The sequence below is a fragment of the Raphanus sativus genome, chromosome 5 (genome assembly GCF_000801105.2).
Source record: "Raphanus sativus cultivar WK10039 chromosome 5, ASM80110v3, whole genome shotgun sequence".
In the NCBI taxonomy this organism is placed as follows: Eukaryota; Viridiplantae; Streptophyta; class Magnoliopsida; order Brassicales; family Brassicaceae; genus Raphanus; species Raphanus sativus.
The window spans coordinates 31,147,798-31,263,216 of NC_079515.1; the positions used below are offsets into that span (position 1 = coordinate 31,147,798).

Here is a 115,419-nt window from a genome sequence, read left to right on the forward strand (position 1 = left end):
ATCAAAATTTTTACCGCTTTTAATAGTGTTTTGAAAATCAATATACAACAAAAACAAATAAATTCAAAGCAAAAAATTTACGGCATATTTTCTAAAACAAAAATCTAAAACATCATATTTTAGATATGTTATGGCAATCCACTAATAATTTACTATTATATCTAAGTAAAATATAGTTGAGTTCGAATCCGATTATACTCAGATATCCTAACACGTGGTCATCGGTGATTTAACATTCTTTCATGGAAGAACGGTTTACCGTTTTTCTTTAATATATAAATATACTAATTTATTTTTATAGCAGAATACTCTAATTTATTTTTATAGCAGAATACTAAACTATATTTCAAATTCAATGAAGTATTAAACGTGGAAATGAATGGGCGTTACACATTGGTTTAAGGCTCTGGTTTTGAACAAAAAAAAGGCTCTGGTTTTGGCCATCAATTCCTTATATAAATCCGCAATTGTACATTTTCATTAATTAATGAAAAGGAGATTTATCTAGTAAATCTTAGTAATTACGTCGTACTCCTCCATGCTCTACTTACAATGCATAAAGATCCATCTTTATCGACTGCTTAAAATCTGTCGGCTGAGATTTCCACAAGATCTTTAAAGTAGAGATAGTGGACGACTTTTGTGCCCAAGTAATAATAATATCAAACTATGATCCAATAATGCGATTCTACATGTATTAACATGTGTCTGCTTGCTCTGTTTTTGAATACGTCGATAAGAAATATCTTAAAGACTAGTGAGGTTGCCCTTTATCGAGTTTAAAGTTCCTGCAAAAATGTCTTCAACAACCCACCATATGGGCCGACGCAACGTATACTTTGTTTGATACTTATCTCATTACCAATTTCATTTTAGGATGGATCCAAAAGCTGCAAATAAATACCATGTTATTTAATTGCTACCTAAACTTTGTCATTTTCTGAAGATAATGCAATTACTCTTACTTTTGTTTTAATAAAATAATATTCATCTTTTTATTGCACTATCCCCTATATATTAAAGGAGAAGCATTTTAAGACTTTCCTTAAACGATTTTGGTGAGAATGCATGAGAAGTCTCCATTCCACGTGTCACTCTGTGAGCGATTTTAAGAAAAACGGATCATTTAATTCTTAGCTTTCTTTCCTTATTTGCTTCAATGACAAAAAATTTAACCATTTTTTTTATGGTCGAACAGTTTCTGTTTACATTCTTTTTTATAGCTTTGACGTTAAACGACAAGAAACAATCACAATAACAACATATAGTTTGAATCCCCATCTCAGCAAGGGGATAAAGATCGTACCAAACTCACCACCACGAACCAGAAACATTTAGAAGCATTTCCTGTCGACGATGGATGGACCCGAGTCATCGTTCTCTCCCTTCGAGATCGGACTGGCTCACGCCGCCAGTCATAGAAGAAGAAAGAAGGAGATTGAAGTGTAGAAACCAAGGCAGAACCGCCTTGATACTTAGTTCACTGAGCGTCAACTTTTTTAGTGTTCTGCAACTACTCAGAGTACACTCATTACTATCGAACACTTGTGTTTGGTTAACAACCAATCCTCAAGGACATGGCATATTTTTAAAAGATTTAAAACTGATTCGCCTCCCGAGAACGTAACAGATAAAAGTTGCATGGCTTTGAGTGATGGCATGGAAAACGATGGTGGAACAGCGTTGATAGTTAGTTCACAGAGTATCAATGTTTTTAGGGCACTGCAAGTGATCGAAGCACGCACGTTATTATTACTGAATACTTTGGTCTGGTCCACGACCAAATCTTCAAGAACAGGACAGACTCTTAAAAGACTTGCAGCAGATTGGTTTTCCCAGAAATTACTCGAAATAAGGTGCATGCTTTTGAGTGACAGCAAAAGACGGCAAGGCAGAACAGTCTTGAACAACACATTATGTACAACCAAGTATTCAATATCATGGCACGATTTTAAAAACCTTTCAAGAGACTCGTGGACTGAGAACTTGACCGATAAAAGGTGCAGATTCTTGAGTGATGGCAATCAAAAGAAAGGATGAACAACCTTGATCCTAACTTCATGGAGTACCAATGACTTTAGGGTCACGCAAATACTCAAGCATCTCGGCAGTTCTAGGGTTTTTCCAAACGTCCGGATCCTCAGCTTTCTCACTGACCGCTTAACCGCAAGTTTAAGCAAAAAGCTGATGTCTGAAGCTGAATATCCCCGGCTAAGCTTGATGCCTACAATTTGCTCGCGCCGCACGTCCGCCGCTGAGGGTGTTTCTTTTTCGCGGAAGTTTAATAACCGAAACAACAGCTTCAAATAATGTTTGTTCTCTTCTCTTTTTGTCAAACAAGGTTATAGAAAGAAGCTATATAGACGTACACTGCAAGAAAATCTTGAACTTCAGGTGAACTCGAGTTGATTTAGTTGAACTTCACGACATGGGTGGATTTTAGTTGAATTTCGTTGGCTTTGATCACATTGCATGATAATAATATCGAGCAGATGCTGTAAAACACATTGGTTCGTTTCTTGTTTAAGAGAACGTTGTGCATGTAAAGTTTTTTGTTAAATTTTAAGGAAGTCCCTTTGGTTAGTAAATATAACATTGAATCAGTAAAAAATATATTAAATATTTGTATTGCTTACCAAGTCTCAAATCAATAAAAAAATGTTAAATATCTAAGATTCGAACTTATAAGATATCTATTTAACATAATCTAATTTTGCATTTACTTTCTTGTTTCCTTTCTTATTAGCAATAATATTGCAACTATATAAATTAAAACACTATAATTTTGTTATAAAAAGCCAAAACAAAATAAATGATAAATTAACCAGATTATAACAAATCTAACCTCAATAATATAAATTAAAACACTATATTGACTTTTCTATAAAAATTGTTACATAGAAAAGTCAAAAAATAATAATAACAATCTCAAGTGCATTAAGTAATAAGTCTCCCATTATCATGCAAGAAAAATAAACTGACCATTACATATAAATCTCACTGATAAGGACAATATACTAAAATGATTTCTTATAGATCGCAGTGTAGAAATCGTAGGATATTTAATTTGTGGAGATATTCTTGGGTTCACCAACCAATGAGAATTGGTTATTTCATATGCAGATTTTTTCGAAAAAGGAAACATAATATTTAAAATTTATTTTTTAAGCAAAAAGATAAAAAGTAAATAAAAAATAGTAGTAGCTGTAATTTTTTTTAATATTGTTAAAACCGTTCATACTAAATCCTAAACTCTAAACCATAAACACTAAATCCTAAATTCATGGGTAAACCCTAAACCCCTGGGTAAACCCTAAACCCTTGGGTAAATAGATATTCCAAGGGTTTAAAGATTATCCAAGGGTTTAGGGTTTACCCAAGGGTATATGGTTTAGTGTTTAGAGTTTAGTGTTTAGTATGAACAACTTTAATAATGTTAACTAGATTTTGACCCGCGCTTTCAAAGCGCGGGTTTATGTTAGGTGAAAATTTTATATAATCACATTTATATAATTCGTTTTGTATATGTGTTTATATAATTCGTCTCATATATGTATTTTATATCCAGATTTATGTTTGATAAAACTATATTATACATGTATTTTTAGGTTTTTAATTTTGAATTAGATATTTTAAATATAAACCAATATAACAGTTTTATAGTTTTGATTGGTGTTTTGAAATTCGACTTAGACCTGCGGTTGAACGGATTACCGGTTGATCAAAGATAAATTCAGTTCGGGTTTGAAAAAAAAAAAATTAAAAAATCCAATAAAAACTATTAAAATCGAAATCCGGTTACCGGTTGAACCACTGGTTGAACCAATAAACAATTTTTATTTTTTATAAATAATTTTTGTTAGATAGTTGGGATTATATTTAGGAAAAAGCAGTTTAAAACCAAACCATTAAATAGTTTGAGAAAAAACGATGCAGTTTCAAACATGTCCGGTTGGAAAAATATTAAAATGATGCAGTATCAAACACGGAATAATCACATACCAAAATTGAATTAGGAAACCGGTGGTTAATAACAAACCAAAAACAATTAAAAAAGAAACCAATACAGAATGTCCAAAATATCATTAATGAATACAAAAGAAAGCTTCTTTAATAGGGGTAAACTGAGTAAAAATCCAAATGTGCTTGTACTTTAATAGTATAGATTTGTTTTGCAGCTACTACTATTTTTTTATTTATTTTTATCCTTTTATTTTAGAAAACAAATTCTAAATATTCTATTTCCTTTTTTGAAAAAATCTGCATATGAAATAACTAATTCTCATTGGTTGGTGAACCTATAAATTCACCCTAGGGATGAACCCAAGAATTATTCTAATTTGTGTACTCAAACTATGGTGGTCAATTGAGAGGGGTAATGGTAAGATTTTTTTAATGAATATTAGTTATCTCTATTAGTAACTATGACAAAAAAATTATGTTTAGGATCAGAATTGAATTTCTTATAGATAGCTTCAGAAATTTAATACCTTTTGAAAACTTTTCGGATATTTTATTTGATCCTCAGATTCCTCAAATAAAGAATTATTTTTAATCAATGTGAGTATAAAATTATTTTAAATTTGATATAGTTACTATATGTTAACAGATATGGTTTTTTTTACTTTCAGGATTCAATTCCGTGCATTTTGATTAAACTTCAAAAAAAAATTTAGACTATAATTTCTTATCGTATCAATTAATTATGTTATTTTGGTTTTTATATTAAAACAAATTAAAAAAGTTTAAAGGGTGGAATCACATTCAATTTATTTTCTCTTAAACTTTTTTATATAATAAAATAACTATATTTTATTTATTTAAGGCAGTTATAGTATTACTTTTCAAATGTTATTGTTCCACTAAAAAATCAGAAATTCCGGTGTTTTTCACTTTCTCTTCAAATATATACTTATGTCTTACAAAATCATAGTCTATAACTTAAAACAATGATATATATGCCTCATTCCGCGCAAGGCGCGGGTTACTACTTATGATATATATTAGTATTAAAAATTCAAAATATAACACATACGGAAAAATCTAATTTTTTATTAATTTATTTTAATAAGTTAACTTTTTTTAAATGATAAATGACACTATATTCTAATTTGTTTATCAAATCTTTATTATTCAAAATCATTGTCATATATATATATATTTTAGCTACATTAGGCAATTCCGTAATTTTATTTAAGGAAATAATGAAAAACATTAATAATTAGTTAATAGTTAGTTTAATAAAAAGCTTATTATATATTCATATGGACCAACTTAATACTTTAAAGATTCTAAGAAGAATTGTGGTGATGACACATGGCTACACCAAATGTTGTAATGTTTCTCTTTTAATATATAGGGGATTATACATAAGACTTTCAGTAATAAAAGCGTTATATTAATGTAAAGACTCTACAAATTATCGCTTTTCTATCAATATGCTTATCCATCCTTAAACACAGATACTTGGTAGACATATCGAGTAAAATAGATGATATTTAATATGAATCCAAAGTATATAGTTTAAATCCAAAGAAAATTTTCTAGACTTGGAGAATCCTCAATCATTAATAGATGTATATTGTCACAAGATATACACAATATTCAGAATACACATATTTAATGTGATTTTACGCTCTAACATCATTACTATGGAATATATATAAGATTCTTCTACGATAAAGAACTATGCGATCGGTTAAGACGTACATCGTTATAAATATCGTTTAGAAGTCTTGCATCTTAGTCAACCAAATTCAAAACCATGCAAGCGTTTAAATTTGTTTGGTCAATTATCAAACATGTATTTATTATCCTGATTTTCTTTACCTCTTTTAAAATTATTGTATATGAGTTTAAGAATGTCACTTTGTTTTTTTTCCTTTAGGGATTATACACATGTAACCATGAGTCATCATCGAGGAATAAGAATGTAACGTTTTTGTATTCCTGTCTACGTGATTGTCCTGTGTTTCTTTTTTCCTCGAATTTTATGGATATGTACATCTCCCTTCTAACCTATTTGGTTAATATGTTTCAGGCGTCCAACAAAATTGATGATTTCAGCAAGATTGAAATAGACGAATGCGATCAATATAACAATTTTATGTCATATGCAGTAACTGAAAAACCTTCAGGCCAATTTCCAGAGAAAGAGAATTTTAAATCAAAGTTTATGGTCTGGATGGAAAATAATATGGCAAGTATTGATAGTGTGGACGTCAAGTTTATGGATGATTCTATGAAGAATAAGTTTCTGTGGGATCAGAAAACTAAAGCGTGGGAACTAGAATTTTTGGGTTGGAGAGTATTATCAAAAGTATCCTATTAGAGATTTTTTTTTTAGTTTTGTCACAACGTTTTGTTATTGAATTATTATCTAATATTTCATGTTCACTATCAGTAATAAAATTATTTATTTTATATCCACAACCATGAATTAATATCAGTAATAAAATTATTTATTTTATATCCACAACCATGAATTAATATTTCATGTTCACTATCATATATTTTTTGAAATCTTGCTTTTCCCGGATTGCAGAGAGTGATATATAATTTTTGTTACTAATAATATCTTATACATTTTACTGTATTCAATAATGAACTTATTATATCAATATTTTATTTTATATGATAATGTAAAGATAGATAACGATTTCTAGACTAGGTAACACTACATTCCAACTTGCGCAGGAATTACTTTCCTCGATTCGCCTTTAATCATAAATAAAAGTATAGGGTATATTCAATCGTTCTTATTAATGCTTTCTCTCAAGAGTTTTTCAGATTTTCAAGTTTGATAGCATATTAAAAACCATATTTTTACAGACTTGACCGTGACATATATATGTCTTCTGGTTTAAAAATATTTATAACTTGGAGAAGCGTCAAAACATTAATATAGACCGTGATATTAGATATATGTAATATATGATTTCACTTTTCATTGATCCAAGTAGACGATTTGGAATCTAAATATTCGCCTTTTTAATTTTTATGACGGTTTTTCATAATTTTTGTATATTTTACCTTGGAAGTGAAATAAAATTATATGCTTTATTCGATTGATTTCTACCCAAGGTTAATTAATAGTGGTCACTATTAGTATAGACCGTGATATTAGATATACGTAATATATTATTTCACTTTTCGTTTATCCAAGTAGACGATTTGGAATATAAATATTCGCATGTTTAATTTTTATGATTGCTTTCCCATAATTTTTGTATATTTTACTTTCAAAAAGAAATAAAATTAAATGCTTCATTCGATTGCTTTGTACCCAAGGTTAATTAATAGTGGTCACATTTATATTGTCGATACCTAATCTCTTTGTATCTTCTCAACTATATAAAATGGTCTAACACCACCAAAAATAGATCACACCTACGACTTCTCTTGACGTTCTTTATACATTTTAAGCAAACAAAATAATGGCTTCTTTCAGCAGTTTCACTGATCTCAAACCTTTCAAAACCATATGGAAGATCAAGGTCAGGATCGTTCGACTTTGGAAGCAGTACTCCGCTGCAGGAGAATTAACAATTGAGATGGTCGTCGTCGACTCTAACGTGAGATTTATTGTCTTTTTTTTGTTGCTCAAAATCCTATTTATATGGAAGATATGTTCTTATGATTTTTTTGGAAATGTGCATTGCAGGGAGTGAAAATTCATGCGTCCGTGAAAAAGGATTTGGTGAATCGATTTGATCCAGTTATGTACCAGGGTGATTCAAAGATACTCATCACTTTCTCAGTTGGTCACTCATGTGGTTCGTACTGAACTACTAACCATCCATACAATATTTCTTTCCTTGAAACCACGCTTGTGAGAAATTGCGAGTTGCCCATTGAGGTTTCTGAGTTTGAGCCTGCTAACTATCGTGATATTCTTGATGGGTCGCTCAATACAGACTACTTGGTTGGTGAGTAATTTTTAAATTTAATCTTTTGTCATATTATATTGTACTAATGTTCATTGCTGCTATGGCACAGATGTCATTGGACAGATTGTTGAAGTGTCCCCAATTGAAGTTCTCTCAATCAATGGGAAAGACACAAACAAGATTGCCTTGAAATTAAGAAATGAAGGATAATTTTAATTTTACTATTATTTTTAATAGACTTTTCTGTGGTATTCATCACAATCCAAACTAACCAAATACTTTTATAGTGATGACCCTCCACATACTGTTTTGTGGGGGAGTTTTGCAACTGATGTTATGGAAGCTATCCAAACGCGTAGTGAGCATGCTATTATCTGTGTTATCAGATTTGGGAAGATCAAAGTTTGGAAAGGTGAACTTTAAAAAATATAATATTATCAGATCACACAATTTGTCAAATTTATTGTGTATTTACTCTTTTATTATATACACTAAATTGTATTTGTTTACCAGCTGAATGAAGTATATCAAATGCATACAATGTCTCCGAAGTGCAACTAAATTAACTCATGTCTGAAGTGCAAGATTTTCTTGCATTGTAAGTGTATTTAGTAGGAATTTTGAACCTTAATATAAAAGATTTATAATATTTTGTCATAGTAATTTTTTTTCTTTTTTTTTCCTTTTTCAAAAAAAAAAAAATAATGCATCCAGTATCTTCCTTACTAGGTTACCCAAAGACGAGTTGACTTTAGCAATTGTCGACTCTAAGCCAGTTTGTAGTTACATTATTTTGATACATTAACCAGTTTGTAGTTACATTATATTGATATTTTTTAAAATTAATTTCTTTAAACAGTAACATTGGTATAACTTATAAAGAAAAGATTGAAATATTATGATCAATTACAAATCTAATTATTTTATTACTTAAACTATATTAGAGTAAAGAGAACAAATAAAGGTAGTAAAAATAACTATTAAATATTAATTATATAGAATTACAAGTTATAAATGTTAAATTATTAAACTTAACTATGAAGTTTGTTGAAATAAAGATAATTTTCATTTTGAACATTAAAATTTTATTATGATAAATCTTTATAAAAAAAATTATATCATGTGTAACATATATGAAAGTTCTTACGGCACAAATAATGTTGGATAACTTCAAATTTTTATTTTAAGTATTTTGTAGAAACCAAAAAAAAGTATTTGGTTATATACTTTTATATTCTTGCATAGATATCTAGACTAAACATATTTATTTACATATTAAACACGGAAAAAATGAGCACAACCGAGATTGAATACCAAAAAAAACACAAAACCTAACATCGGACCAATATTCAAACTAAACAGGTATACTTTCTTATATCTTACAAAATAACACAATTAATCATCTCATCCCGCGCAAGGCGCGGATTCCTACCTAGTGGGTTACTTATTCGTCTTTTGTCATCCCTTCCTTATTTTCTATAAATAGGGAGCATGCATGGCAGCATTTTATTCATATCTTCTTTCTCCATACAGAGAGTGCTAACTCATATGCAATTAAAGAAAATGGCATCCAAGACTTTGCTTCTGTTGGGTCTCTTAGCATTTCTTCTCGTTGTCTCAGAAATGACCGCGGCATCTGCAAGGCAGTCTGGTACTAAAACTATTTTATAGAAACCAAAAAAGAATCGCGAGCTTATTTTTGTCCGTATTAAGTTTGGGAAGCTGGGATATTAATATTATTTTTTGACATACTAATTAATCAAACTTACGATGTCAAATCCTTGTCATACGTATTAGACCCTCCCAAAATATTTTAGAAGTTTGGTGCGATTTTATATAGAACGTAAGTTTTATGTTTTTGTTTTTTTTTTGAAATATAGAGATTCCAATTTATATACAAATTTTAAAAGGTTTTAAGAGAAATTTAACATCAAAATAAGGGAGACGAATGTACATAACACTAAGCACGTCTAAACAAAAGTATTTTAAATAATGTGGTGTTCAGGCATGGTGAAGTCAGAAAATGAGGAAACTGTGCACCCTGAAGGATACGGAGGTGGGCATGGAGGCAATGGACGAGGTTACGACGGAAGAGGAGGACATTACGGGGGAAGAGGAGGCCACGGAGGTAAAGGGGGAAGAGGTGGCCACGGAGGAGAAGCTGTTCACACTGAGCCTGGTCACTAAATTATAACTATATAATTATATTTGGAACTTATACACATACACTTATATATATACATATATTTTAAAAAGACCAAAGAAATATAATTTTGAAAATGCACGTTTGCAATTGCACTCAACAATTCTTTTGAAATAATGTATTTATTTTTGGAACAGACGCTGTGAAGCCAGAGAATGAGAAAACTGTGCAACCTGATGGAGGCCACGGGGGTCATGGAGGCCATGGAGGTCATGGAGGCCACGGGGGGCATGGAGGCCGTGGGGGCCACGGGGGAGAAGTTATTCTGACTCAGTCTGGTCACTAAATTTCCATATATAAGTCTTGTATGCACTTACCTGTGTGTATGACAATAAAATAAACTTGGTGCTTTTGTAATAAAGTGACTCAAGTTTTAAGAAAATAAACTATGGGAATAAAATGTCATAATGTCATGTCTCTCTGTGTTCGAGTTGATTTGCGCCTAGTCAGTAGTTTATGTTGCTCTTTAATAGCATCTCCATCCCTGAAGGGAACTAATCATCTTAAAAAATTAATAGTTAAATATAATATTATAATAGTTATTTAACACATACTATGTGAAAATACTTGTGGTTTCTCATTTGGAAAACTATTTTATATCTCTTTAATATGTTTAAGAAAATATCATCATAGCTATGGCTAGGTACTCTTAAAGTTTTGTATAACTACAAAATAAAGCTCATAGACAATAAAAATGTTTAGATTTTTGTTGCTAAAACAACGATATATGAAAATTAATAGTAAGCAATGTAAACTAAATGTTGGAAGCCCTGACTCAAACTATTCAGCATTCATCAATTAAAGACAAATACATTTATTTCATTGAACTTGAAACACATCTCATGTTCTAAATTTGATTTATGATATAGAATCTAAATCATATTTCATAAGTAAAATAAATGTATAACACAGAGCTGCAAGCATGTTTAATAACTACAAGAATTAGGATACTTGTTATGAATATTATGTTTATGGATGTCCAGCCCATTAGATATTTACTTGTAATCTTGGCCCGTTTATGGCCTATTGTATTTAGGCCCATGTCGCCATATATTTCCTATATAAGGAACACTTTGATTCAATAATAAAACACACTTTCACAACACGTTATCAGCACGATACGTTCTCCAAAAACCCTAGTTACCAAAACCACCAAAAACCCTAAAAACGGCGCATCTTAAAATCGCTCTATCTCTCCAACCGTAAGGATCCAGACAACGAGCCACATATCAAATCGAAGCTCTCGACGAAACGAATCCAAAGCCGTAAACCTCGTATCAATCCGATCTCGGACGCTCCCTCACGCTCTGTTTTAATACGCGCCGCCAGTAACCCTAAAACCCCTAATTTCGGCGCAACTTCAAATCGATCGATCTCTTCAACCCTGAAAACCCAGACGACGAGTAATATATCAAATTGAAGCTCTTGACGAGACGAATCCAACGCCGTCGGCCTCGCCTCTATCTGATTCCGGACGCGCCCTCACACTCTATTTTAAGACGCGCCGTCGAGTGACCTAAAACCCTGAAATTCTAAAACTCATCTGACGACTTCAAACCGTTCGTTCTCACAAACCGTAAGGATCCAGACGACGTGTAATATATGAAATTGAAGCTCTTGACGTGAAGAATCCATCGCCGCAAACCTCGTATCAATCCGATCTGACACGCGCCCTCAAGCTCCGTTCCAATCCGCGCCGTCAACTACTCTAAAACCCTAATCAAAAAACCTAAACTGCAGCCTCTCTCTATACTTTGTTATGTTATGCGATTTGCTTCATCTATCTATACTAACTTGTTTTGATTCGTTTTTGATTAAGGTTTCTAAAGATACAAGAGGTTTTTGCTCAACCTAGGACACGCGACCAGCTCCTGATCCGTTCTCGGTGGTCCAAATCTACACTTCAAAGTTCTAAAGGTAAACTTTGAAACCCTAAAAGAAATCATAATCGAACATGGTTGATTGATAAAGGAATGACCATTAAAATTTTGCAAAACCCCAAATCAAACCCTAGCAAAGATTAATAGGTCCAAATCCTTCCATGAGTAAATCGAAACTCTTAAACCAAAAGTTCGATATGAGATTGTTTTACAATTAAAATCGAAACCACAATGGTTTCTAAATCTCAAAACCCCCTTGATCTGAATGATCAAATCGAATCCTTAAACCTAGAAATCGATCAATCCCCTAAAACATAAACAAGATCGGTTTTCATCCAAAAACATCTAATTTTTTTAATGATTCCGACTTGAATATTGATCTGATTGTCTAGTTTGATTTTTTTAAAAGTTGTTCTTGATGTTTAGAACTGCTTAGGATTGAGAATTATACAAACCCTATTTTTTTATGAAATCCGATTGCAAATAGGTGTTTTTCGATTGAAATTGTTAAATTTTAGTCTACTTGCTAGATTGAAAGAAAAATCGGATTGCATTGCATAAATTTAAAGGTTGAAAGAAACCAAAGTTGCATTGCTATATTGACTAAAATAAATCGGATTAGATTATATAATTTAAAGGTTGAAAGAAACCAAATCACATTGCATAACTAAAAGGTTGAAAGAAACCAAAATGCATTGTTTGAATCTGATTATAAGTCAAATAATAAGACTCTAAAATCTATATTTTCATATGTCAAATTTGGATTATCCAGCCCTTAATCTCTCTGGAGATAATTATGTAAAATGGGCCATGAACACTGCAAGTGTCCTGAAGATAAGAGGACTTGACAGATGTATCATCAAAGACGAGTATGCAACTGAAAATGAAAAATATGGGGCAGTAACAATTATTCGCCAACATCTCACTGAGGATCTCAGAGATCAGTATCTAAATATTGAGAATCCTCTAGACCTTTCGACAGAGTTAAAATCCAGATACACAATAGTGTTATTACCAAAGGCTAGGCATGAGTGGATAAATCTCAGATTTCAGGACTTTAAGTCCGTAGATGAATATAACTCAGCTCTAATCAAAATCGTTTCTAAATTGAAACTATGTGGTGAAGAGGTAACAGAGGAAGATTTACTGGAAAAGACATTCCTCACAGCTGATCCAAGGGATCTATTGTTACAATATACATACAAAAAAAAAAAGGTTTCACCACTTATACGAATTTGATCTCGTATCTATTACAAGCTGAGAAGAATAATGAGATACTAAAGAAAACCAGTGAGATGAGACTTCCTGAAGCCAATAAGGCTGGAGAGAATAAGGATGAATCCAAAGAAGCCACGTCCAGAATAATAAAGGGAATTGTCGGCTTGATTTATGTTTTGATTTGTTTGTCATTTACAATTTTATTATAAGAGTTGTTTTATTTTTATATTATCTTATTTGATTTGCTTGATAATTTCTTGATTGATAAATGACAAAATAAAAATTTAAAAATGAGTATAGTAATTAAAATTATCCGACCAAAGGCATTGCCTAAAAGAGGCATGAATTATTCACCCAAACAAAAGTCCCATTTGAGTTATAAAATTTTGAAAAATGAATGGTTTCCACATTGAACCAATGGGCAAAGGAAATATAAGTTCCTTAAGATTATAAAGAAAGTAAAAATTGCCCAAGGCATAAAAATGGCCGAGACTGTACTCCCAACTGATCTAAACTATGCTAAAAGATCAGTATGATAAAGGCAAAAGGCCTAGGTAACCAGATAGGTTGACCAAGAAATTTTATACACTTTATGGCATGACTGGACTAGCCATCCAGGTCTTTAAAATTGAAGCAAAGATTGATATCGAAAAAGGCACAAAAGAGTTATCCCATAGAATCTCACGTTGTGTAACATGTACACAAGGGAAACTCAATAGGCTATAATGTTCCAAGCATCTAAAAGATTTATAGCATGTTCATGAGGGGGAGAAATGACACTCCCGTGGTCCATGAACAACACTAAAAATTCGAGTGACATGGTCTATGACCATGATAGAACTTGGCCGAATTCTTTGTGATACAAAGATCACTAGCTAATGCTTGGGAACACATGGATTTACATGTAATAAAAATATGCATCAGGCCATATAAAGTGAGCATAGATATTCCCATCTAAGAATGATAAAGGGTCATGATCCAGACATAGACCATCTTAAGAGATTATGTATAGACCACCACAATAATATGTGCCGTCTAGGATGGAACCTCATAAGAAGATGAGATAAGATTGGGAATATATGTTGGATATGAGAATACTTTCTCCCACGATTTTATAAGAAACCTTGAGCCAAATATGGGTGATCAGATTAAGGCCAGGTTTACGGATTGCATGATTAAATCCGACTATCCAACATCAGGGGGAGAAAGAAATAAGCTGGTACAAGTATAAAGAAATGGAATGGTATCAACCATCCTTGTCTTGGCAAGATCCTCGGACCAGAGAATATGATTTAAGACGTCCAAAGAAAGATCATACAAAGCTAGCTAAAAGAATGCCAGACAGATTAGACCCGAAAAGAAAAGAAAAAGAATGACTAAGTCATACCAGCTTAAGCACCACGAAATTAATGTCCTAGAAGAGACATAATCAAGTTGCTATAGAGTCTAAAGATAGACCAATATGTTCCATAAGATAAGGAACCTCGGAAATGAAAAGAAAGGTGCATAGAAATGACATATCTGAGGTCATAAGGGAAACCAGACCAGACATTGAGATAAGGCTGCGCAGCTAACATCTAAGGTACCAGACCATGTAGTTTGGGACGCCAAACTGCAAGGTAATAAATGTTCTTAGTAAGAATGAAATCTCTAATCGATTAGTTCATGTCTGGAACACAATGGAACACTATAAAAGAAGTGTCGACACATACATACACAAAAGATAAAGATGCATAAGAAAATAGCACTTGAGTTTAAAAGATATAAGCGAGGATCAAAACCCACGAGAATACAAGAATGCATTCATAGACTAAAAGAAACTGTGGGGGTTTAAGAAAGATTCAAAGAATCTATAAAAGAGATGGGTGTATTGGCCATATATAGAAACACCATCTGATAAGATAAAACCAGTGAAAATGGGTCCTGTGTGGGAAAGGAAAAGAAATCGTGAGACATGGACTAAGGTGTTCATATTCCTATTTAAAGCATTCAAGGAATGGCTTGATTACACAAGGATACTCACAAAGACCAAGGAACATATTATAAGGAGATATACTCCTATGTGGTGGATGCTACTACAAATCCGAAAGTGATAAAGGTCTGGATATAAGAAAAGAGAAATGTAGTAAGCAACATGATTGATCACTGGATAAAGAAATGATAAGAGTATCAGAAAGATGAGAAAATAAATTGTCATAGAATAGTTTTGTTCCTAAGTTATTCATGGACAGAAACGAAAGGCAGCTGCATATAAGGCATATAATGCATGTAAAGGATAAGACTAAGTAATACTTAGTGAAAGGAGTTCTATAAGAACGTCCCTGAACACTCTATACTTATATTATGAAGGAAATTCCTTGTGTTCATACTTAAAGAAAAGATGATTAGATTGATTGATTCTTGGACAGGCTATGATAAGAATACAATGATCTATAGTGGAGATGATAGCCATGAATATGTATTGAGATCTATGATCCAAAGTACCAAGAATAGAATGTGATATGGTCAAAAGAGAATAAGAGGATGAATCCATCAGATTCACGACCAAAGACCCATATCAACTAGGATCACGTCCAACCTAGTTCGACCTTAATCATCTTGGTTCTAGTCCAGCCCGTTCCGATCCGTTCCCTTCGGTCTTGTCCGACCTGAAACGTCCATAGTAAGGGGAACGGCATATTGATCCAAAAGTGGCTTAGTTTTGATGAACATCAAATTATAGCATGATAGCCATTCATGAACAAGTTATGGACATATAATAAAGAAGGTTCATGAAGAGTTTGGTCAAAAGCTATGAACGGGACACACACAATGGACATAGCATGATCCGAGTAGATCATGGATATACTAAGGCATTCATGGTCGAAATTTATCTAAGAAAGATGGACCATGTAATCATCTCGGTCTTGTTCCGGCCCCGTTTCGGCTCGATCCCCTCGATCATGTTCCGACTAAACCGGTTCCAGTGACCACTATATTCAAATCGTGGTATGGCTATGGACAAGGCATGTGTCCTTGGTCCAGGAAAGACTTTACATAAGTACTTTTAAGACTTATGCACATCCGACCAAAAGAAATGTATTAATATGATTGGTGCCTTGATATGGCAAGCCATACTAGGTCGGATAAGTTTTATGGATATGTTCAGATCATAAGACATTGATACTAAAGCCATACACGTGCCCTGCCATAAGTGTTATTGGCACTTTACTTAGATAAATTTGGCATGTCCGAACATGAGACAATGAGACATGATCAATATATCCTAAGTTACCTTCTAAGGAACTAAAAGTTTGAGATTGATTTATACTAACCAAACCCAAAAGAAAAGGGATTGTTTGGTTTTAATAAATGTTACAGGTTTACAAGGTCTCAAACAGGTTATACACATTTGGAGAATGATGAAGAAGCACAAAGTACTACAAGTTCAGTCATGAGAAATGTTAGCCGACTTCTTCACCATGTCTACACCAACTACACATCTATGAAGTATACCTATCCGTTTGGGACATGGCAACAGAAGGACCAGTTCAAGACTTGGCGCCCATGAAGCTAAACCATCAAAGTGTCCATGCGCCAGACTTGAAGAACGGAGGTCCAGAACAGGGGGAGTAGTGTGTGTTGTACTCTTTTTCCTTCACTTCGGTTTTGTCCCACTGGGTTTTCCGAGTAAGGTTTTAATGAGGCAACATTAAGCACACTACAAGCTCTATATGGTTCTGGCATCCAAGGGGGAGTGTTATGAATATTATGTTTATGGATGTCCAGCCCATTAGATATTTACTTGTAATCTTGGCCCGTTTATGGCCTATTGTATTTAGGCCCATGTCGCCATATATTTCCTATATAAGGAACACTTTGATTCAATAATAAAACACACTTTCACAACAATACTAAAATAGTTCTGATTATTATGTAGCTATAGCACACATCTACAGCTAATATTAGACAGGAAGCAGATGGCAATAGATCTATCACATTGCCTCAGCGCCAACGCTAAATGGATTCATATCTAATCTATAGCACCACTAGTAAGGTATTAGCAAGATCAATTTCTGTAGCCAATAGTGAGACTGTAACAATGACTTATTATGTTACTGATTAATAGTGAAGACTTAAAAGCTACCAATTTTTTATAGCTCAGGGGCTACAAATTTTAGTGAAGACTTAAAAGCTACCAATCATAGATTCATACAACAGTTACTCCGTCTGTATGAGTTTCCACGTTTTTGCTGAGAATGAAATGGTCCGTCAGTCTTGCTTAGTTTTTCATTATGCTTATGTCCTTTCGATTTGTATCAACACCAACCCTTTTATCTATTTCTCGTTCAATCTGTTTTATAATGTCCACTATATCTATTTTCCTGTAGGCACTCGATACCTTGGATACCATCTCATTGTTTCCAATCCCCATATCAATGCACCCTCTGGCCTCTACGTCCCAATATGTCGTATAGATCTGACATATTTTTTCATTAAACAACTCTTTTCTCACATAATGATCCAAAGAAGCTCACTTATCCACCTATACCATCCATATACAAAGTCAACTTCACATACCTTAGTTTTTGCTGATTCCGCTATCATTGGTTAATTATATCCATTTTCTTTACTTTAAGAATTTCTTTGCTCAAATGAGTTTCTTAGAATCATTGTACTATCCCAATGGAAGCTGAGAAAATACTTTCTGTAAAATCACATTTTGATCAATCAAGTTAATATAGAAACCATTGGTTTCAAAGAAGTTCGCTGAGTTGAGTTGTTCTTGTTCTAGGTTCTCAAGTGTGAGATACAATTTTAATCTATCGGTTCACAGATTTAGAATCGTTAATTTGGAATCTCGTGACCATCAAATAATCTCGGGCCATGGAGTGACTCTGTGTTTGTGCCAATACGTGATTTCTTAGTGTTTGCAACGTGCATCAATCACTCTTTTGATCCGGTCATTAGGTTTAGAATTTATTTGAAAATTATCCAAAAATATATAAGTAACATGTCTTAAAATTTGAATTCTAACACGATATACGAAACTGAAAGTGAATATCATAAACTACAAACGATTTTATTATGACAGCCACGAAAGATAACAACTCAAACGCAATGACATTACATAATCAAACTTTATTCTCATAATTTGGCCTCTTAATCAATCCTGGCCTTCTCTAAAAGTCACTTACATCATTATTCATTACAAACACACCACGATGGTTTTCGTACTCATAAAGACACATAACTGCATATATGGTGGTGGTTAATACATTACCGACTTTTAGTGGCCGGGCTGTGTCTGAACAGCTTCTCCGGCATATGAGCAACACCTTGAGCAGCCACGGTAACCTCTGTAGCAGCAGCCATGGCGGCAGTAACCTCCTCCTCGGCCTCCTCCGTTGTATCCTCCTCCTCGGCCTCCTCCGTTGTATCCTCCTCCTCCATTGTGTCCTCCTCCGTTGTATCCTCCTCCTCCATTGTGTCCTCCTCCGTTGTATCCTCCGCCTCCATTGTATCCTCCTCCTCCGTTATAACCTCCCCCTCCGTTGTAACCTCCATTGCCACCGCGGCCACCACCACCATATTGGTCATGGTCAGGTTGTAAAGTATCCTTACTCTCTGACTTCACTGTGCAAATCAAAGCAACACATTATTTCAAAGATATATACTTAGCACGTACAGATGTGCATTCCTTTCCCGGATTTCTAAAATCTTCTCTTGAAATCTTTTTAGAACATGTATATATACTCATATATATAACGTTTCTTTAAAGATATGTTTTTTTTTTGTAAACTAAACTTTAAAGATATGGTACACAACATTGTATATAATTTCTATATAAATTTTGCTTTAAATGTTTGAGATGGTCCTGATACGCATAATAAGACTTCATGACTACATATCTTACATACTCATATGTTTGGACCTGAGTAATTAAGTCCAAATATCGACAAACTTTCCTGACTTAAAGGGGACGAAATAGTTGGATGAAAGTATCCTTGCAATCATTTTGGGCTTTATGTAAAACTTCCAACGAAAAGAAAAGTAAAATTTACAACATTCAACATACGTTCAAGCTCAGTTAGCTTCACAAATGTTATCTATTTAGACTCAAAATATGAAAGAGAGTTAACGTACATGACCGCTCTTCGGATGTCGCGGCAACTTCTGAGATGACGAAAAGAATTGCAAAGAGACCCAACAAAACTAATGCCTTGGAAGCCATTTTCAACTTGTTTATAATATTTTGTTGTATGGAGAAGTGATGAATGAAATGTTACCATGTATGCCATCTATTTAAAGAAAACGAGGCAGAGGAAATGAGAAAAGTCAAATAACCCTAGGCCAATAGAAAAAGAGGAAATTTATGTTAAAACTGGAAAATCATGGCAAATAAAAGGCAAATTGTAAGGAGATAAGTATCAATGGGGTCGGGGCCACTTTATGGTTGGTTGTTGGATTCATTGTAAATAATTTTGAACCTCCATAAATGGCAATCCCCACTAGTCTTTAGATCTTTGATCTTTCTATAAAACGACTTAAACACAGCGCATTCACACGTATGTAGTAATATAAAAACAGTACAGTATTGGACTATTTGGACATAAATCGTTCATTATTGGAGAGTTCGATACCTGGAGTATTGGTTATGCATCGTCCTTCCAATCTCACCCGACATATTTTAAGAAGCGGGACCAACAAATCACATGGACTTCAAATGAGCAAGTCATATACGGGTGAGACGCAACAGTTTTTAGGGACGGGCTCTAAAGAGTGAAAAATTTTGCATCGCCATATTCATCGTGAATAAGAATATTCTAATTGCTCGGTGGTAATGGAACCTCGGCTGAGGTGCCCGCCACCCAGCTTCGAAACCCGGCCACAGCGATTTAACATCCTTACTGCTGGGGCGCTGGACCCCTTCGGGGGATATTTGGGAAAGTGGCTGACCAGACACCAGAGATATCAAAAAAAAAAAAAGAATATTCTAATTGTTATAAAAAATATTATAATTGTTATATTATTCACTGTTAAGTTTCAAAAAAAACGAAATATTCTAATTGACATTTCTTATTGAAAATATTTGAGCTTAGAATTTGCCTTGTTAGACTCACCGTAATGTTTCATAATAGAAAATTATATATAAGATGATTATACACACGAAGAAGATGATAATACAGTACACACATCTGTACATAAAATAGAGTAATATTTAAAAAGAGGCTGGAAATTAAAAAATGTAAATCTATCATCTCTCCTCTTTCTTCCCTCTTTCCAATTTATTTTGCTATTTTCATTTATGGAATAAAAAAACTCTATAATAAAGGTGATATATGCTGCAATGTACACCTTTAAAATATTTTTTTTTAAATATAAATTAAAACTAGAGGAATGCTATATCTTCATCTATAAATAAAGGAAAAAAATAGAGATCTCTACTATAGAACAAAAAATAGAGGTGAAATGAAACAATTTCACCTATAAATGCTATTATAAAAGGGAAAAAACAAATTAATTGGATATACTCTTAAAAATCATTGACTTGCTTTTTTGTCGAGGTCTTTTTGTTTCCACTTTGCTTTCTTTGCCATATACTTCTTTTGTATTCTAGTAAAGGCTCTGAGCAGGTTTGGTGGCACATACAAAGCTTTTCAGTGTGATCGTGTTGGTGTGGTCGTGTTGGTTCAATCCATTCAATGGAGGTGGCTCTTTGAGGTTCATGGTTCTATGAGAGGATGGGGTCAGGATTTTCTGCCTCAGAGGTTGTCATTTGGAGACCAGGGATGAGCTCGCTGTCTGGGGCAGTGGCAGAAATAGGATAATTTGTCAAGGGGCCAATCAATATTTACATTGATTTAGACTTTAGAGGAATATAAAAAGCCCTTTAAAATTTCTTATACTATAAAATCAATTTGGCTTAAACATATTTTAATAAAAGTTTGAGAAATGTTAAATTTGGTTATAATAATATTACATATAATTACTTTTAATGATGACTCATCGGTTACATGTATATAATATATATAAGAAAATTTTATAAAATTTAAGATTAAAAATTGTATAGTTTAAATTTAACATAAAGCATTTATTCATTTATAATATTTTCGAAATGGTTTCATATTAAAATTGTGGAAATACACATAAATTAAGTTTAAAAGAAATTATTAAACTAATTATTTTTAATACTTCATAAATAATTGACACAATATATTTCAATATATGCTATATCTTTAATAAAAAATTCAATGCATAAAGATAATTTATAGTATTAGTTTAAACATTTGTATATTTCTATTATCTCTATTTCATTACTATTAAATTTGAATTTTATATAAATTAAAACTATAATTTTATATAAATTAATAACTATGATTTTATATTTTTATTAATTTATGATATTGTATTTAAAAAGAATGTAAGTGTGACTCTAAAACAGAATTGTAAGCTTCAAACGTGTTTTTAAGAGAAAATTTTAAAAACATTTTGGAAGTAAGATTCCATAAGCTTCCCAAAAGTTCTGATCCAAAGCGGGAAGCGGACGTTCGAAAAAACTTTTGTGCAACCTACATTATTCATGTTTTAGATTGTTTATAGAACATAGAAAAAGAGGTTTCGTGTTTTAGTATTATTCACACTTTTTTTGAAATTATTCATGTTTTAGATTGTTCACAAATAAAACATATTAAATTTTACTATTAAATACATACTTTGTAATTGTGTATTTTTCATAGTGCTAAACTAATAATAATTTAATAAGTACAATTAGTTTTTGAAATATAAAATTATTATTATTCGATAAAATATGCATTAAAATATCAAAATGTATCTTTTCGGAACAGTTTTTTTTGTAACATATGCATCTTTGTGGAAGAAAAAGATTATTAGAAACATTCATTATCACTATTATAAATCCATCATTTTTAATTATCGATTTACAGTTGTTTTTAACTAATAGAGTAATTCAATAGGTTCAGTTTTTTATATATATTTATTATAATTTCTTCATAAGAAACATAAAATATGTTGTTTTGAAACAATTTCTTAAAAGAACTTCGATTTTAGCATAATGGAAGGAGTAAATATATTCACACAACAAAAATGACATTTTCATAGTAATTGATATAATATGCTAATGAAAAATTTATCACTAACAATCTTTATTAGAGATGTTTTGGTCTTTAACATACCTTTATCTAACCCAAATAAACAGATCTTAATGTAATAACTAAGGAAATTGTGGCAAAACTGAATATTTGTAGGAACCTTAATTTATTACAATAAAAAACTGTTATATATAAAAAAGAAGCATAGATTAAAATTAAAAAATAAAAGTGGTTTATTGATACCGGCCCACTCAAACTCTAAGAGGAAAATAATTCAACTTTAAAGAGCATTGAATTTGATCCAAAAAAGCATCGAATCTTTCAAGTGAAGACTAAAAGTGGTTTAGTATAGAAAGGCATCAAAGATTAGATAATCTAAAATATAAAGGCTTTTTTAGAACGGTGGGGTCAACGACTGAGGTCAACCGACTAATCCAACAAAACTTGCAACGGTCAAATATTTCTATTATTTAAAACAGTTCGGATGGCTAACATGAATTAAACCAGGATTTCACTGTATTAGGTTTTTGCCAATTTTTTATTTTTTTTTACATCTGGTTTTTGCCAAAATTTAAAAATGTCTAAACCAAACTAGTGATTTTTTGGGGTGAGAGATTTATAATTTATTCTAAACTTAAAAAATAAATTCCTAACTATGGCATAGTATTACTTCCCTTCCACAAAGATGAACTTTTTACTGTTTTTACATATAATAAAAATATTAAATCACTAAAATAAATATATTATTTTCTGTAGTTATTAATTTTTAATAATTTTCATCAATAATAATTTAATAAAATCAATTAATTTTCTTAATTTTTTTTTCATAGAATTTTCACCAATATATAGCAGTATATGACTGATGCGTATTAAAGAAACAAAAAATAATAATTTAACAAAATATATTATAATATTAATATTGAAAAGTTTAAAATACTCTTTTGGGGACCAATGGAGCTGATCTTCTAAGGGGATGCTTCAGCAAATTTTATTTTATTTTTGGTCAAAGCTTTGGCAAGTGTCTTTTTTTTTGGTAAGATGTTAAGATGCTTCGGCAAGTTCTTAAACAGAGGAGTTAAAGAGCTTGTCCAACCATTTGAAAGAGCTCAAGGACATTGCTGAAGCTAAATGCACTCGTGTCCCGTGAAAAGTAGGACTAGCAAGCCTCGCTAACTCCACAGCAGGAGGCCTTGAAAAATTATTTTCATCAGAGAAGAGTGAGAAACCAAGGTGCAGGAACTTCAAGATGATGAGGAAACATGGATAAGGCAGAATCTAGCAATTAAAAAAAAGAAGTACAGAGCTGGGAGATAATGTATTGGAACACATGAGGAGGCTGACTTGCAATCTGCTAGGTATGATAAACTTGAGAAAACAACACCTTAATTATGACATGATGAAGACTGGGCAGGATTGTACATTGTGAATTTTATAGTATCCAAAGAAAATCAAACTAATATTTGTGAGGAATCGGATAACAGGTGGTGGGATGCTACATGGATGAAGCATAGAAGAACTCACTCAAATCTTTTATTGGAGACAATGATAGTTTTGCATGATATGCACCACAATCTTTTACCTTCATATGCAGAATGTGAGACTCCTCTATAGTATAAGTAGTGGAGTGCACGAAAATTCAGATGATCAGTAAAAAAAAAAGAACATTGAGAGGTACAACAAGTTATTAGTATGGAGGGAGGGCTCGTAATTTTCCTTTCCTTCAATACATTTTTGATTTAGAATCGAAGGGAAAAAAAATACAGAAATGCAAATTAGTTTAGTTTCCCCATTAGTTATCGTCTGTTTTGATTGGTTAGTTAATGTTTGACTCGAGTCTCTCTCTTTTCTTTTCATTAGCTGTCGAAAATCATTTGCAGATTTTTTTTAATTGCGAGACAGGCTCTCTCTCTCTCTCTCTCTCTCTCTCTCTGAATCTGTAGACCGGTTCATCATCGTGTCTCCTCCGACAAAAAAAAATCGATCGCAGCAATGCATGCTCTAAAGGACAAGGTCTCGCAAAAGCTTTCGAATCTCTTCGCCGATTCCCCTTCCCAATCTGCATCTCCTCGCTCTGCCCTCACCGATTCTCCAAAGGTATCTCCTTTCATCTCTCTCTTGTTCCTGAGAATGGGTCCCTCTGATTTGGATCTCAATTGACATTTGAATGTTGTAACGTAGGGTTCAGGGGGGAAATCGTTTACTTCGTATTTCTCATTCGGTGCTGGAAACGAGGATGAAGATTCTGAATCATCATCATCATTACCTCCTCCTCCTCCCATTAGAACGGACAGCTACGAGTCTGTTGAGAATTGCAAACAAGAGGAGGATTGTAATAAGAACCAACAAGCTGCTTCTTCCACTATGATGGGTGGAGGAGGGGAGGAGATGAAGGAGTTAACAGAGAGCTCTGCTTTTATCTCTCCTAACTTGTGCGAGTTCTTGCACGCTTGTCTTCCTAACATCGTTAGAGGTTGCAAATGGGTCTTGGTTTACAGGTTAATAAAAAAAAAAGAATGATCTTTTCTATTACTTCATCCATCTCTTCTTCTTGGTTTTGTTTTTGTATTAAACTTTTAGTTTGGGATGAAAGGGCAGTACGTTGAAGCATGGCATTTCACTTCGTACGCTTCTTCGTAAAAGCGCTGAGCTTCCTGGTCCTTGTTTACTGGTTTGTTTGCTTCCTTGCTTTCCCTCTCATGTTCTTTTTAGATACATTCTGATTGTGGGGTTTATGGTGTTAGGTTGCTGGAGACAAACAAGGTGCAGTTTTTGGTGCTTTGCTTGAATGTCCATTAACAACTACTCCTAAGAGGAAATATCAGGCATGCTTCTTGCTATAACTACTTTGTGATGAGATATTCACACTCGTTGGCGTTTTGCATTTCAGTGTCTTAATATTCTAATTGCTGTTACTCTCACATGTTGTTTTGGTGATGATAGGGTACAAGCCAGACATTCTTGTTCACTACTATTTATGGTCAACCACGCATATTTAGACCTACAGGTAACTACTTCTTCTCAACTATTCGTATCAGAGGAAGAATATTGAAAAGTGAAATCTGAGGAGAATGTGATCAAGTCTCTCTCTCTCTCCCTATAACCGATCAAACTGTTTCTCATCAGGAACTTGATTAGGTAGTTTAACTTTGCTATAAACCATCTAATGAAAGAAGGAAAATAGACTTTAGTATAGTAGATAATGGAAGGGGCAAGTACCTTGTTAAGGGTGAACTCTTTCTGTTATTTAAAATCTTTTCGTGTAAATTTTGTATAATCCCTGAACTAGAAAGTGAAGCCCCTCAAGGATGTCGTACTCAGTGACCTTCTCTGTAACATTGTGTGCAGGTGCCAACCGATATTACTACATGTGTATGAACGAGTTTTTGGCCTTTGGAGGTGGAGGAAGCTTTGCGCTATGTTTAGACGAAGATTTGTAAGGCACCATCTGGCTCTCCACCTACTCCCACTTTTATTAATCGTGTTTTTTGATGTTACTTATTAAACCGAATGTTTCTACTCGAACAAGGTTGAAAGCAACAAGTGGACCTTCTGAAACATTTGGGAACGAATGCTTAGCTAGCAGCACAGAGTTTGAGTTGAAGAATGTCGAGGTAAATATATCAAGTTCAACATAATTAATTATACAATCTTGAAGTAAATCAATTCATGTAATCATGTTGTTAAAAATCTGCAGCTCTGGGGATTTGCGCATGCGTCTCAGTACCTCTCCTCCTGATCCTTGGACGAGAATTGATATTTATTACATCAAAAGGAAGCTTACCCATCTTTTTGAATCTATTAATTGTTTCAGAAGTTATGGTTAGGCTATAAGACAGTTTTGAGGGTTTTACATGATTGTATCTGTGCTACTAATTCAGCTGTGTGACCTTTCTCCGAGAACGATTGTGATATTTTGTCATATACATATATATAAAAGATTCATCTTGTTTCAAAAGAGTAGTAGTGTTATCTCAAGAGTGATGATGCACACAACATTCGTAATGAGAAAATGCGGTTTCTATTTTTTAAGAGTAAACAAGAAGAAGAAGAAGAGGATCTGTATACAGAGAGGAAGGGATGTCAAGCAAGGAAGCCAAGCTTCTCTCCATTCTTCTTAGCAAGCCTAATCAGTCCCTGTCTCTGTTTTGCATCAGCTCCTATCGATTTGCAGAACTCTGTAATCACCTAAACAAAACCCAAAAAAAACACTCATTGTATCTTTCTTGTTTTGCAAACTAAGTTTTCAAGAAGATGTAATTAAATTTTGAAAGAAGAGAAAAAACCTGAGAGTGTAAAGCAATGGCTTTGCCTCTAAGCTGATTAAACCTCTTCTTGCCTACTATGTCCCTAGTGACAACGACTAGAGGAGCGAATAAGCCTTTGCCTTCGTTGACATTCTTCATCATTGGTTGTACTCTGATTGGCTTCCGTGACAGCTTAGCAAAGTGTTGCCGTGGCGCAGTTGTTTTGGCGAGCATGGTGTGGTAGTCCTCCCCGGAGATTGAACTTCCCCAACCTCCGTAGAAGGAAGTTCCTAGATTCGCGGAAAGTGAAGTAGCAGCCATAGGAGGAATCAGCTTCTCTATCGACTGCTAATGGTGGAGAAGAGGAGAAATGTTTTTAACATTTTGGTGTGGACGAGGTTTGTTTTTGGATGGAGAAACGATAGCCACAAATATGATTGTGGTTTTTTCTACATCACTCTTTCTCCACCGTCCGATTATATTTTTCTTTTCTTCTCCACTCTTTAATCAGATTAGTCAATGTCTGAGCCAAGTGGCTTCTGTAATCTTAATTTACGGGGATTGTTTTTATAGCCAAGTTGTTGTCAACAATGTACATATCACACCTTGGCGGTAATGAATAATATTGAAAAGTTGACTTAGAGAGAGGTTACTAATGCGATTAATAGTAGTAGCATCAAAGCAAAGTAAAGCAAAGCGAAGAGTACAAGAGATGATTATATGTTCATAAGTTCATAAGAAAGCAAGTTTCATAGCTTCAGACATAACAAAGCAGCGAGAAATAGAAAGAATGTACATAGTAGACCGAGGCATCAAGGTTCAGAGATATGGTAGCTCCAAGCAAGCGCATTAGAAGATCCCGAACGTGTTCTCCCCACTGTAACTCATGTAGAGAAACCCATCTTCGTCTTTGTGCTCTTCATAAATCGAAGACATAATCGCAGCTGCAATAGAAAAAGATGATAACACTACCACTATTAGCTTCCACAGTGACAAGAAAAAAAGATCTGATAAGTTACTTGAATTGGACAAGAAGATGAATCTAACCAGTAGGTGGAAGAATGTTCTTGACGAAAATGAAGATGGCTTTCTCAGGACTGAGCTTGATCCTCTTGCGGACAACATAAACAAACTGACCAACAGTCAGATCAGCTGGGACCAAGTACCTGAAATTTTTGCCACATGACTCAAAGTCAAGACGCCATATATATATATATAAATCCCTAAGCAATAAGCTATGATAAAAATCAAGAACTTGGAAAGAAAAAGAAACATACTTTTTCTTATCAATATCAGGGACATCACTCTTCTCGGCTCTTTCGACAATCACCTGCACAATATCAAAAGAGAGAATAAGCAAAAGTATGAAACTTTCTTGAAATAAGATAGATGGTGGTAGTAAGTACGGGTATTCTATCTGGATACTTGTCCCTGATACGAGCAGCTTCAGCCTGTCTCTTTTCTGTAACACATTAAGAGCAATCAATATTCTACTTGAACACAGATATATCATGTGTTTCCAATCATCATCCTCAGCAACACAAAAAAAAACGAAACGAAAACAATAGTAGTATGTTACAATCAAAGATTATGTATGTACACACTAATCCAAAAGACTGATTATCTTTAACATCCATTTAGTTCCAATTACATGAAACAGAGATTAATATTGTATATGTGAATTGGAGAGACAAAGTACAATCTTCAACATGCTTTTAAATCAATATCTATGGGAAAGGCAATTGAAATTGACGAAACGTGGTAACTCGAATTGACATGTTTCTAAGATTAAAGCAAACCAGATTTTGGGATGTTTCACTAAAAAAACCCAGGAATGAGATACAAAGATCACAGAGATTGGTCGATTAGGGTTATAATCAAAAGATGAAAAAGAAGGGGGAAAGACGGAACCAACCGAGAGGATGCTCTTGCTTGAAGGAACTGATCGCCATAATTGCACGAGTTTCGCTGACAAGGGAAGATGAAGAAAATTTGAGGAGGAGGGTTTGCTAAACGTCGGATTAGGATATCGAACGAGATGCTGCAGTTGATTTATTTATAGTCGAAATATTCATTAGGATTGCATTACAACTTTGGTATATAGATCTCCTTATACCAGTAGGATTAATATAATAATAATTAATATAAACTTAATTAAGTTTAGACTAGATGATTCTTCCGTGCTCATGCAAGAAAATAAATACTTATAAAATAATCAAATCATAATAATTTTTAAATATTTACATATGTTATTTATAACTTTCAAGTACTTTTATAACTTATATTTGTGACAAATAAAGGAAATTGTATTAGGTATCATTATAGGGATATAAATATCTATACATTTGTTTATAATTTTTAGGTTATTTTAATTTATATCATGAAAATAATATTAAGTTTTATTATGTTCTCATCTTAAATAGATATGTGATTCCATGTATAGTAATTTGGATCGTTTCATGTATGCTCTCAATATTTAGGTTCAAAGTAAACGACAATTTTTAGTTAAGTTAACATTAAACTTTTATTTTTATTTTCATTTAATTTGGTTCATTCTATTAGATTTATAAATATATTCATACAAGTTTTTATAATTTGATATATATCTTTTTGAGAAAAATAAATATAAAGCTGGGATTGCATTAATAAATACTTCTAATATTTTAAAATTTTAATATATGTTATTTGGATAAAATTATATAGAATAAATTAATATGCTGAGAGATTGAGAGTTGAAAAAGCAAACCAATTTGAAAATATTTCAAAACTTCATTGATTGATTACGAATTCATAAGGTAGTTACACCCAGAAATTCAAAAGGTCGTATTTATACGTAAGTTTTTATCTTAATTACGTATCTTACAAACATAATATTTTAGACAGTTCAAGTGTTTCTTTGTTTGGTATGTTTTCACATTTATTATTTCAAACTGAACAACTGTTCTTTTTTTTACTTTAATAAGATTAAAATAAATTACTATTTTGGCTTAATTTATTTCAATTTATCCTTTTATATTTCTAAATATATTTGATAAATCATATAAAATTTGGTAAGTTTTTTTAAAGACATAGAAACACACAGAAAATGTTGTAGTTGCATTCATGAACATATCTTATAATATTTGAAAATTCATGTATATTTATGAATATTTATAAAACAACTAAATCCTAATAATTGGTAAATCATCACTTGCTTAGAATTGTGAATACATTTTATAATTTTATCAATGAAAATTAGGTAAATATTTAATTTATAATTTCTCTTAATTTACCATGTGATTTGAATAATATGATAATAGATGATCACTTTACATTGTTTGAAATTAATTTCTTAAAATCATTGGATCAAAAATATAATCATTATAAAATATGTTTTCTTAAAAAGTATCTAAACTATTTCGTTTGTAAATTATATATATACACTTATATATTTTGAAAATTTATAGATATTCACTTTTTAATATATGTTTTAAGGGAAAATATAAAGTAAACAAAATTCGTTTTTTCTATATACAAAATCAATATATCTTAGATATTTCCTTTTATTATATATGGTTTTTTAAAATAAATAAACTATAATTAAAAAGATAATTTACACTTTATTAATAAAAAGGAAATTAAACAATTTTTAGTAATGGTAATTGGATATAACTAAAACTAATTCATTAAGGGTATTCGTGTAATCAACCATCATGAAAATCAACGTGAGCACGACACATAAGAAACTGACTTCTCAAATAATATTATAGAGATTTGAGAAGCAAAATTTTGGAGATGGAGTTTAGGATCCGAAATTTTAATATTTAAAATAAAAAACTTTAAACTAATTTAAAAACTATTTTCGAATTTCAAAATAAAATTTCAGAAAGTAAATTGATATAATAAAATTCGAAAAATTAAAATAATAATTTTAGTTCTATTTTTGTTATTTATTAAAGTGATTATTATATTTATATATGGCAGTTCTCCAAAATATATTCTTAGACTCTTATACATTAGATATATAAATACAAATAAATAAATAATAATAAATAAATAAATAAATATTTTTTTATAGTTTCAGATTATATATTTTAAAAATTATGAATCTTTTACGTAAGTTGTTTGATGCATATAAAATATCATGAATTTTTTATGTAAGTTGTTTGATGGATATAAAATATCTTAAAGTATGAACATGGATACGTAAAAAAAAAAACTGGATTTGCAGCTCTTTTGGTTACTAACACGATGATTCGTGGATCTTCATTTAGTAGCACTCATCGTTGCTCCACACGTCGTTGCTCCACAGTATTTTTCATGATTTATCAACAAATGCAGTATATGAAACAAATGTGTTGAAGCATCTGATTAGGTAAGTATATACTTGATAAGGTTGAAGTAGAATCAGCTAATACCATGGATACAAGATATGATGGTCTAGCTTGGTGGAGAAACAATAGTGTGATGTTTCTTATCTGTCTGAAATAGCAAATGGCGTTCTTGCAATTTCTCTCTCCACTATTTCATTGAATTTTCTTTCGCTTGCCGGAACCTTAGAGTCTTAGAGCATCTCCATCAATGAACCCCTTTTGGGGTTCATATTTTTGATTTTTTATTATTAAATTTTTTCTTTTTCTTTTTGATTTTCTTAAAAAAAAAAAAAAAAAATTGGACCAGTCGCGGGCCGCCACGTGTCGTGGGGCCCGCGCTACAGTGAAGAGGCGGGTTCACTGCAGTGAACTTCCAAGAAACAGGTTCAGATCTTTATAATATTTTAATTTTTTTTTTTTCGAAAAGCGTGTGAACCTCTCCATTGAACCCTCAATGGAGATGCTCTTACACCCGTATAAAAGTTCTCTTTCTTCTTCTATGGTTGAAGCATTGATCTCGACACAAAACTGAATTCAAAATGTACTTTTGTCTAATGGACAAAACAGGATTGCATGGATGTTGCATGAACATGAATTCATGGACACTCTCATAGAAGACAATTCAGATTTTTGGTTAGCATAGATTTATCATATTTACAAGAAATAACTCAGCTTAATCAAAATTATTGAAATTCCTTTTTTCATCTATAAACAAACAAAAATCCGTGTTCAATCGGTGGAGGCATGACTTTAATGGACACCAACAATGGGAGAATGAAAAAAAAAATCTTTTCATGCATGTGTTTTGTTTTTGATTGTTTTCATTTTTTGTTTGAGTTGTTGAAGCCCCTTTAGTGTTGGTTTGATTAATTATTTACTAATAGCTACACGAAAAATTATGAGTTTTAAGTCTCTGAAAAATAAATTACGTAAAATATTAGGAAAAAAAACTTATAAAATATGAATGAATTTTATAGAGCGGTATAAAATGATGCAGTCAAATATGTAAAATAATCAGTCAAAATATCATTTATATAATGTTTTCCATTATTTGTAATAACATAATTTACCAACCTTTTAATGAAAAATTGAACTTCTTCTGCCTTTGATTTTTCATTTGACTATTCTTATTTGACAGAAACATTTCTAAAAATTTTTGTTGGTTTTCTGATATTCTAGTGTTATGAATATATCTAGCATTTTTTGTAAATGATTGTTCGATAACATGACTCTACAATTCATATCCTAAGTATATTAACCGAACCAAACCTGAATTTAAAACAACAATTATATTTACTAACCAAAAATTGAAAAATCAAATAAAACCGAATCGAGATTCAAATGGACCAGGTTTTCATACCAAAAGAAAAAATTGACCAGGTTTAATTACAATAGTATTCATCTATATTATTAAAGTTGTAGTACAAAATGGAGATGTTTGGATACAAGGATAGGATTCTTAATGATATATGTTTGGAAGCAAGTATAACTTTCACTTAAGTTATTAATCAAAAAATCGTGGCCCATTAAACTGCAAAACAATATGTTTAAACTATCCTTAATTATATGTCAAAAAATCGTGGCCGTCAAGTATAACTATATCTTTCACCTTCAAATATAACCACACCTCACCGTGTTAAAAAAAACATGGGTACGGTTACAATACGATTAATATATTTTAATTTCACTAATATATGAATGAAACTGTTTCTACCTTAACATTTTATTCGTGGCCGATCAGGATGGATCTATATTATTAAAATTGAAGTACATTTTAGATTTGTTTGGAAACAAGAATAGCACTATACTTCTATACTGTTTGTAAACATAGATAGCATTTTAAAAAAAAAAAAAAATTATATTATTAAAACTGAAGTACATCTATTTTATTAAAACTCAAGTACAAAATCGAAGTATTTGGAGATTTGAATATGACTATTAAAAAAATTTAGAGTGTTTGGAAACATGGATTGTAGTCTTTTAAAAGAAAAAATAATTTTGTTTTCAGCAAAAAAAAAATTAATTTTGTTTGGAAAGAAGGATAGTAATATTAAGCAAAAAAGTAATGGACTTGTGTTATTAAGCCCATTATAAAAAAATATTGTCAATATATATAAGAAAAATACAATTCAAAACCCAATTTGAAATACCAACTCAAATTATGGTTTTTATATTTCATATTAAGTTTTAAAAATATAATATATGTAATTATTTATATGATGGTACGTATAAAATACTATTAATTATATGATTATTTATATGATGGTACATATAAAATATAATTAATTATATGATGACAATATACAATATATAATAATGACTAAGATGGGTGTTCGGGTACCCATACGGGTTTGGTTCTCATCGGTTTGTGTTTCGAGTTTTCGGGGTCAAAGATTTCAGCCCTATTAGGATTTTCTAAATTTTGGTTTGAGTTCGATTTGGATCTTTGCGGGTTTGGTTCGAGTTTGGATAATCCATATAAATTATTTTTAAATAAGATAGATATATTTTAAATTTCTCAAAGTCTATAAATAAAATAATATATTACCTATAAATTTGAATAACATATGTAAGAATACTAAGCTTAACATATTAATTGGCTTGATTTAAAATTTTGGATACGGAATAAATAACTATTTGAAGTATTTTTGGTGATTTGAGTATACTTTAACTATTTCAGATATTTACTTTTGACTATCTATATATATTTTCATGTATTTAAACCAATTTAAGAGTATCATTCTTAATGTTTTATATATGTTAAATCAAAAATAATTAATATATTTAAGTATATAAATCTATTTTTAGATAAATTTGGATACCCGAATACTTCGATTCGGATCAGATTCAGTTCTCTAAATAACAAAACGTTGAAAATTTTGAATATTTAAGGGAAATCAATTTATGTTCGGGTTTGGTATTATATGTTCGGATCAATATCAATCATGTTTCTCGGATTCATTTTGCCAAACTCTAATAATTACATGAAAAACAAATATTAATATATTTTTCAAAATATACATCTGCGCAGGCGTGCGGATCAAAGTCTATAATCATTTATTTTAATAACAAGCCAAATAAATATGTTGATTGGAGAGAGAATAAAACAAATTGAGAGAAAAACATAGTTTACCAAAAACACTATATGTGTCAAATTTATTATAAAGAAATTTTTACTAAGATAAATACATTCAATAATTACAAACAAATAATATATTTCATATTAGCGAAAAATAATGCCCGCGCTTTCGAAGCGCGGGTCAAAATCTAGTACCTTTTTAACGATCCAGAATATCATTTCTGAATTCTAATCGATCTATTAGGGGAAGAAATGATTCGTGTTAAGTGTGGCCCACAGAGAGATTATCGCACATTTACAAATATTCTCTTACCTCTTTATATGGCACTCAGCGCCTCAGCGGCCCTAGTCTTCGTTTCGTTTAGTCTCCACACGCCTCTCTCTCCCGATCTCACCTTCAGTCGTCAGATTTCGCCTCCATCCATGTTCGTTTCCATCTGATTCATCATCATCAATCATCCTTCATCTGAAAGCCTGATTTGGTTTCGTTCTCATCATGTATAAATCCACATCCTCCTCCATCCTTCGAGCCGCTTCCTCTCGCTCTCCACTCTTCTCCTCCCGATCGTCTCTGACTCAATCCTCCTCCTCCTCCGCCGCCGCATCTCCTTCCTCTTCGTCGTCTCTTCTCGGCCGGAGACCTTTCGCCACTTCCTCACCCGCTTTCCGATCGCTTCCTCGCTGGAGCCATTGCCTTCACTCCAGACCATCTCCGTTTCGCCTCAGCTCTCAGATCAGAACCGTCTCTCCCGGTTTAGACCGGCTCAAGAGGAACTTCTCTTCCATGGGTAATTTCTATGAAAAAAAAAACGATCGGATCTAGCTTCGATTTCCCGCAAATCGTAACAGTTTCTTTCATTTGTTTTTGTTTTTCTCCAGCGTCGGAGCATCCGTTCAAGGGGATCTTCACTACTCTCCCTAAGCCTGGTGGTGGCGAATTCGGGAAGTTCTACAGCTTGCCTGCTCTCAACGATCCAAGGATTGGTAAAATATTATTAATCTCTTTATTATCAACGATTAGACGGAGTGATCTAATCTTATTATCGCTGTTTTTGCAGATAAGCTGCCTTACTCTATCAGGATTCTTCTTGAATCTGCGATTCGTAACTGCGATAACTTCCAAGTCACCAAGGATGATGTTGAGAAGATTATCGACTGGGAAAAGACTGCTCCTAAACAAGTCGAGATTCCTTTCAAGCCAGCTCGTGTTCTTCTTCAGGACTTTACTGGAGTCCCTGCTGTTGTTGACCTTGCTTGTATGCGTGATGCTATGAACAAGCTCGGCAGTGATTCCAACAAAATCAACCCCTTGGTACTTTTTTTATAATTTTGGTTTATTTAAGTGTTTTTGCTTAAGCTTCTGGATTACTTACGTAGACCATGATGTCTCCCAGGTTCCGGTGGATCTTGTGATTGACCATTCTGTTCAAGTTGATGTTGCTCGATCTGAGAATGCAGTGCAAGCAAACATGGAGCTTGAGTTCCAGAGGAACAAGGAGAGGTTTGCTTTCCTTAAATGGGGTTCTACTGCCTTCCAGAACATGCTTGTTGTGCCTCCCGGCTCTGGTATTGTTCATCAGGTAACAATTTTGCAGTGTACAAGTCCGTATTTTTGGTTCTCCGTATATATCATTTTCAAATATTATCTTCGTTTGTTCATTTTGATGTGTTACTGAGACTTTGCGTAGATTTAGTCTCGGTTTAACCATGATTTGATAATTTCAGGTCAATTTGGAATATCTTGGTAGAGTTGTGTTCAACACCCAAGGCGTTCTCTACCCAGACAGTGTGGTTGGAACTGATTCACACACAACTATGATTGATGGGTTGGGAGTTGCTGGATGGGGAGTTGGAGGCATTGAAGCTGAGGCCACAATGCTTGGCCAGGTAAACTATTGATTGTTGACATTACCATATCTTATATTGGTGAATCCAGAGATTACTTCACTGGACATAGATTGGACAACTTTATTTTGTTGGCTTCGTCTTGCTCCAGTTCAGTGAGATTTTTGTTATATTCAACCATTGTTCTAATGATAATTTTTTTTCTTTTGTCAGCCGATGAGTATGGTATTGCCCGGTGTAGTTGGATTCAAGCTGTCCGGAAAAATGCGTAATGGTGTTACAGCTACCGATTTGGTTCTAACAGTGACTCAAATACTCAGGAAGCATGGCGTTGTTGGCAAGTTTGTTGAGTTTTATGGTAATCTATTTCCTTGTGAACTCTTTAAGTGTTTTGCTTTTTTTTTTTGACAGACGTGTCTTTTTTTTAGGAGAATCTTAGTCTTTTTTTTTCTTCCTCGTCTTAGGTGATGGTATGAGTGGTCTGTCCCTAGCTGACAGGGCCACAATTGCCAATATGTCTCCCGAGTATGGTGCAACCATGGGTTTCTTCCCTGTGGATCATGTTACTCTACAGTATCTCAAATTAACTGGAAGAAGTGATGAGACTGTAAGTATTTTTGTCTTTTAATCTTCTTTCTCTGTATATTCATATCTCTGGGCTGATTTAATACTTTTATGCCAGGTGGCCATGATTGAAGCATACCTTCGGGCAAACAATATGTTTGTCGACTACAGTGAGGTACTTCAGCCTTGTCCTTTACATGTTTGGGGTTTTGGCTTTTCATCTTCTTTCTGGTTTGTATTTGACTTCTTTTACTTTGTAATACAATTCAGCCTCAGCAAGATCGAGCTTACTCGTCATATCTAGAACTGAACCTGGACAATGTTGAACCTTGCATTTCTGGACCAAAGAGGTATGGGTTTTCTTGGTTTTTGTAGTCACTAAGTGTATTGTCTTATTACTTGATCAGACAATCTTATTGATATCTACTGTGTAGGCCACATGATCGTGTTCCTTTGAAGGAAATGAAAGCTGACTGGAACTCATGTCTCGACAGTAAAGTTGGGTTCAAGGTATGTAATTAGAAGCTTCGTCATGTGGAAGTCTTATTTCTTGAGCGCCTACTTGATCAATGTACTGTCTGTTGTTGCACATTGTGGATGTTACAGTTTACTTACGAATTGTGATTAACATTCTTTGCAGGGTTTTGCAATCCCTAAGGAAGCACAAGAAAAGGTGGCAAACTTTTCATTTAATGGAAAACCAGCAGAGATTACACATGGAAGTGTGGTGATTGCTGCGATCACAAGTTGTACTAATACGTCAAACCCCAGTGTCATGCTTGGTGCTGGTCTTGTTGCGAAAAAGGCTTGTGACCTTGGCCTACAGGTTGGTTTCAGTCACTAGATGAAACTAGAAATCTCTCTGATACTCTGACATTTTCTAATCCCTTGTAAAAACGCTTGCCTCTCTAGGTTAAGCCTTGGATCAAGACAAGTCTTGCGCCTGGCTCAGGAGTTGTTACAAAATACTTACTAAAGAGGTATGTCATATTATTTTCAAATTTTTATTTGTTGTTGACGGCTTAAAGCTTGATTCTTGCTTCTGTGTTAAAATTAATTTTTACATTACACTCCATGCAGTGGACTTCAAGAATATCTGAACCAGCAAGGTTTCAATATTGTGGGCTATGGCTGCACTACGTGCATTGGTAACTCCGGAGAAATTAATGAATCAGTGGGAGCTGCTATCACAGAAAATGGTATTTTTGAGATTCACAACTAAGACTTTGCTTTGGACTTTCTGCCTTTACATTACACTAAATTATGTGGCTAATTTGTTAATGCTTATTGTTAGACATTGTGGCGGCTGCTGTGCTTTCTGGAAACAGAAACTTTGAGGGTCGTGTTCACCCACTAACAAGAGCCAACTACCTTGCATCTCCTCCTTTGGTTGTTGCCTACGCTCTTGCTGGAACGGTATTAAATTGCGTGAACTTGTCAAATTTCAACCTACATTGTTGTATGTGATAATGACACATGACACTTTTTCATCTTAATTCCCAGGTTAACATTGACTTTGAAACAGAGCCTATTGGCAAAGGAAAGAACGGCAAAGACGTCTTCCTAAGGGACATCTGGCCAACCACGGAAGAAATTGCTGAGGTATATATTCAACTTACAACCAGAGAACAAAAATTCCCTCTGGTACAGGAATATTAAATTAGTCTTTGGACATATGGATCAGGTTGTTCAATCCAGTGTTTTGCCTGACATGTTCCGAGCAACATACGAGTCGATCACCAAGGGTAACCCGATGTGGAATGAGCTGTCTGTTCCTGAAAACACCCTCTACTCATGGGATCCCAAGTCGACTTACATTCACGAGCCACCATACTTCAAGGACATGACCATGGATCCTCCAGGTCCACACAGTGTGAAGGATGCTTACTGTTTGCTCAACTTTGGGGATAGTATCACCACTGATCACATCTCTCCAGCTGGTAACATCCAAAAGGACAGTCCCGCTGCAAAATATCTCATTGAGCGTGGCGTTGATCGCAAGGACTTCAACTCATATGGAAGTCGCCGTGGAAATGACGAAATAATGGCCAGGGGAACTTTTGCTAACATCCGTATCGTTAACAAGCTCATGAATGGGGAAGTTGGACCCAAGACTGTTCACATTCCTTCTGGAGAGAAGCTATCAGTATTTGACGCAGCCATGGTACGTTTGTTTGTTTTATCTAATCCAAATGTATACTATTGGATTATAAGTCGATCATGTCTAATGTCTACTGTATTATCAGAGGTACAAATCATCTGGAGAAGACACGATTATTCTAGCTGGAGCCGAGTATGGAAGTGGTAGCTCACGTGATTGGGCTGCTAAGGGACCTATGCTACAGGTTTGTTTAGAACCCTTTCGCTTGCATAAACTCGGTCACTAAGTTTTACATAGACTGAGACATTAAGTTTTGAACTTTTTCAGGGTGTGAAAGCAGTGATTGCAAAGAGTTTTGAAAGGATTCACCGAAGCAACTTGGTGGGAATGGGAATCATCCCGTTGTGCTTCAAGTCTGGTGAAGATGCAGACACACTTGGATTGACGGGTCATGAGCGTTACACGATCCATCTCCCAACCGATATCTCAGAGATAAGACCTGGCCAAGATGTTACCGTCACTACAGACAACGGAAAGTCTTTTACTTGCACAGTTCGCTTCGACACTGAGGTAAAGTGAATAGAGTACTCACTCCGTCATCGAAAAGGCATTTTCTCAATATAAACTAACTAATGGGGGTAAAATGTGCAGGTGGAATTGGCATACTTCAACCATGGAGGTATACTTCCATATGTCATCAGAAACTTGAGCAAGCAGTAGTAGTGAAAAGGTGAAAGGAACTCACGCATCTTTTTTAATAAAGAGAAAAGGAGCTTTACGGCCTGTTTTCAAAATGTTATTTTTTTAAAGAAAGGGGCAGATAAGTCTGTCGTGGAGATCGATTTCCTGTTGTGCAATATGAGATCGATTTCCTGTGTTTCAATATGAGATTTCAGTTGTCAGTTTACTCGTATCGCTCCCTTTTAAGTTTGTGCAACTTGCAGGACATGAATATATTATTTTCCCGAAGAAATAAAAACGAATCTCTCTCTCTCTCTCAATACCTCTTTTAAATTTTCGTATTAACGAAAATTGATGTTGAGATTATTCAACAATGGCCTCAAACAAAAGTAAAATCAAACAACAGATCCATGTCGAACTTTCTTTTAAAAAATTAAACAAATTAATGATCAAACCATATTAGTAAGATTAAATTTTATGATCCATTCCAAGTACTGTATGATCAACCGTATTAATAAATTAGGATCCATTCCAAGTATGATCAACCGTATTCAATTGAACCTTCACACAATAACCGCATCAGATTAAACCTTCACACAATAACCGCATCGGATTAAACCTTCACACAATAAACCGCATCAAAGTAAAATTTAATTAACCCTTTTCTTTAAGCCGCGTGTTTCCGAGTTCCGACTTTTACCAAGAATCATCGTCGTTAACGTCGCCTCTTAACGGCAAACGTCAAATTCTGATCCTGAAGTAAGAGCTTCGACGCGGCACATTTTTTTGTTTTTGTTTGACTCTTTCGTCATCTTCCCGTTAGATGCAGTTTCTGTAGCGATGGCGGAGATCAGAATCGCCGACGAAGACGACCACCTCGAGCTTACCGTCCGCGATCTCGATTCACCGGATTTGGAAAAATCCGCCTCGGCCCCTTCGTTAGCTTCCGGCGAAATCACCCCTCTCCTGAGCCAGAACCAAAGACCCAGGTTCAACATCTTCTCCCCCTCCTACGCTCGACGCAAACCCAGGGTAAGTCAACAACAACAACAACAACAACAACTCCCTCTAAGCTTTGAATCAACACAATTCCATACGATTTCAATTGGAAAGTGAATTGATTCCACAAGAAGTGAGATCAGATTTCGTTGGTGTTTGTGGGTGCAGGAGCAGGTGATTAGAGTAAGTGAAACTGAGATATCGCCAGTAATTCAGTTTTCCTCATGGGTTTGGAGTGGGTCTCGTTACTCTGGCTTACTCTGTATGGCCTTCTCATCCACACTCTACCTCATCATGGAGTTACTTTCACTTTCCTTTTCTGGTTAGTGTGACTTTTCTTTTGAGATTTATCAACATATTGATATTTATTCACATTGGTGGGAGAATCTATATTGGATGTTTTTGTAAATTGTCTTTTTTCTTTTCTTAGTTGAAAATGGAATCTCTACTTAGAATAGTGAAATCTTGCTTCACCATTTTAGCTTTGTTAGTTACCCAAGTATATTGATATGGATGTCTTTGCTTATGACAGTTCAGCCGATTCCTTTGTTTGAGACCGCGTTCCTGAGATGCACTATTATCTTGATACTATCGTACATATGCTTGAGAAGGATCGGACAACCAGTGTTTGGACCTGCGCATGCCAGGAAGCTTTTGATTTCGAGAGCCCTTGTGGGTTATCTTTCCTTGTTTAGTTTCATCTTTAGGTAATCTCACTCACACTCTGCTCACGTTTCATTAACCATTATATCAATTTGTTCTGGAATCTCAGTTAGTCATTGGTAGCAAAAATGAGTATTGTAACCCTTTATTTCACTGGTGTTGTTGATAATTGTGAACCACAGCATCCAAATGTTGCCCTTGTCCCAAGCTATTGTGCTAAGCTTTTTGAATCCAGTTATGGCTTCCGTTGCAGCACGTGTTGTTCTGCATGAGAAGTTGAAAATAACTGATATTGGAGGTACAGAGATTTTTCCTCTAGCTTTTAGCTCCTGATGTGTATGCTTTGTGAGCTGACAACAAAGCAAGGGTGTGACTTTTTTTTTCCTGCAACCGTCCAGGTCTTGCTTGCAGCTTCTTTGGCGTGCTTTTCATTTTCGGCCCAACACTTACTGTCCAAGGTACAGAAGTGAGTTAACAAAATAGTTCCATTTAATATTTTCATAAAACTGCACCTGGCTGTCCTTTATGCATGATGAAACGAAGATGTCATGTTGATTCACTTAGCTTCTCTTGGTAGTTGGAACAGAAGTAAGGAGTGAAAATCTTAAAGGAAACCATCATATTTATGCGCTCTTGTTGGGTTTATTTTCATCAATTACTGGAGGAATCAGCTACTGTCTCATAAAGGCAGCTGCTAAAGCATCGGAACAGCCAGTGTGAGATTTAAGATCCAGATGTGTCGTTGACCCGCATGGTTTGCTTCTTTAGTGAAAATTTTGTAATTTTAAATGATGTGCATTTTCTCAGGAACACGGTCCTTTCATTTGGTTTGGTAGCTTCCCCCGCTGCAGCTATTTGCATGTTTTCCTTGGAGGTATGTTTTTTTGTAAGTACAAGAAGTTTTAGTTGATCATTAGACGTATTCGTGACTCATAAGCTTGATTGTTCTTGTACAGAGCTTTGTGCTACCAGCATTTGAGACCCTCATTTGCATGATTGTACTAGGGTTGCTAGCGTTTTGTGCTGAGGTGAGACATTCAACAACCTTCTGATTCTGCACAGTTTTGATTTTGTAAGCAAGTCGCATGATTAAGCTGCTCTGTGTGTTTTCTACTGATTTAAAGGTACTTTTGGCACGTGGACTTCAGCTTGAGAAAATCAGCAAAGCCGCAAACGTATTGTACATCGAGGTAAAGTTCCATTTCCCTTAATAATGACAGTCGGAGGGTGTAGGACAGAGATGTTGAATCTGGTGCCACTGAGATGTGAAGCAGAAAGACTTAGTTTTGAGCTGTTTTTCTTGTGTTAGGTGGTGTTGTCGCAGTTATGGATACTTGGTACCGGAAAAGCAGGATCGCCAGGCTTGTTTAGCCGCCTTGTTGGGTGTTTGCTCATTCTCATATCGGTGAGCTACACCATTTACACGGGACCTGCTAAGGATACAGAATAAGCATCAGCCTAGCACTGTCCCATTTTTATTTTTAATTTTGGGGTTTGTATTTTTTTTTTGCCTACTTGTTTGGTACAATGCAAAATCCATACCTCCTTAGCTCCATTTTTTGGGTATCAAAATTCATTTATTTTTGGATACTAGCCTTGGAAATATGACAACACTTTGTATGTTAGTTGTGTTGATTAGTTTTGGACAAAACGTAATATGGTTTATGTTCATTTACTTGATAGCTATAAAGAAAAAGAAACGGTTTTATCTCTTGCAAAAAAAAAACATTTTGTTTGATATCAAATATATTGATGGATATCCAGGAGCTCTGGATCCGGATATCCAGAAACTCTGGATTCGGATATCTAAAAGTCAGATATCTGAAAACTCTGATACTAAATTTACAGATCCGACGAATTTGGATTTGGATACCCAAATTTTTTGGATATTCGGATCCGAACTTTGGTAGCATTAGCTAATTACTACAAAATTAGCTAATTACTACAAAATATGTTTGTCAATAAAAAGGATGCAACATGTGCAACCATAATTTTGCAAGTTGCCCAATTTAATCATATTTTATAAGGAAAAATTAAACGTTGCATTTCAAACTTTTTAAGTGACATTTAGGTATGCATATGGATCTTTAATCTTTTATCAGTATTTTGACTTTGAAATTAATAAATTTTAACATATCAAGGTCAAACTATATTCTCGCTATAAAATTGATGATATGGCAATATAATTTAACAAAATTTAACGATGGGGATAGATGACAAAATAAATTGTGATGATGTGTAAATTAATCTTAATAAAAATAAATATTAGTTTACAATTAAAATTTTAAATAATAGATAAATAAGCTTTATCAAATTTATAAAATAAAAATAGATTTAAAACATTATAAAATAAAAAGTTATCAGTTTTTGTAGAGAAATATATACTTGTAAGAAAAATTGTAAGATGTCATGATATGAACAAATATATTTTTATACGTACAAATCTAATAATATGCTCAGATGATTATGAATCTCAATAAGAATTTGAATTTTTTTTTTGAAATTATTTAAGTATATCTTAGATTTATACACACAGTAAACATAGTTTATTATAATATAAATTCAATAATTTAATAATGCTAATTTTTAATTAAATTTGTAACTAAAAATAATAATTTTTAAATTTTATTCAGAATTTAAAAAATATTAAATTAACTTTGTAAAAATATTGTTTTCTGAATACAAAATTTCATTGTAAACTTTATTAAAAATCATTATTTATAACTTAATACAAAATAATATAACTTATTTTGATTAAAATAAATAAATTTCACCTCAAAATTTAACTTGTTATTTGTCTATTCTTTAACCATATTATATTATTACATTTTTAAAAACAGAAAGTAGTTTAAAATTTAATATGGTAAGAATTAATTTCATAGTTAATTATTGTAGTAATAAGTTGAAAGTTTTAAGGTGGATATATGCCCTACTTTAAAGATTTAAAATACTGTTTTTCAAGAAAATATTACTCCCTCTGTTTTTTAAAGATCCATGTTCTAGGAAAAAAATTGTTTTAAAAAGATACATTTTACTTTTTCAATGTATTATTTAATGAAAATCTGTTAACTTCAAGAAAATTAATTGTGTTTATTGGATTTTTATTGGTTAAAGATTATGAAAAATTGTTATTCACAAAATCAATGCATTTTTAATATGATTTCTTAATATATGTGAAAAGTTTAGAATATGTATCTTAAAAAAACAAAGAGAGTATAAACTAACTTGCTTTCTTTCTTTTAACATTGAGTAACACATTAATTCATCGTATAATCTTTAACTCTATTAGACATGATGATCAATTATCTGTAATATATACGATATTGATGAATAATTTTATGGATAAAAGATTTCTCGATAAAACTCTCTCCGAAAAAAAAAAAATTCTGCATACGGCCTTACCTGCGGTACTCTAGAACTCTTGATAAACTCTGCATCCAGTGATCTACAATAAATTGTATAGTGTAAAATTCGAACTGACTTAGATGTTAAATTCTTTAGACCTTAACTAATACACCTTCCACATAAACTAACTCGCTTTCTATAAATATAAAAAAGTTGAAAGCATTTATTCCATTTAAAAGAAAGTTGTCGGAATCTTAACAGTAAAAAGACCTACAGGCTGGCAGTGAAAGTTGTTCAATTTTTATTTTTATTATATTTCTTTTGTAAATTGACAAGTTGCTTGATTTCTATTATCTACTTTTTAAGAATTATTATAAGTCTTAGTCTAGATATATAAGTTCTAAGCTATTTATACGGCAATGAAAACTCACAAATATAACCAACAATAAAAACTCACAAATATATTTGCCAAAAAACTCACAAATCTATATTACTATTATTTGAAATGTGAATTTGATTATTTGTCATATTTCCATGATTTATAATAAATCAGTAATTTAACTAAAATTATTGTTTAAAATTTAATATATATATATGTATATATATATATATATATATATATATATATATATATATATATCATAGAATTTAAGATAATTTATATACACTAATCTATTCTTTTTTTTTACAACACACTAATCTATTCAATTGATACATTAATTAAGATTGCGACTTCGGGTATTTAGATAGGTTTCGGATAAGATCCGTTCAGTTACGGGTATTTCAGTTATTTAAAAAATGTATTCAAATAGTATCTGATTGAATTTCTGTTCGAATTCGGTTTGGTTAGAACCGGTTCTCGATCGGTTCGGATATACCTGAAATACTATATTTTATTTATTTTCTATTTTTTAAATTTATTTAAGAAAAAATAAATTGAAATTAGATATACAAGGCGAAAACAAAGGTGAAGAAGATTTTCGCATTGCAAGATCTGGTTATATGCAACAACAAATTTAAAAACCAAAGTAACCTGAGAAATGAATGAAGTAGCTTCGCGACGATGGGCCCCACCCATAATTAGTCGAAACCAAAAAGGGCAAATCCGTAAATAACCAAAAAATTCAAAAAAAGGAGAGGAAAGAGAAGGAATCGTCTCTCTTTCATCAACGTCACGCCAGAGGAGGGGAACAAGAGAGAGAGCAGAAGTTACAGAGAAGCTTTTAAATTCTCGCAGTGCCCATTGTCTCTCTCTTTGCATATTCCCTTTTTATTAATTTTTTATTAACATTTATTTTATTTCTCCTTCTTTTAAAACGAATTTATTTTTCCTTTTTTTTCTCACTTTATATCTCTACTTTACCTTTTTTTGCAGGGTTCTTCTACTTTTTTGCTTCTTGTTCATCTTCTTCCTCTACGTCTGTCTTCTTCCTCTGGCTGGGAAGCCATGGCGGAGATAAGCCATCCTCCAATGGAACAACTTCAAGACCTTGAGTATTGCATCGACTCTAATCCTCCTTGGCGTAATTAAACCCTCTCTCTCTCTCTCTCTTTCTATCTATTTATATATAGTTTGTGTGCAGTTGAATATTAATATATGTTTTACGGACCAATGACTTCTTATGAACTTAATTTTCTATTTAAAAATATTCTAATTAAAGAAACACGAGTTTCTGTGGGCCTTTCATGGAGTTTTCAAACTCCTGATTGTTTTCCTCATTGTCTTATACATTTTTTTCCCTTCTCTAACCTCCTTTTCTGCCGTTTTGAGATGTATAACTGTAACAACGTTTCTAAATAATCCAAATTTGAACCACTGTTTTGTGCGTGTGTTATTGCAGCTGAAACGGTGTTACTAGCATTTCAAAACTACATTCTAATGCTTGGATCAAGTGCTTTTATACCCGCACTGCTCGTACCGGCAATGGGCGGGACTGATGTAAGCCCCTTACAAACAATGTTTAATCTCTTTGCTGATGTATATATATATAACCTTAATCCGTGTGTCCGAAAAGGGAGACAAAGCAAGGGTTATGCAGACGCTACTCTTTGTTGCTGGAATCAAGACACTTGTTCAAGCTCTTTTCGGTACGAGGTTGCCTGCTGTTGTTGGAGGCTCTTTCGCTTACGTAGTCCCCATTGCTTACATCATTAATGACTCATCCTTGCAAAAGATCTCCAATGATCATGAGGTAAAAAAAAGCAAAGCAAAGCCTAATGAGAATATGCTACACTCAATGGTCATTTGGTAAATCAAAAATTTAGTATTATTGTTCTTTTGCAGAGATTTATTCACACTATGAGAGCTATACAAGGGGCACTGATTGTAGCGTCAAGCATACAAATCATTCTTGGCTATAGCCAAGTATGGGGTCTTTTCTCAAGGTTAACATTCATTGCCCTTTTGATTATATATAACATTATTTTTTATCACAAATTCTCATTACTTTAAAAAAATCTCAGGTTTTTCAGTCCTCTTGGAATGGCACCAGTTGTTGGACTGGTTGGTCTAGGCATGTTCCAGCGAGGATTTCCACAGGTAAATCCATTCCACATCCTTGTGATTTGCAATTAAACATCAATTAATTATATATATATTATAAACTTTGATTCTCAGCTTGGAAACTGCATTGAGATTGGACTACCAATGCTACTGCTTGTCATCGGACTAACACAAGTAAAAAAATAAAAAGCTTTGTATAAGTTTCATCTTTCTTTCCTTCCTTGTCTTGCTCACATTCTCCTTGGCAGTATCTCAAACATGTCAGACCATTCAAAGATGTCCCAATCTTCGAACGGTTTCCCATCTTGATCTGCGTAACATTTGTTTGGATCTACGCCATTATCTTGACCGCTAGTGGAGCATACAGACACAAGCCATCGCTTACACAGCATAGTTGTCGCACAGACAAAGCTAATCTTATATCAACCGCTCCATGGTAAATGTATATGAAACAACTCTTATACTGTGGGGATTTACATTCTCTCTCCATTATTCTCTCATTGTTAATGTCTCACCAGGTTCAAATTCCCATACCCTCTCCAGTGGGGCCCTCCAACGTTTGCAGTAGGTCATTCGTTTGCTATGATGTCTGCGGTTCTTGTATCCATGGTCGAGGTATAAAAAAACTAAGCAGAGACTGTGGTTAGAGAGAAGGATGAAATGAATTCATGGTTGGGTTTTGTGCAGTCTACTGGGGCTTACATGGCGGCTTCAAGATTAGCTATAGCCACACCTCCTCCTGCTTATGTATTGAGTAGAGGCATTGGATGGCAGGTGAATATATATATAAGTAGTTTCATAAATAAAAGAAACACATTAAAAAAATTACATAATCACACTTTCTTCTTATATTTTCAGGGTATTGGTGTGTTGCTTGATGGTCTTTTCGGAACAGGCACAGGCTCTACTGTTCTAGTGTAAGTAAAGCTTACTGCTCTATCTTCTTTTATATATATATGCATATGTACACACAGAATCTATAATAAGTAAAGCTTACTGCTCTATCTTCTCTCATGTTATTAAATGTGTTAATGCAGAGAGAATGTAGGACTTCTTGGGTTGACAAGAGTGGGAAGCCGTCGTGTTGTTCAAGTATCAGCAGGCTTCATGATCTTCTTCTCTATATTGGGTATTTACACCTATAACTCGTATACTTTCGTTTATTATTTATCTCATGTATGTGATCTTGAAGTTGTGTTGTTTGGTCTCTCGAGCAGGCAAATTCGGTGCTGTATTCGCGTCTATACCAGTGCCTATATACGCAGCATTGCACTGTGTCCTCTTCGGCCTCGTTGGTAAGATAAAATCGAAAAAAACATGTGAAATGTTTTTATCATCAAAACATAGTCTTTGATATTGATTAACATTTCTTGCAGCTGCGGTTGGTCTCTCGTTTCTTCAGTTCACAAACATGAACAGCATGAGAAACTTAATGATCACTGGTCTTTCGCTCTTTCTTGGAATCTCGATACCTCAGTTCTTTGTTCACTACTGGGACGCAAGACATTACGGGCTAGTTCACACAGACGCGGGATGGTTCAACGCGTTCTTGAACACGTTGTTCATGTCTCCAGCCACTGTTGGTCTCATCATTGCGGTTTTTATGGACAATACAGTTGAAGTGGAGAGTTCGAAGAAAGACAGAGGGATGCCTTGGTGGGTCAAGTTTAGAACCTTTCGAGGTGATAACCGTAATGAAGAGTTCTACACTTTGCCCTTTAACCTCAACAGATTCTTCCCTCCTACTTAGTAAATTATTGACATGCTTCGATGAGGAAACAGAGCCTGCTGGTTTTAGATTCTGTTTATTATTCTTTTTCTTTGGTGATGGTTCTTTAATTCGATGACTTCCATTATTGAAGTAGTCTGTTTACTTTTAAGATTTAATCTCTTCTTCCTGTAGATTATAGAGATGGTTACTAAAACAATGTTTTTAGTTTTTGTGTGAATGGAATCAAGTCTCGTAAGCTTTTCCAGTTTTACCTCTTCTTTTTTTGTTCAGTTCAATCAATATGCTCGAATAGATTTTACTTTATCCACTATATCTAACTTTACAATGCAATTGAGTTCTTGTCGAAACTTATCGTCAATATAAATGTAATAGATTCACTTCGTAATTTTCTTGGATAGATAATTTCTTTCATTTGTATAATATATACATTTCTAATTCTGATGATCAGTGTACATATCAAATAAAGTTTTCTTTATAACAACCTTCAAAATTAAGGAGAGGGGTACGTTTAAAACAATTTTGTAACAACAAATCCATTTTTTAAATAATATTGGTGTTATCATTCGCTTCATATATACGCTTTTTTAGACTTATATTTAATGTTCAAAATATTGTTAGTTTTAGTAATTAGACGCTTTATAGAAGATTGTTGATTAAGCAATAGCTGATCTTGAGAATGCCTAAATGTAATTCATAAAACGAAATGAAAGTTTTACAACTATTTTGCAGGTTTTAATCATCATAAGATTTTAAGACAGTGCTTTCAAGTAAAATCTTTTTTTTTTCTTTTAATAAGAGTATACAAAATTTATCGTAGAAAAGGAAACACTATTGTTTAAGAACCATACTTTAACTGGGGACAATGGAGGAACATGCAGAAACATAAAATCACATTTAACCAAACTAAGACTCATAATCGAAAGTAGTAATCTTTGTCACATCCATATTCTGGATTATGATTTCAAAGTTTTATATCAATTTTAATACCTGGCTAAACCCGTCCGGCCAAGTTATCGAGACAGCATAGTTTCCCACTGGTCGTATTTCTTCAGGTTCGATCTCTTCTGCCACATCTCCGAACTGAATCTTTTGTTCACCAGTCCATTCGTCTTGTATAACAAGGTTAAGAACAAGAAAAATAACACTTTTAAGTATTAAAAAGGGAAGATTACTAAAATAACATCAAATTATGTTATAGAATAATAGTATTGTATTATTCAAAAAAAGGAATAATAATATTGTATTACAAAAGTAAAAGGTTGTTAACTTTTAAAAATTATAATAACTAATGTAATAAATAAAATATTATAAAATTACATAAAATATAATATTTCCATATTATATATATGCATATAACAGACTCGATCAGATCTATATTTCTAAACATATATTAGTATATTTGATTTACTTAATTTTATGGGTATTACATATTAGTATTTGATTTGAAATATTATTTAAAATAATGTAGTTATTTTTATGTGTAAATGTAACCAATAGGTTTAGGAAAATCCGGATATTCAAGTCGAATCTATTCTGGGTATGTTGAATCCTAAACATTTGATCTAGTTAGGCACTCCGAAAATTTTGAGTTCGGGTTTCATATCCACATTGAGTTTGGTCTATAACTAAAATATATTTAAATTTTGGGTTTGTAATGGGTCAAAATCGATTTGGATATTTAAGACCGAAAAGATAAGAAATACTTATACCCTATCACAATTTAGTAAATTTATCTAATATTTTGAAAATTAACCAAAAATAAACTATCAATAATCAAAATTTAACATTTTAAATTCTAAATTTAACATTTAAGTTTTTGTATGACTTAAAAAACTACAAAAAATAGTAAAAATTGCAAAAAAAAGACATTACAATTAGATCGTAGAAAATAAAACACATGAGGTCATCTTTTTGATATTTATGTTTTTTGGTAAGACACAAATTGTTTCTTATTGTGTTGGTTCTCTTGGGGGCTGGTATCTATTTGGATCGGTTATTTTTGGCTTTATTCTTTTTATAGAGAAATTTTAGATTCAACTAGATACTTGTTAATTTTTGTTTAGTTTTGGATAGAGTATTTTTAGGTCTGTTCTTACTCGAAGTCGTTCGGTATCAGTCCGGGTGATTCGGATTTTCGGATTTTCGGAGTTATGTTTAGAAGTACAATTCGGTATTTACTAATTAGGATCGGATTCGGTTTGATTTCTTCTGGGTTCGGTTCGGATCGGATGTAACCAATGTTTAAAATCGTTCAAAAATATTTTTTTTTAAACCTCAAAAAGTGACAAATTTTTATCTCAAAATATATAAATTGTTTACAAATCTAATTAAATATTAGTTAAACTAACTAAATTAGCTAAAAATAGTTCAAAATAACAAATAAAACAAACTACAAAAATATTTTGAATAGTCAAAAATATCTAAATCACCTTAAAATATATCAAAACATTAACATATTTAACTAATTTCGGATATTTTCGGATCCTAGTTCGGATTTCGGATCTGTTCGGGTTATAACCAAACACCAAAATACTAAGCTCATAAGTCCCGTTCGGATATGTTTGTATAACAATTCGGATTCGGTTTCGGTTTTTCCAGTTCGGGTTTAGGTAAGTATTTCGGGTCGAGGTAAAAACGCCCAGGCCTAGCTAGCAGTTATAATCTGGTTTCTGTTTTTTTTTTAAACTAAAAAGTCTGTTTTCTGTTATAATAATTAATGATATCTATGTATGTAATACAGTGAACTATATAATATGTTACTCCTATATGCGGTGACTCGTTCATACATTTTGTCAACAAAAGTCACCAGTAATAAGAAGGAACGAAAAAATTCTAATTTGGGCCCATATAAAATGTTTAATGTCGGTTTTGGCTTCTTCTTCCTGAGCGCCTGAGCAGAAACCCTAAACTGTCGACAGGATAAGATATAGCTATTTTGTTTCGTTCCCTAAACTTTGGACAAAATCGGAGGAATTAAGATACAGCTATTTACTATTTTGTTTCTTCTTCTATGAAATGGAAGAAAGTGATGAGATAATACATCATCCTCTTGGAAATCTAGAGTATAGAGCAATAGAGCTGGAGAATGGGTTAACTGCTTTGCTCATTAGTGAAAACAACTTGGGTGAAGGGGAATCTTATGCATCTGCATCAATGGTAGTCAGAATCGGGTCCTTCCATGATCCTCCAGATATTCCTGGCCTCTCACATTTCCTGGGTATAATTTCTATTTTTTGTCTAAAACAAAATTGGCACCACAATTGCTTAACTACATCTGTTTGTTTGTTATTGTTTCAGAACACATGCTCTTCATGGGCTCTGAGAAGTACCCAGGCCATAGCGATGTAAGATTGAATACTCTCTTGCTATTTTGTATTTGAAAATTGATTTAAGTAAAGAATTTCTCTTGCTATTTGTTGCGAGACTCTTGTTGGGTCTTGTCGAAGAATATTCTCTTGCTATTTATTTGTATGACATGATCTCTTTTACATACAGTACTAGGTGGTTTGCCCGCACATGCGGGCATAATTTTCTTTCAAATATTTATTGATGTATATTTATTAATTCAAAAAATCATTATAATAATTTATTAGTTATGTTTTCAAAAAATCTAAATTAAACATTAAACTTTTATACAGTGAAACTTGTATAAATTAATAATGTTGGGACTACACCAAAACTATAATTTTTTATTAATTTATAGAGAATATTAATTTATCGAAATACTAATTGAACCAAAAACTCAGTATGAGACTATGAAATTATATTAATTTATAGATTATTAATTTAAAGAGGTTATACTGTATATGATCAAATATTTTGATAAAAATATATATTTATTATTGTATTAGAATTTTTAAAACACTCACATACTTGAAATATTTTAGAAAATATATTTATACAAATGTTTTTCATTGATTAATATTTAATTGTAAATTGGTGTATATCTTAATTTTTAACTTCTATAATTAAAAGATAAATTTTCAAATAACAATACAATATATAAGAATTATCTTTTTATTTCTGACAATATTAATTTATAATCTATTATAACATATTAATAAAGTAAAATTCGTTTTTAAGTTTTAAAATTGAAAAAAATATTTCCAGATACAACACTATATATATAAGAATTATTGTTGTAAAATAAAATATATATATATATATATATAAGAATTATTATTTTTATTTTTACAATATTAATTTATAATGTAATATAACATTTAAATATATTATTATTAACTTTAAATTCGTTTTTAACTTTTAAATTAAAAATATTATTTTCAGATGACAACATAATATATATAAGAATTATCTTTATATTTTTGAAAATATTAATTTATAATCTAATATAACATATAAATAATAATATTACTAACTTGAAATTCGTTTTTAACTTTTAAATTAAAAAATATTATTTTCAGATAACAACATAATATATATAAGAATTATCTTTATATTTTTGAAAATATTAATTTATAATCTAATATAACATATAAATAATAATATTATAAACTTAAAATTCTTTTTATCATATAATAAATTATATAAAATTATTAAGGGTAACAAAGACATTATTTTCAGATAACAACATAATATATATAAGAATTAACTTTATATTTTTGAAAATATTAATTTATATTCTATTATAACATATTAATAATAATATTATATATTAACTTAAAATTCGTTTTTAACTTTTAAACTAAAAAAATATTATTTTTAGATAACAACATAATATATATAAGCATTATCTTTATATTTTTGAAAATATTAATTTATAATCCACTATAACATATAAATAATAATATTATTAACTTAAAATTTGTTTTTAATTATATATTAAATTTTATATAAAATCACTAAGGGTAACAAAGACATTAACCACTCTAACTTTTAACGTGGGAGCTCCGTTGCGAAAATTTACTTCGCAAATAATAGTATAGATATATTGAAATTGATAGAATACAGAATATTCACTTGTTGTTTGTTGAGAGAGTCTAGCTTGGTATCTTTGAAAAGTCCCTACTTTTATGGAACTGGTTTCGCCTCCTGTGTATATACAGGGGAACATATTAACTTCCATATTTAGCACACCGCTTTGTGAATCTTTTTGTTTTCTAATTTCTTGTTCTTCACTCAAATCTCTCTCTCTCTCTCTGTTTATTTTCAAACATTCTTCAATTCTAATCCTGACTCCCCAAGGGATCTTACTTCTGTTTCTTCCAGTTTCTTAATTTCTTGAGCGAGCATGGAGGCTCATCAAATGCGCAAACATTCATGGAGCACACTAAATTCTATTTCCAAGTTCAGGCAGAGTTTCTTGAAGGTGCTCTGGATAGGTATACAAGCTTACTTTATATATTATTACACATATCAGTCCTCCAATAAGAATTACCAAAATAACCTTGCAAACTTTGATCACTTTCAATTTGTTTCTTTCTTTATTGGGCTTTTTCTTTATAGTTGATTGTTTTTCCCTTTCAGATTTTCACAGTTTTTTAGTGCACCTCTCCTTGAAGCAGATTGTATGAAACGTGAGATATCTGCAGTTGACTCAGGTTTGCGTCTTTTTGTGGGAGAATATATACACATCCCATCAAATTCTTTCATGTACTTGCATTCCTAAAATTTCGAAATTCTTTTCCAGAATTTCAGTTACGCAAGGAAGATGATTATCTCCGACTTGAAGAACTCAGGGCCTATACATCCAAGAAAGGGCACTTGTTTAACAGATTCACTTGTGGTACTTAGTAATGTTTATACTTCTTATACGCGTGCTTAATTTTTTTTGCTAAAATCACTTATTTTTCACTTGTTCTTGTTTCAAGGTAACAAAGAATCTCTCAACAAGGAAGATCTCCGGGAACGTGCTATAGAATTATACAATGAATGTTATACTGGTGGGGCAATGAAGCTTTGTGTTATAGGAGCAGGTAACCATTTCATTTCAGTAATTTTTACCAAAAAATGTTTATTGTTAAATGAGAACCCTTTCAAATTCTTAAAACCTTTGCAGACAGTCTCAGTGTACTCGAACGATGGGTGAGGACATTTTTTGGTGATGTTAAGAAAGGACACCCAAAAAATATACCTTCATTCAACCCCAGAGACCGTGTATGGGACACTTCAGTATCGTACGGGATGAAAGTTGCTGGAGATGGACACATTCTTGAGCTCTCATGGATTCTACCCCCTCTATCCAAAAACACTTATTTGGAAAGGCCAGAACAATATCTAGTCCAATTATTAGCTCAGCGTGAGTAATGTGTTATGATGTTTTTTTGTTTTCTCTTGATGATTCTTGCAGGACAGTTACTAGTTTTAAATGTTTTCCTTTCAGAGGGTAAAGGAAGCTTGTCTTACTTCTTCAAGGACAATGGATGGACAAATTTTTTACAAGTCAAAGAGAGTTTTGAAGGATGGTTTTGCACATCCATAGGCCGTATGATTATCATCTCTATGGATCTCACTCTTTCGGGCTTAGAAAAGGTACACAATTAGGTATATATATATATGTTACTTACCTCATATATATTTTTGTCATTAATTTGAAAATCTTTTATTTACAGAGATATCAACTCATTCGTTATGTATATGAGTATCTCAAATTGATACAAGATAAGAAACCACAACGATGGGTCATGGAAGAATACTGGAAGATTAAGCAAATGGATTATGATTCTCTTGAGATGGATTTAAATCAACTGGAATTTGCTAAACTTCTCTCAGGTCTGCATTTCCTTTCTTTATATGTAATTATTCAATTCTCTTTTTGGTGATTGTATGTGATACATGTCTCCCAATCTAATCCAGAACTATTTTGTATAGGTAACATGTTGCATTATCCATTGACGCATGTTATATCTGCGGACTATTCCAGCAATTGGAACTCCGAAGCAATTCTGGAATTGTTGGAATATTTTACTCCAGAACGAATGAGGATTGATTTTGCTTCGAAATCAGTCGATGGAAAAGGTATAACAAAAATTTATGACATGCATATATATAGTCTTATGATGAAAGTACTCTTATTTGTATCTTCTTATTGTTTCAGATCTCAAAACTGAACCATGGTGCAACTCAGTCTACTTGGAAGAACAAATACCACTTGATTGTATAGAGGCATGGAGGAAAACCTCTCGAGTAGATGCTTCCCTATTTTTCCCATCTGAGAATAAGTTCATTCCAACTGCCTTCAAGGTAAGAGAACATGAAGAGGAGGACCTTCATCCCAGATGCATCCTGCAAACGCCAAAAATAAGGCTCTGGCACCAGTGTGAGGAATCGTCATCAACATATGCATACTTCCGTGTCTATCTCAAGGATGGATATAGCAGTCTGGAGAATCATGCGATGGCTGGTCTATTTACAGAACTTCTTAATGATGAACTAAACGAAATATTAGACCAGGTCAGTGCATTTAATTTTATGAAAGAAGAAGCTTTTGTATGTTGTTTTCTATAATGATATGAGAAATTACATATCTTGGTATACAGAGCGATGAAGCTAAACTTTGCTCTTCAATATCACTACGTGGTGACCAACTGTTTTTGGAAGTCTTTGGCTATAGAGAGAAGCTGAATCTCTTGCTATCGGAAATTTGGACGAGAGTCATGGGTTTCTCACCAACAGCTAAACGCTTTGAGGTGCGTCTATGTATAAATCTTTTTAACTGTACTTTGACAAATTGATTTTAAATCGTACCACACATATTTGTTGTAGGGTTTTTGCTTATATTTCCAATCAGAAACTAAAAATTAGTTTCTTTGTCAGATTATAAAAGAGAAAACAATGAAAGATCTGAAGAAAATGTCACTTGAGGAAGGATCTGACCGTATGATGCTCCAAATACTATGTAAAAAGTTCTATGGCATAAATAAGAAGTTGCAGGTGCTGAAGGAAATTTCTTTTCCTGACCTTGAAATATTCATTTCTCATATGCGTTCCCAGGTAATTGAGAGTTCCGCATGAGGCAATCACTTAATTGTACCTTTGTTGTTTCATTTAGATATATATTGAGTAATTGGCTGAATGCTCTTGCAGATATTCATCGAAGGTCTATGCTATGGTGATGTGTTAGAGACTGAAGCATTGGAAATTTCGGAAATATTCAAAACTCCACAGCAAGTAAAGCCACTCCCAAACAAACTTAGACACAAAATGCGCATGCGCAGACTGCCTCGTCGGGCCAAGCTTATAAATGTCAAGGTGTCTGACAGTAATAATTTGCTGAAGGTACAGAAAATGTGTATGAGTGTTGAAAGTCAATGAAAAACTATAATATAATATGTTCCTTGCTCATGAATGCATTTCATTTTTTGCAGATTTACTTCCAAATCGGTAAAAAAATGAGGATGAAAGCAATGGTAGATCTGTTTAATGGTATCATAAAGGAGATGATATTCAGTCAACTAAGGAATAAGGAGCAGCTTGGTTATATTGTTGATTGCTCACCTCACTTGATGGGTGGAGTTAACGGTTTCAGTATATATGTTATATCTGCAAATCGTGATCCTATTTATCTTTTCAAGCAAGTACGTCGTTTCGTATACACCATTAAAGATCGGCTGGTAAGTTCGTACCAGAAGAAAAAAAAACTATTTGTCGTTATTTTTGTAGCTTTTGACATCATTTCACTTGTTGTTGTTGCTATACTTATAGGAAGATGTTCCTGACGGAACTTTCCAAGATTACAAAAGAGGGGTGATTTTGAGTTTGGAAGATGGCATAGATGCTCAATGGAAAGATATTGTTAGCAAACGGTAAGAGTGTTCGCAACTCTGAAGTGACTTGCATATATATATATATATATATATATATATATCATTAAGAGTGAAGCTGATATTTTCCTAGATCATATGGCGTAAACATTAAAAAAAACACACATTGTCATGCATATGGTTTCTCTTTTATAGCTACACATTCGATTCCTACTCGAGAGAAACTGCGGAAATAGAAACGATCCAGAAGGAAGATCTTATCAAGTGGTACAGCAAGTATTTTAGAGTATCATCGCCTAGTTGCCGTCGGCTTGCTCTATGCCTTTGGGGATGTGACACGGACATGAAGAGGAATAGTCAAAGGTAACTATGGTAGTGAATATGATGATGATAATGGTGTTGGTCTTAGAGTATCTAATAGCTTATATGTTATGTTTTACAGGTGCGCGAGTCGCAAGATTTTTAGACTGAAGAGACGTTTGAAGCGTTTGACCAAACGTAAATCCACCACCTAAAACCTCTCGTGCAAGAAACTTCATCAACTTGCAATGCTTTATGACTTGAACTTTTTTTTATATGTGATGAGATATTTTGAGAAATCTAATGTGTGGGAAATACGTGTTTACTATAGATTGTGGGATAAGAGAAACTTAAATATCCCAAAGTGCAGCAACTATCAAGTGGTGTGGCTTACTTGGGTTATGACTACATAAAAAGTATTAGGTGTGGCCGATTTATATGATTGTCAAACCACACCACGTCGTTACGACTTTGATAAAAGTAAGAGTACGCATAAATGATTTTAAGAGAACGCTAACATACATGCTTTTCATGGACATAGGAAAGAAAGCATGGAGAAGCGATGATTATTAGAAACTGACTAGATTGTTATAGTGTTTTGGGGAGAACTTGATTTGTAATAGTGCAGTTACGGTATTAAATTCCAATATTCGGGGTTTTCAAGGTTCCTTACGAATTTTTCGGGTTTTCAAGACCGGAGAGCGGAAGTACAGTCTTTTTTTTTTTTTTTTTGTAAAACCATACTTGCATTAAAGGTTTGGCTTTGTACCAGTCTAACCCACGGGGGTCACGTTGATTTTAATTTTTCACTAGATTTTGATCCGCCCTTAGAAGGGAGGGTATATTTTTTGTTTTATATTTTTTTATAAATTTAATTTTTATATTTATGTTTTTATTTACGTTTTTTCATTATATAATATCAATATACTAAAACAGGAATATGACCTATTGATATATGTGTGGTCAAATTATTTTACGATAATTATTAAAACCTCTTATTAATTATTTAAAAGAAATATTATACAAAGAAAAATATAAATATGATTGAAAAACATAAATATAAAAATTAAATTTCTAAAATATGTAAAACAAAAAAATATACCAGCTCTTTTAAAGGCGAATCCGAATCTAGTCAATACTATTAAAATAGAAACATAACATATTGATATATGTATGGTAAAACTATTTTAATACAATGATTAAAACCTCCTATTAATTATTTAAGAGAAATGTTATACAATGAAAAACATAAATATGACTAAAACATATAAATATAAAAATTAAATTTCTAAAAGAATATAAAACTAAAAATATAAAAAGGCGGGTCCAAATGTAGAAATCTATTTAAAACCCGTTAAACTAAAATCTGTAGAATATCGGATCATGATAATAATTTTTAATTTTAATTTTTGTTGTTTAGTTTTAGTTTTAGTTTTATTTTTTAAAGAAACATAATTTTTATGTTTGTGTGTTTGTATAATCATATTCTGTATGATATGAATTTAATTGAATAGATAAGTTTTGTAAGTATGTACATGTATCATATGGTAAGGCTTCGTCTTTTTGTCAATATTCAGTCCAAATTATTTATTTTTTTATTTGAACATAAAAACAGGAATATAGGGAAGTTACGAACGGTTAACAATATTCGAAGCCCAAATTATCGTTTCATAATATAATTTTTTAAAGGGCGGGTCATATGTTTTTTATTTTTATTTTTTTGAAATATTTAATTTTTATATTTTTGTTTTCTTAGTCATATTTGTTTTTTGTAATATATTTGTGTTTTTTATAATCATATTTGCATTTAATATAAATTTAATTTAATATAATTTTTGGTAACTATATTAAATAGTTTAAATTGCATAATTATACACTTATACTATATGCATTTCAAAAATTATTTTTAAACTTTATTCCTAGTTTTTGCAACATATTATTTTTCTTTGTAATTAGCTAACATAATTAGTCAAAAATATTCGTATAAAAAAGAAAACCGATTCGGAATCGACTCGAAAATAAAGTCTCATACTTTATTAGACCTAGTATATATACTCAAACGGTTCTTAAAGTGTTATATCTGAAAATCAATATCAAATCCAACCCGCCCCGAAGACTGACCAAAATTTTTTAAAATCTGGAAAAAAATATTAACTTTATACTTTTAGTTTAAGTATACTAATTTCATTTTTAAAATTTATATTTCTAAAAATTGTTTTATAAATTTAATTTAATTATTATGCCAAATTCTTGTTTAATTATTAAGAAAATGTATTCTTTGCATGATATAAGTAAAAATTTCTTGTTTAATTATTAAGAAAATGTAATCTTTGCATGATATAAGTAAAAATATACCCTCCCTTAGAGTAAAAAATCTACTTAATCCTATTCAAAAACTTACAAAATTGCTATGCCAAAAATATACCGCCCTTTAATTTATAATCATATTTTTGTATGATATGAATTTAATAGAATAGATAATTCTTGTAAGTATATTAAATATATCAAGTTTCATATATATGTACTTGTGTCATATACGTTTGGGAAATTATTTTTAATCTTTATTCATAAAATTTGCAATATGTTATATTTTTTTGTAGTTTCATATATGATAACAGTTTTAATTTCCCACATTTTATTTCCAAACTTAAGTAGGTATTTTATTAAAAGATAATAACAAATTATAGAAATTGTTTGATAATAATGTAGATTATTAATATGTAATTAAACTCAATTAGACAAAATAATTTTCAAATAGTAGAAATTTTAAAAGCCCATACAAATACGCAATGCAACACAATGCATCAAAATTGACTTTAGAATAATAGATTTGATTCCTGAAATGTTCTTATATTTTAGACTAGGGTCGGCCCGCCCTATGGGCGGAAGGTATATTCAAAAATAATTGAAATAGTTTGAGTAAATAATTATTTTAATTTTTATTAGTTAAAAGTATAAATATTAGTAAAATTCTGTACTTGTTTTTAAAATCTAAATAAACTATACTATTTTGATAATTAGTTAGATTTTCTTTTTTCTTTGGGGTGGCATTACATCAGTTCTTGCTGAAATAAAGTAAGGACAATTTTAAAGTTGATGACTTTGACAATTCATATCTATATGTATAGAGAGGGAAGATATACATACAAGTCTTTAGCTGATTATTTGGATTCATTGTTGCATAACTATGTTTTCTATTTTTCTCAATCGTCTTAGCCACTCTATTGATTTGTTATTTTGTTCTAAGTTTATTTTTCTCATTTTCATCAAATTAAATAAAACATTATTGGTAAATATTTGTTCTAGAAATACATTTATATAATAATATTATGATATAAATATAAAGCAGAATATAAATATAATATTTTAAGTTAGTCTAAGGAGTATAAATTTATGTTTAAATAAATCTGATTTCTAATCATATAAACTAATTTTTTTATCTAGGATAAATATAGTTATATCGTTTTTGTAAAAAATCCAATAAACCGAAATCAATAGTATATAAACCAAACCAATTTAGATATAAATCCAATATGATAGTTAATTTTTATAAATCAAAATATATAAAAAAATGAACCGAAACTGGACCAAAATCCGGATTGAACGTGCTTAGATAGAGGCATTAGAAGGAATCATTGGTTTAACAACCCAATCAGTAGATATAAATGTTAAATTGGTAATAAGTAGATTAAAATAAAGACCCAAATATGAAAACATGAATAAATTGTTAAAAATAAAATTTTGAGGTCGAGCGCGAGTTTGTTATGTTTAAAGATTTTTTTCCTATCAAGCTTATTGAGTATTTAACATTTTGTTTGTCATCCTATTGATTTTACTTGTGTGTTCCTTTATTTATGTTGATGTTTTATATGTTTTTTTCATGATTAGTAGTAACTTCGTTCACGCCAAAAAAAAAGGAGTGGTACTTCATTATCACATTATGTGTTTATTATGATATTTTTTTCTACGCGCGGGATGTAATTCAATTTTTCGTTTTTCTGGTTTGCATAATGTTGCTATTGGTAATTTTTGGCGATAATATTTGATTGTCACGACATTTAGTACAATGGTTATGATGCAGTTTATTCATTTTGTTAATCCTGATTTGTTTAAATAAGTTGTTTTGACTCTATGATGCTTTTGCGGAAACTGATGTACTGACACTATGGTTTAAGTTGTGGAACAACGTCTTCTACGTTATTAACATCACTATTTTAAGCTTGTGAAGGTATTAGCTTCCTACAGTTATTTATGTAACCAACCTAAATATTCCCTTTTTATATATATAATCCGAATTATGTAAATGTATTGCGGTAAAGTAGTTTTAGTATCACCAAAAGGAAAAAAAATATGAGAACTTATAAGTCATAACTACATTTTTTAAATACATATTTTGCAAATATTTTCTCAGCGAAAACAACCTAGTGTGATTTTTACATGTAGAATCAAGTAGTATGAAATAAAATACTATACAAAAGATTAGTACATAGAATACTTTAAAGAAAATTCATAACATTGAATTGGGAGGTTTTAGTTCTTGAGCCCAACACATCGAATCGTCCGGATAATAACTCCTTTGTGAACTGTCTGCCCATCTTGGAAAGATAGCTAGATTCATCAGACTTTCTCAACCAGGACTCATGTTAGATCTTGGATTCAGTGGCAGTAAGTGATTGACCATCTTCAGTCTCAGCTTTCTTCACTTCATTTGCCTTAGTATCTAAACAAACAAAACCACCATTCTTAATTGACTCAAATAGATAGGAAAATACATTTCTGATCATTGAGAAGCATGCAACTATGAACCTGAGCATGACATAGTTGAGCCAGAGACCCATCTTCATCAATCAAGTCAATCACTTTGTTGGGAAGAAACATATCACTATTCAATCAGCTTGACAGTGGAAGTAATACTACCTGAAAAATTATTCTAACTGTGTTTGATCTATCCTATAATTTAAGCGATATAAACATATGCCTTATAAAAAAAAATTGGTATAAGGTTTCTATTAATTCACAAAGACTATACCTTTCCCATCTCCAGATGAACATCATGAGGATTTGATCTGGACAATAGGACGATTTGTGATCTAAGATATTTATTCATCGTCAATCTCCATGGCTGTGGAGTAATGCTTGATAACAGAACTTGATAGCAGTTTAATGCCCATCTCCTTGTCTACACCCATAAGCTTGACACCGCGCTTCATATTTCTTTGCTTCCCAGAACGGCGAACCTCGACAGTGGAGGTACAACAGGCGCAGCCTTCAAAACGGCGAGGGAAACAGTGGAGTTAGCCATTTTGGAAAGTTTACAAAGCTAGTAACTGAAAAGATTGAACTGATGATTTTGAGGGGATAGAACATACTCTTTTATAGTCGAAGATTCACCGAAAGGAAGTAATGGAGATGCATTCAATGAGGAATCGTGACAGGTTTTGCAAGCTATAGAGACAACCCTTCGAATTGAGCCTCACTCCGTAACGCCTCCATTTATCGTGGCCGGTAAGGTGATCAGACTGTTTCTTGTGAGAAGCTTCGATTGTGTCGACGGAGTTACTTTCAATAATTAGAAGGGTCAATGTTTTACGTTCTATCCAGGCCCACACCTGTTATATCACAATGGAGGCCCATCAAAAATCATACGAAACACAAAGTTTGCAAAACGAAAAAAGAACTCAAAACGTCTTCTAACACACGTGTCATTCTCTCCGGAATTTACTTAATGATGTGGCACTCTCAGGAGAGAAAACACTTCTTTATAATAATAGATATAGATATATACTCAGAAAAATAGATTTGGTCCAATTATTAGAAAAAAATAGAAAAAACTGACGTAATATATTTTATCTATCCCCTACATATTCGCATATTTTTCGATTGCTGTTTGTAATGAATAACTGCATGGATAAGTGGTCATGCTGGTTTATGAAGCGGTTACCCTATTATTAGACGGATTAATGTGGTGGTTATGCCAGTTTCATTGCAGTTATATTAAAAAATATGTTTTGTTGAAATTGTATATTGGATACAACTAATATCAATTGGACATGTTGAAGAATTAATAGAATAGATTCAGTTATATGTTATAACTAGGGCTGGGCAAAAAGTCTGAAATCCAAATAACCGAACCAAACTCGATCTGAAAAAGTAGCATCAAATCTGAACTGAAATTGATTATATATCCAAACAGATTTAAAATTTTGGTATCTAAAAAACGAAATCGAACCCGATCTGAACCGAAATATTTCGGGTACCCGAATGTAACCGATATAGATATTTATACTTATATATATCAAATTATTTTAGATATAATGTATACTAAAAATATCCAAAATATATATAATACTTTTAAATTATCCAGACTTGAAAATATGTATACAAATAGTCAAAAATAAATATCTAAAATAGTTAAAGTATAGCCAAAGAACCAAAAATACTTAAAATAGTCAATCCGAATAGTCAAACCAAATCAATTTATATGTTAATTTTACGTATTTTAACATATGTTGTTCAAATTTATATGTAAAATAATACGTTTTTATAGATTTAAAGTATATAATGAATTTAAAATTTTAAAAAATAATTTAAATGGGTTATTCGAACCCGAACCGAAACTGCAAAGATCCGAACCGAACCCGAATCGAAATTTAAAAATGTCTCCAATGGGGCTGAAATCATTGACCCCGAAAATTCAAAACCCGAATAGACCCGAACCGAAACCCGAATGGATATCCGAACGCCTACCCCTAGTTATAACTATGGCTTCTATCAAATGCTTCCCAACAGAAAAATAGTCGTCATGTATGTGCCCCCACCTAAATACATTTCTAAAAATCCTAGCCGTCGAGAGAGAAAAAGAGAAATTGTTTATAGTTTCAAGCCGATGGCAAGAGGTTTCTATAGCTCAGTCATCGGTTTGTTTGATTCGTTTTGCTTCTCTTTTTTTTGGATCTAATTCACTCATGGTTACTTAGTTTGTTTAATTGCCAATTTATTTTAGATCTGACAAAAAAAATTATTGTTCTCTTGTATGCTTTTTCCAATTGATTTGGAAAAAGAAAGGTTCTAGTTCAATTGAACCGTTTAGAAAAAGTAATTGACAGATCTACTGCGGATGGTGGCGACGGATCTTACCGGCTTCAATCATTGATGGTTTTTTTATGTAATGGTGATGTAGTTTTTGCTGCAAACTATGATTACTTTAAAAAAACAGTATTAAATTATATGGAACGGTAATCTTTTTGACTCTATTATTATCAGTATAGTAATATCAAGAGTTGTCTTATTTCAGTGGTTCCTACTGGAGTATTAAAAGAGAGTGACAATCGTTCTCAATTCAGTCTGAAGCGTGGTGTTTTTGAATTAATACGAAGATTATCTCCCTTGAGATTCAGTTATTCCAAAAGAAAATACGGTGTTTTTATATGAAAATATTTAGTCATCCATACGCAAGATGTGTGTTAGTTTACTTCGGATACCTACTGGTGTATCACTTTTCTATCTTTGTTTTGATATTTCTCATTGTTTAGAACTCTTTTCCAAGAATGCTCAATAACACAATCCATCGTTTAAAAAAAATACATTTCTACATCTGCTTATGGACCTGGACAGAAAAACGAAAAAACTGAATTAAAATCCTCAAATATCCTAATGATTTATATATTTTTATATTAATTAGAAATAACCGAACTAGAATAGAACTGAAAAAGAGTAGATATCCGAATATATAAAAATATTATATATATATAACGTAACTAAATATATATTTATACTTAAATAATTATTTAAAAAATCTAAAAATATTTTAAAATAACTAAATTATATAAAATATCTGAACTACTCAAGTGTATCCGAAAGTATTCATATAGTTTTATATGAAATATCTAAGTTTTAATGTAAATTATCTTAATTATTTAATATTTTATTTTAAATAACTGATATAATACATGATCTGTTCATGTAGTTTTGAATAGTATATTGGATCTGGATTCATGTTTTTTAAGGGGGGGGGGGTCAAATTTGCTTCAAATCAATACTATTAAAAGGAAAACAGTCTTAAAAAGTCGACTTTTTTTTTTTAACGCTGGATTTTATTATTAAGCCTTTAAGGCAAATTGTTCTAAACAATGAAAACTATCAAAACAAAAGTAGAAAAGTGATACACCAGTAGGGATCCAAAGAAAAATAATACACATCTTGCATATGGATGACTAAAGATTTTCACATAAAAACTCCATATTTGCTTTTGGAATAGCTGAATCTCAAGGGAGACTATCTTCGTATTGATCCAAAAAACACCACGCTTCAGACTGAATTGAGAACGATTGTCACTCTCTTTTTAATACTCCAGTAGGAGCCACTGAGATAAGACAACTCTTTATATTGTTCTATTGCTGATAATAGAGTCAAAGAGATTACCATTCCATAGAATTTGATACTGTTTTTTGAAGTAACCATAATTTGCAGCAAAAACTCCATCACCATCACATGAGAAACCATCAACGATTGAAGCCGGTAAGACCCGTAGCCACCATCCGCAGTAGATCTGTCAATTACTTTTTCTAAACGGTTCAATTGAACCGAAACCTTTGTTTTTCCAATTCTATTGGAAGAAACATATAAAAGAACAATAAAAAACTTTGTCAGATTTAAAATAAATTGGCAATCGAATAAACTAAACAACCAGAAGTAAATCAGATCAAAGAAAGAGAAGCAGAACGAATCAAACAAGCCGATGACAGAGCTGTTGAAGTCTCATGCCATCGGCTTGAAACTATTAAAAAATCTCTTTTTTTCTCTCTTGACGGCTAGGATTTTCCTCTACCTCACTAAAAAGTCGATTTATACAAGTTATTTGGACCCTTTCCTTTTTTGGTCCATCACATTATATGCAATCAAATATTATAATTAACCCCTATTATATAGCAACCAAATAATATTCTCTATTATTTATAAATACATTGTAACCTCTTCTTTAATTCTAATTTTTCTCAGACCCACTTATTTTATTTATGTATAATAATACGTTTGGTAAACGTACGTATAATATCTATAACTTATAATACCTACTGTTAATGCTATACCACCAACATCAACACTACTAAAAATAAATTATATGTCGAAGGTTTTGTATCATGTTCTTAGATTGTTACTGGTATTGCAGTATCAAATTAGAAAAATGTGTCAAATTAATTTTAAGGCTCAACAACTTAACAATGTAACTATTGTTAAATGCACACAATATATAATGAAATAAATGGAGTAAACTTTAGTATTCTGGTCTTCCGAACACGAATGGATTGATTTCTTCAGATTTTAAACATTTAGAACAACTAGATATTTGAAATTTTTAATTCAGATTCATGTCGACTCTTTTCGGGTCTAGATCGGCACTGATCTATAATTCAAATAACTATAATTTTTGGATGCATGATTCTATGTCTGTTTAGATATCTAGGATCCAAAAAAACTTAAATTACTCGAAAAAAAAAACAAAAAATACTTGAAACAAATTTTATACCCAAAATATGAACTAAAGAACTGAAAATATCCAAAATTTTATTGATGGCGAAAATTCTCTCTAGAATGGGAAGTGGAGTTCAGTGTTCGTCATCTTCCATTTGATGTCTGAAAATGGAGAATATAGGGGTCGACTGTTACAGGATTGGGGTGTTTTTGAGAGGAGAGAGATAGAAGAAGTGGGACACTAAGAAGTTTTTTGGATTGGTAAAGATACGATTGAATAAAGAAAACATGTTTAAAATGTCATATTTTGAATCTACAATTGGCAAGTTCTGTGACAAATCTTCTCGTATCTTTAAAAAAAAAATTGCCTTCTCAAATTGTAAACAAAGGTATAGGGGTATCAGTGTCTTGCAAAATAAACAACAGTATCGATAAAGTGGTCTCTTGGAAGTGCTTTAAATATCGAAAAAACGTTGGTAGACGTTTTAATTTCCTTGAATTATTTATAATAACAGATTTCTCTAATTTTTTCTCTCTCATTACATTAATGTCAAAAAAGTATATCTCAATTATTACATTATTATACTATTATAAGTTTTCTAGTTTGACAAAAATATAAAAGGTTTCTAGTAGTATGTTTGGGCGACAAAAAAAGAGCTTAGTTGAGGCGATAATAATATGGGCCGGATAAGAGTTGAAAACAACCCATTAGGCCCATACTCTACTTATATAAATATACCAATATTTAGGTTAAGGGTTTCCACCGTCTCTAAACGTGTAGGCTTTCGGTATGTCGTACCTTCGCCGAGATGCGAGGATCGAGGGATCCGTAAGCCGCATTGCGTTGCTTTTTGGAAGCTCTGACTCAATGCAGGGCAGAAGCAGGTCGGTAGTTTTTGGTCCGCTTCCAACTCGTCCACACGATGCCATAAGAACTGCATTAAGACGTATGCACCCTAAGCGTCGCCCGTTTACCAATCGAATGAGGATTATTCTCAGGCGGCGTATGGAAGGCTTAGAGCCTTTATCATCCGACTTTGAAACTGAATCTAAAACTGAAACTGAGGTTGTTATTCTTTCTTCTCAAAATCCTTTATATTTTTTTTTTGTTGTAAATTGAGTTTTCCTCTAATTTCATGCCTACTCCATTCTAGCAGGAAAAGTTGTCTCTCGAGGCTACTACCTCCACGACGCTTCCTTCATCAAGGTTTGAATGAACTTTCCTCTTTTGCCAATTTAAGCAGTAATAGCTTTTGTGATTGAGACTTGTTCATTAATATATATATTTTCACCTAACGCAGCATGCAAGAACAAGAACAAGATCTGCAAGCAGATGCTCCTCCGCTCAAGCTGGAAGATGTGATTCCTCCTCCTACACAAGCTTCTTCTTCTAGAAACAAGAAGAAAAGAAACAAGAAGAAGAAGAAGCTCGTCAGCAAAACCACACCACCACCTAACTAAGGCTGCCTCTTTTCATTTCCTAGCTTTGAATCTTTGTACTTCTCTAGCCTATAATAAACTCGTATCTTTTCTTTATTCAACTCCTGCTTGCCCCAGTTTGCAACAAGCTCCGCCCTTTACTAATACCATCGCCATTTAGTTTGTATTCCATTACTTAACTATAAACAAGCAAACAATTACCACATGTAACTCTTGTTTCTTGCAAAACAAAAAAAAAAAATTATAGCAATTTCAGTGATACTTAATATCTTGTTCGTTTTATTCAAACTTGCCAATCTCATCTTTCTTTCTCTGTGTCTTCTTGTAAGACTTTTAGTAAACTGATGTTTGTATTAGTTGCTCCACATAAAAGAATCACATATACATCAGCCGTGCATTTCTTAACAATTTTTTTTATATAAAAAACGGTTGCTTGGCAAACCCTTTATCAAAAAAAAAAAAAGAACAAAGGTTGCTTGGCGGTTGATGCGCATGGGTGTAGTACTCCGCGATATAAACCGTCTTTTGGAGAAACAAGCCCTTCTCGGGGAAGAAGGATGATCAATCTAATGATCAAAACATTAACACAAGACACAACAACGCTTTGGTTTATTCAGTCCTTACAAATCCGAAATACGAATAACTCACTAGAGAAATACATGATGAGAAAATTAAAATATATTCCTTCTAATCTTTTTTGGACAATTATATTCCTTGTAATTAAAATCTAAAACACATGCGAAATGCAGATTCAGACCTTATAAACCAAAACTAAAGTAGCTTATAGTGAAATATGAACGAATCACTAGAGAAGTCATGATGGGAAGTGTAAATTTTTATTTCTGTTTTTTTCTTCTTCTCAAATTAGTACAGTATACATATTCCTTTGTTTTTTTATTCGTTCATCTTTTTAATTCGAAGAAGTTGGTTAAATAAAGACTAAAACAATTATATATCTAAGAACTTGGATGATAATAGTTTTTTTTTGGAACAAGAAAGTTATAATTTCTTCCAATTTAAAAGAAAAAGATTAGAAAAATTGAAATCCGCCCTTATTCAAACCACTGAAAAAATATCAAAAAGTCTAATGGTCCAACAATAAGAAGTCCGTTCAATAGATCAAGTAGGCCCGGCCCATAAAGTTCCCGCCACACTCTTCCCGCCAAAACTCATCGTCGAGTTAAAAAAAGCCCTCATCCCACTCTCCTTTCCGTCACCACAACACAACATTCCACAGAGAAAGAGAGAGAGAGAGAGAGGAAACAAAGATGTCAGGGTGGGACGAAGGAGCAGTATACTACAGCGACCAGCCGCAGTTCCCGGAGGGCGGAGACGCCGCCACCGTCAGTCCCCATGCGGTCATGACGAAATTCAAGGAGTTCATAAGAACCTTCGAGATAGGGCAGAACTGTTTCCCTTACAGGGAAGCCTTGCTCGATAACCCTAAGAGACTCCTTGTCCACCTCGAAGATCTCCTCTCCTTCGATTCCGATCTCCCTTCCCTCATCCGCTCCGCTCCTGCCGATTTTCTCCCCGTCGTATGAAGAAATAACCCCCAAATCTCCAAAATTAGGGTTCCTACAATTTCGTAATTTACTTTAAAAATGTTAATTGCAGTTCGAGAAAGCAGCAGGTGAAGTGCTGGCGGGATTGAGAATGAGGGAAGCTAATGAGACGGGGGAAATGGAGGAGCCTACGCCAAGCGATGTGCAGATTTTGCTCACTTCAAGGGAGGATCCTGTGTCTATGAGATTACTTGGGGTATGTGATTGATTGATTCTCTGATTGAACTTTTTGTTTGTTTAGAGTTAACTTTTGTAACTTCCTCCACCACACAGGCTCAGTACATCTCGAAGCTGGTGAAGATCTCTGGGATAAGCATTGCAGCTTCCAGGGTGAAGGCGAAGGCGACTTATGTGTTTTTAGTATGCAAGAATTGTAGGAAAACTAGGGAAGTTCCGTGTCGTCCTGGCCTCGGTGGGGCCATTGTTCCTCGCTCCTGTGATCATGTTCCTCAGGTACTACTTTTCCTTCGGTGTGTGATTTTTTTTTTAATTATGAAATTATCTTGAGTTTTTGAAAAAGAACCAATTTGGACATTGTTTTAGCCTGGAGAAGAACCTTGTCCTCTTGATCCCTGGATGGTGGTTCCTGATAGGAGCCAGTATGTTGATCAACAGACGTTAAAGCTACAGGAGAACCCTGAGGTAACTAATGATCCCTTCCGTGACTGTTTTTTTTTGGTTCGCATCTCAATCAATGTACATTGATTATCTCTATTTGGGGTTTGCAGGATGTTCCTACTGGAGAGCTTCCAAGAAATATGCTTCTCTCAGTTGATCGGCATCTTGTTCAGTTAATTGTACCTGGAACCAGATTGACTGTAATGGGTATCTACAGCATTTTCCAAGCCTCTTCTTCTTCTAACTCGTAAGCTTTTTTTTTGTCAAATTCAGGTTTTGTAGATTTGTATTCTGGTAAAAGTTGTACCAATAGTGTTTCTTATGTAGGCATAAAGGAGCAGTTGCAATTCGGCAGCCTTACATCAGAGTTGTTGGATTAGAAGACACGAATGAGGCCAGTTCCCGTGGACCTGCCAACTTTACTCCTGACGAAGTTAGTATTGCATCATTTGTAACTTTTTCATTTGTTTTATATGATAGCTTTAGGCCAATCACAGCTTCACTATTTAGTTTTAGAAAAAAAAAGGCTTTATTTCTTTAGCTTAGTATAAGCCACATTGGTTGGCTTGGAACGCTCATCCTTTATGCAGTGTAGCTCATCAGTTTTCCTCTCACAATAAAATACTTTTAGGAGGAGGAATTCAAAAAATTTGCTGCTAGTCAAGATGTTTACAGCAACATCTGCACCAAGATCGCGCCTTCTATCTTTGGTCACAATGACGTGAAGAGAGCAGTGGCGTGTCTTCTCTTTGGAGGATCAAGAAAGGTTGGTGACTGTGATTTAGGTTATCATTTTCTGTGCACTTGGACGCAACTTTTGATTTACCGATATACATGTCTATCTTTCACTCAGAGCCTACCAGATGGAGTGAAACTAAGAGGTGATATCAATGTTTTGCTTCTAGGAGACCCATCAACTGCAAAATCGCAGGTTTGTTCTGTTGTCTCAGTATCCTGATTTTAAAATAGCTTTGTTATTGTTTTAAATTTTGTAGAACCCTTACAAGAAAGTCATGTGTTATTAACAGCCCTTGTAACTTAGATGCGGAACCAATGTGTTTTTTCTTTCTTGTAGTTTCTAAAATTTGTGGAGAAGACGGCTCCAATTGCGGTTTACACATCAGGAAAGGGTTCGTCAGCTGCTGGACTCACTGCTTCTGTGATTAGAGATAGCAGCACAGTAAGTCCTATTCTTGCCGCATGTTTTCTATTCCAAGATATGTTCAAACTCAGTTTGCTATGCCATTTTCATTTACTTTACACAATTTGTTTGTTGCAGCGCGAGTTCTATCTTGAAGGCGGTGCTATGGTTTTGGCTGATGGAGGCGTTGTGTGTATTGATGAATTTGACAAGATGAGACCGGAAGATAGGTAATACAAATCTGAACCATAGGGTAAAGAGAATCTAATTCTTCTTGATGACTAGAATTTGACAGACGTTTTTTTTCTCATGCATATAGAGTTGCTATTCATGAAGCAATGGAGCAGCAGACCATCTCCATTGCAAAAGCTGGAATAACAACTGTCCTAAACTCTAGAACCTCGGTTCTTGCGGCTGCTAACCCGCCCTCTGGTCGATATGATGATCTTAAGGTTTGACATCGCGTACTCTTCTTTATCAGTATTCTAGTTTGCAGTATTCTCAGGGGAAATTTTGTTTTTGGATTTGCAGACTGCACAGGATAACATTGATTTGCAGACGACAATTCTTTCTAGATTTGATCTTATCTTCATTGTCAAGGACAGCAGGAATTTTGACCAAGACAAAGTAAGCCTGACATTTCAAGGCCTAACCAAATGAATCTTGCTTAGTAAACAATGAAACAGATATTAGTCATATGCAGATTACAGTAATTGTTTGAATTCTTTGATTGATTGGGTAGACATATGATTAATGTTGGAATAATAATCTCTTGACAGGAAATAGCCAGCCATATTATAAGGGTTCATGCATCTGCAGACAAAGTTACAGATGAAAACACAGATTCTAAGGAAGATAATTGGCTCAAGAGGTGTGTGTTGCGTTCATATCGTGTTTTTGCACTTTCTATACAAAACTCGCGTCTCTAAAATGTAGTGATCTTGTCACTGTAGGTATATACAATACTGTCGATCAAGATGTCATCCCCGTCTGACAGAATCCGCAGCTATGAAGCTGCAGCAGTATTATGTCACGATCAGAGAGGTAATTTGTCTCATGTAACTTTAAGAACATTTGACAATACAAAACAAAGTTGATCTCAAGATTAAAAAAAAATATATATTTTTGTTAAAAACAGGATATGAAGAGAAGTGCACATGAAACAGGAGAGGCTGCCCCAATACCTATCACAGTCAGACAACTCGAAGCTATTGTCAGACTGAGTGAGTCGCTTGCAAAAATGAGACTGTAAGTAAAATCTTGTACATTCCTGAAACCTGTTCGAGCGTGTGCCTGTGTATTGACTGACTGACATTACTATATCGGGCCAGGTCACACGACGCCACAGAAGATGATGTAGAAAAAGCTTATAAACTTTTCAAAACCGCAACAATGGATGCAGCAAAGTCAGGGATAAATCAACAGATTAACATAACAAGCGAGATGGCGAAGGAGATAAAGGTAAGTGGGATGAAAGAAACATATTCCTTATATATATTGTTGATGATGGAGATGTATTGACTAAATTGATGTATGGATGTGAAAACAGCAAGCGGAAACACAGATCAAGAGAAGAATGGGGATCGGGGCAAGGTTATCAGAGAGAAGACTTATTGAGGATTTGGCTAGAATGGGAATGAACGAGTCAATGGTACCTCACTTTTAATATTTTCTTAATTGTTTTATTCCTAATCACCAATTAGTGATGCGATTTTTGACTTTTGTGTGAATGTTAAAAATGGCAGGTGAGGAGAGCTCTGTTGATAATGCATCAGAGAGGTGAAGTTGAGTACCAGCGAGAGAGACGTTCCATTGTCCGCAAAGCTTGATCTCTCTTCTTCGCTCACAGTCTCTCTTCTTTAGTTTCAGGATCTTCAAAAAGACATATTTAGTATTGTTACTTTAATCGGAAGGAACAGAAACTTGCGTATGTGTTTTTGATGAAGACCCTTCCTTAAACTTTTATGCCCTCTTGAAACTGATATTTTCTCCACCAATGTTTTCTTGTGTTGCAGTCTCTTGACCAAATGTTAGTTAAGCTTTACGAGTTAGCCTATAGGTAACAAAACACTGTCATCGACGCAACAATAAGCCACGTCTAACGTAAAGCTACATCATTAATGCCATGATCCTTCGGTGCATGGTTTGTTATATAAAAACGTTATGTAAATTAAAACTCACGAGTAGAGCAAAGGATTCTTAATGTTTCTCGGACAAGTCTATTTGCTGACATTATCATCTTCAATATGTCTGCAAACAAACAAAAACTTGACAACTATATCTAAGGCCATCTCCATTGTGTCTGTAATTTGTATAAAAATGAAAAGAAAAGCTGGAAAAGAATTGTTCAAACAGTGACTGTAATTTGTATAGTATTATTAGGCTGCTCTTTAAAGAATTCTTTTTCCAGCTTTTCTTTTCCATTTTGGGTGTCTTCCTGTCGTCCTTCCAAATTTTCATACTCACTTTTTCAGTTCCTTCTCACCTTTCAATACCAGCAGAAACTATTGCTCTTGCAACCACTCCCGAGACACTTATAAACGTCAGCATGACAGATGTTATGAACTCCATATAAAAGCAAGAGCTGAAGACAGTTGATGTTGCTGATGCACAGAAACTACAACAAGATGATGCAATGATACTGGAATAGATTTTCTCCAAAAATTCAACTTGATTATCTTTTTATTGTTACTAAATAGGTAACCTACTTTTCTTATTCCTGGTAACATTTAGTTTTCTTTTTTTTACCAAGTCTTTGTGCTCCTTTTTTTTGTATTCTAAATCTTTTGCCCATTTTCCTCTTTATTGCTTCTTGTAGTAGTTTTCCTTTTTGTTTTTCCAAATCTTCTTTTCATTTTTGTAGCACTTGACAATTCTTGTGATGTATACTTCTGTGATCCGTCTGGTGTGATATAACATGTGTTGAACACAAAATTTGCTACATCATAATCTCCACCTTTTTAATCTTAGTTTGATTTCAAGACCTCTGTAGAATCTCAACCGTTACACTTGAATCTTTTTGGCTGAATTATTAAATGAATCTAAAGGAAGTACGCTTAACATGTTGAAAGGCTATTGACATTCGTTGTGTTATACAAGATCTTCTGTTGAAATTTTTGTAACAGTTATGGTTTCTGATTCTGTGATAGATGATGCTCCTTTTTATGATTTATCTTCTTTTTGTTGGATATGGAAATTGCATTACACCAAAGCTTATGTTCTTGTCTTTGGGGATAAACTTTACTACAAAATGCTACAATTGTATTTAGTTGTTCTATATATTTATTAAGATTATTGTATGATGCATTTATCTAAACATTATTCTCAATTTCCAAGCTGACTATCACTGATGATTAGTCTAAATGACTAAATATGATGGATGACTCTGAGTGCCATGACAAATAGTTAAAATTAACTTCTGATTTTCTGGAAGTTTATCTTTATGAAATCATATCTGCATCTATAAGATTTGGATGTTTTTTTAGACATTGTATATATTCAAAATTTTAAACATACAGTACTCTGTGATTTTCAATGCTGTTGAACAAGGATCCTATTTTATATCACCATCAACCTCAGTTTCTTATTATTAAAAAAAGATATTACAAAAGCATAACAAAAAAAAGAGAAAAAATAATATAATCATGATTTATTACATAATTCTCCATTTCTGATTTCTGGAAGTTTATTTTTCTGAAAACTTTTGTATATGTCTCTTTTTATCTTTAAGATTTGGATGGTCTTTTAAACATTATGTATTCATGCTGTAAACATACTCTGTGGGTTTTCATTGCTGTTGAAAAAAGATTATATTTTCTAGCACCATCAACCTCATATTATTATAAAAAAAGAACAGAACAAATGCATAACAAAAAAAACAAGAAGTAGAAAAAAAAGAATAGAATAATAATTTATTATATAACTCTCAATGCGTCTCGTTTCTTTATTCTCTCACTCGTCCATCCTGTCATCAGCTTCTTTTTTTTATCCTTAAGCTAAGAAGAATTTCACTATTGATATCATTTCTTAACCAAGAGAAATGAAATCAAAACCGAAGAATATTCCAAATCGGAACCTCCTTCTTTATCTTTAATCTTTATAAAGCCATTTTCTCTAACTTTATTGATCAAATCATCGTCATACGTCTGTGCTTAAAATATCATTGTAGTTTGGCTTAGACGGTGTAGTGCTGGTTGAGATTATCAATGTCAAGGCCCTTAAGCTTTACGACAGACTCCACGTGGCCTTTGAGAGTGTGCACTTCTCTTAGCCTGCATGCACCACAACACAGCAGAACTCAACAATCTTGTTGAAAAAATGTACTCTAGTGATGAATCTTTGGAGTGAACTCAACTTACCTTGCGACTTCAGCACGCTTTTTAGCCTGTTCAGCGATCTCAGAAAGCTCGGTGAAGGTTGCCTTGTCTTCAAACATTGACTCCGGGGGTTTAAGTCCATGGAGTGTACGTTGAGCTAGAGCCCATTGGGCCTCTCTTTCTCCCCTTCCATAGTCTTTCTTGGTTGTGAATGCAGTCTTTGATACAAAAAGGGCAAAGAATGTGAGCATATTATGTAGTTCAAAAAATCAAGACTAAAACTGCTCATAACATCATATTACCCTATTCTCGATCATGTTATTCCAAGCTTTGCCAGTGAGGATGTAGCGGGTGATGAACTTGAGGACGTCAAGAGGAATGTATGTGATGATACTGTAAATCCAGATGACTCCACACCATCCCCATCCGCACCCTTTAATTCTCGCAAATTCCCAATGTGCGTAAGCAGCTATTAAGGTTGCAGCCTGTTTGTAAAAGAAAAGAGATAAAATTAGAAGAGTAATTAATTTATATAACCATAATTAATCTGTATGTACTGTATATGGAACCAAATCACATACCAGTTGAGCAATAAGGAATGCAATAAGAAGAAGGAATCCAGGTCGTTCCACAAAGGACCAGCTCCTTGATCGTGTCACAAAGATTAGTGCTTGACTAATTATACTGACTTGCAAATACAAAACTGCTATTAACTCCTCTGGTTGGCCTTTTAGTGATCTCACTCCAAATTTCTCCTACATTCACCCAAAACAATTAATAAGAATGGTGTCTTTTTGCTATTTTAAGACATGAATTTAATTGAATTATAATTACCGGGAAGAAGTCAGTGTCATGAGCAAGCCAGAAGAACAGGACGGTAATGAGAGCCATGTATGTTCCAAGAACAACACCAGTAGCAAAGATCTCTTTAAGCTTCCACGAATCAGGAATCGGAGAAGGCTTGACTCTGTCTTTTGAAATGGTCATGATGGTCCCGTCGTTAAGGATGGCAATAATGAGAACCATGAAGGGAGAAAAGTCAAACTCCCAAATGAGAGCCACAAGCATGAAGCCTAGGACGATACGAATGGTGATGGAAACCGCATAGATCGTGTAGTTCTTCATCCGCTGGAAGATAGCTCGGCTGGTGAGCACCGCACTGATGATCACACTGAGACCAGGCTCGGTCAAGACTATATCCGAAGCGCTTCTCGCCGCATCAGTTGCGTCATCCACCGCTATACCGATGTCTGCTTTTTTCAGTGCTGGTGCGTCGTTCACACCGTCCCCGGTCATTCCAACTATATGCTTCTTTTCTTGGAGTCTTCTTACAATCTCGTACTTGTGCTCTAATAATACAAATAAAAAAAGATAAAATAATAATAAAAGTAGTGTTACAAAAAAAAAAAGTAATTTTGGAATTATCTGATTGGTCAGATAAAGAAAGGTTAATTAGTTTACCAGGAAAGACTCCAGCAAATCCATCAGCCTTCTCAATGAGCTCATCCACGGGAACTCCACCGGTAGCATCATCTTTGTTTTCGAGCAAAGAAGAGGAAGGATACATGTTAGTTCCCATCCCAAGCCTACGACCAGTTTCTTTACCAATCGCCAACTGGTCTCCCGTGATCATCTTAACGTTCACACCAAGATCAAGCGCACGTCTGATGGTCTCCGCACTGTCGTGCCTCGGAGGGTCAAAGAGCGGGAGAAGACCAACGAACTCCCAAGGAGTCCCGGGGCTTTCTTTGTCCTTTTCAGGGACCGTCTGGCGTCCGACACCGAGAGAACGAAGTCCACGCTCGGCAAACTTGTCGATGATGTCGTGCGCTCGTTTCAGAGCCTCTCCTTTGAGTTCACAGAGAGAGATAATCTGTTCGGGAGCACCTTTGCTGCATCTGTGCCAGTCTCCACTGCCGTCAATGTACGTGATCGCGGTACGTTTCTCGACGGGGTTGAATGGCAAGAAATGCACTTCGGTTATTCCGGCTCTCGCCTCTTTTGGATCGCCCAGCATGTTCACGATGCATGCATCGATAGCGTCTTGATTCTCCACTCTTGAAGCTCTTGCTGAGAGTAGTATCACTGTATCTTTGTCCGCGTTTTTACAGAATACCTACAAGATTTAAAAAAAAAAAAATAATTTAAATAATACACATATGATCAATTAATGTGATGAGATTATTATTATTATTATTATTAAATGAAATAACCTCAATCAAGTTCTTGTCAACGGTTAGTTTGTTGAGAGTGAGGGTGCCGGTTTTGTCGCTGCAGAGAACGTCCATGCCAGCCATTTCCTCAATGGCGGTCATTCTTTTTGTGATGGCGCCTTGCTGAGACAACCTATGAGATCCAATAGCCATTGTGACAGACAACACGGTTGGCATAGCAATTGGGATACCTCCAATGAGAAGGACAAGAAGATTGTCGATTCCATCTCTGTACTTCCTATGCTGGATTGGATACATTACTATTATCTCAATCAACATTCCTATCGCGATTGAGCAGATACAGAAATTACCAATCGCGGTTAGGACCTGAAAATATTCATAAAATCAGTTTAATATGTTTGTTAGAAAAAAAAATATTAAAGACTATATAATAAGAGACTATATAAAACATTACTGTACCGTTTGGAAGTGGCCAACGTTGTTAGTACTGTCAACGAGGTGAGCTGCCTTGCCAAAGAAGGTATGCACACCGGTGGCGATGACAACAGCCTCGATCTCACCCTGTTTACAGGTTGAACCGGAGAAGACCTCGTCTCCCGGATACTTAGTGGCTGGGAGAGATTCACCGGTGAGTGCAGACTGGTCGATTTTTAAAGGATCACCTTCGAGGAGACGAGAATCCGCAGGAACAATGTCACCCAACTTAATGCTGATCAAGTCACCAGGCACCAGCATCGCAGCTTCTTGCTCCCCCCATTTGCCATCTCTCAATACCTTTGCTTTAGGTGCAAGGTTGGCCATGAGAGCAGCTGCTGCGTTACCTGCATTGTTCTCTTCGATGAAACTGATTGTGGAGTTTATAATGAGCAGACACATGATCCCAACAAAGTCTTGCCAATCCGGTGGTCTTCCGTCACCGTTTGCCAACACGATCGCCATGATTGCTGCTGCTTCCATCACCCACGAGAGTGGGTTCCACATAAACCCTAGGAACTTTAGGAACTTGTTTTCTACTTTCTCTTCCAGTTTGTTGGCCCCAAAGATCTGCAGCCTGTTTCTTCCTTCCTCTGATGACAGACCTTCCCTTGAGCATTTTAGCTGTTGGAACACTTCGTCCACCGGAATCTTCTCCTGTAATAAGATAAATAAAACCCATGTTTAAGTTTTAATATATGATATTTGGATGAAAAAGGTAAGAAAATAAAAGTAAATACTAACAAGATCAACGTTCTCGTTTTTTATTTCTTCCCATGAGATATCAGCAGCCATGATGAATCAACCCGAGGTAACCAAAAAAACAAAAGTGAAAATGTAACTTCTTCCCTTCCAAGCTTGTTTTGAAGCTAGAAAAGAGAGGTTTTCTTTAAGTTTGTGATGTTCTGTGGAGGCAGAGAAGTGGTGTTTATATACACACACTTACACAGGTGGCTTTGTGTGGTTTAATGGTTTGTGGCAGACCTTATTTTCAGGTCTTTTGACAGTGTATGTGTCCAATTTTGAACTGTTTTCATGCCTTTTCTTATGCATTCCTTTGTTTTGTTCTTTGTTTTTTTTTTGGATTCAGTTGCCTCTCCATAAATAGTAATCTAACAGTACTCCTTGATGGTAACAAACTAAAAACATTTACTTTCTCAAAACTGTTTCAACTAATCACACTTTCAAATATTACTGTAAATATTACTATATATAAGTTTCAAATAATTACATTTTCAAATATTACTATAAATATTACTATATATAACACAAGTAGCAAATGAAAAAAAAACTGAGCTTAATTCACTTGGAATAGAAAAACATACATTTTATAATTCAATTTTATGTACATGTTTTTAATTATATGTTAAAATAATATATTAATACCTTTTTAATTTAAATTAATTAATTGATATTATTTAATTATACACTACATTAAATTACTTAATTGTTTTTTAGTTATATGTTCAACTTATATTTTGTAGTCCATATCTCACAAGCTGAGGTAACAATCGCCTATCAAGGAATTTCCATCTCGATTACTAATGTGCATGGGCTTGTAATATCAAATTGACATCCTATTTTCGATCATTTATCAAAATGAGAAGACAAAGTTTCCTTTCTTCAACTCTGTTTTACAGAAATAATTAGCCAATACTTTCAGTTTAAGGACATTTATCACATCCAAGAGCCTTTTACTTTCTTTTATAGACCAATGTTTTAACTGTTATCCATTTGAGCCAGAACGATGTTGATTTTAGACTACTTTCCAAATCAGTTTAAGGCCGCACACCTTATTTTACCTCCTTCTAATCATTTCTTGTTCTGCACTTTCAGTTACTCCATACATTGTAGTTTTCTACATTCCTATTTGCAATCCCGAGAGTCTTAAAAATTCATCGATGACAAGAAAAATCCCTTCCATTGATCTGACATTTCTATGGGGAATTACCATTATATATCATCTTCAATGCTTAAATGGGTAAGCTCCATGTTCTTGCCAAATTGCCTTGAACTTGCATCTCCATCCAAAAAAATTCGATAAAACATCCATACTTATCACAAAAAGATGGAGATAAAGTACAACCTTGTCTGAAGCCTCTTTCACTTCAAAAAATAATAAATCACAATCCTCATTGAATTGAAGCAAAAAGGAGGATGTGTTTATACATAAACAAACCCACTGAGTGAAATGAGTGTGTTCAAGAGAAATGGCCACTGTACTGAGTGGAACATCTTCAATATGTCGAATTTTATTGCACATCTAGCTGAAACCACCTTTTTGTGATAGCATTGTACCAATTGGGAATTTGATTCATCTATTTCATTCTTATATATTATATTGTTCTATAATGAAGATTTCAATTAGTTTTTGATTCATTATCTGCATCTGCATTTTCTGGTCCTGCAATCTTATTTCAGTAAACATGAATTGAGCTCGTCAAATACTCTCCGTGTTGAAAAAGCTGGGCTGCAGGGTATGTTCATCAAAAGATATTATTCTTAAAACCAGAATTTCAGAGAACCCACAAAAAAACTGGAACCAAGATTTGAGTAAAGTAAACAAAAGATTGGACAGCAAAACCATAAGAGATACGGAAACACACAACTTTGGAAAAAAGTAAGCATTGAAGCTAACACAGTTCCTCCCCCAAGAGAACATGAACTACTACTACTCATTCTCCTTGTTGCAATAATACCTTACTACGGTACTCTCCCAATGCCCATATTGGGAAAATGTTCCGGTAAGCAGCGTAAGTTATCATGCAGTTCCTGTTGAAGACTCCCATTATTTCCTGAGAGAGAGCCAAGAGATTAATTATCAAGTTAACAAAACATAAACTCGTTAAAACCAATGTGTTCTTTACCTGTTGTGGGAAATCACCACTCTCCATTTGAGCATTAATCAAGTATCTAGCAGCCCGATGTAGGGGTTTCTGATCTACCTCCGCCTAAGCGCGCACACACACAAAAGAAAAAATTTACAGGTGCTAATGGAAAGGGATTTAAAAAGAATGAGCATTAATGGATAGGACTCAAGTTTAAAGTTTGCTAAGAAATTAACTCACTTGCCCAGCACCAATGAGTGATAGCAAAGCCCATGCTGTATTCACGACATGAGACCGGTTGCCTTCAAGGTTTGAATATACCTATATTCGTAACAAGGGAAACGATTAATCAAGTAGTAGCAGTAAGTAAAAAGTCTAATGAACGTAACAAAAGTGATTTACTAACTTTGTCTTGACATGAAAGATAGCTTTCTCCCCATCCGCCCGAAGGAAGTTGTTTCGACAAGAGAAATTCACAAGCTTTCGCAACAGTTGGAGAGTTTTTCAATGTCTTTCCAGCAGCTTCAAGCCCTTTCACTCCAAACCATGTACCATAAGTGAAGCAAACAGCCCATGATCCATACCTTAGAGATATATATAACACAGGTTACAATTCACACTAATAATATAATAACAAAGAAGGAATAGTTTTTATCATGCATGACTAGTAGAGACAAACCATGAGCCATCCGATGCTTGAATAGATTCAATGAACTTAACCGCCTTCTCGATGCACTCATCTACATCCTTCTTCCGATGACCAGGATAAAGCTTTCGGAATGCTACCAACGCTTGGATAGCAGCTGACGTACACTCCACGTAACTACAGGACCATTCTAGCGAATCAAGCAAAATTCACAACGCATAAAGTATCAATTAAAATGGCAAGATTCTAGCGCCTTACGGGTAGTCAATAACAATATCGCCAAAGGTTTCTGCTGGATTGATTAGCTGCCAACAGATATAAGTAAAAAAAATTCCACTTTAAAAACTCTCAAGCAAAGGGGTATCAGGTACATATGTGTTTGTGAGAGCTTGGCCACATATGTAGATACAAAAAGTATATGTTATCAAGCTTGAGAGATTACCTCCAACCAAGGGTATGACCTTGTGAGCTCATACGTTGCCAAACCTCCATCTGCATTCTAAAATTATAAATTAGTTGCTAATCAGACAAGGAAATTGTTTTTACTTTGCGGAAAGAAAACATGTTGAGTTATCAATACGTATTGATACAAGGATTGTATACAAAATTTAACCTGTAACGAAATGATAACATTAACAGCATCATATAACCGTTTTGTATCTACTGGTTCACCAACAATCTCCTTAGGAACTTTGGATAGTAAAAGAGCAGCCTGAAGAGAGAAAAAAAAAACTGATTACCACCAGAAAAGAAATCTTGAAAGGTAACTAAATCTTTCACAATTTTTTATTACTTTAAGTCCCTCTGCAGTGCAATCGGAGATTGGCCAACCATGATCTGCAGTTGAGAAAGGCCAAGCCCCTTTAGAAATGTGTCGATACCAGTAACTCAGATCTCCAGGGCAGTCCTCCGTCACCTATCCCATGAGAAGAAACAAGCATGAGACGGAACAATAACTTCACATAGCAGATCTTCTTAGATGCCTATTGCGAACCTGAGAATTCTTGACATATGAATGTGCTTTTTTCAAAACGGGCCCATATTCTTCGACAAAGTTAGTTGCCAGAACAGCTTGAACAGCAAAACTCGTATCCCATAGCTGGCTTCCGTTATAACCCTGTCAATAGCGGCTGCATTAGAGTATGGATAAAAAACAGGAAGATGGGTTTTCGTTGACAGGAAAGAAAGAAAAATTGAGATGTAGATGCTCGCAAGAGTGTTTATTTCTTTCTTAAGATTCCAGAATAATTATATTAACCACATACTATAGTAAAATTCCTAACTTCACATAAATTAGTATAGCAATATGATTTCTGATTACTGTTAGATTTAAAGATTATATTTGTATACTGTTGCGTTAATGATTCAAGCGGCGTGAAATTGATACTGATTCGGCAGTCAGTCAGTCAACCTTTGTCCATGTGACAAACCTATCATAATCATGTATACAAATATTCAGTACCTGCATCTTCATTCCATCTTCAGCTAACCAAAGATAGTCATGGATTCTTGGTAGGTGCAACTTAAAAGCCTCTGAGTTTGGGTCCTCTACCCAACAACAAAGCATATTTAATACCTATTATAAGAGAATGATATTATAAGAGAATGGCAGTAGAGGATTTAAAAACAGGATAGAGCACGAGGTTTGAAATATCCCCAAACAGAGCTTTAGATGAAAATAATAACAATGGGTAATGAAAAAAATGGTACCGAAGATGTTGTGAAATTTGGATTTGCATACCTTATTCACGGGTCCTATGCAGATGTACCTTGTGTTCTCATCTTCGTAATGAATATGTTCTAAAGTGGTTCTGAGAGCCTTTTCTCTCAAATTTGCACCAGGCCATCGCGTTAAAACAGGCTCAACAATCTTGTGAAGGGATGCCCAAAGAATATCTTGCACAAGTGGGTGTGGGTAGTATAAATCCTCCTTCAATATAAACGCAACTATGAGTACTGTACTGCATATTCTGTATTCTATCAAGAATCATTAAGTGGTGTTATCCAGCCAGCCGAGGATATCATTATAAAATAAAGAGCCTCAGATCGTTACAGAAAGCAAGTAACTTCAGTGAAAGGATAAGTTACACAATTCACCATCAATTCGACTAACCTTTGCACAAAGGTTGCGTGCTTCATTCCAGTCGACTTCATTATATGGTACAGTGAAAAGCTCTTTTCTCAGTGATAAAACAGTGGACGTTATGGGACCCACAAATCGTTTTCCGTACAAATACGACATTGGCAAGTAGACCATCCGACAATGACACCACATCCTTCCTGGAGCACGAAAATTATGATTATTATGCTTTTTCTCCACTGTGCCCTATATCTAAATAAGAACTAACAAAACAAGCTGTATAAAGAAAAAAACATATTTATCTTTATAAATCCACACACGGTTTAAACATTTTGTAACTGTGTGCTTTAAACAAGCGTGCAAAGCAGAATAGATTGCAATCTATGATCAGATGAACAAATGCTTCCCAGATTTACTTTACTTGAATTGTCCATGATTAATAGTATTCCATATCACATGAAGTCCCAATGCTAACTAGAGCACATTTCCAATAAGGGTAGATAACTATATACAAAGTCCAATTGTTCATAGCAGAAACCTAAGGAACCATAAAGGAGATAAACACAGATATGAGCATTTTGGTTTTGCTGTGCTCCATATTATAAAAACAGCCATGGAACAAAGAACTGATAATGCGAGGCACTTAATTTTGTAAACTGGTAAAAAGAAACAATATCCAACATGCGAGAGTATAGAGCACCTGGATGGATTGGAAGAAAATAAGGAAGAAGCCATATCTCAGGAGGCAGTGGGTTATTTCCAGACCATTCAAAAGCTCCAAGTACCTTTAATCACATATCCAAGAAGCGAAAAAAGACGAATCAAGTAACAGAAATATACAATTATATGATTTAAAAAACATAGAAGGAGAGAATAGAAGTCAGTACAGATAGCCACATTTTCCCCCAAGAAGTGATATTGGTAGCGCCACCATGATTAAGTATCCAGTCACGCCCTTTCTCCATAGCTCCATCTCCGTCGTTAGGTCCTTCTCCAAGCAACCTCAAAGTAACATAGTTCAAGACAGACCCAAACATGGTGCTGGGCCCCTCAATATGTAGTCCCCAACCTCCGTCCTCATTCTGAAACCATATATCCGCCAATTGATTTTTTTTTTTTGAAAAAAAACGGAAAGATAGAAAGGCAATGCAAAGAAGGAGAGAGTGTTTGCCTGGTGATTATGGAGATAACGGCGCATTTCTGATTTATGCTGTTCTGACAATACTGTGTTCAAAGCTCCAGTTATGGAGAGTGTAATGATCTGGAAGAATGTAAGCAGAGTTAAGTGTATCTCTGAGAGAAAAAAAAAAAGAAAAAGAAAAAAAGAACAAACCAGTCCAGGTAGAAGAAACATAGGACCACCATAATCTCCTGCCCAGTGACCGTCACTGGCCTGAATAGTTGAATAGAAATCTACACCTCTCTTTAAAGTGGTTTCCACCGTCTCTTCCGTAACATCATCGCCATCTTTGATGTTGACTTGTGGTAAAGCTGGCCTGCTCACGTTTTCTCTTGAAAACTACACCACACAGAGCGCGAGCGAGAGATAATAATATTCAATACTCTGATTAGAGACTTACAAACACTGAAAGAGATTCACATTCCTAAGTAACACTGAAAGATGAGAGCGAAAAGTCAACGAAGGAGACCTGGAGGCGCATGAGCAGATCAGAGCTGTGTTTCTTCGCGAATCGGTTGTCTCTGAAAGACTTTCTCGCTTCCTCCACGGCGGCGAGCTCTTCGGGAGTCCCGAGGTTCGGATCGAACTCCCAGAACTGCCTTCCGACGTGGTTATTGGTGGTTCTGAGCCATGGACTACCTCCCTCCGCGATCTTCAGTTTCCACATTTTCGCGGAGATGAGACCTAGGATGGATGGATTGAACAAGATGTAGATAATAGAGAGATGTTTAGTGAATTGAATTAGCTCTTGGGAATCATGTGATATACTCTATTCACAGTTCCGATAGTGAAGCCTCTGTGGACCTTTCTTCGCTCAACTAAAATATTTAATTTTTTGTTTGCTTATCTGTCGCTCGCTCGACAAAACATTCATTTCACATATATTAGCTAAAATAGTACATATGTTGTTTATTTAAATAATTCGTTTCGATACAAAAGAGGAGCCTATTCTGTGCCCTGTGACACCTGGCTTTTTTTTTTAAATTAACATTAACATAAGCTTGGAGAAACAGCGCATGCTAGGTTACATGGTGTCCACAAAGACCAAATAATAAAAACAAGCATATCTAGATTATCATGTATCAGCAACTTCATGGTGGCCTAGTGGCCAAACTAGCCATTAGATCCATCACCCAACGCGCAACCACTTACCCGCGGTCCCAGTTGCCGGACTTCAACAGAAGAACCTACTCCCAAAACCTAATTGTCATGCCGACAAATAAAATTGAGAGTTGTTTTACAATTCAGCTTTAGTTTGATAGGTTCTATTACTAAAAAGTAAAAACTGAATAAAATACACTTAGTAAAACCTGAAAGGCAACACAAATGTCTCTTGAGACATAGCCGAAACAAGGTAAACAAGGTGATGCTACTTACACTAAAAATGACACTGCCATTTTGTAGCCTTTGCTCTATTGCATGTTTCTCAAACAGCTAGTGTCAATGAAGGTATATACATAAACGATATACTCGTAAAATCTTTTGTGTTGATAACTACATCAAACATTTGACGACTTTATTCAACAACCTCAACAAATACATAATAAACTTTAACCCGACCAAATGTATTTTCACTGTCACCTCCGGCGAATTATTGGGTTATATTGTCAGCATAAAGAAATCGAGGTAAACCCGCGAAAAAACATCGTTACTGCTGATCATGCATCTCTACAAAACACAAAAGAGGTACATTGACTGAAAGTTGTATTGCTGCACTAAAATATATTCACTTTGAGATCGCAGGACATGTGCTTTCCACTCTAGCAACTTTGGTGAAACAACAAATATGTTGAATGAAATGCTAAATGCAAAGATGCCTTCAAACAATTAAAGAAGTATCTATCAGTCCATGATCTTAGCGAAGCCGTAAATATTGCACTTATGCTTTATGCTCTATGGTAAGTAGCGTTTTACATCATGAAGATCGTGGAGAGCACCGCCTGATTTTATACACTTAGGCTTTTGTGATGCCGAAACACAATTCTTTCCTTCTGAGAAACTGGCCCTCGTTGCTGTAGTCACTGCTGAGAAGCTTAAATCATATTTCCAATATCATACCATTTACACGAGGACAGACCTACTTGAAGAGTAGTGGTGTAACACCACAAAAAAACATGATATAATTGTTTTTTTTTGTCAATTTTGGTCATTTTAAACCTTTAATCCTCAAACTGAGGTAAGGAGGAGTTGAACCCCTCACGCCAGGGCCCGCAGAGCTCAGTAGCCACTTGGCTACGAACGACCTGACACATGATATAATTGTTTTGTATATGAAAACATTAAAGAATCAGTAGCAGCGTTGGTAAAACATAGGTAAGATCCCAAAACCCGAGTTCGATGTCCATCTAATATTCAATCGTCCAAGTCAATCACAAAAGATGGCCAAATCATCGAATACAAGAGCCAATTGAAAAATCTCAAATACTAGCGGATTTCCTGACGGAAATAAAATGGTATAAATCAAATATAAATTGGTTAGAATGTGTTTAACTAAATAATGATATTAGTGCAAATCAACAAATTTGTCTAGTTTATATTTTTGTGTATGTAATTTTTATAATTCATCAAAATAAATTTTAATTAAATCCAAAAACTAAAATATGTAATGTAAATGTAAAATATATAAAAATAAATCAATAATTACATACCGCCTACTAATTTCTTGAACATTGATAAATAACTCTTATCACCGAAATAAAACTTTAAACCACGGCTGGAAAGGAAACAGAAGAATAACAGAAAATACTTGTTTATATGGTTTTTTGTGCTAATATTAGTATACACTCCAACGGCTTTTGAAACCAAAAATGTTTTTAACTTATAAACAAGTTTTTTTTATCATCTTGTTAGTTGCAAAAGGAAATTGTGAAGATGGTAGGAAGCGAGAGAAGAGACGAAAGGGTTGTGGTTGCGATTGATCGAGGCAAAGGAAGTCAGGCTGCACTGAAATGGGCTGTTGATAATCTTGTAACCTCGGGAGAGACTCTTACTCTTGTTCATGTCAAACTCAAACAAACTTTAAATGGTATCGTTTCAAATACTCATTTTCCCTTCATTCAAATTATCTTGAATAAACAAATTAAAAATATCATTGTGTGGTGTTGATTCTGTAGCCAACCCCAATAAGTCTAGTGATGACGTCAAGGAATTGTTTCTCCCGTTCCGCTGCTTCTGCACCAGAAAAGACGTGAGTTTTTTTTTTCCTCTCTTCATTGGTTTTTGATTTATCGTCACAAGAAAACATTTAATATGAATATCACCTAGGTTAGTACGTAATTTAATTCTTTTCATGATTATGAATGTATGCTTAGAGATAACGTAATATAGTCAGAATGTTAAAGATTGGGAGAATTGTTAACAGATAAAATGTGAAGATACGGTATTGGAGGATGTCGATGCTGCTAAAGGAATCATAAACTACGTCAAAGAGAATGCAATTGATATTCTAGTACTCGGTGCATCCAAGATGACTCTGTTAAAGTATGCAGATTTCTTCTTTATCAACACTAAAAATAATGTCTTATGAGTGTTGTAATATTTGTGTGTTTCAATAGACGGTTCAAAGCGGCAGATGTTACCAGCACGGTGATGAAAGGGGCAGCTAATTTCTGTACGGTTTATGCAATCTCTGGAAGTAAAATATCGTCGGTTAGATCAGCCACGTCTTCACCTCCTCCACTTTGCGCAATACGTCCACAAATAACAGCTCGGCCAAGCAACAAAATGGACCAACGTGAAAAACAGGACGAGATCGATATCAAGTTTAAGTATGTTCCGTGAACAACAACGTGCTTGTCATTACATTCATATTCTGTTGCACAAAACTGAGTAATTAATAATTTTGGATAGGTCTCAAAGAGGATTTGACCAGGCCTCAGTGACAGACTCGGACATATCGTTTGTGAGTAGTAGTGATAGGCCAAGCGTTGATTTGATGTTCCCAACGACACGTCTGTCTAATTACTCCGAGTTCGAAGACAACCGATGCAGCTTTGCGAGATCCTCATGCTCATCAGAGAAGCAGTCTGTAGACTTGGGTTCTCCATATTCTGCATTCTCCCCGACCTCTCAGGAAAGTGGGAGACTCTCCACGTTGTCACTCCAGGTTAAGAATAGTATTTTGTTGATCATCATCATTATCATTATTATTATTATTATTATTGTTATTATTAGTATGATTATTAATTTACTAATACCCACAAGTTTAATCATTAACGACTCTATAAACCTTACAGGATGATGTAGAAGCTGAGATGAGAAGATTGAAAATGGAGCTCAGGTATACAATGGAAATGTATAGAACTGCATGTAAAGAAGCAATCACAGCCAAGAAAACGGTAAATATATATATGTTACTTGAAATTTTCATTTAACTTTTAAGAAAATGTGATTTGAATTTTTTTTTTCTTTTTTTTTCCTTTGAATCTTTTGTGTTCTCAGCGTAATGAGTTACACAAATGGAAAGTGGAGAAGGAACATAAGCTGGAAGAAGCAAGACAGGCCAAAGCAGCGGCAATGGAAATGGCAGAGAATGAGAAGGCAAAGACCAGAGCAGCAATGGAAGCAATAGCCACCGCTAATAGAATAACAGAAATGGAAGCACGGAAGAGAAAACAAATCGAAACGACATCTCTGATGAAACCAGAAGACAAGAACAGAGCGTCGTTGTGTTCTTTAGCCAAGAGTGATAGAAGGTATAGGGAATACACAATCGATGAGATCGAAGAAGCAACGGAAAATTTCTCAATAAAAAACAAGATTGGAGAAGGAGGTTACGGACCTGTTTACAAGGGTGCGTTAGATTACACCAAAGTGGCGATAAAAGTCTTGAGACCGGACGCAAAACAAGGAAGATCACAGTTCCAGCAAGAAGTGGAAGTCCTAACCTCCATAAGACATCCGAACCTGGTTCTCTTGCTAGGAGCCTGCTCAGAATACGGGTGTTTAGTCTACGAATACCTCGAAAACGGTAGCGTAGAAGACTGTCTCCTCAAACGAGGAAACTCTCCGGTGCTTTCTTGGCAGCTGAGGTTCCGCATTGCATCCGAAATCGCCACTAGTCTCAACTTCCTTCACCAGATGAAACCAGAGCCGGTCGTGCACCGTGACCTTAAACCGGCTAACATATTACTCGACCAGCATATGGTCAGCAAGGTCGCTGACGTCGGTCTCGCTAGGCTCGTCCCTCCCTCGGTCTCTGATACCGTAACACAGTATAGAGTGACGTCAGCTGCTGGAACTTTGTGTTATATTGATCCTGAATACCAGCAGACGGGTATGCTTGGAACCAAATCAGACATATACTCATTCGGGATCACGCTCTTGCAAATACTTACGGGGAAGCCACCGATGAGCTTGACTCACAAGGTCCAAAAATCGATTGAACAAGGGACGTTTGCTGAGATATTGGATCCTGATGTTCCTGACTGGCCACTTGAAGAGGCCTTAGTTTTAGCCAAAATTGGTTTACGCTGCGCTGAGTTAAGGCGGAAAGATAGGCCTAACTTGGGAAAAGATGTGTTGCCTGAGCTTAAAAGGCTCATGGATTTAGCTGAAGAAAGCATGTCTATCATGCGGTCAGAATAACAGCCATACTGGTAGTGTAGCATCCACGTAAGTGTGCCTCTCTTTTCTCTTCAGATTGTTATACGCAACATGTCTTTAATTTTCTAAACCAGTACATCCTTAATACCTGTTTTAGGAAAGTTTTAATTACTGCACATCCTCTCGAGGAGGTAATAAACAGGGAGTAGAGGGCCATGTGAAGTGGAAGAAGGAAACACAGAAATGTAAGTAAAAACCTCATCCGCTTGCTTTATTGTTAACTGGTGAAGAACCCTTGCCTCTTAGAAAATTTAATTTGTTTCTAAAATGTAAATGAATCTTCCAATTTTTTTCTTATGTTGCCTGAAGCAATTACTGCTTCTAATTTTTTTTTTGACTTAGGAGCATCCAGCTCTCACCCGATGTTGTTATTTTAAAAATAAACAATAATAAATGAAAAGTAATATATAAAAATGAATATTAACATGTGATTTTCCCCCCTCCCAACATATCAATTATTCAGAAAATGTCATTATATTTGTGTTTTTACTTCGAATCACATGAATATGTCTCAAACAACTTTATCATTTCACTTAAATACAAAAATGCAATTGCCATCAATATCAACTACAATCGTGAACAACCAAAAAGCAAGCTCTAAATGAGGGTATATCTAATGAGTTGAAACCATATATCTATGGGCATATAAGACATATCTTATCTAGGTAAGACTTTTGAAGTGATACCTTTATTTCTATGTTTCATGTGGCCTTTAACTTGATCTTTACATCTTCTCTATCATTTCTTTCATATAAAATTCATTTTTATCTTTTATTTCATCCTAAAAATTCAAAATTTTGTTTTCAAAATCATATTTTCATTGTACTTTCCCCAAGTTTGATGATTATTGGTTATCAAAGACTGTATTTTTCATTTAACTTAAGTTAGAAATTATGAATGTTTGAAGAAGCTAAACACAAACTCTTACTAAATCAAGATAATTAATTATTCACTTTATTTTTGAACTTTTTTAAATCGGCTTCGCGCAAGATCTCCTAGTCAATATATATTTTACTTTTGCAATTAACCATTTTATGAGTTTTTCTTAGCAAATTTCAGGTGAAATTTGCTCATTTTCGTTTGTAAACAAAAAAAAAGAGTAATCTTGAGAAGTGAAATTAGGTTTGCAATTTACAGAAATTTTAAAGGAATGTAACTTTCGTGTATACTTAAATTTTCTGCTTTCAATTTGGTGGTCTCTTTATTCTAGAAGATCATATGGATGTCCGATCATCAGAATACAGTGTTATTTCATGTAGACATGTAATTTTTGGTTACATAACTCTGTAAATTCCTTTGCGCTACTAATTAGAAATGTTTTGAATGCTTTTGCATAGATTTTAGCATTCCAATTTTTGGTATACGGTAATGTGTTGAATTTTTTTTTTTAAGAATTGATTTTGGTATATTTCACGAGTGCACACTTATCTTTTTGATCATAAATTCAGAATTCTAAAGTTACGGTACTTAGAGTAGTAGAAAGATACATATTAGAAAATGATTCACGAAATCGTGCAATTAAGATTAAACATGGAAAAAAAATTACATATGGTCAATAAATAAGTGTTTCAAACCTCAAAAAAATTTAACACATCCATCGACTCGGCGGTAGGATCCATGGGCCGAGAAATAACCTATTGCGGAGGTGGTGGGATGGTAACAGAGCCATGTTAGTCGTCTCGGTTATGACGGATGAGACTAGTCTTGCAGCACAATGAAAATGTTGCGCTTTGTGAATGAAGATTAGTTATAACATCTTAATTTTTGGTATATAGTAAGTAGTGTATATTAAAAAAAAATATTAAAAAAATGATTTGGCAGCTATGCACTATATGCGCTTATCTTTTTTTTTGTCAACGGTTTTTCATTTGATTAAATTGAGCGGTTCAAACAGAGTCTTGAGACAATAAGATAGAAAGAACATTCTTGGCCAAGCCATCAGCTATCAAGTTTGTTGATCTAGGAATTACAACAAAAGATAAGATTGAAAAGAGAGAAATGAGGTGACTGATCTCGTGGATTAGTCCCGCTATCTCATTCAAAACCGTCCCTAAACGCAGGGCAGCCACAAAGATACTAGAGTCCGATAGCATCCTGATCTTCGAAAAACCTGCAACTGATGCAGCTTTGATATGCGCTTATCTTCTAATTGGAGGGATATTGATAGAAACTGAAAAGCTTACTATATGTCGGCAGAGAGTGCGCTAGGGAAATTTAAATACAAGAGTGATGAAGTAGCACTAGCTGTTGAATAAGTTGGTTTTAAAATAGTAAAGCAAGGTCTATTTTCCCGGAGAGTTTGATAGTATTAGGAGTGACTAAAGATCGATGAAAAATTGATTGAATGTAGTTGTAAGACTCTAAGAGTCCTCTCTCTCGATCGCTTTTAGATGGGTGTTGCATTTGCTTTAATGATGAGATTGTAATCATTACACTTCATGTCATGCTATTGTTCAGTTTATACAAGTGATCTAAGGTGTTGGAGAAACCTTCTTGTTTGCAGATAAATAATCCAGCTAGTTTGGTGAAATTCCTAAAATGTTCTGGACGGGATCATCTCTTCTTATGCCAGAGAGACCACAGCAACCAATATACAGCCTGTATAATACAGGCGTTCAGGATTGTAAGACGTAGGACCATAAGACAATTGTTTTACTTCGAGGACTTTATGACATGACTGGTTGCGTGATATGTTTCTTTTCCTTAGCTAATTCTTTTTGATGAAAAACGGATAAATCAAATCAAAACCTAGCTTTAGAGTTGAATCACACACAAAAAGGTAAACAAAAGGCTAACTTACTCTTTCATATTCATTACTCTTACCAAAAACTCATCAACTTGCATTAAATCCGCGAAGATCACATTTAAACACGTAGCGAAAGAGTCCAAATATACAGCTAGAAAACTACTGATGACAAACACTGCTTCTATGTAACCCAAACATACAAGTTCATCGGAACCAAGAGATGGGAGTAGAGTTTGTTTGGGGAAGCTGCTGAGGCATCATACAGTGAAGAAGCTGCTGCGGCTGTTGCAGAGAAACACTAGCATTAGTGATGCTGCTTCCTCTTCCTTTATCTTCGACATCCATGTCTGCTTCTTCCATCATCGTATCATCACCATCTAGCTCAACAATCTCTGGCTCCCGGGGTTCCTGGAAGGTGGTTCCAGCGGATTCCAAAAACTGAAACTGGGATGGGTTCCAGGGAACAACAGCTTGTTGCTTGTTGGCTTTGTAATCTTCATCAGCTACTGCTACATCATGAAGAAACCTATCTGCAAAATAAGATAAAAAGAAGGTCACCTATTAGAAGAAGTAAACCAAAGGAAACACTATTAACAGTTCCCTGAAGACTGATTATGACTCTAACAAACTCTCCTAACAAGCAATAGCCTCTTCACATAAACTTGTAAAGGTAAAGAAAAGGAGTTTAGAGAAGAAGGCTTACTCCTCAACCCTGAGATCAAGCTTCGATCAACGAATAGGTTAGGCTGGTGAAGTAGAGGAGGAGGAGGAGGAGGCTTGAAAAGCACAATCGCTCTCTCTTCGTTTTGAGGAGGAGACTGGATATCATCCTCCATAACCACCTCTTCCTCCATAATCGGAGGTAAATCCAAATCCTGATGATGCAAATCGCAAAAACGCCAATCAATCAAATGTAAAACTTAGGGTTTTAAAGAGCGAAAAAAAAAACAGAAGAGAAGGAGAAATTACGAGACGGCGAATCTTAGTGGCGGGAGAAGAGAGGGAGAAATCGGAGAAGTCGTCGTTCACTCGGTCAATCTCCTTCCTCTTCATCCTCATCGGCACACAATCGTATCCCGCCATGTTTGACAAGAGTCGAACAAAGCTTTCCAGCGAAATCAGAAGAATGAAGAAGAGTGTGGGAAGATGTGGCTCGCGAAGCTTATTAAATTTTTTTTTTAAGCAGAGAGCAAGTAGTTGAGTTTCTAAGAGGTTCAGGAGAGAAGAGAAAATGTAGGAGAAGAGCAGTTTCTCAGATATTCTAGATGAATCCAGAACGAACCCGTTAGTAGTGGAATTTTTCTTTCCTCTTTTAGCCAAGATATTGGATCAAGCCGGAAAAGAGAGAGGATTTTGGATCAAACGTTGAACCCGATCCAGTTTCAATTACATTGTTGTATTGGGTTGCTTTGTTTCCGGACCACCAGGTGATGTGTAATTAGGCTTGGGTATTTAATTCATAGTCCAATTTTTCGACGTATTTTTCACATTATTATTTTTTAATTATTAATCGTATATATTTATCTAGTTTTGAACATTTAAAATTTTAAATATGGAGTTATCCTAAGATAGCACTCAAAATGTTTTTATCACAACCACACACAAATCAAATTTATAGATATAAAGAATTAAAATCACATTTTATTATTCCAAATCTTTTTCCCTCTCTCTTTTTCTTCTCCAAGACCTTGCTTTTGTCTTGTTGGTCTTTATGTGTAAAGGTTTATGTTTGCAGGTTCTAAGAGCATCTAGATTGAAAGTTTAGTGGAGAGGTTCATAAGATTTTCGAAAAAAAAAATATTAAAATATTACACAGATTTGAACTTGTGTTTTGGAGGTTCACTGCAGTGAACCCGGATCGTCACTGTAGTGCGGGCTCCACGACACGTGGCGGTCCACGATTGGTCCGATTTTTTGTTAATAAAAAAGTCAAAAAAAAATATTAAAATAATGAAAAAAAGTGGGGTTCATAGAGCATCATTGATGGAGATGCTCTAAGACTATATCTAATGATTTACTTTATTTTCTCTTTTAGAATTGAGAAATTCTATAATATAATTGAATTATTCTCCAATGATACTATATTTTAGAAAAAAACAAAGTAATAAATTTATTATATTTAAAAAATAAACTCATTTTTTACTCTATTATAGAATGGAAAATATAATATTATTAGAACAAATTTACTCTAAATTCTTTACTATAATTGAAGATCCCTTGTCAATTTCTGTTTGGTACTAAAAACTCTTATGGTTCTAAGTTTGGTTGTAACCCTAGTTTCTGGAGAAAACTTTGTCTTTCTCCAGTTTTGACTCCGGGTATTTACCTTCATCCGTCGGCTTTATAGTCTTCATTGTATCTTTGGTGGTCAATGAAATATTCCAGATGACCAAAAGATTTTTAAAAAAATTTCATTTGCTACACAGTATCCCAGACATACACAAGTGAGGAATGGGACGAGGTTTTGCTCATAGAAATTTAGACGTTCGGTCAAAAAGGAACTAATAATACTCCTAATCAGGATAATGTTATATCTAAATGTATATTTTACCACTAAAAAGATTCGTAGATGCCAAAAAAAATTGTAGATGCCAACAAAAGACTTGTAAGTTTTATAAATCACGTGACAGATAAGAAACGTAGCTCTCTTTTTTGGAACTAATAAGAAACATAGCTAAACAATAGAATAATAACATAAATATAGGTCCAAACAAAGCATCAACATAACGTAACAACAGGCATACATATTTCATAGCAATCTTTTGAACAGATGCATAATACTCATAATAATCCGGTCCATTGAGAGTTTTGAAACCTTAAATAGTACTCACACGTCTCTGTCCCGTTTACATTCGGCTGGCATAACTGGGAACCTTGTACGGTCGGTACAGTAGTTGTAGATGGTCCATTTCATGCGAACCCATTTGAGACGACGATATTGTTCGGCATCAAGGTCACGGAACTCATTCTGGTCCCACCACATGCGGCCTTGGGTAGCACAGTACTTGGCCTCCACAGAAGCTTGGCACCCGTCGATGTGGAATCCTCGGTAGGAAGCTATGAAGGGTGCATTAGCCCAATTGGTTTTCTCTAGACCTCCTCTGGTGGCCCAATCGTCAGCGTTCCAAAGGCTCGAGTATAGCTTCATCGGTTGGTTGAATGGGAAACGTACTCCTAGATCCTTTGCGTTCTTGAACACACGGATTGGTATGTTGTCAACAAAGAATCTGATAAAGAAAAAAATTCAAACTAACCGTTATTAGTTGGCCACGGTAGTTTGAACTCATGACATTCTAGAATTAAAAAAATTTAACCCCATATTAAGGCAGATGATTGACAGATTGGATGAGTCACTAGCCTATCCATCTATGCTATAGCTCATTTGAATATTAAAAAAAATAAAAGCTGAACTTTTTTGTCTTTTGACTCAATTGTCTCTCTGGAAAATCTTGCAAGACCCCACTACTTTTTACAAGATCAAGATTGGGTCACGCCCGAGGTTAATTGTATACTATTAAGAAAACTATAACAGTAGTAATAATTTGAAAATTGCGACAAGATAGGAAAAAAAAAATAATAATGGTGGTGGTAGGACCATGTTATACCTGACAACTTTTAACATATAATATACACGAAAGTGTAATGTAAGTAATGAGGATAGAGTGCATACACAATTTGGTAGAGATTCCAGAGGATGGAGTAAGTATGATAAGCCTTTGAAGGGTCGAACCAGAGATAAATGCGTTGCTCTCTGTTTCCCTTTCCTCCTGTGAACACATTAGTCTGCAATATTGCTGGCTGGCCTGTCCTGTTCCCGAGAAACTCGAAGTCTATCTCGTCATGCTCGTTGTTAGTCGACGACAGCTTCACACATTAAATTTTTCATTTATTAGTTAGATTTGTATTAGTGACGGCAATTATACAAACTTGTTAGCAGTATATCTGATCGATTAGTATTTATCTTGTCTGTTTGTTTGCTATAGGATAGGTATTTCTATTTTAGTAACATTTTTTGAGATTTGTGGTGAGACTCACATAAAATGCAGTGACGACCCCAGCGGTATCACCAGCTGGCAGCTTTATGTGCATACTGAAATGTCCGAACAAATATGACCCTTTGGATTGAAACCCTGTCCCTGTTTTTATTCATCCCACAAGATAAGGAAACACAGTGAATATTAAACCCATAAAAAAGGAAACGAAATGAGCATTCCAGGCTGTTCCAATGTTTTCGGGTATCTTACGCAATGTTTAAATGAAGACCTCTTTTGTATAGTTTTTTAGTTAATGTAAAATATTGTTTCAAAAACTGATATTAAAAATCGGAAACCCAAAGCTATAATAACTTCATTTGCATATGCTTCAGACCGAACCTACTGTTTGCAAAAATCTTGCAGTAGTAAACTTACCAGTGTATTTGTCGAGGATGAGTTGGAGTTCAGAACCACCATTGAGTTGCTTCTGGTGGTCAAAAGCCCAAGTTGGGACGTAGTTTCGGCCGAATGGCACATCAATGGCCTTCCGTGGAGGAATTGCCATTACAGTAGAAGAGGCCATCAGAAACAGAGCTATGAGAGCCCATGGACTTGAAGAAACAGCCATTGCTGGTTTAAAGAGAGAGAGAAGATGTGATGATGGTGAGTGAAGCTAAGGGGGTGTGGGTGGCTTTATATAAGAACGATTTCTTTGGTGGGACGTTCTTCTTTATTACGATAATAAACCTTTTTAAAAATCTAACTTATTTTCAAGTTTCGCGGACCTTTCTTCCTTTTTTTTTTGTGAGCATCTATCTTATTAAAGCTGAAGTACAATTTCGGTGTGTTTGGATACTTAGATAAGAGTATTAAAAAAATTTGGTGTGTTTGGAAACATAGATTGTAGTTTTTTTAAAAAAAACTAGAGTTTAACCCGCACATTCGTGCGGGTTTTATCATTTTATAAAATTTGAAATTATCATAAATTTTTTGATATATGATTTACATTTTAATGTTATGCATTGTATAAATATTAAATTCTATTGTTTAGGTTTCTTATTTTTATTAATATATAGATTTATTTTATGTATTTTACCTTTTTAGTATATGTTATTACATTTTTTAGTTTGGTACATATAATTTGAAATAATAAAATTAAGAATATTCTTCAACATATGATTTTTGAAAAACATATAGCTGTAGAAAAAAATTTCAACATATCTTAATAACTTTATTTTGGTATAAAATATTACGTAGTTAAGAAAATTTAACCCGTTTAATGGTAAATGATAATTTATTTAAATGAAAGAATTTTTAAAAAATTAAATAGGTTAATTTACTAATTTAGTTTATTTTCATATTTTTATATAATACTTTTATTTTAATATAATACAGATTATAATTATAAATTTATAAGCAATTAGCATTGAACTTTTTTGTTTATAATAAAATTTAATTAATATTTTATTATTAATTACGAAATTAATTAATTTAGAATTTAAAATAAATGTTTTCAAAAGTTTAGTACGATTTTGTTAGATTTCTCAACAGATTTTGTTATAAATAAAAATAAAATTTGTATTTATAGGTAAAATATTAATTTATTATTAATATTCTTATTGATTATTATATGATATTATGTAACTGATGAAATAGACCTATTATGACTTATAAATAGTAGATAAAAATGGTACTTCTCTTTTAATAGAGAAGATATTTTGTTTGGAAACAAAGATAGTAGTATTAAACAGAAAAAAGTAATGGACTTAAGTTATTAAGTCCATTATAAAAGAATGTTGTCTTATACATAAGAAAAATACAATATAAAGCCCAATTTAAAATACCAACCCAAATTATGGTTTTTATATTTCATATTAAGTTTTTAAAATATAATATATATAATTATTTATCTGATGATACATATTAAATACTATTAATTATATGATTACTTATATGATAGTACATATAAAATACGATTAATTATATGATGAAATTATAAGATATATAATAATGACTAAGGATGGGTTTTCAGACATCCATACGGGTTTGGTTCTGATCGGTTTGCGTTTCGGGTTTTCGAGGTCAAAGATTTCAGTCCTATTAGGATGTTTCTAAATTTTTGTTTGAGTTTAATTCGGATCTTTGCGGGTTTGGTTTGGGTTTGGATAACCTATTTAAATTATTTTTAAATTTTTAAATCACTATATATATTAAATTTTTCAAAATCTATAAATAAAGTAATATATTACCTATAAATTTAAATAACATATGTCAGAATACCTAAGCTTAACATATCAATTGGTTTGATTTAAAATTTTGGATACGAAATCAATAATTATTTTAAGTATTTTTGGTGATTTGAGTATACTTTAACTATTTCAGATATTTGTTTTTGACTATCTATATATATTTTCAAGTATTTTAAACCAATTTAAAGGTATCAGTCTTGATATTTTATATACGTTAAATATAAAAATAATTAATATATAAGTATATAAATCTATTTTAGATAAATTCAGGTATACCAATACTTCGGTTCGGATCCGATTCGGTTCTCTAACTAACAAAATTTTGAATAATTCGAATATTTACTCAATTTATGTTCAGGTTTGGTACTATATTTACGGATTGGTATCAGTTCTGTTCTTCGGTTTCATTTTGCCAAACCCTAATAATTACATGAAAAACAAATATCATCATATTTTTAAAAATATACATCCGCGGAGGTGCAGAGATCAAAGTCTATAATCATTTATTTTAACAACAAGTCAAATAAATATATTGATTGAAGAGCGAATAAAACAAAACTAGATAAATACATAGTTTACCAGAAACACTCTATGTATCGAATTTATTATAATTTTTTTTTATTAAAATAAATAAATTCAATAATTACAAACAAATAATATATTTCATAAAAATAAAAAATAATATCCGCGATTTCGAAGCGCGGGTCAAAATCTAGTTGAAATTATAATGGGTTACAACTGTAATATGGACATCTTACGTACAGCTATACAACTTTCACAATCAGTTTCTTGCTTTAATATAAAATACTATGCATTGTTGGATAAAACCAATTAGTGTTGTTAATGTTTCGAGTAATATGGACATCATACGTACAGCTATACAACTTTTCACAATCAGTTCCTTGTTTTGATATATATATTATGCATTGTTGGATAAAACCAATTAGTGTTGTTAATGTTTCGAGTTGTGAGATTTTTGTTGCCAAAACTATACAAGTCTTTAACTGTCTCTCCATTTTTCTTCTTACTTATACATTTCAGTATTTCATTTGATAAGTGCCTATAAATGACAAAACTGTAGGCCTTTCATCCCGGATGTAACAAAAGATGAAAATACATTATATGCCTTTCCTTCAAATACAAATCAGCGGCTTCTTTTGTATAATTAACTTCAAAAACAATGTAATGAATATGTGGTTGTGTACTCTTTGGTTTCGTTTACCTTAAAAGTTGGTATACAATCCTTTTGTAGAAACTTACTTGTTTCTTTTCGAAAATTATCATGATCATCAACTCGTATAAAAAATGAAAGCGATGAATTTAAGTACAGCCTATTAATTAACCAATAATAGTTCGTTCAGATGCATGTAGTTTAAGAAAACTGTTTTGATATAGCAAACTGGATTATTGAACTACTGGCCACAATTCCAACACCACTTCAAATATAAGAAGATTACAAAACAAAAATCTAAACCATTATCAATACATAAGAAAATGAATAAATGTGGCAAAAAGAAAATAATATATTTGGAATATATCAAACAAATTAATAGAATTTGTAAAGTAAATTTTCGACACCATACGGGTGGCTCCATTTGTTCTCCTACTCCATCACCACCTCCCCTTATATTTTACGAACTTTCCCATTATCTCTCACGTCGTTTATTTATTTTTGGTTGTTATAAAAAGTGCCATTCATTATTACTTAAACGTCGGAGCAAATTTCCACTTTGCATTAGTCTCCTGGTTCTTTCTCAGCCAATTCTGGTCCAGCACTCTTTGACATGTATTTTTATTTACACGAAGCCGCAGTAGTAGTCTTGGCCTCGAGTGACCTCCTTGAATGAACAAGCAATATCTTAACTCACATCAATGCCCGGATGGACTTTTGTCGAGCAATCTTCACCACCAATCGTTTCGGCTACCAAAATGTGGAAGTTCAAAGGAACATCCAAAAATACTCTCCTTTTTTTAGTTTATTCCTACGATTTTTTTATTTTTATTTTTGTAAAGAGCGAGACGACTACAAATTGAGAAGAAGACTTTTTGTAACTAACCGTCCACGGTTAAAAAGCTTTACACGTTTATTCACTCGGCCTGTAGATCCTATTCTATGTAAAAGAAACTGCTTTAATTTTTAGAAACTCGAAAATCTGGACTTTTGTTTCTGTAATCACCATATGAATTTTCTCTGTGGTTTATCTTTGCTCACAAAATATCGGTTCTTGTCTGGATTTCTTTGGTGGATTTGTTGTTTTAGATGCATGAATAAGGTTTGTATCTTTACTTGGTTTTCTTCCTTGGTTATGTAAGAGATTGTGGATTTATTTCCTAGTTAGTATATTTGGAGTTGTTGTTCAAAAAAAAAAAAGAAAAAAAAGTATATTTGGAGTTCAATCTCTTGAGGCTCTCCATGTTTCGGTGTAGCAATTTTATAAGAGATTATTTTCTTTCCGTATTCATTAGTAGATTGCTCAAGAGTTTAATCTTTTTAAACGTGTTCTCTAATTCTATTTCTAAGATTTCTCTGGACTTAGTTATATGAGTTTTCAGTTTTTTTTGTCAAAATACCAATTCATTACCCTACTGCATCTTAGCATGTGCTTATGAATAAATTTTTAGTCTTAAGAAATTCAATAAAAATAAGTAAAACTGAATTTATCATGTTTAGTTAATGAATAAAACTACGAAACCAAACGTATTTCTACTTTCTTTTGAAAACTTGAAAATAAAATATATTTAAAATTAGTTATTAGATATTAAAAATTTTGAGATTATTTATTTATTGAGTTTGATGTATCTGTATTAATTACTTCACTACAGATGCACATGTCTCGCTATTATCTTATTGCCAAAAAGTTTTATTCTAATTGCATGATAAAAAAACTGAACCGAACGTGCAGCGGAAAATATACAGCCACTCCATTCCTTTTTCTTTTTTCTTTTTCCTTCTCGAATACCATAAGACAGACCACACCGGTGAGGGAAGCCGCCATCCTCAACGAATTTATCTATCTCTTGCCGGAGCTCTGGCCAAAGATTAGAGTCTATTAGTGATGTGCCTAACTCACACTCAAAAGCTATCTCAAGAATGGAGGATTGTCCATACACTTATATATTGTCCAAGGACCACTATATCCACCGATGTAGGATATATATTAATAACTCCTCTCGAGATGTGGATAGAAAACGGTCCAACGGAAACAGTTCAAGCCCAACATCTCGGACATACCATAGCAAAAAATCATCTGCTGGGCTTTCACCATGGATTCTGATACCATATTAGTGATGAGCCTAACTCACACCCAAAAATTAGCTTAAGAGTGGAGGATTACCTATACACTTATATATTGCCCAAAGACTACTATATCCACTGGTATGGGATATATATTAATAGAGTCATCCACCAATCCAGCAAACATGCAATCCACCTGTCTAAGTTATCTCCAACTCGAACAAAACTGTGGTGCCGAGCACCAAGTGGAAAGTGTTAAAACACCGAGCAGTGAGAGCAAACACCATGGAGGAAACCACCGTCTGAACCAGAGATCATACCTCTATGCTACGGAGAATAAAAAGACCACCTCTGCACCCATTAATTAAAAGCCTCTTCCTCGAAGATAAAGCTCGGTTTCCGGAAACTAAAAGAAAAGCTCATACACACCTAAAACGGAAGATAAAAGATCCTTTACGTGGTGGCGGACAAGGAAAGAAAACTAGGATAATAACAAAGAAAAAATGTTTTTTGTCACCCAAATGTCTTTGTCGTTTATTTTCTTTAGCTTACATACATAAAACGAATGATAAAGATCCTTTGAGTGAAAAAAGAAGACATTTTCTTTTGAGAAATTGCACCATATGACATAATAATTTAGTAATTCACTATCTAACTACTTAACCTAAATAGCTAGAGTATACACGATAATTTATGTAATGCGATTTTACCCCTGAACTCAATTCATGAAACATGTCTAATCTTGATTCAGACATTCAACATAGGTTTTTTTCCTTCTTTTTTCTCCCTCTCAGATCTATGCTTCTTTTATATGACGAACACATAAACCTCTGTTACACAACTTCAATCACCTCCACTTGTACAACCAGCATCACTATGATTGTTTCATCGTTGCCACCATATTTGCTTTTACCATCTTGTCATATGTTTTGTCATTACCTCTTTCCACATTTTCTTATTTTCTACCATCTATTGAACCAACACCAACAAATCATTCTTTTGTTGCCGTTGGATGCTCCTTATACTTTATCGTCGTCACATACAATTCTTCTCCGCCAACGCCAGTTAATAAAAATTGTTCAGAGAAAATACATTATTAGTTTTTTATGTTCTATACGCAATATGCATTATGTATTATGTATGTTATTATTCCACCTCTTAAATCAACGCCACCACTACCAGCTTTTTCATCAATGACACCATCTCTCCACCACCGTCACCACCCATATATCCTCACTTCCTACCACAGTGTCTTCTTCTCCTCCATTTTTTGTGGTGGTTTATTCTCCTCTTCCATCAACTCTGACACAAACTCTTCTGCAAAGCATATCTTCTCATTTGTTTCCTTATTAATTATTCTCTTTCATTACTCCATCAGCTCCACATCTTGTCACTTGGTTGCAATATACAACTAGATCTTGACCCGCGCTTTGGAAGCGCGGGATATTTTACGATGAAAAAATTCATTAATAATTTAACAAATATTTTGGTAATTTTAAAGAATGTATTTAAAATATTTTTGCATTTAAATCAGCATTTTTAAATTCAGCCCGATTGTGATTATACCGGTTAATCCGAAGATCTGATAATTCAATTTAGATTTTTTTTAAAAATCATATTAAAAAAATCACAAAAATCCGAGACTAACCGATTGAACTGATGGATGACCGATATGTAATCTGATTTGATTTAAATTGTAATAGTTTCATAATTTGTAATCTTATAATTCAAATTTTAAAGTTCATTATTTTGCAATTTACGAATTATGACGTTTCTACAAAATTTTAAAGAGAAAATGATAGATATAAAATAACAAAGATTAATAACTAAGATTAATTACTAAAAATATTAGTTATTTTATAAAAATATATTGTTTGGAAATATTGATAGTAGTATAAAATATATTGTTTGGAAACATTGATAGTAGTATAAAGAAATAAGTATATTGTTTGGAAACATGGATAGTAGTATAAAGAAATGAATATTAGTGATTTAATGTAGGTTTAACTATAAAGTATAAAAGTGTATTTAATTTAAAAACTTACAAAATAAATGTTAGGTCCAACAGAATGTTTCTGTTTTAATAAGATAGATTTGTTTCCTTATTAATTATTCTCTTTCATTACTCCATCAGCTCCACATCTTGTCACTTGGTTGCAATATACAACTAGATCTTGACCCGCGCTTTGGAAGCGCGGGATATTTTACGATGAAAAAATTCATTAATAACTTAACAAATATTTTGGTAATTTTTAAAGAATGTATTTAAAATATTTTTGCATTTAAATCAGCGTTTTTAAATCCAGCCCGATTGTGATTATACCGGTTAATCCGAAGATCTGATAATTCAATTTAGATTTTTTTAAAAAATCATATTAAAAAAATCACAAAAATCCGAGACTAACCGATTGAACTGATAGATGACCGATATGTAATCTGATTTGATTTAAATTGTAATAGTTTCATAATTTGTAATCTTATAATCCAAATTTTAAAGTTCATTATTTTGCAATTTATGAATTATGACGTTTCTACAAAATTTTAAAGAGAAAATGATAGATATAAAATAACAAAGATTAATAACTAAGATTAATTACTAAAAATATTAGTTATTTTATAAAAATATATTGTTTGGAAATATTGATAGTAGTATAAAAATATATTGTTTGGAAACATCGATAGTAGTATAAAGAAATAAGTATATTGTTTGGAAACATGGATAGTAGTATAAAGAAATGAATATTAGTGATTTAATGTAGGTTTAACTATAAAGTATAAAAGTGTATTTAATTTAAAAACTTACAAAATAAATGTTAGGTCCAACAGAATGTTTCTGTTTTAATAAGATAGATATGCAATGTTCTATTTTATTTGGCGAAAGTATAATAGAAATATGTTTATACAATAAATATAACATTTTTATGTATGTTGTTGTATCATTGTTATAAATGGATTGGTCTATACTTATTAACCAAAAATGAGCATTTACAACTGATAACATATTATGGTTATATTATCGAAAATCAAAGATGGCGAAAAAGGTGTTAGACTATAGTATTGGAGCTATAATATTTCAATTTTCTTCTGAAATTGATTAAATTAATCATTTTGTTCTGGAAGTTCATACTTAAGTAATGAGATATAACTTCAACATATATATATATATATTTCCCTTCGATATATTAGCTATATCTGCTTGAGTAATGACATATTATACAGCTGACCAACCATAATATATATATATATATATATATATTTCCCTTCGATATATTAGCTATATCTGCTTGAGTAATGACATATTATACAGCTGACCAACCATAATTTGTAATCCACTTACCTCCTGGATTTATGAGTCCATGTGTAAGGTCAATTCGCAAGGGTATAATAAAGAAAATGTCGTCAATCATCGAAAAATACATGTGGAGTGTATGATGAGGCCGCCTTCAATACAAGAATAGCAACTTGGATAGCGACAGAGGGATCATGTCATTGTCATTGGGTGTTAGGTCTTCTTCGAGATGTCGTTTGTGGCAACAACAACATCACGAGCTTTTGCCTTCATCTGTCACCGACATCGTTTAGACGTTTAATAATGTCTTAATTAAGTGTTTGAATAAATCATGAAATTCTCTTGCACATAAACTTCGTTGAGGTCAACATACACGAACGAAAACTCCAGTTGCTACAAAGAGAAATAAAATAATAATAACTAGGAAATAATCCGCGCTACAGCGCAGAGTAAAATAATTTATTAGATTATTTTTTGTATGCTAAAGAATTTGCTGTATAGTTTTTTTAGAGATGTATATTCATATATCCTTTCAATTGGTTTATTCGAGTTTCAGATTTTTAGAGTTAGAAATTTAAATTGTATTCGGATATTTACAAATTTTGGTTTAGATTTGGTTTGAATCACTGTGGTTTTGATTTGGATTCGAGTTCGGATATTCATTTTAATTATGTATTTTCTTAACAAAATTCAAATATACTTAAATCCTAAAAGTCCGAAATAAAATAATATAAAACACAAAAAATTGAATAACATAAAACTAAATATTTAAATTTACATAAATTAAAGATCCATAAAATAATATTTGGCTGAATTAAAGATCCGACTTTGTGTATGTAGTGTTTTTTACCTCAGTTTTTAATTAATAACCAATTATAAATATTTATTGTATTCGTGTACAGAAGTCTCCATCATATCTAAGTTCGACAACATATGAAACTTTTAATTTCTAAAAACATTTTCATTTCATTATTCTAGTTGATGTGAATTTTAATGATTTTTTAATTTCTTTTCTTTCAAATATGATATTATTCAGTGTACGGAAAGAATTTCAATTTACTAATACAAAAGCTAAAAATGCAGAAACAAAAATAAGATTGAATTTTTTTAGAAATTATCTTGGATGAAGTTAAAAACTTGAATGTGAACGCATTAATTGTCAAATGATTGTGAAACCGACACATCAGCATACTCAAATTGAAATGAATGTGAGGCTGACACGTGTCTAATATAATGTGAACACATTAAATGATAATGTTTCTCTTTTAATATATAAGAGATGCAACCAGACACAAGCAAACGACCAAAATATTAACTAAAGTACTGGATCAAAATCTTAGATTAAAATTTTGAAAAGGTAAGTTAGAGAGTGTTACTTATGATTTAGGGTTGTAAGTTGTAACATTATTGATCCTAAATTAGCAAAAAAAAACATTATTGATCCTGGCCTAATTAAAAGAAAACGTTTGGGAGAAGTTTTGGAAAAGTTAAATATCGATTTCAAATACAAATTAAAGAGGAACCATTCTTTGTTGAAAACTCGAAAAGAAAGTAGTTAAGCCTAGTTGAAATTCTGAGCCACATCAGTCACCTATAATCTCCGAGCCATTTCCGCCATTGGATCACCGAGGAAGAGAAGTTAAACCTAGAATCTAAGCTGCTGGCCGCTTGTCTCCATCTTCAGTTGCAGCCGTTAGGTAAACTGCTTCTGCAAAACTCTTCTTTTTTATATGATCCTGGCCTGCTCGAACATCGGCCATAATGATCAAAAGAAACATTTAAGGAATCTTGAAATGAAACATGAAGATACAAAGCATATGGGAATTTTTGACGATTTTACTCGACCAGCATCATTATTCCTAAACCTCAATTTGGGGTTCTTAAATTTTTTTTTTCTGATTTAAAAAAAACTAAAATTTAATTAATCACGGGTAGATATGTGTCAGTGAGACCCACAAACAATACAAGAACCCACCAACTTTGTCTCTTGCGAAAGAGGTGATATGGAAAAGTTTTTTAAAAATGTGGACTCCACCGTTTAAGAACCCTTTAAAAAATGGAGATAATCCTGCTTTTAACCAAGATAAAGAATTGAGTCGAATTAGAAATGAAAAAAGACGAGTGGAAAGTGAAGTAGTTCATAACTCTTCATTTCCTGACTAAACCGATTGCGACCATATATACACATGGCCAAATAAGTACATTCCAATATTCATAACTGGATTAATCGTGATGCGGTGGTCTTGTCATAAATGTTCCCTCTATGTCCCTCTTCTTGAATTAGTTTATGTTCTTTCTCTTCACGATATCATCAATAACTTAAGGGATCCGTTCTCATACTAATTGTAAATGCGAATGAGATAAAAAAATAAAATGCAAAAAGTAAAAAATACTGTTATGTACCAGATTGTGATCGACATAACCGGACCGACCAGGACCGTACCGACCGCAGGAGATAATGTTTATCGACTGTTGTACTTATCCACTTAGGATAAACACGACCTGATGTATATATATATATATAAAACCCCTGGTCGAGATTAATAATAGAAACACGTTTCCCCACTTAGTTTTACAACACGTTATCAGCACGATACGTTCTCTAAAACCCGAGCTACCCAAAAATCCTAAAAACGGCGCATCTTAAAATCGCTCTATCTCTCCAACCGTAAGGATCCAGACGACGAACCACATATCAAATCGAAGATCTCGACGAAACCAAACCAACGCCGTAAACCTCGTGTCAATCTGATCTCAGACGCTCCCTCACGCTCTGTTTCAATACGCGCCGCCAGTAACCCTAAAAACCCTAATTTCGGCACAACTTCAAATCGATCGATCTCTTCAACCATGAGGAACCAGACGACGAGTAATATATCCAATTAAAGCTCTTGACGAGGCGAATCTAACGCCGTCGGCCTCGTCTCTATCTGACTCCGGACGCGCCCTCACACTCTATTCTAAGACGCGCCGTCAAGTGACCTAAAACCCTGAAATTCTAAAACTCATTCGACGACTTCAAACCGTTCGTTCTCTCAAACCGTAAGGACCCAGACGACGTATAATATATCAAATTGAAGCTCTTGACGTGAAGAATCCATCGCCGCAAACCTCGTATCAATCCGATCTCAAACGCGCCCTCAAGCTCCTTCCAACCCGCGCCGTCAACTACCCTAAAACCCTAATCAAAAGCCTAAACCGCAGCCTCTCTTTATACTTTGTTATTTTCTGCGATTTACTTCATCTATCTATACTAACATGTTTTGATTCATTTTTGATTAAAGTTTCTAAAGATACAAGAGGTTTTTGCTCAACCTAAGACACGCGACCAGCTCCTGATCCGTTCCGGTCATGCAGTTCGCGATCCGACTTGTTCCAGCTCTCGGTGGTCCAAATCTACACTTCAAAGTTCTAAAGGTAAACTTTGAAACCTAAAAGAACTCATAATCGAACATGGTTGATTGATAAAGGAATGACCATTAAAATTTTGCAAAACCCCAAATCAAACCCTAGCAAAGATTAATAGGTCAAAACCCTTCCATGAGTAAATCGAAACTCTTAAACTAAAAGTTCGATATGAGATTGTTTTACAATTAAAATCAAAACCACAATGGTTTCTGAATCTCAAAACCTCTTTGATCTTAATGATCAAATCGATAAAACCTAGAAATCGATCAATCCCCTTTAAAATCTAAACCTGATCGATTTCATCCAAAAAAAAAAAAAAAAAAAAAAAAACCCTATTTTTTGATTAACTTGAAATTCGATTGTCTACTTGATTGTTTGAAAGAAAATTTCGAAAATATAAAATTTCCATTTATAGAAAGTTTCGAAAATAGAAAGTTTCCATTTATAGAAAGTTTCGAAAATATAAAGTTTCCATTTTTAGAAAGTTTCTATTTTTAGAAAGTTTCCTTTTATAGAAATTTCTTTTTATAGAATTTTATGGGAAACTTCTCTGATTCATTGATCATCTAGAAATGTTTTCTAAGATTGCATCATAACTTCGATTATTTTGCTTGCATCAATACTTATTAAAAAAAAAAAAAAAATTATTTCTTTGGTGCGTGTTATAAGAAGTATTGATATGAATAATAAAATTTTCTAAAAAAGATTACTTAACATAAATTAAGACCTGTTTTGGATAATGTGATTTCAGATGTCGAATTTCGAAACTTCAGATTATACTACCCTAAAATCTTTATGGAGATAATTGATTGAAAATGGCAAATGAACACTTCAGTAGTCCTGATGTCAAGAGGACTCGGACAATGTATTAATCAAGGTAATTATGTAACTGAAAGTGAAAAAAATAAAAAAAATAAAGCCATAACAATTATGTGCTATCATCTCACTAAGGATCAAAGAGAGCAGTATGAAAATACTAGGGATCCTTATGACCTCTGGTCAAAACAAAACTTCAGATTCTCAATGGTATTATGGCAAAAGGCCATAGATGAATGAAAGATTCTCAGGTTCTAGGATTTTGAATCCGTGGACAAATATCATTCTGCTCAAATGAGAATCACCTATAGTTTTTAAACTATGTGCTGAAGTGGTAACAGAAGAGGACTTATTTTATATGAACTATTCCACATTTCATTCAAAGGATATGTTGTTATCACATAAGTCTAAAAGGTTTCACGACCTATAAAGACTTATTATCATGCCTATTGGCAGCCGAGCAAAGAAAGCAGAAAATTCGAGATACCATCAATTGATTGATAAAATTCAGTAAACATACATTGAGAAACAAGACAATGATATGAAACCTCCTGAAAACATTGAGGATGAAAATGATATATAAGAAAAATCTGAGGAAGCCGTATGGAAAATATAAATTGTGAGGTTGGCTTACACATTGATTAAAGAATCAAAGATTCAGACATTCTGATTTCATGTTTTATGTTTTGATTTGATTTGCTTGTCATTTATAAAATTTATAGCAATAATAAAAGTTGATTCTGGTCTTATATTATCTTGCTTGATTTGCTTGATAATTCCTTGTTTGATAAATGACAAATGAAAATTTAGAAAATGAGTATAGTAATTAAAAATCATCCGACCAAAGGCATTGCTTAAAAGGGGCATGAATTATTCACCCAAATAAAAGTCCCATTTGAGTTATAAAATTTTGAAAAGTGAATGGTTTCCACACTGAACCAATGGGCAAAGGAAATATAAGTTCCTTAAGATTATAAAGAAAGTAAAAATTGCCCAAGGCATAAAAATGGTCGAGACTGTACTCCCAACTAATCTAAACTATGCTAAAATATCAGTATGATAAAGGCAAAAGGCCTAGGTAACCAGATAGGTTGACCACGAAATTTTATACACTTTATGGCATGACTGGACTAGCCATCCAGGTCTTTAAAATTGATGCAAAGATTGATATCGAGAAAAGGCACAAAAGAGTTATCCCATAGAATCTCACGTTGTGTAACATGTACACAAGGGAAACTCAATAGGCTATAATGTTCCAAGCATCTAAAAGATTTATAGCATGTTCATGAGGGGGAGAAATGACACTCCCGTGGTCCATGAACAACACTAAAAATCCAAGTGACATGGTCTATGACCATGATAGAACTTGCCGAATTCTTTGTGATACAAAGATCCCTAGCTAATGCTTGGGAACACATAGATTTACATGTAATGATAATATGCATCAGGCCATATAAAGTGAGCATAGATATTCCCATCTAAAGATGATAAAGGGTCATGATCCAGACATAGACCATCCTAAGAGATTATGTTTAGACCACCACAATAATATGTGCCGTCTAGGATGGAACCTCATAAGAAGATGAGATAAGATTGGGAATATATGTTGGCTATGAGAAAGCTTTCTCCCACGATTTTATAAGAAACCTTGAGCCAAATATGGGTGATCAGATTAAGGCAAGGTTCACGGATTGTATGATTAAATCCGACTATCCAACATCAGGGGGAGAAAGAAATAAGCTGGTACAAGTATAAAGAAATGGAATGATATTAACCATCCTTGTCTTGGCAAGATCCTCGGACCAGAGAATATGATTTAAGACGTCCAAAGAAAGATCATACAAAGCTAGCTAAAAGAATGCCAGACAGATTAGACCCGAAAAGAAAAGAAAAAGAATGACTAAGTCATACCAGCTTAAGCACCACGAAATTAATGTCCTAGAAGAGACATAATTAAGTTGCTATAGAGTCTAAAGATAGACCAATATGTTCCATAAGATAAGGAACCTCAGAAATGAAAAGAAAGGTGCATAGAAATGACATATCTGAGGTCATAAGAGAAACCAGACCAGACATTGAGATAAGGCTGTGCAGCTAAACATCTAAGATACCAGACCATGTAGTTTGGGACGCCAAACTGCAAGGTAAATGAAGGTTCTTAGTAAGAGTGAAATCTCTAATCGATTAGTTCATGTCTGGAACACAATGGAACACTATAAAAGAAGTGTCGACACATAAAAGATAAAGATGCATAAGGAAATAGCACTTGAGTTTAAAAGATATAAGCGAGGATCAGAACCCACGAGAATACAAGAATGCATTCATAGACTAAAGGAAACCGTGGGGGTTCAAAGAAAGATTCAAAGAATCTATAAAAGAGATGGGTGTATTGGCCATATATAGAAACACCATCTGATAAGATAAAACCAGTGAAAAATAGGTCTTGTGTGGGAAAGGAAAAGAAATCGTGAGACATGGACTAAGGTGTTCATATTCCTATTTAAAGTATTCAAGGAATGGCTTGATTACACAAGGATACTCACAGAGACCAAAGGAACAAATTATAAGGAGATATACTCCTATGTGGTGGATGCTACTACAAATTCGAAAAGGTCTGGATATAAGTAGAAAGAAATGTAGTAAGTAGCATATTGATCACTGGATAAAGAAATGATAAAAGTATCAAAAAGATGAGAAGAAATTCTCATAGAATAGTTTTGTTCCTAAGCTATTCATGGACTGAAACAAGGCAGCTGCGAATGATAGACTAAGAAAATAATTAGTACAGCCAGTCCATATATCCCTATAGAGGATATTATAATTCCTTGTGTTATGTTTATAACAAACCAACCTAAAGAGAGGTTCAATGATTTCAATGATACAAGTTATCAATTGATTAAACAGGCTATGTCTTACATATGGTAAAACTGCAGAAAAATCATAGCCGTGTGAGTGTGTGAATGATTAAGTCATCACGCCTAAAGTGAGAACCATAATCTAAGATAGTGACCAGAAGCATACCTGGTCGTGGCTTAATAAGTATAGTATTGCTAAAGGCAAGAAAAGATCGATAGCTATGTATAAAAGACATGAGTGCATTTGACTGCGAATTCATAGTTTGATGAGTTTCATTGCAGCAAATAATTATTTATGGTTTTACCTTAGACACTCATGGTAATGGACGTGTATAGACAAGGTCTATAACATAACATTGATCGACAAAAGGAAATAAAGAAAGACTGGCTACAATGGATAAAACAATTGGCACATACGAAGAGAAATAAGTCCAAATGGGCAAAAGATATAAAGAGAAGTGGTTCGTATGTGTTTGGGTCAAAAGACTCAATATATTTTGAATGTCCACGTTTTGATAAAGCCATATAACCAAAGTATATCCGTTGGTCATTAAAAGGACCTGCAAGTAAAGTTTTATTGCAGACTATAAAGTCCATCCGAGCATCGTTCGAAGCGCCATCAGTCCGACCAAGACATGGAGTGATCAGCATCAAAGATGTACATCCTGACCACATCTTTATGGAGTTCCAAAGACATCAAGAAGTCCAACATTCACTAGTTCATTCAAGGAGAATCCAGTTGATCATCTTCACCAAGTCACATGCAGCTTCAACGTTCAGGAAGACTCGGATACCAGATGGAATGCGTCTACTACAGTGATGCATTCATCAGGGGGAGTTCATGTGTTGTACTCTTTTTCCTGTCCATGGTTTCCCATTTTGCCACATTGGTTTTGGGGTTTTCCAGGAGAGGTTTTAATGAGGCAACATTAAGCATGCAACGAACCAGTACCGGATGTGTCGATCAAGGGGGAGTGTTATGTACCAGATTGTGATCGACATAACCGGACCGACCAGGACCGTACCGACCGCAGGAGATAATGTTTATCGACTGTTGTACTTATCCACTTAGGATAAACACGACCTGATGTATATATATATAAGACCCCTGGTCGAGATTAATAATAGAAACACGTTTCCCCACTTAGTTTTACAACAAATACAATTTTTTTTTTCAAATTCACTAAAAAAAAGCAATTACACCAATCTTTTCAATTACAATTTTTTTTTAAAATAACCGAATTCTAAACTAAAACTCAATCTAGAGTCTTTCTGAATTTAGGCTTAAATCTATTTCACCAACTACGTCAATACCTAACGCAGACAAATGACACCAAAAGCTTGATCACACAAATATCAAACAAAAGTTTCTCAGTTTTCATATTTTACAGATACATATTTTTTTTAGAGGCACGTCTTTTTTATATACATAACCTAACTTTGTTCTCTAAGTTTTTTTTTCAAAAGTAACTTAAACAATTTTTTTTTCGAAATCTTCTGTTTGTCTCCAAAACATATTCCCATTTCTTTTTCCAAGCTTAAAAAGCTAACGCACATCACACTACATTAACTCTAACACGTTTTTCTTTCATGATACACAAATGCACTACATCTTGTAATATTTCGCGTACTGATACAAAATACTTCAGAAATATACATCTTGATAATTGACCAAGGACCAATCGGAAGAGTCAATCGATCAATTACCGTGACCAACAGATCGATTGACAGCCCCAAAAATGAAAATCGCTACATATTTTAATAATTTTTTTAAAAAAAGATCTTCAACAAGTCGTCCTTACTGCTATACAAATATATGCACTAAATTAGAAAGAATAAACTGCCAAGAAATCATGAAAGATCTCCTATTGTTTTTCTAGGTTTATAAAATTTGTTACAC

General features: G+C 33.5%; 16 protein-coding genes and 1 long non-coding RNA gene across 20 annotated transcripts; 9 read left to right on the plus strand and 8 right to left on the minus strand.

The window, feature by feature from the left end:
• The first annotated feature begins 9,386 nt into the window (after nucleotides 1-9,386).
• Nucleotides 9,387-10,505, plus strand: LOC108834641 (glycine-rich protein 3 short isoform). The gene is made up of 3 exons (XM_018607968.2): nucleotides 9,387-9,540; nucleotides 9,895-10,068; nucleotides 10,230-10,505. The coding sequence occupies exons 1-3, from the start codon at nucleotides 9,438-9,440 to the stop codon at nucleotides 10,376-10,378; spliced, it is 426 nt and encodes a 141-aa protein (XP_018463470.1). The 5' UTR covers nucleotides 9,387-9,437; the 3' UTR covers nucleotides 10,379-10,505.
• A 7,726-nt stretch (nucleotides 10,506-18,231) lies between these two features.
• LOC108857325 (glycine-rich protein 3) lies at nucleotides 18,232-19,476 on the minus strand. The gene is made up of 2 exons (XM_018631302.2): nucleotides 19,317-19,476; nucleotides 18,232-18,806 (listed from the first exon to the last, which is right to left on the minus strand). Exons 1-2 carry the CDS (start codon nucleotides 19,402-19,404, stop codon nucleotides 18,460-18,462), a joined length of 435 nt encoding a protein of 144 aa, XP_018486804.1. The 5' UTR covers nucleotides 19,405-19,476; the 3' UTR covers nucleotides 18,232-18,459.
• A 4,658-nt stretch (nucleotides 19,477-24,134) lies between these two features.
• LOC108805399 (uncharacterized) lies at nucleotides 24,135-26,237 on the plus strand. Of its 2 annotated transcripts, none has more exons than XR_008934376.1 (8): nucleotides 24,135-24,376; nucleotides 24,461-24,777; nucleotides 24,878-24,950; nucleotides 25,024-25,104; nucleotides 25,223-25,286; nucleotides 25,628-25,720; nucleotides 25,809-25,893; nucleotides 25,977-26,016. XR_008934376.1 is itself a non-coding variant. In XM_056986180.1 (8 exons), the coding sequence occupies exons 1-8, from the start codon at nucleotides 24,272-24,274 to the stop codon at nucleotides 26,016-26,018; spliced, it is 855 nt and encodes a 284-aa protein (XP_056842160.1). In that variant the 5' UTR covers nucleotides 24,140-24,271; the 3' UTR covers nucleotides 26,019-26,237. The 2 variants fall into 2 exon arrangements, 1 of the variants encoding a protein (XP_056842160.1); XM_056986180.1 differs by having other exon boundaries at nucleotides 24,140-24,376; nucleotides 25,628-25,715; nucleotides 25,977-26,237.
• Nucleotides 26,210-27,030, minus strand: LOC108805401 (protein PROTON GRADIENT REGULATION 5, chloroplastic). The gene is made up of 2 exons (XM_018577437.2): nucleotides 26,566-27,030; nucleotides 26,210-26,467 (listed from the first exon to the last, which is right to left on the minus strand). Exons 1-2 carry the CDS (start codon nucleotides 26,845-26,847, stop codon nucleotides 26,363-26,365), a joined length of 387 nt encoding a protein of 128 aa, XP_018432939.1. The 5' UTR covers nucleotides 26,848-27,030; the 3' UTR covers nucleotides 26,210-26,362.
• A 92-nt stretch (nucleotides 27,031-27,122) lies between these two features.
• On the minus strand, nucleotides 27,123-28,601 carry LOC108805402 (autophagy-related protein 8d). Its single transcript, XM_018577438.2, has 5 exons — nucleotides 28,442-28,601; nucleotides 27,933-27,988; nucleotides 27,804-27,856; nucleotides 27,574-27,692; nucleotides 27,123-27,470 (listed from the first exon to the last, which is right to left on the minus strand). Exons 1-5 carry the CDS (start codon nucleotides 28,476-28,478, stop codon nucleotides 27,376-27,378), a joined length of 360 nt encoding a protein of 119 aa, XP_018432940.1. The 5' UTR covers nucleotides 28,479-28,601; the 3' UTR covers nucleotides 27,123-27,375.
• A 5,676-nt stretch (nucleotides 28,602-34,277) lies between these two features.
• LOC108862421 (aconitate hydratase 3, mitochondrial) lies at nucleotides 34,278-39,463 on the plus strand. The gene is made up of 19 exons (XM_018636542.2): nucleotides 34,278-34,745; nucleotides 34,837-34,941; nucleotides 35,016-35,269; nucleotides 35,352-35,537; nucleotides 35,683-35,844; nucleotides 36,016-36,160; nucleotides 36,267-36,409; nucleotides 36,485-36,541; nucleotides 36,637-36,716; nucleotides 36,801-36,876; nucleotides 37,007-37,192; nucleotides 37,279-37,346; nucleotides 37,447-37,565; nucleotides 37,661-37,782; nucleotides 37,870-37,968; nucleotides 38,051-38,530; nucleotides 38,613-38,711; nucleotides 38,795-39,037; nucleotides 39,119-39,463. Exons 1-19 carry the CDS (start codon nucleotides 34,454-34,456, stop codon nucleotides 39,185-39,187), a joined length of 2,985 nt encoding a protein of 994 aa, XP_018492044.2. The 5' UTR covers nucleotides 34,278-34,453; the 3' UTR covers nucleotides 39,188-39,463.
• Nucleotides 39,464-39,804: 341 nt separating this feature from the next.
• Nucleotides 39,805-42,466, plus strand: LOC108862805 (uncharacterized). 2 transcript variants are annotated; one of them, XM_056986799.1, is made up of 10 exons: nucleotides 39,805-40,180; nucleotides 40,316-40,469; nucleotides 40,680-40,854; nucleotides 40,993-41,108; nucleotides 41,209-41,268; nucleotides 41,397-41,526; nucleotides 41,618-41,684; nucleotides 41,767-41,838; nucleotides 41,935-42,000; nucleotides 42,120-42,466. In XM_056986799.1, exons 1-10 carry the CDS (start codon nucleotides 39,989-39,991, stop codon nucleotides 42,258-42,260), a joined length of 1,173 nt encoding a protein of 390 aa, XP_056842779.1. In that variant the 5' UTR covers nucleotides 39,805-39,988; the 3' UTR covers nucleotides 42,261-42,466. The 2 variants fall into 2 exon arrangements, with proteins under 2 accessions (XP_056842779.1, XP_056842778.1); XM_056986798.1 differs by having other exon boundaries at nucleotides 39,807-40,180; nucleotides 41,388-41,526.
• Nucleotides 42,467-45,348: 2,882 nt separating this feature from the next.
• LOC108862807 (nucleobase-ascorbate transporter 1) lies at nucleotides 45,349-48,638 on the plus strand. Its single transcript, XM_018637052.2, has 13 exons — nucleotides 45,349-45,678; nucleotides 45,997-46,094; nucleotides 46,171-46,347; nucleotides 46,440-46,540; nucleotides 46,619-46,694; nucleotides 46,773-46,832; nucleotides 46,907-47,094; nucleotides 47,177-47,273; nucleotides 47,346-47,432; nucleotides 47,517-47,575; nucleotides 47,696-47,787; nucleotides 47,876-47,953; nucleotides 48,035-48,638. Exons 1-13 carry the CDS (start codon nucleotides 45,603-45,605, stop codon nucleotides 48,406-48,408), a joined length of 1,563 nt encoding a protein of 520 aa, XP_018492554.1. The 5' UTR covers nucleotides 45,349-45,602; the 3' UTR covers nucleotides 48,409-48,638.
• Nucleotides 48,639-51,285: 2,647 nt separating this feature from the next.
• Nucleotides 51,286-57,711, plus strand: LOC108858761 (nardilysin-like). Its single transcript, XM_057010266.1, has 18 exons — nucleotides 51,286-51,607; nucleotides 51,688-51,734; nucleotides 53,620-53,732; nucleotides 53,878-53,951; nucleotides 54,041-54,136; nucleotides 54,222-54,326; nucleotides 54,410-54,649; nucleotides 54,734-54,882; nucleotides 54,963-55,122; nucleotides 55,222-55,368; nucleotides 55,448-55,803; nucleotides 55,890-56,039; nucleotides 56,167-56,343; nucleotides 56,437-56,628; nucleotides 56,718-56,963; nucleotides 57,055-57,155; nucleotides 57,309-57,476; nucleotides 57,556-57,711. The coding sequence occupies exons 1-18, from the start codon at nucleotides 51,406-51,408 to the stop codon at nucleotides 57,626-57,628; spliced, it is 2,796 nt and encodes a 931-aa protein (XP_056866246.1). The 5' UTR covers nucleotides 51,286-51,405; the 3' UTR covers nucleotides 57,629-57,711.
• Nucleotides 57,712-61,751: 4,040 nt separating this feature from the next.
• LOC108834581 (uncharacterized) lies at nucleotides 61,752-63,016 on the minus strand. The gene is made up of 4 exons (XR_001946851.2): nucleotides 62,783-63,016; nucleotides 62,443-62,679; nucleotides 62,220-62,330; nucleotides 61,752-62,133 (listed from the first exon to the last, which is right to left on the minus strand). It is a non-coding gene; the product is annotated as an uncharacterized LOC108834581 (long non-coding RNA).
• A 4,614-nt stretch (nucleotides 63,017-67,630) lies between these two features.
• On the plus strand, nucleotides 67,631-68,422 carry LOC130495181 (uncharacterized). Of its 2 annotated transcripts, none has more exons than XM_056986457.1 (3): nucleotides 67,631-67,947; nucleotides 68,036-68,088; nucleotides 68,183-68,422. In XM_056986457.1, the coding sequence occupies exons 1-3, from the start codon at nucleotides 67,672-67,674 to the stop codon at nucleotides 68,340-68,342; spliced, it is 489 nt and encodes a 162-aa protein (XP_056842437.1). In that variant the 5' UTR covers nucleotides 67,631-67,671; the 3' UTR covers nucleotides 68,343-68,422. The 2 variants fall into 2 exon arrangements, with proteins under 2 accessions (XP_056842437.1, XP_056842438.1); XM_056986458.1 differs by having other exon boundaries at nucleotides 67,632-67,947; nucleotides 68,039-68,088.
• Nucleotides 68,423-69,529: 1,107 nt separating this feature from the next.
• On the plus strand, nucleotides 69,530-73,642 carry LOC108856150 (DNA replication licensing factor MCM5). The gene is made up of 18 exons (XM_018629889.2): nucleotides 69,530-69,859; nucleotides 69,939-70,082; nucleotides 70,160-70,339; nucleotides 70,430-70,528; nucleotides 70,615-70,751; nucleotides 70,832-70,937; nucleotides 71,136-71,270; nucleotides 71,358-71,435; nucleotides 71,580-71,684; nucleotides 71,784-71,875; nucleotides 71,965-72,097; nucleotides 72,177-72,272; nucleotides 72,425-72,516; nucleotides 72,599-72,689; nucleotides 72,784-72,893; nucleotides 72,977-73,106; nucleotides 73,195-73,296; nucleotides 73,391-73,642. Exons 1-18 carry the CDS (start codon nucleotides 69,590-69,592, stop codon nucleotides 73,472-73,474), a joined length of 2,184 nt encoding a protein of 727 aa, XP_018485391.1. The 5' UTR covers nucleotides 69,530-69,589; the 3' UTR covers nucleotides 73,475-73,642.
• Nucleotides 73,643-75,462: 1,820 nt separating this feature from the next.
• On the minus strand, nucleotides 75,463-79,491 carry LOC108860382 (ATPase 6, plasma membrane-type). Its single transcript, XM_018634270.2, has 9 exons — nucleotides 79,354-79,491; nucleotides 78,595-79,266; nucleotides 78,175-78,501; nucleotides 77,423-78,077; nucleotides 76,796-77,310; nucleotides 76,543-76,716; nucleotides 76,264-76,446; nucleotides 76,004-76,179; nucleotides 75,463-75,916 (listed from the first exon to the last, which is right to left on the minus strand). Exons 1-9 carry the CDS (start codon nucleotides 79,402-79,404, stop codon nucleotides 75,820-75,822), a joined length of 2,850 nt encoding a protein of 949 aa, XP_018489772.1. The 5' UTR covers nucleotides 79,405-79,491; the 3' UTR covers nucleotides 75,463-75,819.
• Nucleotides 79,492-81,089: 1,598 nt separating this feature from the next.
• LOC108863261 (cycloartenol synthase) lies at nucleotides 81,090-86,190 on the minus strand. Its single transcript, XM_018637634.2, has 18 exons — nucleotides 85,813-86,190; nucleotides 85,497-85,682; nucleotides 85,335-85,424; nucleotides 85,051-85,245; nucleotides 84,864-84,948; nucleotides 84,197-84,363; nucleotides 83,825-84,013; nucleotides 83,546-83,659; nucleotides 83,078-83,200; nucleotides 82,877-82,999; nucleotides 82,697-82,795; nucleotides 82,526-82,582; nucleotides 82,342-82,388; nucleotides 82,117-82,260; nucleotides 81,844-82,021; nucleotides 81,678-81,758; nucleotides 81,477-81,560; nucleotides 81,090-81,404 (listed from the first exon to the last, which is right to left on the minus strand). Exons 1-18 carry the CDS (start codon nucleotides 86,008-86,010, stop codon nucleotides 81,285-81,287), a joined length of 2,280 nt encoding a protein of 759 aa, XP_018493136.1. The 5' UTR covers nucleotides 86,011-86,190; the 3' UTR covers nucleotides 81,090-81,284.
• A 1,930-nt stretch (nucleotides 86,191-88,120) lies between these two features.
• Nucleotides 88,121-90,961, plus strand: LOC108858765 (U-box domain-containing protein 35). Its single transcript, XM_018632637.2, has 7 exons — nucleotides 88,121-88,368; nucleotides 88,457-88,530; nucleotides 88,705-88,823; nucleotides 88,898-89,104; nucleotides 89,193-89,448; nucleotides 89,579-89,680; nucleotides 89,784-90,961. Exons 1-7 carry the CDS (start codon nucleotides 88,215-88,217, stop codon nucleotides 90,927-90,929), a joined length of 2,058 nt encoding a protein of 685 aa, XP_018488139.2. The 5' UTR covers nucleotides 88,121-88,214; the 3' UTR covers nucleotides 90,930-90,961.
• Nucleotides 90,962-93,735: 2,774 nt separating this feature from the next.
• On the minus strand, nucleotides 93,736-94,952 carry LOC108859380 (uncharacterized). Its single transcript, XM_018633277.2, has 3 exons — nucleotides 94,663-94,952; nucleotides 94,397-94,568; nucleotides 93,736-94,223 (listed from the first exon to the last, which is right to left on the minus strand). Exons 1-3 carry the CDS (start codon nucleotides 94,774-94,776, stop codon nucleotides 93,898-93,900), a joined length of 612 nt encoding a protein of 203 aa, XP_018488779.2. The 5' UTR covers nucleotides 94,777-94,952; the 3' UTR covers nucleotides 93,736-93,897.
• Nucleotides 94,953-96,282: 1,330 nt separating this feature from the next.
• LOC108836711 (xyloglucan endotransglucosylase/hydrolase) lies at nucleotides 96,283-98,335 on the minus strand. The gene is made up of 4 exons (XM_018609829.2): nucleotides 98,103-98,335; nucleotides 97,729-97,829; nucleotides 97,364-97,557; nucleotides 96,283-96,920 (listed from the first exon to the last, which is right to left on the minus strand). Exons 1-4 carry the CDS (start codon nucleotides 98,293-98,295, stop codon nucleotides 96,521-96,523), a joined length of 888 nt encoding a protein of 295 aa, XP_018465331.1. The 5' UTR covers nucleotides 98,296-98,335; the 3' UTR covers nucleotides 96,283-96,520.
• Between the last annotated feature and the right edge of the window lie 17,084 nt (nucleotides 98,336-115,419).

Excerpts from the sequence above, each read along its gene's own strand:
- LOC108834641 (XM_018607968.2), top strand. The coding sequence starts at position 9,438 with ATGCAATTAAAGAAAATGGCATCCAAGACTTTGCTTCTGTTGGGTCTC. Across the intron at positions 9,541-9,894 it reads GGCATCTGCAAGGCAGTCTG|GCATGGTGAAGTCAGAAAAT; the intron begins GTACTAAAACTA and ends TGTGGTGTTCAG. Across the intron at positions 10,069-10,229 it reads AGCTGTTCACACTGAGCCTG|ACGCTGTGAAGCCAGAGAAT; the intron begins GTCACTAAATTA and ends TTTTTGGAACAG.
- LOC108857325 (XM_018631302.2), bottom strand. The coding sequence starts at position 19,404 with ATGGCTTCCAAGGCATTAGTTTTGTTGGGTCTCTTTGCAATTCTTTTC. Across the intron at positions 18,807-19,316 it reads GACATCCGAAGAGCGGTCAT|TGAAGTCAGAGAGTAAGGAT; the intron begins GTACGTTAACTC and ends TGATTTGCACAG.
- LOC108805399 (XM_056986180.1), top strand. The coding sequence starts at position 24,272 with ATGCATGCTCTAAAGGACAAGGTCTCGCAAAAGCTTTCGAATCTCTTC. Across the intron at positions 24,377-24,460 it reads CCCTCACCGATTCTCCAAAG|GGTTCAGGGGGGAAATCGTT; the intron begins GTATCTCCTTTC and ends GTTGTAACGTAG. Across the intron at positions 25,716-25,808 it reads CTATGTTTAGACGAAGATTT|GTTGAAAGCAACAAGTGGAC; the intron begins GTAAGGCACCAT and ends TACTCGAACAAG.
- LOC108805401 (XM_018577437.2), bottom strand. The coding sequence starts at position 26,847 with ATGGCTGCTACTTCACTTTCCGCGAATCTAGGAACTTCCTTCTACGGA. Across the intron at positions 26,468-26,565 it reads CCATTGCTTTACACTCTCAG|GTGATTACAGAGTTCTGCAA; the intron begins GTTTTTTCTCTT and ends GGTTTTGTTTAG.
- LOC108805402 (XM_018577438.2), bottom strand. The coding sequence starts at position 28,478 with ATGGCGATCAGTTCCTTCAAGCAAGAGCATCCTCTCG. Across the intron at positions 27,989-28,441 it reads CAAGCAAGAGCATCCTCTCG|AAAAGAGACAGGCTGAAGCT; the intron begins GTTGGTTCCGTC and ends AATGTGTTACAG. Across the intron at positions 27,857-27,932 it reads AGTATCCAGATAGAATACCC|GTGATTGTCGAAAGAGCCGA; the intron begins GTACTTACTACC and ends GATATTGTGCAG.
- LOC108862421 (XM_018636542.2), top strand. The coding sequence starts at position 34,454 with ATGTATAAATCCACATCCTCCTCCATCCTTCGAGCCGCTTCCTCTCGC. Across the intron at positions 34,942-35,015 it reads TCTCAACGATCCAAGGATTG|ATAAGCTGCCTTACTCTATC; the intron begins GTAAAATATTAT and ends CTGTTTTTGCAG. Across the intron at positions 38,712-38,794 it reads CTAAGGGACCTATGCTACAG|GGTGTGAAAGCAGTGATTGC; the intron begins GTTTGTTTAGAA and ends GAACTTTTTCAG.
- LOC108862805 (XM_056986798.1), top strand. The coding sequence starts at position 39,989 with ATGGCGGAGATCAGAATCGCCGACGAAGACGACCACCTCGAGCTTACC. Across the intron at positions 40,855-40,992 it reads TTGTTTAGTTTCATCTTTAG|CATCCAAATGTTGCCCTTGT; the intron begins GTAATCTCACTC and ends TGTGAACCACAG. Across the intron at positions 41,839-41,934 it reads TGCTAGCGTTTTGTGCTGAG|GTACTTTTGGCACGTGGACT; the intron begins GTGAGACATTCA and ends ACTGATTTAAAG.
- LOC108862807 (XM_018637052.2), top strand. The coding sequence starts at position 45,603 with ATGGCGGAGATAAGCCATCCTCCAATGGAACAACTTCAAGACCTTGAG. Across the intron at positions 47,095-47,176 it reads CTTATATCAACCGCTCCATG|GTTCAAATTCCCATACCCTC; the intron begins GTAAATGTATAT and ends ATGTCTCACCAG. Across the intron at positions 47,433-47,516 it reads GTAGAGGCATTGGATGGCAG|GGTATTGGTGTGTTGCTTGA; the intron begins GTGAATATATAT and ends TTATATTTTCAG.
- LOC108858761 (XM_057010266.1), top strand. The coding sequence starts at position 51,406 with ATGGAAGAAAGTGATGAGATAATACATCATCCTCTTGGAAATCTAGAG. Across the intron at positions 56,629-56,717 it reads ACAGTAATAATTTGCTGAAG|ATTTACTTCCAAATCGGTAA; the intron begins GTACAGAAAATG and ends CATTTTTTGCAG. Across the intron at positions 56,964-57,054 it reads ACACCATTAAAGATCGGCTG|GAAGATGTTCCTGACGGAAC; the intron begins GTAAGTTCGTAC and ends CTATACTTATAG.
- LOC130495181 (XM_056986457.1), top strand. The coding sequence starts at position 67,672 with ATGTCGTACCTTCGCCGAGATGCGAGGATCGAGGGATCCGTAAGCCGC. Across the intron at positions 67,948-68,035 it reads AATCTAAAACTGAAACTGAG|CAGGAAAAGTTGTCTCTCGA; the intron begins GTTGTTATTCTT and ends ACTCCATTCTAG. Across the intron at positions 68,089-68,182 it reads ACGACGCTTCCTTCATCAAG|CATGCAAGAACAAGAACAAG; the intron begins GTTTGAATGAAC and ends CACCTAACGCAG.
- LOC108856150 (XM_018629889.2), top strand. The coding sequence starts at position 69,590 with ATGTCAGGGTGGGACGAAGGAGCAGTATACTACAGCGACCAGCCGCAG. Across the intron at positions 70,529-70,614 it reads AGCTACAGGAGAACCCTGAG|GATGTTCCTACTGGAGAGCT; the intron begins GTAACTAATGAT and ends TGGGGTTTGCAG. Across the intron at positions 73,107-73,194 it reads AGATGGCGAAGGAGATAAAG|CAAGCGGAAACACAGATCAA; the intron begins GTAAGTGGGATG and ends ATGTGAAAACAG.
- LOC108860382 (XM_018634270.2), bottom strand. The coding sequence starts at position 79,404 with ATGGCTGCTGATATCTCATGGGAAGAAATAAAAAACGAGAACGTTGAT. Across the intron at positions 78,502-78,594 it reads ACGTTGGCCACTTCCAAACG|GTCCTAACCGCGATTGGTAA; the intron begins GTACAGTAATGT and ends GAATATTTTCAG. Across the intron at positions 76,180-76,263 it reads ATAACATGATCGAGAATAGG|ACTGCATTCACAACCAAGAA; the intron begins GTAATATGATGT and ends TTTGTATCAAAG.
- LOC108863261 (XM_018637634.2), bottom strand. The coding sequence starts at position 86,010 with ATGTGGAAACTGAAGATCGCGGAGGGAGGTAGTCCATGGCTCAGAACC. Across the intron at positions 83,660-83,824 it reads GCATAGGACCCGTGAATAAG|GTATTAAATATGCTTTGTTG; the intron begins GTATGCAAATCC and ends CTCTTATAATAG. Across the intron at positions 81,561-81,677 it reads CACTCATTGGTGCTGGGCAA|GCGGAGGTAGATCAGAAACC; the intron begins GTGAGTTAATTT and ends GTGCGCGCTTAG.
- LOC108858765 (XM_018632637.2), top strand. The coding sequence starts at position 88,215 with ATGGTAGGAAGCGAGAGAAGAGACGAAAGGGTTGTGGTTGCGATTGAT. Across the intron at positions 88,531-88,704 it reads GCTTCTGCACCAGAAAAGAC|ATAAAATGTGAAGATACGGT; the intron begins GTGAGTTTTTTT and ends AATTGTTAACAG. Across the intron at positions 89,681-89,783 it reads CAATCACAGCCAAGAAAACG|CGTAATGAGTTACACAAATG; the intron begins GTAAATATATAT and ends TTGTGTTCTCAG.
- LOC108859380 (XM_018633277.2), bottom strand. The coding sequence starts at position 94,776 with ATGGCGGGATACGATTGTGTGCCGATGAGGATGAAGAGGAAGGAGATT. Across the intron at positions 94,569-94,662 it reads CCACTAAGATTCGCCGTCTC|GATTTGGATTTACCTCCGAT; the intron begins GTAATTTCTCCT and ends TTGCATCATCAG. Across the intron at positions 94,224-94,396 it reads CTTGATCTCAGGGTTGAGGA|ATAGGTTTCTTCATGATGTA; the intron begins GTAAGCCTTCTT and ends CTTATTTTGCAG.
- LOC108836711 (XM_018609829.2), bottom strand. The coding sequence starts at position 98,295 with ATGGCTGTTTCTTCAAGTCCATGGGCTCTCATAGCTCTGTTTCTGATG. Across the intron at positions 97,558-97,728 it reads GGGTCGTCACTGCATTTTAT|CTGTCGTCGACTAACAACGA; the intron begins GTGAGTCTCACC and ends TAATGTGTGAAG. Across the intron at positions 96,921-97,363 it reads TGGAATCTCTACCAAATTGT|ATTCTTTGTTGACAACATAC; the intron begins GTATGCACTCTA and ends TTTCTTTATCAG.